Source organism: Emydura macquarii, unplaced genomic scaffold, assembly GCF_026122565.2.
Source record: "Emydura macquarii macquarii isolate MOO-44397 ecotype Brisbane River unplaced genomic scaffold, CSIRO-AGI_Emac_v2 contig_2768, whole genome shotgun sequence".
NCBI classification, from domain to species: Eukaryota; Metazoa; Chordata; order Testudines; family Chelidae; genus Emydura; species Emydura macquarii.
In genome coordinates, this window is record NW_027132905.1 from 49070065 (window position 1) to 49214243 (window position 144179).

Genomic DNA, 144179 nt, shown 5'->3' on the forward strand with positions numbered 1-144179 from the left:
TACACAGCTCTGCAGCAGAATTCTACCTTAAATTTGTATGTTTTGTGGCAATGTATAATCCAGTCTGAAAAGTAAATATTTTATTGTGTTCTTGTGCTTAGTATTTATTGATTAAAAAGGTGGACCCAGATTCTGCAAGCACTTAAACATGTTTGTGACTTTACTCATATGAGTAGTCCTGTGGAAGTTAATGAGAGAACTCATGTGCATAAAACTGCTTATGTTCATAAATGTTTTCATTATGGCCTTAGCCAGCTTTTAGAGAGGAAAGATGACCTAGGGTTATGGCATTTACTTGAGAGACCCAGTTCAATTCACTGTTCTGCCACAGGCTTCCTGTGTGACCTTGGGCAAATCACTTAGCCTCTCTGTACCTCAGTTTGCAAATGAGATCATAACACTTCCCTGCCTCACAGAAGTGTTCTGAGGATAATAAATATATTAAAAAGGTTGTGAAGAATTTTGAGATCTACTGATAAAAAGTAAGAGCTAGGTGGTGTTATAGCAAATTAAATCTTCCTTTGGATAAGCTGTTTTTAATGTTGCATTGTATTTTTCTGTCAGCCTCTGAAATAACTCTTGTGACTGCTATTCTAAAAGCTGTATAAATTAGAATTTCCAGAATACCCATTTGAAGTTCCTTTAATTCATTTGCTCAAATTGCATTTACAGGAATAATAAAGCATTTGTATGAATAGTAAGAATATCCACAGGTACATTAGATAAGATTTTAAAATATAAGGGATACAACCTACATGCTTCAAGGGATAAGACAACCACTAACTGCCTGAGGTTACAAAAAATTTCCCTTCATGGCAGTTTATTCTATAATTGCCCATTTCTGAGTTTTCTGAAGCATCTGGTACTGCTGAAAAGAGGATAGTGGACTAAGTGGTCTGTGGGCCTCATACAGTATGTCAGTTTTTGCATTCCTACACATCCAGGTAATAGCTGAGTGATGGAAATCGATGGCAGTGCTTTTGTTTTATCATTGAAAAAGGCATAAATATTCCCTTGTCAAAGAGATCCATTTACCTTGTGCCTTTCCTCCCAAAGATTAAACCTGAAAAACCTAAATAAAATCTCCCTCATTCTATTGCCATCAACAGAGCTCTTTTATGGCACATTTCAGGACAGCATCCCAGTTTAAAAAAGTGCTCAACCCCATTGAAGTTTATACCATCTTAAAGTTACAAATGTACTTAAATAGTTTCCTAGATAGGAAGGGACTTATGTACATGTTAACGTGCTTTCCTGAATTGAGGCCCATGTGATTAAAGATTACTTACATGAATAAGGTTTTGCAGAGTCAAGCCCAATGCTAGGCAATCTGGAGGTATTATGTAGTGGTCATAAAGGAGAATATATTATCTGGTTGTAATTTTGTTTGTTAAATAATCTGCTCCCCTGTTATGCATTGAATCAATTGTATGGTCACCTTGTTCTCTGTGTGTCTGTAATATTGTTTAGTGAATGTCTGTTACATCCCAGTCTTGCAATTGGATCCATGTGGGCAAATCTTTGCTGCCACATAGACTGCACTGATTTCAGTGGGTCTCCGCGTGGTCGGAAAATCTGCCCATACCAATCCAGTTGCAGGCCTCGAGCCTTATACTTGGGATATGCTTGGGATTTCCTCCATGATCTGTACAGCTCTGAGCGTGCTGTCAGCTCTTAACAAATACCACAATGAGAGATAATACAGAGCCCCTCAATGCGACTCAGGTAATGTTGTGTGATGCAAGATAGTCCATCCCTCCAGCACCTAAGGTTGCTGCTTCCTATCTTCTAATCATTCCTGCTCCTTTTTTCTTCGGGAATGAAACTCAGAAGCTAACTGCTAATTGTGTCTTTCTTTACGCCAATGCAACTCCACTATGTCAATGAGATGGCTCACGTGCATTTGGGGGTTCCAAGGATCTAACCAGTTCTGTTGATTGGTAGTTCTGAGCATCTATATTGTAGTTTAGGAGCGAATGTGAAGCTAGTATGCCTATGTTTGCTTTTCCACCTGTAGGGAACACTCCAGTATTTTACAACTGTGGACCTATAATGATTATTATTTTATTTTTAAAATAGGATTGCCAAGATCTTTGTATAAAATACATCACCTTTCAACACAACAAAAGGCATTTTATGTGTAAAGATGGTGATCAAAATTTGTCTTTCAAGTGACAGTTCAGATTATGGAAATGCTTTGGGCTGCTGGATTACACTGCTGGAGACAGGCCGAATATAATCCTCAGGATCTGAGCCTGCCTGTGGCACAGATCCTGAGGATTTACTCTCATTGGAGTCAGTGGCAAAATACCTAGGCCAAAATTTTCAAACTTGGCACCAAACTAAGTGGCCTGATTTTCAGACGTGCTGAGCTCCTGCAGTTCCCATTGACTTCAGTAGCAGCAGGATGTGATTGTTTATCAGGTAAGCCAATATGTTGAATCTGACGAGACCAGATGTTATTCCTTAAGTTGCACCTCAGAAAATCCAGCTGCTTCTTCTAGGTATCTATACGTACTTAGACACCTAACTGTAAGGACCCAAGGTGGAAAATAACTGGCCATAATATTACCTCAAATCTCTGATTTGCGGAAGGGAGAACAGAGAGAATTCCAGGTTATTAGTAGAAACCCCCCCAGTCCTTTATTTAATGATCTGTTTGTTGAGTTTTATGGAATAAGGTTACATACAAAGAAGCTTTTGTAGTGTCACTTCTACAGTTGGTTATATTGTTTACACTAGTAGGAAATAAAGATTAGGTCTTGCAGGTGACTGTACTACACACTAGAGTCAAGAATGAGGTAGGTAGATCATAAAAAGAATGAAAACAATGTGCAGAAACTTCCTGGACAATCAAAGTCTCCCCACGTAAAGGACGGGAAAGTGACATATAGTAATTGAGGCGGTACACTGAATTTGGTTCAGAATGGAAGCATTGCTGCCCCTGGAATGTATATTCAATCCAAAAATTAGCAGACACATTCTATTTGGAATTAGATGTAAAGCTGAAAACACTGACTGTGCACCCCCAGCTTCTACACATGGGGAAGGTGTTGGCATTTCTCCCAGGATACTGTCTCTAAACCCTGCTCAGCTGCTCCATTTTTGGTATCAGCCTACAGATAGTAGATATCCTATAAATATGACTCCCTTATGCCTTTCTAGTGGCTGGAAGGAAGGAGCTTTTTGTCTCTTCAAAGATGCTTGGATGCTGTCTCCTTCCCCTGGAATCTGTCATTCTTAGAGCTTCCCTGTAATTCCTAGCATCATAGTATCCTAAAAGCCTCTCAGGAAAGTTAGATGTGTATAAAATTCTCCAGAAGTTGCTTGTTTGGGCCCCTTCACTTGCCAAGGAAATCTTCGTTCTTGCTGTGAGTAGGTGGATTTTTCCAGTCATGTGTCTGTTATAATAATATGCTCACACCTGCAAGTCTGCAGGGCTGATAACAGAAGTGCCAAACTGTGGTTTGCAAAACTGCTGGCACTTGAAATCTGAGATATATCAGGGGAACAATTTATCCAGTAAGTTGGGGTCAGGATGACACTTTTTGGGGGGATCAGATTCTAGCTAATTCTGTCAGATTCCTTTGCCCAAAAGTGGAGCTTTGTGATTAGCCACGTGAGAGAAAGTGTGCAGGTTTTACTAAGCCTTGCACTAAAAGGTGTGAGTGCTGTGGAGATGGGATAAGCCACATGTCTGCATTTGAAAGCCATGACAGGACACATGGCCTATCATTAGAGACAACGAGCTGCCAGAACTGATAGATCAGCAGCGTGTGAGGAAAAGGACGTGAGGCAGTGAGACAAACAGGGAGTCTTTGAACATTTGGGATTTCACAGAAAACTGTTTGCGAGTGGGGAAGGTCTGGCTCCCTTCTTCAGAGTTACAGCTTAACCTAGTAAGTGCTAACTCTCTGTGCCCACCCAAACTTCACATGCCCAAGATGGAACCTCACCCAAGGCCAGCAATAGGGGTCAGGAGTCTGCTCAATCCATTGGGAAGCATGTTTCAGCTCCCGCCTTTTTCTGTCCATATAGAGAGTTAATGCAGCTCTCTTATTTTGTTCTTGCATGGACTTTGGGCTCCTGTGTTGCTGAAATGTGTTGTTTCCATGGAAACGCACTGAGCTATCTCAGACCTGCATGTTCGACTCCCAGAACCAGATGCATGTGGCGGGGCCTTGGCTCCCACAAAGACAGGGGTATGAGTCATGGCAATCATCAGCTCTCAAAGAGAGCGATGGATTTTCACTGAATTCAAACAGAAGGCTAGGACTTGAATTTGGATATTTTTAACGCAACTTCAAGACAAATCTGAATTGGGAGGAGCCCTTTTCCCCCTTTGTCGACAAACCCAGGCTGCCTCGGGATACTAAAGAAGAATGAATGATTCTTTTTAAACGGGGAGTTTGTCAGAAGGGACCACCGGATCATCCAGTCTCTAATACCACCCAGCCCTCCACATGTTAAACCCAACCTCTAGAATTAGACCAAAGTATTACAGCCCGCAAGAGCCTAAGCTGTTGTGTGGCACAGGCAGAGAATAGGGTGAACCGAAGTGCACCATTACCTGAGGCCCCGGCAGTGGCAGAGAATTGGGTAAGTGAGACGTACCCATGTAATCATAGCAAATGACCTGTACCCTACACAGCAGCGGAAGGTTCCTACCCAACCCCAGCCATGGTGGTCAGTCCCGTTCTGCACCCCTATCTGAGAAATCGTCACAGGGATGTTGTCTGTGCACATCGGCCCCTTCTGAAATTCCTAGTCTGCTTAATGCCAGCCACAGCAGCCTGCCTTAAAGCTTATCCTGACCCACTTAGATCCTCACCCACAGCTTGGTAAAGGCAATGGGAGTCTCTCCGTTGAGTCCAGGGAGCTTCGAATCAGGCCCTTAATGCCTTTCCCAGCACACACAACGTGATGCACACCTAAAGATAACATTTTCCACTCCTTGACTGGCACTCCTAGCTCCAGGTAGAACCCATTTTGGAATTTAAGCACACACCTAACTTTAACCGTTTGAGTTGTCCCAAGCAGGAGGGCAACTTTCTTGTCAAATCAGGGCCCTAATGCCTTGTTTGGTGGTTTGAAAGGTATTTGCATATATGAACCTGCACGTTTACTATTTTTAAGTGCCCTAAATGTTTGAAAATCTGCCCCACTCTATGATTTCCTTTCTTCTGGTTATTGCCAAAGTTATTAGCCTCCTTTCTCTAGCAGTATAGGTGTGCCTAAAGCATTGTGGTAGCAAAGGTGCATATACCAAAACAGAAGAAAAGTTCCTGCGACCAAAAATCTTACAAACTTTGATCCTGATATCACTGCTGATGAAATTGAAAGCAGAACCCCCATTGACTTAATAGGGTGCAGGATTGGACCTTAAATGAAAAATAGCTACATTCTGATTATAAAAAACCCGTTGAGTGCTACATGTGTTAATCAATGCACATCGGCATTGTGGAACAGGCAGGTGCGAGGACTGGGGGTTAATAGATGGGGGATTTGAAAGAGGAGCAAAGAAGATATAGGAGGAAATTCATCCCTGTTCAGGGGGCCAGCACAAGGCGATGCAGCACTTAGGCCCTATATTGAGGAAACATGGATTGAGAAGTTGTACCAAGCAGAGTTGACAGTGGACAGTGGATGTAAAGGGAGCAGTAAAGAGAGAGCCTTGAGCAGAGTACAGGAAGCAGGATGGGATGTAGAAAATCCAATCATCACAACAGGAATGTCAGGTAAAAAGCAAAAGTCTTCCCTTTAATCAGAGGCTGCATCTGAGCTGAACTTTCTTAAGTGAATAAAATGCTTGCAGCATAATGAACATGGGGTGGTTGGGTTTTGGGGAGGGACGGGTGTCTACATTTCCAGGATGCAATAAATTAGTCACTGTGGTAGGTAAGTGGCAGGGCTTTTGTACTACATGTTAATTTTGTGGCCTGCATGTGTGAGGCATATGCTTTATTAGTTTACAATGAACCCAGATCCTTTGCAGTTTGAAGTGGATTGCTAATCTGTTGCGTAAAGTGCAAATAATTATCTAACTGTATTGTGGAAACACTTGAGAATTGTTGAAGGTGAAAACAAGGTGAAGCCTGAAGCCACCTGGAGTGTGTTTTGTACAATATCGCACCAGTGGGTAAACACACAAGGATGCCCTTGACAGACTTAATCACATACAGAGCCAGGAAGTGCAATCACTGAACAGCAAAATATAGCTGTCACTTTCCTCACTAATTTCAAGTATCATCTCTCTTTCGTTATTTTGAAGTAGCACGAGGGAATGACGGAGGAACAGAAGTGGAGCAGGTGGGCTTGGAGGAGACGCAGGATGGCTGAACAGTCGGAGGCAAAGGAGCCGTGTGAGTTTATGGGCAAGCAGCTGAGCGAACCAGGGAGGTTTGCATATGCAGCTCTCTGTGGAATATCCCTGGCTTGCCTGTTTCCTGAAAAGGAGCAAAGGTAGGATGGTGCACAAGGCAGATTTTGTGCAGTAGCTCAAACAGATTCTGATAACAAGCCAATCATGTGCGTGGGAAAGATTAGATTAGATAGAAAAAGAGCGCTAAACAGGCACTAGTGGCTGCAAGAGGCTGTCTTTCCAAGGAGGAAGTCTCTTAACCATGCCATAGGGGCAGACTGGTTTAAGCAAAGGTTTTAGGCCAGATCCTTTGAGATACTGAAGTTAATGGGAATTGAGGGTCCACACAGGATCAGGTCTGTTTTTGAAGGTACATTCCTGATTCAGGATAAGCCTCAGCGTTTGATCTCTGTGAAATCTTACAAAGAAAAGCTTTCTTGTGAGCTTTCCCCAGTAAAATCTTGCAGGAGTTTGTCATGTCCAAGGTAACAGTGGCATGTATTTTTTCTGATCAAAGAGGTTGCATTTAACTGGATCCTGCAAAATGCCCATAGATAGTCTCAAAATGAAGAAAATGTGCATCATTTGGGCATCCATGGAGGAGATTTTGGGTAGAATTTTTGGAAGTGCCCAAGGGACTTGAGAGCTTAAATCTCAGGGCTTGTCTACACGGAGAAATTTACTGGCGTAACTATACTGCTATGGTCACTCTGCTATAATTAGAGGTGAACTCCTAGTGAGGACACTCTTTTATTATAAGCATGTCCACATGGGGCGTTATACCTGTATAACTAACGCAGTATAGTGATGCCCATAAATTTCCCCATGTAGACAAGCCTGAAGGCAGTGGTCGGTTGGGAGCTGCAGCTGGGGCCACGGCAGAGGGGCCGAGGCTGGGGCCAGAGCTGCAGCTGGGGCCAGGCCGGGAGCAGGGCTGGGAGAAGGGCCGCAGTCACAAGCTGGGCCGCGGGCTGGGAACCAGGAGCAGAGCTGTGGCCTGAGCCATGTACAGGAGCTGAGGGGCTGAGGCTGCAACTGTGGCTGGGGGCAGGGCCGGGGCCAGAGCGGAGCTGGGTGGCACTGTCTCCCTACCCCCCGGGGGGGCTGGCCAGGCCCCACCATGCCCCCCTGAATGTTCCTCACACCCCTGTAGGGGAGCGTACCCCACAGTTTGAGGACCATTTCCCTAAAGCATTGTATGAGACGTAAGCTTCTAAATCTCTCTTGAAAATGGGGCTTGAGCACAAGTCACGTAGGCACTATTGAAAATTGTACTTCTGACAGTGTGGAATACACAGTACAACCAAGAATAAAACCTGGGAAAAAATCTTGCCTTAATCCCCTGGACTATCAGGCTGCATCAGTTGTTTATCTTCAGCTTCTGGGTCAGAACAGTGGGGATTGAATTCTGCTTGTATTGAGACAGAGGATGACAATTCTTCCCTGTGAACATGCCACTTATTCCCATTACTATTACACACACACCGGGGGAGCACATATCCCAGAACATCAATATAGAGCCTACAAGTCATAAACATTTCTCTAAGTTTGTTGCCTAGACAATGTTCATTTCTGGCAGGGAAGAAAATGAGGGTCTTGACTTATATTTTCAGTTGTTTTAAATCAATTTTCTCTGTGATTCCTACCTTCAGAGCCGCCTATGAAATTTAAAAGTATTATGAGTTTGTGCATCCATAGCCCATTGGAACATTAAGAAAAGATATACAGCCTAAGACTGATATTAAGTGTTTTCTCAGTTATTTTTCTCAACCATATTTACTTTCCTTTGCATTTAAAATTTCGTTATGCTTCATGCAAAGTGAGTCTCTTAGCACTGCTGATGTCAAGCCCCAGGCCTAGGAAGAGTAATGGTCCTAGCCACTCCAGACTGCTTTCTTGCCTACGCAAAAGGCTGATAGTGTTCAGATATTCTGCTGACTTTTTATTGGGTTGTTTGATTTTTGTGTGAACAACTATAGATCTTTAGAAGTTGAAAATAAGGGCTTGTCAAAGGCCAGGAAAAAGCAATAAAGAGCTCTAAAGTGCTTTACATGCATTAAATTATATCTCACACCTTTGTGAAGGATCCAAGTGTTACAATCCTCTTCTGCAGGGAGGCTAAGTGATTTGTCCTAGGTGACATGAAAGAGCCAGGGTTATAATGCAGCACTGCTAACTTGTAGACCTGTGCTCTAACATACAGACCACACTGTCACCTTTAAATAGTGATGTAAAACTTTCACTTGACAGCCCAGGACTTTTTTTATACTCCTAAAAAAGATTTCTTTGCTTTCACCATCTTCCTTTAATAAACTGAAGCTGAGAAGCTGAAGGCTAAGGCTGTGACTTGAATGCCTTTTAATCAGCGTTTCAACTCCTAGAGTCTAAAGTGAAGGTGACTTAGGCAAGAGGAGATGATGAATGTTTGACTTGTATTGCTTGTGTTGTTATGCAGCTCCTTTAGGATGAAGTTTATTGAGGACTTGGTGAAATGGCTTGAGTTTTCAGATGCCGTCTTGCCTGCTATGACTGCGTTCACTAGCGGTTTGGGCGGCGAGGGCACAGAAACCTTTGCTCAGATTTTACTGAAGGATCCTGTCTTGGAAAATAATCCAGTCATCATTACACAAGTAAGTTCATCCCTTCCCCTCTTCCAGTTGGCTTGTGGATAAAGGGCCTTGTCAGAGCTGCCTGCCTGTCTGAAATTGTCTTTCTGTAGAATTGGGCATAGTAAATCCCATTTTATATGCATTTAAAACCTCAGGTTACTTTCTGTTTTTAAAAAAAAAAAGGGGGTGGTGGAGTGACTGACTTTCTGCCCCTCCATTCATCCTTGCATCCCTATTGTGTCTGAGTGATGGACATATGACCTGGCTAGATTCCACTGAATAAGAGAGGCCTAGAATCTTTGATACCTTCTCTGCTTCAAAATGTGCTGTACAGCCAATGTTTAGAGCCCTTCGTTCTAATGGGAGAACTATTAACCTTTTCACTGCTACCATACCACAGCTACTCTGTTCTCTTCCTCCCCATCCACATTGGATTGAAATCAATGGAACACTTAGGGCAGGTCTACACTTAAAGCTTCAGCTCTCTCATTGACATAGGGGTTAGGTCAGTATAACTATGTCGCTCAGGGGTGTGGATTTTTCACACCTCTGAGTGGCATAGTTATACCGATGTAAGTTTGTAGTGTAGACCTGATCTTAGACCTAATGGGCCTGATTCTCATTTACACAGAAGCCTGTTTACATGGATCAGGCAGTGCAAAGGGCTTTAAAGTAAGCATAAATTACAGTTACACCTACTTTAAGGTTGCCAGAATGGGGTAGAGGTGCATTAGTCTAAATGAGAAGTAGGCTGTGAGTAAAAGTGCCCCTGTGTTTAATTTAATTTGTTTTGTAAATTCTGAGTTGGTGAGCCCGGACTGTCTTAAAATGTTGTGTGTCCTGGGCCTGAAATAAAGGTAAAAGAAGCAAAGTGGTTTGGTGTCAGAGTTGTCTGTGTGAGAAGTAAAGGCAAAAGAAAAATCTCTGTAGGTTCCACATATGTTGAAGTGGTGAAGAATCACTGAGTGAGCCACGCACAGGAGAAACTCCCATATTTGAGCAATGGTTATGTAACAGTCAGCTCAAGTGCTGGCCCTTCGCAGAATGCAGGAAACGCAGGAGGCTCATAGTCCAGATAGTTTAGATAGACAGTTGGATCAAAGACAACTTCCAGGACATAAGTATGGTTTGTTCTGTTGCTCCAGCCAACTGAAATCAACGTGTCTGGATATTTTCTGGGTTTTCTGTACCGACCAAATTACCTCCTTGCTGCTTCTGCTTTCTCCCTCTTTGTCTTCCCAGCTCCCTCTCTTCCATGAAGGATTCCCTTTTAAAGGGGCCGGGCTGCTCTTCCTACTTTTCTCTTGGTTTGGTTGCTGAAACTTTAACATTTTGCTTGCTCTGAGGTTGTGCTGCTCAGAGCATCTTGCACATCCAGGAGTTTAAAAGTAAAAGCTTGGGGGCCAAAGGGGTATGAGCATGGGGATTTCAGGAGCATTCAGGGAGGAGGTCTCTGTAGGGAAGGAGGCTCAAGTGTAATATGGACACTAGTTAAGATGGATCAGTTCCTTCTAACCTATATAAATTAGCTGTCACTGTACAGCAGAGACTCTTCTTGAGTGTCCCGGGACTTTGTGTCTTTGGTTCAGAGAGAACAGTAGAATATAGGAGTCTTATCTATTGATTCTCTCAGTGTTTCTGGGACAAGCTTTAGAGTAGTTGTATTTTTCGCTAGAGGAACAGCTGATCTTATTGAAATAGATCACATGAGCAAATACTTGATTTGCCCAAAAGAATTATATAGGGAAATGGTCACTGTAAATTGATGTAACATTGATGCAATGAGGCTTTTTTTGATGTAAGTGGCAAAACACCTTGCTGGGTGGGAACCACCATATACTCAAACTGAGATCAGCGTTTCCTTGGGATTTGAAGGTAAACAATCTAGGAGACAGAACTTGAACTGCTCTTATCCCGCCATTCTTTGGTTTCCTGTTGTCTCTGTTTCCTGCACGTACTCACTTCACTTTTACAGTTTGTTTGATTGAATTCTGATAACCATAAAGTTCTGGAATCCGTGACAATTTCCTGTTAGTGCTATGGAGTGTGCTTTTATTAATATTGTTGCTTAATATGTATTCTGCACTGATACTGAAGGGATGATGCATGAAGGCAGGTGGCTGAGTAATCTGCGGGGATTTACAGAAGTGCTTCTTTTACCTTCTGTTGCATATTGCACACTTCTGTTGTTACCCTTGCACTGAGATTTTCTTTTCTTTGTTGTGAAGTGGCCGAGAGGACAGAACATAAGTGATATCTTGACACTTGTACAGACACTTGTTCTTGTGGATATTACAGATTAAAGGCTGTCTTCTGCTGTTAGTTCTGAATGCTGTATTTTTCTCCCAGATCTAATTTTCTTACGTTTCTGCGCTCATTCCTTGAATCTGAGAGGAGAGAGGCTGAATCTTATCAATCTTGTTAATACTCTCCCCATCTTCATGGTGTATCTTAAGAAGAATCTGTTGATTGAATGAAATCTTGAGGATTATGGATATTATTTATGTTCATTTCAGATGACAAATGCCGTTAAGTGTTGGTAAACTGAATCCTTTAAGGGCAGTTAGTTCTGGCAAGTAAGACAGCAGGGATGCTATGAATGGAGATTGCCTTGCACATATAAAGCAGTCCGGTATAAATAAACCTTCTATAAAAACTAGCAAACTCTCACTTGGAATGTATTTAAATGATCTTGTTGTCTTAAGGAACTTAAAGTTGTTAATAACTTTTTAGGGAGGAAGTTATTAAAGGTGACCTGAAGAAGGGGCAAATATTGGGCTTGTTCCCTTATTTGTTTCTTTTTGGCATGTAAAAAGCTGAAAAGTTGTTACTCCTGCTTAGAAATATGTAAAACGTCTGTTTTCCCATGTTTTTTCAAGAGATATCCTTTGGATGTCCCTGAAACGTGAATTAGAAGCTGTCTGTTGTTAGGAAAAAGGTGTTGAATCTTCAACAAAACAACTTCTCTTCCAATTGTTTATTGGGTATTTGGGTTAAATAAGTATGAATACAAAATATACAAAATCCAAGAGTCTGAATAAAAATCACTTCCCTCTCTCAATCAGGTTTCACATGTTTGGTGTCTGTGGTGTCCTAAAACTACTAGCTTTTTAGTTGTCCACAGAGTTTTACAGGAGAAGCAGGACGTGAATTTCAAATTAAAAAACAAGCAATTAAAAGACTTTAAAAGAGCCTCTCATGCCCACTTCATACATTATAAAGAAACAAACAAGGGCACAAGGCCAATTTCATTTTTCTTTTGTAGGTCATCTTAACAAAACTGCTGAGGCAAGGGGCAGAAAGAACAGACTATTATTTTTTTATCAAAACTAATCAATACTTGTTTTGTTTAGTTGATAACACACACAAGTGTAGTTCAAAGTCTGAGAGAACTAGAAACAGGTGGGCACAGCTATAGTCTCCGATATAAACTTTAACCCCAGTTTGTCACTGAGTCAGTCAATAGCTGCACCAACCTCTCAGCTTTTGAGACCTGCTTAAATCCTCTAACCCCATAGGCCAACATTTTCAAACACGAGTGCCTGAAGTTAACCTCCATATTTAGCCACCTAAATAAGTGGTCTGAGTTTAAAAAAGGCTGAGCCTCCCACAACTCTCCTTGAAGCCACTTTTGCCAATCAAATGTGCTTCTCATCTAGGTCAAACCTATCAAGGATTGTTATCCCGTAACAATCGCCCCAAGGGTTTGCTGCACTAGTCCTTCTCTTTTCTGGGTCAGCTGATAACCTCTACTTAGAAATGATGGCTGGGAACAAGGTTGATCATTCACTTAAATCATATGTAATGATTTTAAAGGAATTGAAGCCTGTTTGCCTATTCTTCCAAGAAAGACACTTTTTCTGGGTCTGGTTATTCCTGCAGGGGTGGCAGAACCTGGGGAGGGGCTCCACTCCTGCATAAACTCATGTACATCTGTGGATAGAGGGGAGGTGAAAGCATGATCCAGAGGGGTTAGAGCAGTCGCTTTGGGGCCTGGGATTGGACTGGGGAGCAGGGAGAAGGACCTGGAGGGTCTGGAACATTCCGGAAACAGGTATGAACACCTGGGAACCTCCTTCCCCTCCTGGACTCAGCTTCCCTTTTCCCACATCAAATCTCAGTACTTCCCATCACTTCCTTCTTATCCCTCGGCCCACCCATTTTTAAGAAGCTCCTTCCCCCATCTGTATTCAGGTAACTAATTCCCATATCTGAATTATACAGCCGAACCCTCCCCATCTGAGAACAGCAGTACAGAACCCAGGGAGTTACATTTGATTTGGGAGTATCTACATTTTCCCCTTCTTGCATTAGCGATTGGCTAAGAGCAGCTCACTCACCATTTCGGATTTCCCACACTCAGGGGTAGAAAGAGGGTTGGAAGAGTTTCTAGGACACACATTATGCTTAGGCACAGACGGACTAATAGTCATAAACTCCCTGGCAGCATCCTGGTTCTTCAGCTGTGCTCTTCATTTCCAGAGAGATAGGATTCTTCCCTATCAAAATGCACGTGCCTGGCTTTTCCTCACAATATCTTCCTTGAATGCGAGAGAGATGCATGTAGTGCTGTATGCCATGTCTGCACGCAACCTTAAACATCTTGAGCGATGATACAAGAGCAGAACATGATAATAATACCAGTACTTTGTCCTTTGTTAGCACCCTCCATCTAAGTGCAAAATTAATCCTCGCAGCCTATATGTGAGAGGTCTGTGCTACGCTCTCCATTTTCCAGAAGGGGAAATTGAAGGCCACAGAAATTAAATTCAAATGTCTTTAAAAGTGGCCATCAATTCAGGTGCTCAGTCTGAGGGTATATCTACACTGCAGTTAAACATCTGTGGCTGGCCTTTGTCAGCTGACTCAGGCTCATGGGCCTCAGGCAAAGGGGCTGTTTGATTGTGGTGGTAAAAGTCTACACCACAATTAAAGAGCCATGTGTTTTTAACTGCAGTGAAGACATACCCTGAGAGACCTGAGGCCTGGTTTTTCAGAGATGCTGCGCATGCTTAGCTACCATTGACTTCAGCTAGAGTTATGGAAGCTCAGGGCTTCCATCAGGCCTAAGGTGCTTCAACTTAGGCACCCAAAATTTGGAGACCACCGTTGAAAATTTGGACCTAAATGAGTTGACCAAAGACACACAGAATGTCTGTGGCAGATCGAACCTACATCTCCAGATTCACAAGCCCTGTATAATTGGTTGGTGCAGTCTGATGATGACATGATTATCTGTGATAAATTTACACGCTGCTCCTTTATACATAAGTGAATTGCTCTACCAAATTGCTCATGACTGTGTCTGTCCAATTACATATAGCAGGATATGGATACCTTTGTGTTTAAAGCATCTGGATTTGATATATACTGTTTTACTGAAATGATCCACTATGGCTTCTCATATTTACATACAGACATGCTGTGATCACTCAATTATAGTATATGTCTAATACATTATTTTTGAGTAAAATGCCATCAAATTTAACTTACTTGTTTCATTTTTTTGTTTGTTTGTTTTTGTTTTGTTTTAGGATCTTGTGTCCTTCTCTCTTAAGGATGGTGAGTGTTCTTATTATTTGTTTTTATGATCTTTTCGTATAGACTTATTTACATCACATACGGTAAAAAAAATTTTTTTAAATCTTATTCCGAAGGTGAATACACTATCCTAACTACTATAATGTTGTTTGCATTCTTTTAATGTCAACAGCACACAGTTTCCTTGATTTAACTTCAAGAGAACCAAGAGAACTTTTGTTCTTTAAGATAAATGTTTAATAGTAACCTATAGTTAAAATCTCAATGAATCTCTCCTGCTTGTTGATCTCCTGATCTCACTCTAACCTACAGACCTCTTTCCATCATGGCTTATCACGCAGATGTGTCCAGTAGCAGAAAAGTTCTGAAGCTAAATAATTGAAATGAGTTTCTTTCAAAGAGGCTTATGGAACCTAGGTGCCCAACTCCCAGTGAAAGTCAATCAGGCCATTTTGAAAATCTCAGCCTAAAATATTGGTTCTGCAAGTTTCTTCCAATTACTGGCTAAAATGAAGACCTATCCCTGGAACAAATTCCTGATCTCCTGTGAAGCCTATCCTGAACAAATAATAGTATTTTTTGGGTTTTTTTAGCAGACAAATGTTTTGTTTTAAAATCCAGGAGGTGGATTAAATTACTGGAATGAAATTATTAATGATATAAAAATGTCTAACTGTAGCAAACTCTTCAGATCAATGGCTGCATTTGGCCAACTATTTTCAATACACGTTTGCACAGGACTGAAGTTAATTCATTGTTGTTAAGCCTTATCCATATCAGGACAAAGTGGCTTTTTTCATTGGCTTTCTCAGTTTATTTTTAATAGAAAACTGAAAAGTTAGGCAGCTATTACAATAAAGGTTACTACATCCCTCTGAAATAATAAAAAGTAGTATTTTCATGTTATCACTTCACAAGTTCATCTATCCCTGTGCTGAGAAAGCGGAAACCAAGGTGGGAGTTAGCGGAGAAGCAGGATGGGTCCGTGTTTAGGGCACTAGGCTAGAACTTGAGATATGTGGTTTAATTACCTGCTCTGCTACGGACTTCGCTGTGTGACCTCAGCAAGTCACTTAGGCCTACATCCTCAAAGATATTTAGGTATCTAATGCCAGGTCAGACAACTGAGCCTGTGTAACTACAGACGCTGTTTTTGCTCATAACATTATCCAGTTCTTTAGTCTTTCTGTGCTTCAGATTCCCATCTGTGAATTGGGGCTAGTAACTCTTCCTTACCTCACAGGGATATTGTGAGGATAAATATATTAAAGACTCTGACATGCTCAGATCCTTTAGTGTTTGAGGTTAGATAAATACCTAATCTAAACAAATAGGTAGGTTAACAACTGTCTGTGAAGTGCTATCTCCATATCAGGTCTCTCAAGGAGACTTGCCAGATGTTTCAAGCTGGTATCTTGACACGCACATCCATGAAATGCAATGACGTCTTTCATGCCAAGAGTGCACACAGAATACTTTATGACAACGAGAGGCAGATGCGGTGGAGATGGACACTGGAAAAGAAATAGATCTGACACAAAGTGTTTAAAATCTGATATGCTTAAAATATCTTTTTCTTTGGCGCTCTTGCTTCCCAGCCCCAGAGTAATTCTTTTTACTACTGAATGCTGTCAGATTGCATTGCCTATTCCTTCAGCTGATGCAATGAAGAATAAGTATAAACAACTGTCAGCAATATACATATACAAAAGCTAGCTTGTAGCTGGATCTGTTTTTATTATTAAACTCCAGTCTCCCTGTTATAGTAAATAAGAAGTACTGAATTTAAAGCTTATATTTGGAGGTGCATTTAGACAAGGTAATAAATCTTGTATTGTCACTTAGATGTTGGGAGCTGCATCTTTTTCCCCACAAGTCTATTTCACATTGTTTTTGGCACTGGTCTTGCTGCAGCCTCTCCCTGCTGGGAATGAAGATATGACCCACCTCCCCACAATTGCCAGTGCCTCCTACCAACTGCAAGAAGGTAAAAAGAGGTCTTGCCACATCTCCTGAAAGAGAGGTGGAGTGAAAGAGGAGGACATCATTTGCCATATAGGCACTCGCCTGTTATAGTGCATCTTTGCTGACAGTGAGGAGATTTGTAGGCAAGAATTATTTCACTATAAGATGATTTAGGTGGGCACATAGGTCCTGATCATCAGCTATTGTAAATCAGCCCAGGTCCACTGACTTCTGTGAAGCTAATGAATTCATAGTCCTGTGCTTTACCATGTACAAATTGGTGAACCATCATTTCTCCCATGCCGGAGGTATGCTGGCATGAACTGGAAATTCTATCTCAGTATACAACATAGTCACTACCTAGAGCAGAGTGCAACATTTGCTGTTTGATCTGATCTGATTAAAACTGATTGATTACCTGTTTTTCCATCTATTTAAGGCTATTACGATGCCCGAGCAAGGGTGCTGATCTGCCACGTCACTTGGCTGCTGAGAATCCCTTTAGAGGAGCTAGAAGTCTTGGAGGAGTCTCTACTTGAGAGTCTGAAGGAACAGAAAGAGGAAAAATCAGAGTAAGAGCATTTGTAACAGAGCTTTGCATTGGCTGTGGGTTTAAAACAACCTCCAACCACTTCTCCCAGCATGAAACCTCAACGTGAATCACCTGCATTCTAGTCCGGTCTCTTACACTCCCTCCCATGACTTAGCTAATCAGTTATGGCTTGTTTTTTTCAGAAGTGCTCACAGCTCCAGCTGATGTCAATTGGAGCTGTGAATACTCGACACTCTAAAAATATGGTCACTGAGGAACAACCTTACAAGATTCTGAAGGCAACTCAGCACCTTACAGGATGGGGCCCTTACCTCTTTGCTTCAGTTTCCCTGTCTATAAAATGTGGATAATAACAACTAAGAGATCTAAGGAGGATTGATTATGGACCAAATGTTCTGTAGTCATTAGAGCTGAACCGAGTGGGCACCAGCAGATAATGTGGCTGTATGTTTGTAAAGCACACTGCTACTGAAAACTGCTAAGGGCTAGTTTTGATTATTTCAATTGGAATACTCACTAGTAAGGTCCTAATCAATATAAGTAATGTTGGAAGAATGAGGCTCCAAAGTAAGTGCTAAGTATTATTGTTCAACCCCAGTCTAATCCCCATCTCTACAATAATGCCTCTGCCGCTATGATGTTACTACAAACTTTTAGCTTCAGAAGCTCAGCTGGTGACTTCAGTGGAGCTGCCCTGGTTTACATCAGCTATGGATAGGGAACCAGGTCTAGAAAGGTGTTTAGGTGCCTAAAGGTGCAGACAGGTGCCTGGTGTGATTTGACTTCAAAGGGATTTAGGCGCCTAATCAGATAGGCCTTTTGTAAATCTTGCTAGGCACCTATCTGCAACTTTAGGCACCTGAATACCTTTGAAAACCTTTGTAAAAACCTTTGTTCTTAATATTTAAGATAATTAATTTCACCCTCATGATAAGAAATTTCATTATGAAACTGCCAAAGCACCACGGATTGTGCCGTTTTGGGAATAAGGTGAACTGTTCTTTAGTTGCTGTGCAAAGGGAGCAGGTGGAGTCAGCAATATGGTGAATGGTGAGTTTTAATTCACATGCCGGAGATATGCGTAAACACAACAATCTCATTAGCTTAATCTAATCAAGTGCTAATAAACTCATTAATCAATATCTGTGACCCTGTGTTGTTCAGATGCTGCCGTGGATTTTCTGAACAGCTTGTCGCAATAATTTCTCGTTAATGACTTTATTGTAAAAATGAGAAATCAAAATAATCTCACAGATTGTGAATGGCTGAGCAGGACAGGTTTTTACTGTAAACCAGGAGCAAGGGTCGGAACTGATGGATTTCTTGTGCTGTGGCTGCTGCTGGGAATGGACTCCCTGGCATGTAAGAATGCACGTAATGAGGGTGACGTTTTTTTGATTAGTTTGCAAAGTTCTTCACCCTTGGAGATGGTATTACAACAATGACTGATTATATTTTGTTCAGACTAGGGCTCAGTTTCTGGAGCCTGTTCCTGAGAGGAACCACAACCTAAACCAATGCACATTGCATGTGTTCATCACTTCTTAGGGCCAGACCAGTGGTGACTGCAGAATTGCATTACGTTAGAAGCTTTGCTTTGAAAACTTTCCTTCAGAAACTAATGAACAGATCAGAGGGAGGGGAAGCCTTAGGCATTATTAAATGGGGCAGTGGATGGCTCAAGACATTGGAAATTGGGCTATGGAGTCTCTCAAGTTCACCTCTTAGTCACTGGTTCAAATCCAGCCATGGTCAGTCAGAACTAGACATTGACTGCTACCTAAAAAGCTTCAAATGGTAACAATGTGAAACAATCCAGTGTCCATGTAACAAAAACTGTTATCACAGTTAATCCTCTTGTTGGCAGTCTACACGGAGAGGCCCCAGAGACTAAATAAATGGATGTGGAAACTGAGCACAACATTCATTCCTCCAGGTCTGGGCTGAGGAATATTGGCAAGGGACAGTGTGAGGAAAACAGCATTTCCTGTGGCCTACCTGGACTTTCAATAAATAGAAAATAAATTTTCTAAGACTCAGGAAGAGGAGTGCATGACTTTGCTATGCATGGAAATGAGAAGGTGTCCAGTGCATCTCGTCACTTTGATATATTCCAAGGGATCCTTTGTGGTCATTCTCTGATCAGATACCACCTATCTTTCAGGGACTTCTGCTGGCTTGAGTCAGCAGGAGGTCTTGCCTTTGCTGTGGTGAGCCTGCCAGTATGGAACTTGCTTCTGACTGGCATCTGTCATAGCCCGTTCCTCACGCTTTTCAACAACTTGCAGGACTCATGCTACAGCACTATAAATAGCAGTGTAGACGTTCGGGCTCAGGCTAGAGCTTGGTCTCTGAAACCTCCCCCCTTCTTGGGTTTCAGAGCCCGAGCCTGACCATCTGCACCACTGTTTAGCACCATAGCGCAAGCCTGAGTCTGCGGACCCGGGATGTGAGACTCACTGCCATGGGTTTTGTTTGGGGTTTTTTGCCATATAGACGTACCTTTAGGCGTGCAATGAGTGCTTGTGAATCGTGTCTGATGTACAGCCCTAGAGACCGTTTATCCACAGAATGTGCTCCACCCCAACTTGGAAATGGCCCTCAAGCCCTGAACTGAAGAGGTCATCTCTAGAGATGAGAACAGTTCAGTCCTTGGTGTCTCTACAGAGACAGACAACAAGGATGCCAAGTAGTACGATCTTTGGTATGGACACTTGTCTACTGAGAACTAGATCTACACCACTGAACTCATTTCATGGAGGTTGCCCAGCAGCTAGAAAATGATAATCTATCCAAACTGGGCTGGATTCTAACCCGTGACCTAGCAGTGAAAGGCTCTCTAGCCCATAATAGCAATCGCTAAGCCATCCACCCCCGTGCTTCATATGTAGGGCCCCGTCCTGCTCAGTGAGACACTTTTGAATGACCTGGTCTGCACAGTACTAAAAAAAAGGTGTTGCATATGCTGCAATCTTCAAGCAATCTTATCTTATTATCTGTTACGTATATGTATATGGACGTTAAAATGTTCGCTTTTTTCATTGTCCAAGCTACGGTCTTGTGTTTGGATGGATTTTCCAGGTAAGTAGCCTATGTTTGGTTTTGTAGCCAATTACCTTGTTTCAGTTTAAATCTGTGGCTTTATTTTTATGGTCATCAATCTAAGTGAGTTGTCATAATGCACATCTGTCTGTCAGTGTTTACTGTTGCCAGTGGTGAAATTCTGTGCCGTGGATCAGGAGAGCACAGACAGATCTGAGTGTTGTGATGTTATCTGTAAGGCTTTCGTGTCATCTGTCGTGATTTTTATTCCCATCCAGAACTGCAGAAGCATCAAGAAGAAAGAAAGAAAGGAAGAAGAAATTGAGGAGATATCTGATGATTGGCTTGGCAACAGTAGGGGGTGGAACAGTGATAGGTGAGGCTGTCCTGCAGTTTCTGGGACCTGACTGGGAGTTACACAGATGGTGGCAAGAGCAGAGTGGGAGTTCTGAAATGATTCATTGAGCAACAGCAGCTGTGCTTACATCTTAGCCCCAGCTCTAATTTTTAACATGTTCATTGCTTGTAATGTCACAGGCCAGGTAACAGTTAAAATCAGATATAAGGAAAACTCCAAAAGCTAGGAATAATCTTACAGATTTGCAAAAACAAAACCTAAGGGGTTAAGGGCAACAGAGCCTCATTTTTTCCTTTCAGGCCAGTGTTAAGGAAATGTGACTCCAGTGACTTCAGTGGAGTTACTGTTGATTTACAAGAGTAAATGCACATTCCAGCCTTCAGAAGGTGATTTTCCAGGACAAACGAGCTCAGTTGCTCAGCTGGTCTGTCAGTCAGAATTGTTTGGTCACTCAGATGTATAAAAACATAGGGCCAGTTCCTCAGCTAGTGTAAATCAATGTAGCTTCCTTGCATTTAATGGTGCTACACCAATTTATACCTGCTGAGGAGCTGATTCTTTAAAGTTCTTGATTTACCCTGGTGTTAGAAAGAATCAGACTCGTCATCTTCTCTAGACTCCCCAAAATCAGGACAACATGGGATTAGCCAGGAATTTTCTAATAAGAGATGTTTGGGATCTGCTTTCACTGACACCAGTGTTTCTCCTTTGACTTCAGTGAAGTTAATCTTCATTTATACTGGTGATAAAGAGAGGAGAATCCAGGCTGGAAACTCAGCGAGAGGGGAGGGCCTCTGAAAATCAGGGTTGGGTTTGTTGATGGAGCCATGTGGGGAAGAGCAGTCTGGATTTCTGTGGGGAGGGTGATCCCTTCCGGCTTTTGGTTCAGGTTGCTCAGTGCGATATGGTGCGTTAGCTCACTCCCTGATAAGTTGTTAGCTGTTCTCACAGTAGGAAGCTATCCCCCTACTGACACAGCACAAAGAAATGGAAATCTGTTTGTCTTCCACAATGATCATGCACTGCAGCTCTCACTTGTTGCACCTTTAGGTTTGACAGGGGGTCTCGCTGCCCCTCTGGTTGCTGCTGGAGCTGCAACCATCATTGGAAGTGCTGGGGCAGCAGCTCTAGGGTCAACCGCTGGAATCGCTGTCATGACCTCGCTCTTTGGAGCAGCGGGGGCTGGCCTTACCGGTGAGAGAACAGATTTCGATTCTAAACCAGCAAGCCACAGGATAATGTATGCAAAGTCAGGTGCTAATGGCTTAGCTCTAGAGTGTGAGGTTTGGAAAGGGCACTGTGGGCTAAACAGTCAATCTCTACCGCAGCAGAACTCAGCTGCTGGTTCTCCAGCCACCCCTGATTTTCATAGCCACGCGCTGACCCGCTCCTTAAGGCTAAGTGAGATGTGGTGCAGCACCCTGACGATGATGCAGCAGTTTTCCCTGGGCTAACGGCAATTCAAATTAGACATTCTAGACAGACACCCTCACACAGACAAGTTACATTTAGGATTGTGGCTAACTACGGTAAATAGAAGCCTTCTCTGTTTTAGCTTTAAAAACAATGGTTTCATGAAGGCCGGTTATTAATTATATCCGATAATTATGTCTGATGGCTTCCGCTGCCATCCCATCTGATCACTCAAGCAAAGAGCTAAGAATTTGTTATTAACGTCTGCTGGTGGCAGCCCCTATCATTACTCTATGATTTCTATACCTGTAGGCTACAAAATGAAGAAACGAATGGGAGCCATAGAGGAGTTTGAATTCCTCCCTTTAACTGAAGGGAAACAGCTTCATATCACCATAGCCATCACTGGCTGGTTGAGTACTGGCAAATATGGTAAGAGCAACACAAGATATCCTAGGCAGACTTTTGGGAAGCCATATTTGTATGGTCAAAGAGTGCTTATATATGAAATCATGAAATATAGCAGGACCAAGATGATGTGTTAGAAGAACGCCAACGGTTACTTTAAAGCCATGTCTGCTTAGGCCAGTGTGAATAGGTTCAAAATGTAAAAGGGAGCACTGGATGGCTGGGGAGGTTTGTAATAGAATTTATGGAGTCTTTCACCTCTGGTCATCATGTCAAGTCCATCCAGTGTTGGTAGTAACTGAAAGCTGTGACAGTGTGATGGCTGTTGGGTAGTCTGATAGTTTATGTGTTCTGCGCAATGTGCAGTGACTCTGAAGGCCTCCAGTCCACTTTCTCTGATGAGATGTTCTCATCGCAAAAGCTGCCAGAACAGCTGACATGCTTTGGAACCTGAAGCAGGACAGAAAATGACAGAAGAATTTGCTAGCGAGTTAGGGTTAAATACAAGTCTTCCTCTCTGGGTAGGGCCTTTACTGCAAGAGTTCTGGTTTAACCCAAACAGATGCCTTCCATGAATGATAGTGGACACCAGCTATGAACTGTCGAATAGGGCTTCCCCTGCTGTCCTCCACTCATCTGCCTCAGAACAGAGTTTAGTTACCACTTAAAAGGTTTTCTTCATCGTGTTGAATAGGGTTTGGGAGGAACATTCTGAAAGGGGAGCAGTGTTTAATGAGGGGGGTTACCCCAGCTCCATTCCTAGGAGCCTTTACACTTGTAAATCAGATTGCATGTAGTTTATCTGGGCTATGGTGTCTTTGCAGTTGTTCTCATGTGCTCTTACTAGAAGAGGTGAGATCTAAGCAGCCTGAGGGTACCCCCTCCTTCTCCCCCCTTTAAACCCAGATTGTAGCCTCATCCAGAAAAGAGAAAGGGTAGAGGATAGGAAACTGCTGGTGGAGATGGTTATACAAAAAAGGAAGTGTTTCTATTAATATACCTTGCTTGTGTTTTTGCTAGAGACGATCTGACTTGGATGATGTCTAGTTCCTGGCAAAAAGTGCTTTGGCCAATTATTGGAGCTTTTTTTGTGCCTCACATTTATCCACAGGCAATTAATAGAATGTAGTTTCTTTTTCTCTTCCGCTCTGTGCCAACTACTGTAGGTTTATTGGCAAGAAAACCCAGTCAAGTAAAGCATGTTAAATGCAGTGCTTGAAGGGGGGAGCTCATAGGTTGCAACCTCTGAAAATTTGGAATGTTATATTGTCATTTCAAATATAGTCACAGTTGTAACTTGTCATATAAAATATGTCAATGATCTGCTGCTAATATGTTCAGCAGCCCTACTGAACGGCTGCCAGTGTATTCCATTCAGGAATATCATAATTCATATATTATATAATTCATGCTATCAGGACATTTTCTGTCAGCCATTGCTTGTTAAATCCAGTCTCCCATCAGAATCGGGTCTTGAAACCTCTGCTTTCCCTTTATATTGTTCTCTTGCTGATACCACACAAGGTTTCAGAATTTTCTGGGGCTGGAGGGTTTCTAGGGGGCTGTTAGCAAGTCACTGTGTGCCTTTCGGTAAGTTATTTAATCATTCTCTGTCTCAGTTTGCCCTTAAAATGAGAGTTACGGAGGATCTGAATTCATTTCCATAAATAGAAACGTGATATACTGTTTAAAAAAGCAGAACTAAAACAATCCTTCAGCTGCCTCCTTTAATAGTTGTATCTGCCTGTCTTGGGTATTTATACGATCCCCATCACCATAGTATGTGAGGCCCTCTCTACACTATGGGCACTACAGCTGCATAGCTATGGTGCCATAGTGTAGACTCAAATTACAATGATGAAAGAGGATTTTCCATTTCTCCACCTCCCTAAGCAATCATAGCTAGGTCAATGGAAGCATTCTTCCCCGCCCTAGCCATGTCTACACTGGGGTTAGGTCAGCATAGCCGGGGTATGGATTTTTCAGATGCTGGAGCACTATAGCTATGTCAACCTAAGTTTTAAGTGTAGATCAGGCCTGAGGGCCACACAATCTTTAATATATTTATCCTCACAACCCCCCTGTGAGGTAGGGAAGTGCTATTATCTACACTGTGCACCTGGGAAACTGAGGCACAGAGAGACTAAGGGCCAGATTTTTAAAAGTGTTTAAGTACCTAAATACGCAGATAGGTGCCTAGTGGGATTTTCAAAAGCACCTAGGTGCCTAACTACATCTTTGGGCATCCACATACTTTTAAATACCGACTCTAAGTGACTCGCCCAAGATCACGCAGGAAGTCTGTGGCAGAACAGAGTATGGAACCGTGGTCTTCTGGATCTTCCTAACCATTGAACCATCCTTCCTCAGTCCAACTTTCTGTTCCTTTCCTCATGTACCAGAAGGCACACTGTTTCCGAGTGTGTGACAATAAAGCAGCGTCTCAATTCTGATCAGTAAAATACGTATGTTATAGGAGTGTAGCAGAGCCGGGGGCACGTATTGTACCAGCTCTCAGTCACAGTTGGTCACAGCAACAAGCAGTTGTTTGGTTTATGGTATAAAAAGTACCTCATCAATACACTTTATGTAGTGATTGGATTTAAACTAGTCAGTCTCCATCTAACAGCTTTTGGGTGGTCTATGTGAAGTGAACTGGTGGTCTCTTTGTCCACATGACAAAACAATTTCAGTTTACACTGTTTGCCCTTTGATGGCTATTTCAGCAGAGAAGCCAAGGAGTGAATGGGTCATTAAGACTGAATTTACCTCTGTCACGACTAGGTGTAGTCCCTTGTGGTCAAGATTGAGGTACATTGGCAGGATATTGTGGTGGAAGCTTGCATGGCTTCTGCTAATGCTGTATCTATTCTGTGACTGCCTCAGCCTATGCCTACACACTAGAGCCTGAATAAACTGCCCCCCGAGTGACATAACTTACACCAACATAAGCGCTTGTGTGCACAGCGCTATGTCAGCGGGATAGCTTCTTTCGATGACATAGCTTCTCCCATTAACAAAGGTGGTTTTATTATGCCGACAGGAGAGCTCTCTCCTGTCAGCATAGAGCGTCTTCACCAGGCACACTGCAGCAGCATAGTTGCATTGATACAGCAGTGCCACTGCAGTGCTGTATGTGTAGCCCTGTCCTCAGTAAGGGAACCAGGAATAGGTGGCCTTAGTATTTTAGGAGGTCTTTTACAATTTCACTGGCATATATTAGCCTGACCACCTAGCCCACACTTTCCTACTCAGCTGGCAGCAGAGAGGATGGCACAGTAATTGTTTTACAGCAAAAAATTATGTTGGCATAATGTGAATTATCCAGTTCTCATAAAGACAGGAATTGCTACTGCTCCTGATTAGCATTTGGGAAAAACTAAGTCAAAGAAAAAGGGGTAGTAAACACACAGTCTGAATCCTCTTCATTCTCACTTTCATACAGATCCATTAATTCAGTCTAAGCCTCCAAAACCCAAATACCAGGAGGACAATATACCATAGCATAGCACTTCGGATATTCACAGAGCAGTAGCAGATTTAAGTACTTTTTTTAAAAGGAAAAGAGCCCGAAAATTGCAACAAAAATGATTAGGAGCACAGGGAAGGATTTGACAAGATCCTTAGTACCTCCTGCACAATACTGAGCACCCTCTGTTCTCATCAGAGTCTCATGGAAGTTGTCTCCACTCATCACCACCTCATCAGAAATGACTAACAAATGCATTTGAAAATACTGTGGGCAAAATCCTGCCATACTCCTTCAACTGCTTTGGGCCGCACTCCCTGTGAGGTCAACCAGATTTGGCCCAAATGAGGACACAGTATGAACTATAGGATTTAGTCTTCTATTTGGTGATGGGAGGAAGGTCCTTAATTCCCACCATAGTTAGCACTAATGGATCCCCTTCTTGGCAGATTCTGCAGCAGTCAAGGCATGAATGGGCCATGGAGACTTAACTTGGAGGTGGTCCCTCCATACTGGGCTAAGACTTTTTGGGAGGGAAGCTGGATCTATTCTTTGGAGAAACAAAAGCTCTCAGACTCCAGTGCTGTCAATCCAACACATTTTACCAACAAGAAATCTGATTGAAATATTAAGAAATGTCCATCATTAATAGCATTTCAAAATATGATCCTGGAATAATTTAGCAGATTGAAGTATTCTGCAGGTTGACATTATAACTCACTCTTTTATTGGCTCCTTGTTTGATTCCTGTGGCCAGACAGCAGTTGTTTTTCCTCCTGTGAAAGTGAATTCTTTGTGTTCACATCCTTCCTTAGGGAGTTTCACAGCTCCATGGAACAGCTTGTTGCAGTCCAGTGAGCAGTACAGTCTGGCCTGGGAATCCAAGTACCTGATGGAGCTGGGAAACACTCTGGATTCTCTGCTGAATGGTTTCGTTAACATGATGGCTCAGGAAGCCCTGAAGTACACTGTTCTGTCAGGTAAGAACCTGAGTTACACCACGTCTGCTAGAATGCTGAATCTGCTGGTTTCAGCATTTGTGTTTGTTCAAAGAAGCCTTCCCAAAAACTGATTAATCTTTCCTATTTGTTCGTTGGTTATCTGAGAAGCAGCATCACTGGCAAACCTTATACATATATTGACCCCAGTCCTGCAAAGACTTATGCCGCTGCTTCGTTTTACGCTCTGTAGTTGTCCCATTGACTTCAAAGGAAGCACTCCCACTGGGCCAAGTTAAACACATCCATAAGCAGGATTGAAGCCATAGTGTTCAGGAGCAACCCGTCCTTCTTTCAACTAGTCTCTCCTTGGTCGGTGTGAGAGCCTTCTGCTTAGTAGCTCCTGTCATGTGAAACGGCCTTCCTGGATCATTCCACCTCATCAGTTTGCCATGGCATTTCAAATCTCAGCTGAAAACATCTTTCCTCCCTTACCTATGTGCTCCTATGTTTCTTTCCCTCTTCTATTTACTATTGTAACTCTTATCTATGCTATTTTACTATGTAAGGAGTTTTGGGATACGACTTGCACAAAAGACTGTACATATTGCATTGCATTGCATGCTTCATCCATAGCTCCCACATGAGCAAACTGCATCCATGCTGTATGCCTGCTTCCGTTACATCTGTTCATTCTCCAGAAGGCATTGAGTGCACTTGTTCTGCATGTGCACATTAGTATTCCCTGTGTTCTGCGTGTGCATGTTCCATCCATGCACCTGGACACATCATATCCAACATCCCTGTGCAGATGCATTAATGCAACATATATGCACTGTATTCCCCATGTTACACATGTCCAATTTACATCTGATTGTATTAGATTTCTCCTGTTTTGCTTGCGCATGTTACATCCATGCATTCCACCTGTCTGCAGTGTATCTTCCTGTGCACATGAGATTCAACAGATTCTGGCTTATTTTTAACCTTGCAAAACATACCTTAAATCAACCCAGGGAAAGAAAAGTTGACAGTGACAAAAGAGGCAGTGTTTTTACTGCAGCAAACCATCTGACTTTTGAAATCGTCCCAGAGCTGCCCAGATTTGTAACTTTGATTTCCTGTTTGCTTTGTACCTCTCAGGCATAGTGACAGCCCTGACATGGCCAGCCTCACTTCTTACTATTGCCAGTGTCATTGACAATCCTTGGGGAGTGTGCCTGCATCGATCAGCTGAAGTGGGCAAACATCTGGCACAGATATTGCTCAGTCGACAGCAGGTAATTGGCTGAGCGGGCAAAAAATGGCTCCAGTAATTACTGCTGGAAGGAACTGATACCTTGGGGAAGCTCCAGGGGTCTGATATTTTACAGCATGCTAGTCAAACAGCAGGTGGCATTTGTCCATGGGGAAGAAAATGAATAACAAGCTGAAGAATGCAGAATTGACGAATGACGGAGACCAGCATATGCCTCACTCTTCCATACAGGGACTGGAAGAGAACATGGGTTGATGAGAGGCTGCCTGAAAACATTGGTTTAGTTTAACCCAAATCTTTGCTTAATGCTGAAGAGGTCAGGCAGCAATCCATCTAACAGAGAGCTCTGATAGCAGAAGAGATTGTGGCAGTCAGTTGAAATGCTTATACATCGTTCCTTGCAAACAGGGCTTACAGGCAGAGTCTGGTACTGAAGGGCAACAAACAAAATCCTTACAGGGAAAGGTTAACAGGAGATATACTATGGTGTCTATTTTTTGTTGAGCACTCATTTAATCCAGGAAGATTGGTGTCACACTGGGGTAATAACAAATTGAGCTTTTCACAGCCAGAGACCTGGATTCAGGTCTAATCCAAGTCAGAAGTGCAAATTGGTTTGATTTGTCCACTTCACAGAATCACTATACTACTTGGCCTGATCTTGGCAGTGGGGGAGTGAAAGGAGAGGATGAGGAGTGGGAGAAAGGAAGAGAAAAGGCAGACAGCTGAAATACCCATCAAGAGAGAAGCGGCATTGGCAGAGTGGGGCGAGGAAAGATTACATAGCATCTATCTGCACCAAAAACCAAATTCTGCTCTGAGCTATGTTGGTATAAATCCGGAGTCATTCCAGTGAAGACACTGGGTCTTACTTTCTTACTAACCCCAAACTGTCACAAGCCTGGAAATTCACCAGCCTTCATTCTAAAATAATTATTTGAAAAACCAGCACTGGAGGAGAGGGGGGAAGAAAAGAACTGGCTTATTCTAGGGGCAGCCACCTTCTGCCAAGAGGTGTTAAACTGGGCACAGATCCCATTAGCCTGAGTTCTCCTCCGCTATCCCCCACTTTTATTGGGCACCCAAGCAACAAGTTCCCACACAATGATCCCTGCTTCCTCATGGCACTGAGACAGCGACATAAAACTGGCTGGGGTTGCTTGGTATTAGTCAGATTCAGATGGATGTTGCCTCCTCCAGGAAAGTGCTTTGTAGGAGCCAGTGCACAATTACGTTGAGTGACTGTCTGCTCCTGCGGGAGGCCTCTGGAATAAAAGTCAAGAGAAAAGACTGAAAGAAAATGGGAGGCGGAGAGGGAGAGAAACAGAAATGCATGCACAAAATGGAGGAAGCGGGTAGTGGAGGAAGCAACAGGTTGTGAAGAGAGAAGATACAGAACATAAATCCAAAGGAGATGGGGACGCGGACAGGCCTAAACCCAGAATAAACATGAAAGAAAGAGAAAGGAGCCAAATAAACACATTGGATGGGTTGGCATTTGAAAGAAACAACTCAGTAAAACCATCCTCCCTGCCGAGTCTTCTTCATCCCCAGCTGACAAACCTGAAATTAAACGTCTGCCCAGGTCCTCCCATTATTTGCAGTGAGTCCAGGCTGAGTTCTAATGGCCTGATGTTCATCTTACAGCTACACTAGTCCAGTATCTATTGTAGATGAGTTATTGGGGGCCGAGAGGTAATGGGAGACATAGCTAGATACCTGCATGTCATAAATAACCCTGTGAAACAGGAACATAAGCCAGCAAAGTTGATTTGTAATAAAAACATAGTGCCAGAAAGGCAATAAAGGTCTTGATTGAAGTAAAGATTTTTCCAAGGGTACATCACACTGTCTTTTAGCTTTAGTTATGGTTAAAACACAAAATCCTGCTGTGCTGGAGAACCTAAAACTATTTAGCCGGATGTTTCTGAACCCTATTAAAACTGATGTGTGTTTAGCACAAGGAGAAGACATTTCTGCCTATTAAAAATCCCTCCCTGCTTGATCTCATAGAAAATCCTATTAAATGTATTAAGATAAAATCTTACTCATTGGAGTGGGACGCCCACAGCACATTTTCATGATGACTCCACGAGACAGCAGCCATGCACCTTTACAGCTAATGCTGCTTGATATATTTTTGACCAAAAATTTTTCTGCCAAAAAAATAATTTCATCAAAAAACAATTATTTTGCAGTAATATGTTGCTTTTGACACGGTTTTATAATGAGAAATGTCAGAGCAAACCAAAATGAAAACTTTGTATTGAGTTTCCATTTGAAATTTTTATTTCATTTTGTGACTTTTTTAAATCTTTTGAACATTTTTTGTTTTCAGAACAAAAATCTTAATTTGAACCAAAACTAGACAAAAGTGTCCCATGAAAATTAAAAATATTTGGAATGAAAAAGTTTAAATGAAAACGTTTAGTTTGACATTTTTTGTGTGAGAGAAGAAAATGGATTTTTGGATCAGCTCCACTTACAATCACGCAGTTTGTTGCCATGCTAACAATGAGCCTGATTTTGCTCTCATTTACACCAATTTCAGTCGGAAGTGACTCCACTGAAGTCAGCAGATTTAGACAGAACAAGTAAGAGCAGCATCTAATGCAGGACACTCAGGGACTGATTCTCCTTTCACTTACACCAGTTTTCAATTCCATTAGCTTTAGTGCAGTTGCTCCTGATTTAAACTGGTGTGAGAAGAGAGTCAGGACCAGATTATGGTCTTCAAGTATAGTCCTTTGACACCCCCCCCCCCCCCAGGTCTCACATCTCCCCCCTCAAGAGGTTACATAGAGTCCCAGCCCACAATAATACATACATACACCATTCATTCATTTCATTTCATACATACGCCATTACAATGGACCCCAAAGACACTTAATTCAATAAGATCTCCCAAGGATATTGCAGGAAATTGCTATATCTGTCACACAGGCCATCACAGCTACCGAAAACCTAGGTTGGGAACTTCATTAACAAATGTCCAACACAGGTTCAGCAGAAGGAGCCAAATCCTCTAGATGGTTCTCCATCAAACCAGCATTAGCTCTGGCTTATCTGGATTAAGTTTAAACCAGTTTGCTCGCATCCATGTCTCCTCTTGGCTAGGGTTGGTAAAGCATCTGTTAATGGAGGTTATATATGCTGTTTGCCTTTTCATGGAAAATTGGCTGGCTGGCAGGGTTACAAGCCATGGGAGACTATTTCACCTGCCAAGTCTATTACCCCGGCAGGCATTGGAAAAGAATGGCACTGCCTTTTCATCCTCATCTCTGCTAACGATGCCATTACATTTCATTTCTTGGCAGTTGGGAGCCCCAAGGGAGAGCATGCTTTTGTAAGGTGGACGCAAGTTTCTCTCCTTGCTAGGAAAATGGCAGGAGTTGCTCTAATGATATTTTACAGCCCTGAAATTAATTGTTTGAGGCTGGACTTGATTTCCTGCCTTGGAAAAGTGTTCCAGCACTTCAGTCGTTTCCATGTTGTTATATGGGGCTTTGCATTCTTTGAAATTCAAATAGCAGTGGTCAGGTGCAATGAATAGCTAATGGACCATTCAATGAAAAGGAGCCTCCTTAGATGATATGTGAGAAACTTGATATTAGTAAAGTAAGAAGAGAGCATTTAGACCCTTCTCCAGAAAAGCGCTTAATTTTAAGTTAAATTTAACTGTGTTAACTTCAAGAACATCAGTAATACCATTGAAGTCAATGGGACTGCTCACCTACTTAAAGTTCAGCACATGCTTAAGTGATTTGCTGGATCAGTGCCCCCTTTGGCCAGCCCTTTCTTTCCAGGTCTAGCAGAATGTTTGATAGCCATGCCATTTTCATTTGTGCCTGTGCCTCTCTGTTCCCTAGGGCAAACGACCCGTCACTTTGATTGGCTTTAGTCTGGGTGCAAGGGTCATTTACTTCTGCCTGAAGGAGATGGCTCAAGAAAAAGGTAAGAGTCCAACATTTAACTCTTCTAATTTATTTTTACGTCACCTTTTTTTTTAATGAATTCAATGCTGCTAGAAATTATCATGCTGACAGCTCTGGAGATCGAATTCCTCTAGAATAGCCACAAAACAGGGACAGCACGGCCACATGGCATTGCCACTGTGCTTCACAGCCTGACCTGGATGGGAGACCGCTAGGGTTACCAGAGCAGCTTAGTATCCAGGGCTCATTCAGTCCTTGGGCTCTTTGCTGAGACAGTCAACAAAGATGTTAGTTAGGCGTGGTTGTGGAGCTGTGTACACAGCTCCTTAGGAAAGGCCAAGAGGCTCTTATTGTGTTCAGCTGGAGGAGATATAGGTTAATCTTTTCTGCAGATACAAGTTATCTATTGGGCCACCCTAATGCATAAATGGAGCACTCTAACTGAGGTAACCCAGTGCACACAGCTAACTGGGCCATCCCACTGCACAGGCCTCGTTTGGGCTCCAGGTGCAAAGCTCACATTACACGGCCTTCAGATGGGTACACGTTGCCATTGAAAGTCAGCATATTGTTCCCTCCCTTGGGCTTGCAGCACAGATGGTTCCTGTCAGTAGCAGAAATAACTTGTGAGGAGTGGGAGTCTGTGGAACAATGGAAGGATGTAGACATGCCAAAACGGACGGACTCCAGACCTTACACCCTGCTCTGGGATACCCCAACCCAGCTCTGGCTACATGGAGCAGCATCTCTGTGGGTTTGGAGGGAAGCAAGAGTCAGCATGGTTAGTTTCTACCCCATTGATCCCCTCCTGGCCACAGAACTAGGATTGATGTGCATTCCAAGCCAGTACACGGCTGATGGTATTTACTTCCTGAGGTGCAGCCTAAACAGAAACCTACAAAACAGTTTTGAAATACATTCAGAATAGAATTCTGCTATCTCTGGTGTTAATCTGGAGTAACTCCACTGACTTCAGTAGTTACTTCATGTTTACACTAGTGTAATTGAGAGCAAAATTTGGCCCTCCATCGGCAAACAACACTCTTGACATTCTGTGACATTTGACTGGTGAATAAGTTTGTGAGCTGCCTACGCTTCGCTATGAACTTGCCAGAAGATGCTTCGCCTTTATTGGAAGCTCTATTGTATCTAATCCCATGAGTCGTCCCTCCCATTTAAATAATTGAAATGCCGCTTGTCATCAGCTATTTTTGTGGTAATTTTTCCCTAAAGTCGAGCATAAAGCCATCTGTCAATTTATTACCGGTTGTGGTTTTGTTTATTAATAGATTCTAATCTGAATTTAGAAAAGGAATCAAGTCATTATGATCAGTTGATGTAAATTGCATGTTGGAGTTGAGTCAGTAGTGTGTGTACTGCTTATCTCTCCCCCTACATAGCCAATTTTATTAATTAACATTTGCCCTCACAGAATGTAGCTAATAAGCAAGGAGCTTTACACTGGCAAATATTCATTAGTAGGTGTTGGCGGGTGGGACCAGATTAAACCAGCATGAGAGGAGGAGGTCAGCTTCCCTTTTTTTTACAGCTGTATGCCAAGACTTCTCTTCTGGTTTAAGGTGTACAGCCCCATAGAGTGAGGTACCCCTGAAATACAAGAGGCCAGATTCTAGTCTATGTTGCATCAGACTACATCCTAGTAACTCAATTAGAATCACTCTGAATTTACCCTGATAGAACTGAGCTCCGAAACTGGTCCTGGATTTACTCTTTTCTCTTCAGTGCCCTGAAAATGCCGGGGCTGTAATGTTTTGAAGCTTTCATTAGCCATTAATAGCCCTGCTGTCTCTCTAAATGGGACTGCACAGCTCTATAGCTAAATAACATGTGAAAGGGAATTGTTAAAGGCTTTTTGGTTAGTTGCCATTCTAAAGAAATCTGAGCATCATAAATACATATTGTAGCAGCCCCGCACAGCACGTTGATTTTCAGTCTTTTAATTGAATTATGAAAGCTGAGCTTTTTGTGGGACTAAAAGCAACACGTTTAGTGCAGATTGCCAATGCACTCTTCCAGTGCACATTCCAGCAGCAAGCCACAAAAGGAATGAAGCAGCAATCTGGGACATCTGGGTCTGGTTTGGGTGTGGACTCTGTAGACTCATACGTAATAAATACAAGGCCCAATCTTGGGGGCCTCTTTGTATACAACCTTAGAGGCTGTTCCATGACAGTATAAGAATAGAATGTGTGTGAAGCGTTGTAAAAAGGTTCAAGGGACAGTGATGAAAATCCATAAGAGCATTGAAAGACGTTCAGATGCAGAGACATTAAAAAGACAGTGACAACCCTTGAGAGGGGATAAATAAGATGGGACATGGTGGAAGTATATTAAAATGGCATAGAGAGGAGCTCCTAATACAAAATCAAGTGGCTACCCAATGAAACGAAAAGATAAACAATTAAAAACAGATAAAGGAAATATCTTCAAAATGCTTCATTAACTTGTGGAACTCACTGCCACAAAGTGATATTTGAAGCCAAAAGCTGAGTGGGAGTTAAAAAAAGGATTATGCACATACATCTGGTACAGGCCACTATCAGTGGCAGGATACTGGACTAGAAAGACCACTGATCTGATCTTGTATGACCATTCCTATGTTCCTAGATGATTAATAAGTAAACTAGGTTAAACTAGGAAGGGTAAAATTGATAATGGATATTAGCCCTAGTACTTCAGAACATAAGCCAAACTGGCTTGGGTTTAGGAAGAAACCTAATCCATTTGGCAGATTATTGCATAATTGTCCTTTACAGGGCTCTGAAAGCTCTGATGCTAGCTGTTATCAGAGACAGGGTAATCTAACTGGTTGTCTGATCCAGTATGGCTAGCCTGTGTTCTTCTTGAGTGGAAAATGGTGCCGTGCATTCTCCGGGAACTCACTTAAGTAAAAATAAATGATATCTTCAAGTGTCTCTTTCAATCATTTTGTTTAGGCTTTATAGGTATATTACTTACATTGCTCAGCAGGATCGCCAGTTTGCATTAAATGAGTATTTTATATAAATAATAATAATGCTCCCAAATAATTCTTTGCACGTATATCATCCTGCGGAGTAACTAGACATTACAGTAACACTGCAGTACAGCCAACCAGCATTCCATACAGTGCACAGCAGTGGATGAGATGGGGAAATACTGCCCAAAGATACCTGGCCAAACCCCTATCAGTGCAAAACCTTTAAGGTCCTGGAATCTTTTAAGGCACCAGAGAGCAGGCAGGATCTTGGTTTCTAAGATGTCATGAGTGCAGAAAGCAAATGACCTGTCAGACATCCAGTGCTGAGACTGTTTGGCCCAGCTCATCTAGATCCCAGTTCAGGATAGCCCTTAATTATGTGCTTGACTTAAATCCCACTGAACTCAATGGGTATTTACACAGCCCACTGGAGTGAGCCTCCCAGCCCGGGTGAAGAGACTCAGGCTAGCGGGGCTCATGCTAGTGCTCTAAAAATAGCTATATAGCCAGGGCTTTGAAGTTGTGTCTCAGGCTCTGAAGCCTAGGGAGCGGGGTGAGCTTCAGAGCCTGAACTCATGCCCACAATTTTGAGGTTTTAAGTAGGGCTTAAGTGATGCATAAATTTTGTACTTGCTCTTGCGGAGGGGTGAATTTCACCTGAACGGCCCAAGAGAGCCCTGTGTATGTAGCATTTCCAGACCTCATTTGGGAACATGGCGATATCTCTCTCTGCTCCCACAGACTGGTCATACTCACAGGCTCAGCGTTCATCGCATGGGCTTTTTCCAAGATTATTTGCCTCTCAGTTGGTAATTATTGCCTCACAGCAAGCAAATGGAGCTGCTTTCATCACAGAAACCCTTTTTAGTAGCTAGCAGACATTGGGAATTGCCAACTCTCTGCCCCATTACTCTCCTATCGAATCCCAATATAGAATTGTGTCTTATCTACTAAAAAGTTGGCCAAGTGGAATAAAAGCCTTTTTTTCTTTTTACACATCCTGACAGAATTAATGATGTTCATGAGTCAGAGGCAGAAGGAGGTTGTGAAATGTATTCATCCCAAGAGGGATTGACTGAGGTAGAATCTTTCTTTCCTCATATTATCTAGAATCATTCATTTTACTTTTCCCTGTGCACATAGGCTTTATTATTCCTTATCAGCATTACTCCTGGGGGATTGCTGCTCCACTGAACATGCACAGAATTCATGTTCCCCGCAAAATTCTTTTTCTCCGCAGAACATTCTGCTGGAGAGGCACTACAATTACACCTTTTGCCCACCAGGGGCTGCTGTGGCACCAGAAGAGAGGGGCAGCCAGCTCAGCCAGCCACAGATAGGGAGGAGGAGAGGCTGCTTTCCTCACAACGCCCTGCCTACGGGGCCAGGTGCAGAGGCACCAGGTATGCAGGGGATGGATAGAGCGGGGCAGAGCCGACGTGGGGGGGGCATGCAGGGTCACGTGCCTCCCCAGATTTTCTGCATGGCTTGTACTGAGCATGATCACACGGATTGACACTTCAGTAACATTACTGAAGCCAGCTACCCTCACTGCCCCACCGCTATTGGCGGACACAGGTCATCTCAGGAGTCACATAGACTGGGATTCAGAAGGGCTAGTGGAGGAGGACGGACTGGGGTGGGTGCACAGGAGCTAATGGGATGACAGCATTGAGCCAGAGGTTGAATGGGAATAGGGGTGCAGGAACACATGGGGATGGGAAGGAGAGGTGCGGGGGAGGAGGGTTGGATGAATGTGGGTGCAGGGACACATGGGGCTAATGTTCCTGACTGAATGGGAGAGCCTACATGAGGGAGGCTCCCTAACAATCCCTTCCCCCCAAAAAACCCGTTCCATATGTCTCCCACCCACACCCAACAACCCTCCAGGTTCCCTCCCAGGCTCCTTCCCAGCAAGTACTTCGCTCTCTCTCAGCTCCTGTGTTACCCCTGACTCCCGCAAGCCTATGCACTGCTTCTGAGGGGTGAGGGAAATATGTTTCTATGTTGCAGTTTAAATGACTTATTCCTCAAAGTTCTGTATTACTATGCCTAGTAAGGAATCTAGTTTTCAAAAAACATTTCATGAATCTTTTTGTTGTCTGTATTGTTACAGACATACTTGCTGACCAATATTTTTTAATAAATTACCAAAATAATTGAAACTCCTGTGATTATATTGTTTTATTGACAAATAAAATATGCAGAATCTTGCAGAATTTTAAAATATTGTGTGCAAATTTTTTAAATTTTTTGGCACAGAATTTTTAATTTTTTGGTGCAGAATTCCCCCAGGAGTATAGTACAAACAATTTGTAGAACATAAGATATGTATAATTAACTGGCATGGTAGTAACCATGCATATCAGTGAGCTATGTTCTTAGGCTTCCCTCTTTCTTTCATAATCATTCAAATGAAGTGAATGCATTGCCAAAATTGAGCATCTTCATTTCAAACAGGAACTGTATCGTTCAAGGGTGGTGAAGAAGCCATGCCTTCCAGTGGTTAGCTCCAATCTTCAGGAGCCTGATGCATGACCTGCTTTTTCTTGCTCTTTCAATTGGTTTTATGCTAGAGACGTGGATTTAATTCTGGCCAGGATAATAATTTCTCTGTCCACATTGCTCTGTTTTTTTCATTACTGCTTCCACAGTCAACAGGTAATCTCATTACCCGTAGAATTAAGCTAACAAAATCGAATCACTGTTCTGGTTTTTTTTTTTTTTTTATTATTTGTGTGAAATTTGCTTCATAATTAAGAAGTAAAACCAACGGAGCTCATTTCAGATTGTTGTCAGGGTTGAAATTTACATCATAGTAAAGTGGTGTAGAATAATGCTTCTCTGCAGGGAGCTCCAAGTTATTACTGCTGTTAGAGAGAGGAAATTGCATTGATTAAAAACCGATCCAGGCAGCGTCTCCTTGGCCATGACTTGATGTGGTATGTAATTGCTTTCACATTTATTTCCTCATAATCCCAACCTCCTATTATACAAACTAGGTACATTTTCCTTGAAAATGACCAAAACCCAAGTATGGTGAGCTGCACTCCAAAGGTAAAGATTCTGGTTTTGGCAGAATAAGCTTTTCAGGGCAGGACAATGGGGTCCTGGGACATGACAGGGGCTCCTAAAGTGCTACCATAATACAAATAAATAATAATATATTGGACTCCAGTTGAGAGAGGGAATTCCCAGACATCTCAGCATACAACTACTATATTGAAAGGCACTTCACAAGTCTACATAAACAGAGAGTAAATTGTTAAAATTGCACCTTATTTTTTGGATACCTACTGTATAATTAAACATTTCTATTTATTGTTTCTGTAACGCTGACATGCACGCATGCACATGCACTCAGATTTTAGTTTGCTTATTAGGAATTTATTTCAAATTTCTCAAACCCATGGCCCACTGATAGGTGAATTAAAAACCAGAATCTTTGAATCCCACCCTCAGACTGAGATTGCCTTGTGGAGCTCCGTCCTGGCAATACTTATTGTCTTGTAACACCTATTTAAAAAAAATAAATTTGAAAATCACAGAAGTCCTGCCCAATACCTCATTCAATCGCTTGCGTCCACTGGGATTTCTTCGCTGCAGTTTGTCCACTAAGAATGAAAGAGGAGCATTGATTCTGATTAAACTCAACACATCTTTTCAGCAGATTGTATCCAGAGCGTATTAAGAGCTAAACTACTTTTCAGGAGAATTAGACTGGATTAATAAATTATTCCTGAGTGTTGGCGAACGGCTTCATAGTTGTTGGTTGTGAATTACCACTAGGAATTCTGTTGTCCTGGTGTTAGCTTTGTTGTCGTATATTCAGTGGATGGCTGCATCAGCAACTTCCGGGTCTGGTCAGGTGGAAGGGTTTATTGAACTGAATTATACATTTGCTTCAGTGGCCTCACTTGGCTACTCATTCCATGTACTGAATTAAGAAACAATACCAATCTCGTATCGACCGTACTGATTGGCAGTGTAGGAGGAACATTCCACACTGCTGCGTGTGCTGTACCCGCTCTGCAGAGAGAGAATTTCACTCCCCACTGCTGTCAGACTGACACCTCCACAATTGCCAGGGCCCTGAGATGCCGTGTTCCCATTGACTTCACGTGGAGCTGTGGGTTCTCCATGCTTCTGCAGATCAGACCCGAGTTCTTTGTAGTTTATCCTTACAAATGAATCAACAGGAATAGAGTATTTCTGCAATGTAAATGAAAGACACTAAATATAATCATCCCTCAGACAGCCAGTCTCACTTGTCCATATTGTATGTACTGTACCTAGATGCATTTTCTGAGCTGCCTTCCAAATCCAAGTAACACTATTTGTCTTGTGGGGGGTATTCCCATCTTTATAGACTGTGAGGGAATCATCGAGGACGTGGTCCTGCTGGGAGCGCCAGTGGAAGGAGAAGCCAAGTATTGGAAAGTTCTCACAAAGGTGGTGTCAGGCAGGATCATAAACGGCTATTGCAGGTCAGTACATGCACAGCCTCCACGTCTCATTATGGCTGGGGCATTGTTAATGGATCTTTCATTTATTGCTTTTGAACATTTTGGCAGCCCCCAAGATTGAAGTATTAAGGAGCTCACGGTAGAGAACCATCTTCTCTAGAAGTCATTGTGCCCATTACTTGGATTTGAAAGTCTTCAGGAGGCAACATGCGGCTGTTCTGTCTCGGGCTTTTGATTAGCTATTTACGGTGAATCTTAGCCTGGAAGCCTGTGCGGGTGAAGGGTTTGGTGTTTAGGGACTGCGTTTCATTTACATTTAAGGCTGCTTTACGGCACTGTGGCAGTGTACAAGGGCCTCAGACAAGTTGTAAATGTAACTTACACCTATTCTAAGGCCCCTTAACACTGTCAGAGTGGTGCCAAGGGACCTTAGTGTAAATGAGAATCCAGATCTAAAATTCACAGAGGGTGTGTCTACACTACAGCAGCACCGCTAGAGGACTGCAATTGTGCTGCTGTAGCACTGCAGTATAGATGCTTTCTAGGTTGACCGAAGGGTTTTTTACATCGATTGTGCGTAATCCATGCTCTCAAGAGGCGGTAGCTAGGTCAACAGAAGAATTCTTCCATCAACCTAGCTGTGTCTACAGTGGCGGTTAGATCAATGGGCGATCAACCTAATGATTAGGTGTAGACCAGGCCTGAGCTTTAATTTGTGGAATTATTTGGTTTTAACATATGTTAAAGCACCTACTGTCAAAACCTGAACAATGATGCAAATCTGTCTACAAATAAGTATACACAGAGAGAGGCGTGTGTTAATAAACGTATATAATATATTCTATTATTTTACATACCTTAGAAGAGAGAAATTAAAATCACAGGCTCTTGAGATTAAAACAAGAAATTTTCATTACTCCCATCTGTATGGCTGAGCTGAGAGATGCTCCTTTTGTTAATTTTGGATGGCATGAGGTTTTAGAGATGCAGTCTATGTATGCAAATTACTGTATTTCTTCATGAAACATAATGGAAAAAGCGACGGCTGTCTCCTGCAGAGCAGTTTCTGTGGGATGTGAGAGCGTTTCTGTTTTCCTCCAGGAAGCCATCAATGATTAGCAATTTGTGTGTATAACTGAACTTGCTGTAGTGCCTATTGATCATCCCAGTACAACCTCTGTTTCAGTGCAGAAAGCAGAGTTTATTCATTTCCTGTAATGTAAGAAAGATAATCTTGTTATCATTTCAAAGCTTGACTGTGCTACTGAAATAAAACAGGCTACGTGTGTGTAATTCAAGTTAGTCTCTTTACGTTGGCAGGCCGTGTTTCGACTGTTCAATGAAGAGCAGTTAATAAATTACAGCTCAGTGGCACGCAATCAGGGGTGAGCAGGGGATAAGACTCCAGGGAAGCATTCTAGTACATTTAATTGCTAAAATACCTGGGGATGCTGCTGAGAAGCTTCAGCTCTATGTGAAGGGTGATGTGAGATGCTAATTGCAGAGCTAGAGGGAGGATATCTGTGAAAGTATCTGAGACATGAATCAGGGGAATATGTGAATTCCTGATGAGATACTCCCATGGGTCTGGAGATGTGGTGGTTCCTTGCCTTGGTATTTGCACAAATATTGAGCCAGTTTGTGGTGGATCAGGAGTAACTTCACTGAAGTCTGTGAACTTACAATGGTGTAAAACTTGTATGAGATCAGAATCAGGCCTATTTACTTGTGTTTCAGTTCACGGCATTTCACACCTCTCAACATTAAATTTGAATGAACCCAACATCTCAAAGTGAAAGCCAGTCGGAACTGCTACATTAGATTTCGTATCATCAGAACTACCACTGTCCTGTGATCTGAGTGTAATACCATAAGTCAAGCCATGTTTGCATGGGTAGGCCTTTCAAACAACCTGGTCTGAGTAATGAGTTAGCAAGAAATGCAAAACCAAGTGAATTTCATGTGGCCTCGGGTGTGTTACACATATTTTGCATAGCTCCATGTGGGTTTTATTCACAACTGATAGGGGGAAAGTGAACTGGAACATCTAGAAGTGGCAGCTCTTAGGATAAAATTCACCTGTGCGAAAGGCCAGCACAGGGTTCTATACACCACTGCAGTCCTACTTAAGCCTTCATCATAGACCTTAGTTGGATTTAAGTGGTGTATAGGCTTTGTGCCAGCTTTCTGCACTGGGGAGAATTTCACTTTTCCCAAGTGCCAATGGGGACAGTGCATAGTCATTTTATGTACACATGCCATCACTGCCCCACAAGTCGAGACAGTGCTTTGGAATGATCTTCCCAAAGTAGCAGGATCTTGCTACTTCTGTTACTAAAACCTTATAGTTTTACAGCACCTTTGATCCAGAAAGCTCCTAAATTACTTTACAATTTGCACATATGTCAGCAGCCACAGTGCCTGTGCTCAACATGTTTACAGATGCTACAGGCCGGCGGCCTTCTACATGTTAACATCTTACTAGGAGATTGTCCAGTAGCTGGATGCAGCACTGTCTTCCTGCGAATCTGAAATAAGTTAAAAGGACTTGTTCCTGAAGCCTCTAGTCATGAGAGTGAACTCAGTGAGGCTACTCATCTGAGTCAGCATTACTCAGGAATAAGATTTTTACAGTTGTAGTCTAATATTTCTGTCTTGATTCCAGGAGAGCTGAAGCTGCAGTAGACACTGATACAGACTTAGCTGGGCTGCCCGGTCCTGTCATCTCTACCATTCCCTGTGTTCCCTGAGTGCCATCATGCATTTTATCAGTCTTCCAGCCAGGCTTATTAATATCTCTGTTTCATTTTCCTCCTAGGGGAGACTGGCTGCTGGGTTTTGTCTACCGGACCTCCTCTGCTCAGCTCAACGTTGCAGGCCTTCAGCCAGTCAGCCTTGAAGACAGGAGGATGGTTAATGTGGATCTTTCATCCGTAGTAAGTAGCCCTCTTCATTTTCTTAGTATTTCATTGTGTCCTTAACTCACGCTGTCATAGCCTTGTGCTCCTCTTCTGTCCACCTAGCCGTGTCTACATCAGGGGTGAGGTCAATCTAACTATGGTATTTAGGGCATGAAGTTTTTCACAGCCCTGGGTGATGTAGTGAGGTCAATCTAATTTGTAAGTGTAGATCAGGCCTAAGAAGAGTGAGTGACTCCCGTGGTGACTCCCAGCCTGCCAGCTTTCACTGAAGAAGCAGTGTGCACATTTAGACTAAGTGGGTGGCCCAAGTGCAGGGTCCCCAGTCTTCCATCATTACGCATCTGTGTACACACTGCGTGTATCAAATAGAGAATCTCAACACTGCTATCATCTCTGAGAGGGCTGCCACTTCCTTACCGCAAAGCACAGAAAACAAGAGCAGTCCGGAAAAAGACAGAGCTCCATTAAATAGGTGTCACTCTCTTGAACCATTATCCCCAGAACAAACATTAGGAGACAGGGATACAATATGTTATATAGGGCATATAAAGAAAAGCTTCAGAAACCAGTGCTTCAACAAATGGCATAAAAACTACGGTTGTTTGCACTGCAAATAAAATGTAATAAGGTAGCATAAAGGTATATAGAAATGTTCTCAGTAGAATGCTAAATGTAATGCTAGCAAGGTACTTTACTACTTAATCAAGTGCAATAAATCCAGCTCTTTCTTATAAGTTACAAAATCAAAATACCTTTTCTGCAGGCGTGGAGGTTTGAACAGTATTAAAAAGTCTCATTAGTAATAGTGTCTCGCACTAGCTGGACTCCTCAAAGATTCCCTGACTCGGATCCGTGTTAAAATCCATGAGAAAAGTTCAGTAACACTGTGGGTTAGACAGTTGCTTTGGTTGAAGTGTGGCTGACTGGTATCTGCACATCTCATTCTCATAAAGGTCCAGAGGCATGGGAATAGTAGTAGGTCACATAATGCTAGTCCAGTACAATGGAAGTGATCTAATGCTGGACATTCAGTCTAATCTAGCAGAAAAGACTAAGCTGCAATTTCATTTCCTTTTATGCAGACAACGCTGCTTAAAATAAAGGCGTTAGATGTTTCTTAAAATAATGTGGGGGCCTGTTTCAGTGGAGTAGGTTGCTTATTGTCAACCTGCTGCGGCACTTTCTCTCCACAGTTGCCTTTTGTAGTCAATTTTAGCTCTAGGTATTTTAAAATAGACTGGTTTGAGAGAAACCAAGGGGTAATAAAACACGTACATGAATGCAGCACAGCAATTCAAAATGTTTGCCTATACTTGTAGGGACTTGGCCCATTGAAGTGATTGCAGAGTTTACTGTGATGGATCCTCAGAACATAAAAAAGTACAGTTGATCCTTATCATCGTGTATATTAAGCATCGAAGAAGCTGGTTGTGTTTTTATATTAAGCTCTCGCTGCTTTAGAGAAGAATAATGATGGACTCCCTCATTCCCTGCTTTCTAGCATGTTAAGCAGATTGCACCGAGCCTTTCTGGCACTTGGTCATTCCACATATATATTGTGTGGATGCACCCACATAACAGAGAGAGATGCATATGCGGCCCATAGTGGTAAATAGGTTGCGAACCACCGCTATAGAGAAACGATGTGAAAATATAAATGACAGAATTCTGGAGGAGGCTGGGAGTGCTATGCAGAAGCGAGCTCTCCATCTAGTGAAGACAGGAGACTTCTACGTCATGCCGGCAGCAACTTCGGCAAGCTCCAGCATAGGTGCAACATTGGATGGGCTCAGAACAGATTTCTAGTTAGAGTGATATAAGGCCATAGGACAGGGAAGGAGGGAAGGTTATCAAGGAGTAAAGCAAGGACTTTAGGAAGGTGCTTAGTGTGAAATTCATTCTAGCACCCTTCATGTTCAAACCATGTCACAGTTTATCCATGGTGAGGGCCATTTCTCCCCTGCGTGTCCTTTCAGACTTCTGAACTGAGCGCAATGGTTAGAGTTTTCCTTTAAGTCTGGGTTGGGGAGTGGATGCTGGAGTTCAGTAGGCCTAATTCTCACAGCTGCGGCAATGTGAAGGAGTCTCAAAGTGGGTGGGATATAAGGGGCCTTAGCATAAATGAGAATCAGGGCCCAAAGTATTTAGCCTGTATCTGTTTTGATTAATATGATCTGCTTTACAGTTTCCATTTGTCATGCCAGGGACATCTCCTTTCATTCTCTTCCAAACTTTCAAGGCCTTATTTCTCTAAATCTCTCAGTAGGGAAACTAACAAAATGACCTCCCACTCAGCAAATGCAGTTATAAAAGCTTCCCTAGCGCTTACAATGAGACTGATTGGTTCAGCAGATTTATTTGACAGAGACTGTAACTGAAACTGAGGAAGTAAATGAGTTGTAACGTATTAGGCTGATTACTGTTTGTTCAAGTGGGATGCTGTAGATTACATTTTACATTAGCATCTGAATATCAGAGAAATGTCATTAAGAGTTGGAATGTAGGCAAAATGCTTTTCATATGGGCTTGGAAGTAACAGGCATTTGCTAAGGTTTCTTTAGGCAATTTTAATGTAAGCAAAATCTGAGATAAATTTACAGGCATGAAGGTACATCTGAAGGGCTGCGTCTGTAGGTCTAGTATTGAACTTCATGAAAGATACAGGGAGTTAGTACTGCCATATTGTTAAAGTTGGGAGAAGGGGTATGTATATATCTCTCCATATCTCTCCATGGACACCCCATTAAAGGAATCACAGGTTATCCAGGACCACAGTGTGTAATTTCTGCTTTAAATACCCATGTAAGCAAACCCCAATTTCCACTTTGGGCAAGTTGTAAAATAACTGTTGTATAAAGTTTAAAGACCTTTAGCCATGATTTGGACTTGCAGTGACCTTGAAATTCCCTGCTTTCCCATGCATTCAAATGGCAGCTGAATTCTCCACGTCCTACTCTTTATCATCCACATGTCACTTTCCTAGATAATGCTGATGATTATTATTAATTTCTCTTAGGGTAGCTCGTGGAATGCCCAGTTGAGTTCAGGACCTCATTGTGCTAAACACTGTACATACACAGGAAAAGAGACAGCCCCTGCCCTGAAGAGTTTAGAGTGTTAATAGACAAGACAGACTTAAGGGTGTGAGAGGAAACTGAGGCACAGAGCGGTGATGTGACTTGCCTACAGTGATATAGCAGGTCAGTGGCAAATAATAAAACCCAAGTCTCCTTTGTCCCAATCCAGTGTGCTATCCCCTGGACTATGTGGCCCGCTGAGGTGAGTCAGGGGATGGAGGTGGCCCTCCCTCCCTGAGCCTTGCTGCCCGGGGCTGAAGCCAAAGCCCGAGTCCCACTGCCTGAACTCATGGACATCTCTTAAAATCACAGAATTCGTGACCTTCCTGACCTTAATTATCATTGTAATAACAAAATAGAAAGAGGTGTTGTCTGAGCACCAGACTGGGAACCGGTACTCTTGAGTTCTAATCCCAGTACTGGGACTAATTCCCACTGCAGCCTTGAGCAAGTCACTTCCCCTTTGTGTGCCTCGATTTCCCCATCTGTAAAATGGGTATAATAATACTCACTGACATCAAGGGAGAGTCAAAGCTTCATCAATGTTTAAATGCTTTGAAGACTGAAAGCACTAAGTACCGGTTCATTTTTATCACTGACATTTAAGACCTTTTTAAAAGCACTGATTTACCCTTCTTTGCAATGAGGTGTAGTGATGAGATGCAGTGACCTCTTTTACACTCTAGTGTTCCTGTACAATTGGAGAAGTAAGAAAAGGCTGAATATAAGAGCTCTGTTTGGAATATGCTGCATCAGCCATCACCATAGCTGTGACTTTTCCCCTTGAAATAGTTACAGACCTTTCGTACTTGCTCTTTTCTCTGCTGCTGAAACTGAAAATTGGAAAGCCAGATCAGTGACAATGACGATTAAAATGAAATTCCTCATCTTGCCCTTCAAAGCATTTCTCAGAAGTGATGCCTTGTTCTGGCGTGTTGAGTGATTCCAGGGCAGCCTGGCTTGCCACCTACGTGGGCTCTTTGGATGCAGCAAACAGACAAAAAGGCTGATTATTCTAATGATCGATTGATTTGGCACTTGTATGATTCAGGCTTTTCCTCAAAGGCGCATTAAACTGTGTTCCCATCGTGTGCCCAAAACGTACAGCAAAGAATGAATTCTGATGCTGAAATTCAGGTTCATTAAGGACCAGGGGACTGAGCACGGAAATAATCTCATTGCTCCCAGGTGGAATGACTTGTTTCAGATGAGCAGTGCCACTTTAGGCAGGTGTGACAGGAATTAATACAAACCAAAGAAGAAAGGCAAGGAAGAGGACCTGGTTCAGTCAGAAGCTAAACATTTTCTTGGATAGGAACTTCCGATCACACTGCAGTAAGTAAAAGCAGCTAAAACCAGCACTTTTTTGGTGATGCTGGCAGGGACGGAACCTGAGAAAAACACCACCAGCAAAATTTCATTTAGTTCCTGCAATACCAACTTCCAGACCAGCTTCAGATGGCTCACTTGATGACGACCTGTTCCGTTCATTCCCTCTGAGGCGCCTGACATTGGCCACTCTCCGCAGACAAGATACCGGGCTAGATGGACCATTGGTCTGACCCAGTATGGCCGTTCTTATGTTCTACGAGACAAATAGGAGTGTGTTCATGTTTCACAGGAATAGGTCAAAACAGCCCCTTCCCCCGAGATTTTTTTGGAGCCTAGAGCAAAATCTGAAACTGATCAGCCTCACCCTTTTCCAAAATGGAAGGGAGGCCCCAGGGGAGAGGGGGTGGAGAGTGAGCCCCCTTACACTCACCCAGCAGTAGCAACTCCTGTCCTGCGGGCCTCGGCCTGATTCCTGCTCTGGCATTGCAACCTGGTACATGGGGTTGTAGCGCCACTCAGGTCTGGCCCACGGAGGGTCATCTGAGCCTAACCTGAACGGTGCTGCAGCTCTGCATGCCAGGTCACAATGCAACATGGTTTTGAGGCCCTCTCAAATGGGCTCGAGGCAAACTGCCCCTTTTGCCCCATCCTCTCCCAAGTGGCCCTTTCCTCCCTCACAGCTACCAATTTGCCACTCTGAAATTCCTCATTGTGAGCTGTGCTTGCTAGATGGTCAGGATCTGGAGCTTCTACAGACAGACAGGCAGAGACGCGTGTCTCACATACTGCCTGCAGATGTGCCCTCTTCCAACTATTTTGTATAGAAAACCACCCTCTCCTCTCACTCTGTCCTGTTCCTTCCCACCACCTGGAACTGACTGCTTCAGGGCAGGACCCAGAGTTACCAGTGCAGATGCCAGCAGGTGAAGCCATCAGATAACCAAGACTGAAGGAGTAAAATAAGCCAGACTCTGAACTCGCTTGTGAATGAAGGTTGTTATCTTTGCAGCTTCGATTCAAGCCTGCAGGGAGTTGGCCTGTCTGAGCTTTTTTTTCCTGTTGAACAGCTCACTGTAGCTCTAATTTTCCACTTGATTAAGCTCTTGGAAATGAAAAAGCTTCTTTACCAACAGGCAGCACACCACTTATTCTCTCATCCCTTTGTCACACTGGAGAATAGAGAAATACTGTACAGCCAGATTTCCTTCGAGGCTCTTTAACGCAACAGCAGCAAAGGTAATAAGTAGGAGCTCTGAATCTACAGGATCCTCAAGCACTTCACCTGCCACTAGAATGCAGCCACCTCTTGGACGAGAGATTGAATCTATTTAACGACCATTTCACAGCAGTGTAGGACAGAAAGTGAAAGATAATACTGCATCCAGTTGAAAATGCTAAGAGAATTTAGGGCGGCGGATGTAATTATTGGACTTGGCATTTGGTAGGACGCTGGCATTAACACCCTTCCTCTTGTAAAAAATGCTTTGGCATGTTTAATTATCAGGATCTTGCAGCCAACTTTGTAGTGCACTAAGCCTGAGTTATTCTACTTAGAGGGGCTTTACTAGATAAGTGTTGGTCCATTTGCAGGCATTGGCATTTTCCCATTTTTAATAAAGCAAGACATACTTGCAAGCATCTTCTGAATCTGTCCAACACCTTCTGGAAAGGGGAGTGGTTTTTCATCAGAACCCAATTAATTTTTGTTAGCTAGAGAGAGATCCACAGCCACATGTCAAAGGAGAATCCAACAGCTTAAGCATCATGGTTCACTTCCATAGATTTGTTAAGAAATTAGAATAATTAATAGACATTCGTAGCCCAGATTGTGCCCTACAACCAACTGGCCTTACCTACAGCTGTTCAGTGAACTATGTGAGTGAATTGATGGTTTGTCCCACTCCTCAAGAAGAAGGTTTCATATAGCAAAAAACTCCATCAAAATTGCTGATATCCTCAGTGGATATCCCAAATGTTTAATCGGAATGGGGACTTAATTACCCTTTTGCCCCTTAGAGGTGATCCACCTCTAAAGTGATCAATAAGGCACATTGGTGAGGGGTAGGGATGGTTTGCAATTTAAGGGAAGCTTACACTGCTGTTTCCCATGGTCTGTGGATAAAGAGGTTATCAGACTCCAGGACTGTCAGTTTGGCACCAGCCACAAAAAGCTACTGAAATGATTTTGAAGGAGAGAAGTGTAGGGGTGGGGGATGTCATAGTTTAAATATCCAACATAATCCAAAGTCTGCAATTTATCACCTAAGATTCTCAGCTAAGTAACCAGGAAAGGTATTGATGTGATATAGGAGCATTTGTTCTCTTCCCTGAAGCATGACAGTTTGAATCATCTCAGTCACCCATTGGAGATGTTTTAAATGTTAGAGAACATTGTATTTGAAACAAACCATCCTAGTAGATCCTGAAGGCTCAGACTTGGTCCCTGATTGAACTCAGTGCATAGGTATAGCTGAGATGGTCACACAGTTATTAATCCTGAAGTCCATGATCATGATGGTCCCTTCTGACCTTAAAACCTATGAGTCTGTTCAGGCAAAATTCCCAGTGAACTAAACAGAAATCTTCCCTGAATAAGGATTTCAGGATCAGGCTCCATAAGTGTCACTGCAAGTTGAATTAGGGACATAGAGCACTAAATTGTACATTGCCTGGATGTTTTTGTTTTGTGTTTTAACATTAACAGTATTTCAACAAAGTATCTTCTTAAGCCGACATATGCAAATCAAATTCTGATGTTAAAGTTAATTAAAAATGTTAATGAAGTAGAAAATTCACTCCACTGACATACTGTGTTGGCAAGGTATTTCACACAGTTTCCAACTGTTTGAGATTTTGCAGTTATACCATAATGTGTTATTGACACTCATAATGTAGATAAAGTACCATGAAAAGTTAGCACTTCCTGTTAGCATCGGTATGCATGCTTCCGCAAATGGTAATCTCATCAGAGTTTACAAGCCATGCAGGATCAAACCTGGTCAAGATAAAAGCTGAGGAAAATCCATGTGTAGTAGGTAATGGCATTAGTGACTAACAATAGGTGGTACTGTTCCTTCTGAGTCACTGTTGATGACCCCAGAGTAATCCTTGGGGTTGCTGTGTTGCTGGGAAGGGCCATCTTTCAAGTGAGATGTAAAACTGAGCACTTGATCCTTATGGTTTCCTGGTCAAATTCCAGCAATTTCAGTCGTGTATGGAATTATTCATTTCTTTTCCTAAGCCGTTGTGTAGCGTTGTTGGTATTTATAGTTTGTATTGTGGTAGGGCTTAGAGGACTCCACCAAATTGGGTCTCATCATGCTAACCATTGCCCAGATCTCTAGTAAGTGACCATCCCTGCCCTGGAGTGCGTACCATGTAAAAGGCAAGATAAAACAGGTGGATGAAACAAACAAGTAGGTAGAAGGACTGTGTAGCAAAAATAATAGGATGTTTGAGTATCGACTATCTAGCAAAAAAATGAACACACAATCTGTAGATGCAAGAACAAGTGGATATAAACGGGCCATGGACAAATTCAGGCTTGAACTTGGAAGAAAGTTTCTAACCTCCGGAGGCTTGAGATTCTGGAACAGCCTCCCCAGGGGAGTTGTGGAGGCAAACAACTTGATTCATTTTAAGAGAGAGCTGGACAAATGTATGGGTGGGATTGTATGACAAGGTTGCTTATGATGGTAGAGGGCAGGGCTCAGCAGCCCTGGGGCTTGGTTGCGGTTTATGTCATATGATCCTAACGCTCATGCTTCAGGATTTCAGCCTGCCACCAGCAGGGATCAGGAAGGGGATTCACTCCCCCCAACACCATCATGTATTCTGGTTTGTTTCTTTTATGTCCTTCCTCTGAAGAGTCAGGGGTGGCCATGGCTAGTGATGGGACATTGATGGAGTGGGCAAAGGCTCTGAAGTGGCAGCTAGCATTCTCTCATTCAGGTGCGCTTGGCTGGCTGATTCTTGCTCTCATGGTCAGGGTCTAACTGATCACCATATGTGGGGTAGGAAAGGAATTTTCCCCCAAGTCAGATTGGCAGTGACAGTGGAGGGGAGGAGTAATCTTCCTCCACAGCATGTGGATGCCAGGATTATCGGGGTGCATCTCACTTTATCCTATCCCTGCCATTGTGGGGCCTTCTGACACTAATACATGTCAGTCCTTCCTGTTCTCTCTCCTGTGGGCTCTAATACTTTGGTCTAATTTTGGTTTTTGGGTTTAGTGTGTGGATGCGGGGTGGTATTGGTGGCCTGTGATATACAGGAGTCAGAGTAAATGATCTAGTGGGTTCTTCCGGCCTTAAAGTCTGTGACTCTATGTAGCTGTAATCAGAAGTGGTGCATGCAGATTTAGATACACTGCCATTCACCCCAGAGGCAGCTGCGTATCAGTGGCGGGCAAAGTGTACGCACAGTGTAAAATTTGTAACACATTAAGGGATTCATTTGGATGACAGGCACTAGAGAAATGCAAGCTCATTATCTGATCATTACAGCACTGCACAGTTACCAGCTGTAGAAAAAAGCAGCAACTCACACAAAGGACTAAATAGCAAAATTTCAGAAGTGAAATGAAGCTGTTTTTAGTGCATGGTGATTTTTTTTAAAACCCCTCAAGCTATTCGTTCTTTGACTGTTACAGATCTTGACTGATTTGAGCTAGTTTATAGAAAAACTGTGTGGAATCCAGGCTGACCATCTGCTTGCCAAGTTTTAGCCTGGTGCAAGTTTACACCAGCTGAGTTACAAATCCCTGTAAATGGAAAGGGTCATGGAAATAGCAAATCCACTATAAATCTGGTGTCATGAACATTCTGCTGAAATAACACAGCTCCCTCCTTGAAGTGCACACTAATATAAAGTGGGGAGTGAAAACAAGGTAGTTTGTATTCTGAATGTCTGATGGTTCTGCAGAGGGTGTTTGTGGAGGACCCTGCAAGGAGGAGATGTATCTTATAGAACTCCAGTAACTTTCTCTAAGAGTCACTGGCAGATTGGCAACCACCATCTGCTTTCTTCTTATCACTCTCTGCAATCATTTCGATCTTATAATTATCCTCGACACATTGAGGGTCAAGGGAAATGCAATCCAGGGCCCTTGAAAAGGTGTTTAGTACAAGCAGATGCGACAGTAGAATTGACGAATCTCCTCTTGAACAGAATCTAGGATGCTGGTGGAGTGGCAGGAGCTGTGAAGCTGGTTATCATGGTGCAGCTGCAGGTGAAGAGATTGGGAGGCTGCTTCAAATAGATCGTTCAGAGAAATTTCCTCTTCTTTCCTAATGTCTTTGAATTTGAGTCATGGTTTGATTTATGGAAAGTTAGGATGATCTCAGAGTCAACAGATCATTAGCTGATGCTTGTGCTAGAGACAGAGATTTCTAGGAGATTATGGAGGAAGGATGGTTTGGCATCACAATCTGAGAAAGCTCACATACGCTGTCCGCCATGGACCAGATCCTCAGCCGGTGTAAATTGGCATAGCTCAGCGGAAGTCAGTGGGATAATTCTGATTTATACCAGCTGAAGATCTGACTCAGAGAGCCCTAAGCCAATGATATTCAGGTGCCAAAAGCCTGTACACTCCTGAATCAGGAATGGGGTGAGGGTAGGAGTATATGTGTTCCTAGATCAAGAATGGGGTGAGAGGGTTAACAGTCTCCTCCATGATGACCAAGATGAAGACTTTCTCTGAGGTAGTTCCTTTCAGGTGACAGAGTTGCTGAGTAGTATTATTGCCACTGGTATATTGTTGAATGTGTTGTAGTGATGCTCGAGGTTTACCGAAGGTTCCCAGAAAGTGTGTTGTAGATAGTCATTGTGCAGACCAGAGCACTGGAGATCCTGCATTACAATCACACACGTTTTCAAAAGAACTCTGGGACAAATTTTCAAGTGCTAAGCACACACAGTCAGGGCTAGGTTTTCAGAAGAGCTCAGCTCCCATCTATACACCTAAATAAGAGCCAAATTTGCAAAAGACTGTGCTGAGCTCTTCTACAAAGTTGGTCTATATTCTTCACCTCTGTCTCAGTGGGAACGGGTGGGTGCTGAATACTTTGAAAAACTGGCTCTACGGAGGTCTTTTTAAATCTGTCTCTTACTGTCTCTTTTGAAAAGAGTGGCTCCTTCTAGAAGCTTTGCCACAGACCCATGCCAACTCAATAGATTTAATTTCCTATCCTTCCATCTCACACTCAGGGTTCCTCTTCCATCCACACCCCAGTGGGGCATGCTCCAATAGCATGTATGGTCCTTTGCTGAGTCTTTTAAACACTCTTTGCACCATCTAATTGAAATTACACAGATTTGGATGGGCATTCAGAGCCAAGTGTTTGATTATAGCAATCTTAGAAATCAATGGCACCTAATATGGCCTGGGAATAGCTGGAAAGACTTTGAGAGTTGTGATGCTAGTTTAAGGACTAAAGAAAAGAACCTGATTCAGCTCCTGGTACCAGCTAAAAGTCTTAGCAAAAAAGAGTCAACAGCAGCTTTGCATACACTTGAAAAATCTGTACAAGCCGCTGATCACTTCAGCCTGATTGCCTGTTACGTGGAGTGTACAAACTGACAGCCTCAAGGGCATCTGGGAAAATGTCTTCCCCCTCAAAAGATCTCTGGAGCCCTGTGATTAATTTTTATTCATGGAGTTCCTTCCTTTTGGCTTTGTCCCTCCCCATAGCTTTCATAATGTATGAGTAGGCTTAAAAGATTTAGAAGTTTATCAGTTAGGTTGATTTCGCTGTACACACACAAACCAAAATAATATTTCAAATCATAATCAAAATTTACAGGCAGGCAAAGTAAGAAAAATGCTGCTTGAGAACTTATTAGAGATTGATTTAAGGATATATTTTAAGGGTGATAGCGCTTTAACTTTTTGAATCTCAACATCTGCTGTCATTCGGTAATTATTGTCTGACCTCTCCTCACCACCACCACACCCTCCATTGACTGAGAAAATATCTTTTATTGGACCAACTTTAAGAGAGACAAACTTTTAAGCTAAACAAAGCTCTTCTTAGACCTGAAGAAGAGTTCTGTGTAGCTTGAAAGCTTGTCTCTCTCACCAACAGAAGTTGGTCCAATAAAATTATCACCTCACTCACCTTGTCTCTCTAATATCCTGGGACCAACACGGTTACAACACCCCCATTAACTGGCAGCCCTCCATAATTTTCCACAACTGTGAAAATTTAAATCAGTAAAAATATACAAAAAAATGCTTAAAAATAAAAATTGATGTTATCTGTAAAAATTATTTTAAAAAATGGAATTCTACCATTCCGATCTATGAGCTCTACCCCAGTCTGTGTATTTTATATTTTCTGTGATCTTTCTTCCCACCCTTAATCCTTCTAATTTTTTCTGTCCTATTCTGTCTCCTTTCTTTCTCTTCTCTTCTCCATTATACTGCCATCTTAGATTCAATATATGTAAGATTAGAGCTAGAGCTGAAAAATTTTCAACATAACTATTTGCCATCAACAAGTGAAGTTTTGTTGAAATCAGAATGTTTTGTGGGGAACAGGTTGATTTTGACGGGAAAAAGTTGAAAGTTCATTTCAGCGTCATTTTGATTCACTTAGCTTCAATTTCTACATTCCATTAAAATACAAGTGTTAATACCATGTATATTATGTAATAGTTGATATTTTCATATAATGTAAAAGTTTAAATGAAGTGTATCTAGATAACGCTATCAGTTACATTTTTTGGAATATTCATTTTTGAGAAATTTCTAACTTTCAGCTTCTCATTTCAATTCAGAACAATCCCCCCCTTATCCTTCCCTCACCCCGAAATGTCAGAATTTCCCAAGGAATAGAAGTTCCAGATTCCAACAAGGTCCCTTTTGGAATGTCTCAGATGCCTATCAAACACTTGACTGATAATTAGCATGTGTCAGATCCGTATCTGACTTTTGACAGCCCTACGCTGACGAAGTGATGTGGCATTCCCCACCAGGGTGGCAAGTCATCTCAGCGAATCATTGTAACGTTTAATTAGTACTCGACTTGCCTTTAAGTTTTGACTCCTCCTGGAATGAGAGTGAATTTGATCTGGTGTTGAAAACAATTAATCAGAGCAAACTAAGGAGGGTCACACTGTTAGCTTTAGGTATGAAAATTGTCACAACTGAATCTTTGCGTGTTTTTTCCACAAATATTCAGCAAACCTATTGCTGGGCCAAGTTCAGATATGACATAAGCAGGTATGATGCCATTGATTTCATGAGAATTACACCCATTTACACTAGGGTTAAATTAGCTCACTAAATATGTAGGTAAATGTATGCACAGGTTTAGATAGGCCTCTTTTTGTACTAGCCCTTTGCCATGACGCCTGCTGAGTCAACTCTATATGACAGAAAAATGTTTCACTATCTCTCATTTCATACCAAAGATTGTTCTCTCAAATTAGGATCTGGGAAGATCCCAGAATGAAGGGCAGTGTATGTATCAGTCTTGTGCTGTTTCTTGAGCAGAAACATTCAGCCACAAATTTTACCCAGCTCCTTCCTTGGGAATTTCCATTGCAGCCATCAAACACCATTTAAAGCGAGATTTCCCTGTGGTTTCCACTGTTCCTTATCAGGTGAGGCCCCATGCAGATAGGCTAGGATTAGCTAGCAATCTCAGGGCTAGATCAGCCTCTCACTTACACTAATTTAAATCCACTAAATTAATTGAGTTACAACCATATACAACTGGTGTAAGTGAAAGAACCTAAGGCCCACAACTTGCATGAAAGGATTAGCAGGAAGCAGGAATAGATAATTTCGCTGTGTATGAATATTGTTGAGACCCCAACAGCCACAGTTTTAAAGATCCAGTCTCACTTCTGTGGGGCAGCGTGTGCCACAGAATGAACTACAGATACAAATCTGAAGATTCACACCCACCATTAATTTTGCAAGCATAAAATTGCAGGTGCAAATAACACTTGCCAAAAAGCGTGGGTGGGCCTCAGCCCTTCTGAAAATCAATCCCTAATTAGCAGCCAGTCAGGACACTGAGACCCTGTCTACACTTACCTCCGAGATTCGGCAGCAGTCAACGGGAGTTATGCAAGCTACGCAAAAAACTTGCATAATTCCCGTCGACTTCTCTTCTCCTCTTCTGCACGTCATCTTCACTGCACTGCATCGATGGGAACCGCGTTCCCGTCGACGCAGCACTACGCCACTTGTGAAGGTGGTCTTAGTACGTCAATTTCTGGATGGACTGAGTGGGTCTTCACTGACCACTCAGTTGATCCAGAGAAATCGATCTGACGGTGGTGACTTTGCCGCCATCAATGTAGCCATAGCCTCAGATGAGGATTACAAACCTCTGAGACACACTGTAGGGGTTGCTCTTTGCTCTTTCTATCTGTTGCTATGGAGAAGTGCTTCAGATTGCACCCATGTGAAATTGACCTGAACTGCATCTGGGATAATATCCCTCAATTAACATCTCTTGGATAAGAATGAATTTCTCAATAAGCCTTGGTCATAAAGATGATTGTAAATAACGATTACACTCCCCTCCATCTCTGCGTACTCCAGAAATGTCACAGTAATTAAAGGGCCACTTTTACCTACAATTCAACTTGCTTTAAGAGGGGAAAATATATGGATTGAGTGGTTTATTTAATTCATAAGAGATATATCCTTGGGAGAGCACAATTTGGAAAAGAAAATAGACCCACTGGGCAGAAGTCATCTTAGTCCGTTAACTTCAGGGGAGTCACACTACAGATTAATTTGATCCTCTACTGTTCACTTTCTTAACTTTCATGGCAGGGAGAGAAACAATAACAAAGAATAACGTTAATAACTTTGATGTTGTAAAATAACTTTAACCCTATAACTTCCCTGTACATGAGCTTTTGAATAAATGTTCCTCTCCTGAAAGCTTGAACTGTTAAAATTAGTCACTTTTAAGTGAAAGGGACCTGGAAAATTTTAGATGCCAGACTACATATTTTAAAATGCTCATCTAAAATTCACTCCAGCTGCTGAGCTACTGAAGAGATTCACTTTCAAGATTACTGAAGAGATTCACTTTTCCAGAAAGTCACTTCTTGTTAGGTTGTGATCAACATTCGCTTTCATGCCTACCAAAAGGTTTTTAACTCTGCTTTAACTGAACTCAACATTAACTGTAGAGTCCCTGCCAGAAACTCCATGACAACTCTGCCAGTGCACCTCAATCCTGACTCGCTGGGACTCTGCTTTTCCACGGGTGGGACCCCCTGTATTTCAATACATCTCACTTCTGGGCTATGTTGCCCTTGCTCTTTCACTTCTAGGACTGTTGATGTGAGGTTTCAAAGTACAGGATACTGAGCGGTTTCTGGGACAGGCTGAGTGACCTCTACTCCCGTCTTGCGGAAAGTACTCAACACCCTGCAGAATCAGGGCTACAGACAAATGTAGTGTTGTGACCAGAGTAATCTGCCCACTGGGCGGAAATTAATGCTCTGCATTTTGGTGCTGGACAAACTGCCATTGTTCAGGAGCCCTAGAACCAACCCCTCGCTGCCTTCTGCTGGAAGAGCAGAGATGCACTGGTACTGAGCTGGTACTGACAACAGTTTGAGGATTTTAGGAGGGGAATATGAGGGTGGCTTTGTAGTTCCTTCCCTCCATTAGCAGCAGCAGCAAGCCACTTGCAGTTCAATTCATGCCGACTTCAGACTCCAGAGTTGTTAACTTGACTCTTGTCATGAGTAATAGATTCAGTGACACAGTTTGAAAAGGAAAATAAATGAAAAGAAACTAAATCTATGAATTCACAATAAATGAAGGTGCTTATTGATCCCCCAGTGGAGGCGCCATGCCCCAGAAGTGGTGGCATTTTATTAGCATGGTCTGTGCAAATAGAACATTTGCTGGCTCTTGGGGAAGAACTTTGCTTTATAAAAGTGAGATATGATTATTACCTGAGCTCCAGAAGCAGCGATTCCTTTTTTTACTCCTACCCACCTCACACAGAAATAAATTTTAAAAAATATTTTAGATGGTTTACTTAATAAAAAAAGGCAAACCCAGTAACTGTGGTTTGTCTGAGATAGTAACGTACGGTTCCTGCAACGCAAGGCAGCCCTGGACTGTCATTTTAGTTTGTGGGTTTTTTACTGCATGATAAAGCTGCTCCTTGAATATTACAAGCTGCTCCCGGGATATTACAAGTGTAAAGAAAATCAAATAAATGAAATTCTCAGCCATCCACATGTCCTAGGCTCTTGTAAATAGCAGAATGTGCCTGTGAATTCATTGCCAGAGCCATGTGCTTCCACTGCTTCTTTGTAATCCTCACTGAATACTCACAATGCCTCATCTGCTGGAGTAGGAGGAATGGAGCCTGGCTCAGCTGCTCTGCCCTTTATCTCTCCATGCGATTAGCAAAGAGGCCAAGAAACCTTTAATCTCCGTGTTTTCAAATTACAGTGATCAGCAGGGCGAATGGCTGCGTGGGTCCCCTGAGCAGGGTCTCTGAGCACCTCATGCACTCCCTTCAATAGCCTGTTGGGGCTTGAGCTGCACCCATGGACGTCCGTGGTGCAGCTCATTGAAGTCAGCTGATCTGGATCAGGTGGTCTAAGCCGTAGCCAAGGTATGGAAAGCTTTGTGCTCAATTTTAAGGAGCTCTGAGTGAGCAGGGACCCACTTTACCACATTCTCTTTAACCAGGTGTTACCTAGTGCAGGAAAAACCCAACTACTCCTCCCATGGATGTTATCACTGCCTCGAACCTAACCATCAGCTGGGAGAAGCCTCAGATGGTCCCTACCCTCTCCTTCCATTCTTCCTCTCCCCATGTCTCATCAGGTAGTTGGCCTTCTTGGGGGGCCTCTTCCTCCCCTTTAGCCTGGATCCTGCCAGCAGAGGATGACCAGACAGTTTGTACCTGCTTCTCTGGCCTGGTGTCTTCAAGATGTGGTAGATCCACTCCCTCTTTCCATTAAGTGGCCTGTTCCTTTGGTCTAAAGCCACAGGATCTGGTAACTTCTCCATTCGGTCCCTCTGTTGCCTCTTTACAGTTGAAAAGTCACTTCATATTCCTCCTTTCTACCATTTCTGTGTGAAGCACTGATCAATCCATCTTTCTCTCTGTCACCGTGGTATCTAAGGGTTAGACTTCCATTGAATTCAGTGGGTGTTGCGTCAGGGCCTACGAGTGCTGAATTAGTTTATCTCCCCAATAGGTTGGGTACTGGCTCTTCTGCAGGGATGACTCCCAGGATCCAGACCAGATCCAGCCCAACCTTAGAATTCAGGTTGCTAGAGTAACTGAGAATTCCGTTTCTTTCTGCTTGTAACACTCCCTGGAAGCCACCCAAACTCCCATGAGTTTGAGATTTGCCCATCAGTATTTCTACCAAGCCATGAAGGGACCTGGCCACTGTGTCCAGACAGCGTGATAGATATGTGTGTCTGCTGGGATAGGATTAAAGAAGCTACAATGGCATAATTTCAAACTTAGAACTGGCCAGAATGGAGTTTTCTTGTCATAAATGTACACAGCAAAAATCTCTGGATGAAATTTTTCCATTGGGAAATGTTATAAATATGTGAAAGCATTTTGCCCACCACCACTTTACCCCATTCTTAATGTTTCCCAACTTCTTCCAGTTGGGAGACAGTAAGAAAATGTGAGAAAGTGGGGAAAAAGCACTTTACACTTAAAATGAAAGGTGTTACTTTGAGAAGTATAAACACTTAAAAAACAACAGTGTTACTTTCTCTCCCAACATGCTACTCTCTCTGGAAGATACACACACTCAGAGAAGTTAACACTTTAAAAGTGAAAGTAATCCTTTCAACTTTTAATACTGCTAAATTGAAATTTTGAGAAAAAAAATCTTTCTTGACAAAACCCTACTTTCTGACAAAAAAAAAAAGTTGTCAAAATTTTTTATCAGCTCTAGCCATGACGTTAAAAACGAGAAAACAAATACAAATCTTGGGTCTCATTCTGATCTTGCTTATACCAGTGTGACTCAGAAGTAACTCTGGTGAAGTCACTGGAATGGCACCAGTGTAAAGTAGGTGTAAACCTCTAAAAAGCAGAGCTGTACTTTCCAGATTACATAACTTTTCAGACTCTATCCCCCAGCCCTCACCACCTGGAATTGCTGTCATTAATCTAGTCAACAGCATCCAGAGCAGAGGGCTCATCATTTGTCTCCATGCAGAAACCCCCAGTGTTTTGGTTTCAGGCTTGGGACAATGGTTTGTTTTATTTTATAAGCTCCTACAAATTGAACTGAGTTTTTATGACACCATAACCCTGAGCATTTATTGCACTGAGCAGAAAGAATTCAGCCTGTATTTATTAGGCACAGCTGAGAATGTATAAGGACATTTCCGGCACTCTTGGATGGGTCTGAATATTAAAATGTTTCCAAAATTTCCGTGATGTTGGCTGCTTTAAATTGTACTGTAGTTCAGAGGGGAATTTGGTACTTACACCCACATCTTTCTACGCCCTTGTTCTGTGAGACTGGGGCAGAGGTATAGTATAGTCCAGCAGCTTTGAGCCACTCTGATGATGCAAAGTGACTGTAAAACCCACTTGAGTGGGCTATGGCTACCAGTGCGTACCGATGAATCTGGCCCGTGATTTTTATTTTCCTGCCACAAGCTATAAAGTAATAATTTTGGCTAGAAAAGCACTTTTTTAATTGTATTTCTTTTTACGTTCTTACCGCAGCTTGCCATTAAGAATAATTAAAGAAGTGTTTTTATTTTAGACTCTCTATTCTTCCATTAAAGCATTAAGATTTTTTTAAATGCTCCCATCAGTACCTTTAGATCCCCACTCCTCTGCTGTTTTTAAGGCTTTCCTTGTGCTACAGTTGACATTCAGCCGCCAAGAATTCAGATTGATGGATTGCATTTCAAAAGCAGGCTATCAAGGACCTTGAACTGCTACACTTTCCAGTCATGATGGCAGAGGAGTTTACCTGAAACCATGGCTTCTTTCAAAGGTCAGGGAAGCAGTCCCTGCTGCCATTTTTCCTACTAGTTTTTGCTGGCAGTTCTTTGCTCAGCTCTACTCTTTTGGGAAAGAGTCCTGCCAACCATTAAGCTCTGTACAGCACTTGCATTTCTCTGGCTTGGCAGACTCCTTGGCAGTTCTATATAAGGCTTCCTGGGTGCATGTATCCCTTGGGACTACCTCTTCTTAAGGCCCAGATCCAAAGCCCACTGAAGTCAATGTAAGTCCATCCATTGACTTCAGTGAGTTGTTGAACATGGACTCTCGTACTATACTAGGTTTATTTCCTTGCACACTTTTTCTTTCAATCCATGTTATTCACGTAGGGCCTAATCCACAAGTCTTTACCAAGGGCCACATTGTATCTCTCCCTGGCACTTTGTTCCCCCATCAGGCAGGGCTAAGCACAGGTACAGTCTCTCCACCTGCCCCTCCTAAAGCAGGGAGCAGGCAGAGCTCGCTGGCCACAGTGTGTTGTGTGTGCTGTTGTCTCCTAACAGGTGGCATAGAAGGGGTGCTCCCACTGCATGCTGGGAAGCTGTCGGAGGTTCCTTAGTTGCACAGTATGGCTGTCAGTGATCGTTCACTGCTTTTCCTCAAACTTTACTGAAGTCAGTGGGAGTCTGAATGAGCCTCATGAGTTGATTGTTAGTCCAAGCACTCACATGTGCTCCCATCTCTCTCACTCTAGATGAGAATTGCACTCAGCCCTGGAAGTAGAATGGGGTAGTTTCAACAGGCCTCCAAAAGTGCACCTCCTCAGTTTAGCAGGGGCATTTATTCTTCTGGTGACAGTGGCAGGAATTGGACACTACTGAAATAAAATCAGTCATTAACTGTTAGCAGTGAAATTCTGATTTGCCCAGCAATGCGCATGCACAAGACACAATTCATTTTTTCCTGTCTGTTTGTCTTGTATTATTGATGTTGGCTGCATTAAAAAGATACTGGGGCAAATTAATCCCTGAAGTAAACACTATTTAGCTTCAGTGAAGTTAAACCAGGAATGAATTTAGTCCATTATTTTAAAAGCAAAATAATTTACCATAACTTGTTGATTTGGAGAGAGAGAAGGGAAAAACGCTTTTGTATCCAGTACATTTTTGAGATGCATCAGTTGGTGGTCGATTTACTTTTTATGGACTTCACTTGACAGGATCATTTCTCATGCATTCTCCTGCATTGCAGGTTGAACTCTGATAACATCAGTGTTATCAAGCCAGGAAAATGGAGCTTCTTCCAATTTCCTCCTGATTATCACTTTGGCCTCTGAATCAAACCCCGTCAAACTTGTCCTGTCCTGGGACTAGAGACACCTGCATTAGTCACTCAGTGCTAGGATTTCAACATTTTCAGCAAGCAAGGCCGGTAGAACCATTTTTATAATGTCTCCTCACAGGGAAACAGACAGTTCCCCAAGAGAGCTGTTTGGAGTGCCTCCATGATTTTTGGGGTGCTTTTCAATACGGTGTGGAGGTTTAGCCTTAGAATTATCAAAAGACCTTCTCCATTTGTGTACTTATATGATTTGATGTTTTCTCAGCATGGTCTTTAGAATATTTTGGGGGCATTTCCATGCAGTAGTTTAAGGTTTTTGATAAATTTGGGATCTTTAGTATTTCATCGGTCATGGTTTCTGAATGGCATGGGAAAGGTGACAGAGCAAACTAGTTCTCTGCATAGAAACTTGCAGTGTCATCCAAGATACATGTTCAGGGTGCGCTTTCAGCATGTTTTTCCATTGGGCTTTCTAGGATATCCCTTGGAATAGATTCAGGTGTATCTTAAAAGGATTTTGAAATCTCTCTTGCGATTCATTTTGAGGGTGTCTAGAATGTCTTTTAAGTTTAGTATAGGTTTTCTTCTGGGAATGGGGGGAAGGGAGTTGTCTTTGAAGAGATTTGGGAGTATTGTTTGTGATAGTATTTGTGCAATTGGCATTACATTTTTTCATTTAGGCACCTGAATGAAGGGGCTACATTTTCAAAAGTGGTCAGTGCCTAGTTTCTCCCATTGTTCTCAATAGTGGGGGAAGAGGAATTCTCCCTTATTCTCAATGGAGCTGCTGGGTGCTGAGGACTTTTGAAAATCTGGAGCTCAAGCTTCCTTCAGAGAGAAAATTCTCTCTAACTAGTGATTGAGTAACACCGTGAGAGGCACCTAAGAAATACTGTAGATAGACAGATCAACACAGGTAGAGTGAGTTGAATGGGTTTCAGTCTCTCCATAGAATGGTTTTGGAGTTGTTACTGTGAATGGGCATGCAACATATCTTTGGTGTGCTTTTCGGATCTTTTCATGGTGGTTTGGATCTCTTTGTGCCTCAGTTCTCCATCTCTAGAATGGGGACACTAATCCTTCCTTACATCACACAGCGTTGTGAAGCTAGATATATTCACAGACATTTGTGAGGCACTCAGATGCTATGGTGATGGAAACTGTATTACTGTCTAGACAGGTGTCCTGTCAGTGTGGTTTTTGGAGATCTCTCTGGATTGCTTTAAGAGGTGAGTTCTTGGAATAATATTCATGCAACTCCCTCACTGGGTTGGTGGTTTTCATGGAGTGCTTTTGAGGCTGTGTTTCTGTAGTGGTTTGAGTGAGTCCCCATGGTCCTCATCACCATGATATCTGAGCCAATAGCGTTTACGTCTGTCTCACCAATGAATGTCTCTGTGGGGCAATTCTCAGATCCTCTAAAAGTGGATTTGGGAAGTTCTGTAGGTGGGAAACAGTAAGAATCCATGTGCCCCAGGGCTCTGCGCCATGTGGAATCAGCTCCGTAGTAAGAATGGTTTCAAGAGTTGTCTCACTGAGCAGACATGCCCAACTAGAGGAAATGTAACAGCTGTCTTTAAAGAAAGAATGTCTCAGGAAGGAAATGGAACAAAACATTAGACTTCAAACATTTTATTTTTTAGTAAATCCAGTACCTGTTCCTCTCCACTTAATCCATCGCTCAGCTAACATCCTATATTTCACTGCCTCCTAAACCCCTATAGTAATGAATAAAGGATTCATTCTTTTTCTGAGAACAATGTGCACATCTGAACAGTCAATCTAGTAGGCCTTTGATGGTTATTTTAATTAAAGTACTAATCTGTTCAAAATCTAAAGAGCCTGTTGAGCCATATGGGCTGATTAAAGTTGCATATTGCATTATTAATGTGCTGATTAAATCCTTCAATTTGCTCCAAGTTCTAAGTGCGTCCAAATGTTACCACTCAAAAGCTGCTTTACACAAATGGCTAGGTTTGAGTTTTGACTTCACATGAAATAATTCTGGACTGGTTACTATCTGGAGACTATTCACTTTGCCAGTGATTGGGACAGGTCTTTGATTCAGATTCAATCCCCTTTGCCAGCCCTTAAAAGTGTCCTAAGGATGCAGTGCGGATCTCCCCATCCTAAAACAATTCCCCAGTGGCTGTGTGCCACACCCTGCACCTCTGCATAGACGCAGCTGCTCAAACTCACTGCCACATTATTCCAGTGGGGTAAATATCTTAGAAAAATGAAAAACAAGTATTAGGCATATTTATTCAAATAATAAGGCTGATAATGTTCATGGTTCAGGGTGTTGTGATGACCAGCTGGGGACAGGAAGGAACTTCTGTCATGGTGCATTATGAGCCAGCTGTTGGAGAGAGGATTGGCTGCAGACACTCAGGATCCCTAGGATTAAAATCATACACCTTTAGTCTCTGCTGACATCTCTAGGGCCAGCTGAACTGTGGGCTATGGAAGGAGTCATGATTCACGCTAATGGTGTTTTCGTCTCAATGGAGAAACCCACTGGTAATTCCATTCTGTGTCTCTTCAGCTTGCAGGTGCAGCCGCACATTTGGCTGTGAGCAGAATAGAAAAGGATATTTAAAGACCAGTCTTTTCTATTGAGCATCTTAGCTGCAGCTGCCACTTCAAAAGCCTCACTCAGCAGACGCTGCACCTTGGACTGGAAAGGCAGCTGGCTGCCATCAGACTGGCGGGTTAGGATCTTTAGTCTTGCCTTATTCCTTTTAAACTGTTTATACTTAAACATAACAATTAGACAGAGGGAAAACTGGCTCTTTTTTCCTCTCTCTTGCTTGCACTGATTTAGGGAGGACTCTAATATGCCTATCAGAAGGTAGTTATCTTGTAGTTACATGGGATCACAACTTGAGAGAGAGCCCTGCCTGATTTATACTATAGACACAGCTTAGCTTAGTACGCTCTTCAGGCTAGAAAAGAGTCTTATCGCATGTTCCATCCAACAACCTTAAAACGCTTCATAAATTTTAATTGATGTCGCCACAATTATCTGCATTCTACAGATGGAGAAACTGAGGCACAGAGAGGTGAGGATTTGCTCTCTGTCACACAGCAAATAGGTGGCAGAGCCAGAAATGAATCCAGACCTTCTGACTCCTAGCCCTGAACTCTGACCACTGCAGGACACAGCCTCTCTTATCCTGACAACATATAAGACCTTTTCTTAAAACCTAGAGGAGTGCAAGCCTTTAACCATACAGTGTAAGTCATGCTGTAGGAGCAGCAGTGCTGCAGAGCGTGGAGTGATGCAGGAAGAGAGCAACCAGTGGGAATCAGCTTAGGCTGGGGCAGTGATTAATCGTGGATATTCTTGGGGAACTGAATTTTCCAGGCACAGCTCTCCCAGTCTTTCAAGGCCGAGGCTGAATCTCCCCGCAGCTGCATGTTCATGCTCTGCAGATCTGGCATAGTTGGGTCTTAATGGGACTTCTCATACTCACGGGACTTTGTTGTTCTTTTCAGGTGAATGGCCACCTGGACTACATGAAGCAAATGGACACTATCCTGAAGGCTGTGGGCATTAAAACCAAGGAGTGTCGTCTGGAAGAGAAGGGGGATCCCAGCCTTTTCTCCACCCAGGGTGAGAAAAGACAGCAGCCGGCAGACAGTGAGAATCAGGAAGAGGAAAGTGCCTTGGGAGATGATGATTCCACCAGCGATGATCACTGGTCCTGGCAGCCTGTACCCAGTGAAGGACAGCATTCTATTGCCAGGAACTCTGATCTTGCACACCCTGAGGTTTCTGAATTTCCAGGCTCTTTGAGTGCCAGCAGAGACCAGAACCCAGCCAGGCTGGAAAAGCCTTTGCCAGCCAACCCTCCACCCTGCCCTGACTCTGCTGGTTACATCCTGGGAGGAACCTCCCTTCCCTGCCCAGGCAGTTCAGCCAATAATGACCTCAAACAGCAGGAAGCAGACCAAGGTCTGGACTGAGTCGGCGGAATCAGAACTGAAAAATCCCTGCCTCGCAGTGAATCACTGGCGTGCTTCCCTTGGTCAATGCATCATGGCCACAGCACATGATCTGTAGCACTCCAGTGCAAAAAGGCATCTAGCAAACAAACCCCTCCCCTTAAAACAGCACTGGCGCCATTGGCAGTTACTACAGAACATTTATCCCAGGACTTGTGGAGCTATAGGACACTCCTGCAAATGGATGTGAAAAGCTTGTTGTTAGCAAAGATAAAAACTTCCCTAGCTGCTGTGCTATTCGATTGGAGAGGCACTAGACCCATCGAATAACCCAGTTATCTGTCTTCCATGGAAACAAATCAGGGATCCTTTTGAGTGAGTTACGTTGGGAGGATGTTCTGCTAAGATCAAAGCCTCTCTCACAAGACTACAACACAATGAGCTTCCCAGCAGATGGGGTGGGATGCCGGCGCAGCGACTGTTACAGATCTGTGCTTGGTCACGGCTTCCTCCCATTTTCCATACAGGCACATCACCTCACGCTACATAACGGGAAACACCAGCAGTAAGTGCTTAGCAGTTAGGATGGAAAGGCCGACCTGCCGTCGTTGCGGGCCTGTGGTAAGCCAGGCTGCTTTGCTCTAACGGGGGAGCGGCAATCTGTGCTTCTCTGCTCTCCAGAGGGGAATACTGATCGCTGTGAGAGGAGGTGCTGAAATCTCACAGCCGTTCCTGCGGGTTTGTTCAGTTTCCTCCCCTGGTACCCATGAAAAATTCCTGACTCAATGGGAGTTTGACATGAGACGTAGGACTCTCTCCTCTCTTTAGCTTCTGCTACCCTAGGAGAGACTCACAACTGGCTGGTGGGACTGTGGTGTCAGTGGTGAGCCGCCTGCTCCTCTTCTTCCCTCGATATTTTTGCACACAAGCGAGCACAGAGACTGACATACCAATGTACTGATCAGGGGATGAACGCTGCATAGAGATGCTTGATCAAGGTGCTGTCTCCCTACAGAGGAGCGCTGCAGGTAGAACAGAGCACTAAAGAGAACACTCCAACTGCAGCTTTCAAGACCACATGGAAACTGGAATACGGCCTAGGGGTGTTACTGGATCAAAACCTTCAGCGCTACTGCCAATAGGTTCTCCCATATGCAGAGGAAAGGACCCTGGGGCAGGTTCTCATTGCTGCTGTCCTCAGTTCAGTGACTGATGTACACCAGTCTGAGGCACTGGCCTTTATTCTTTGCGGGAACAAGGAAAATGTTGTTGGGCTTTGTGAGTCTGAGGGAAGCAGGTGACTTTATGGGCACTGGAAGAGTATCTGGGAGACCAGGATCTGCCCTGTTTGGGATTCTCACTAGGAAATTAAAAGGTTTCGTTTTTTGGTATGGTTGGGGTTTTTGGTTTGTTTTTTTAATGTGACCAGGTATGTCTGTAGCTTTAATTGCACTGTTGGGCTTGATTCACCTGGGTCTGTGCATCTCAGATCTGTTAACCAGCCTTCCATACAGAGGCAAGAGAGGGGGGATACTCAGGTTCATTCCTGACTCTGCTAATGGCTGGTTGTGTGAGACATCGCACAAGACATTTTGCAAACTCCCTGCCTCAGCTTCCCCATATGTAAAAGGGGAGGGATGATCCTGAGCATATCCCTGGTGGGGACTGAGACAGCGTTTGCAAAATGTTTTGAGACCCCTGGGTGAAAGGTGCTAGAGAAGAACAAAGTCTGATTACCAGGATTTTACAAAAACCATCCTGCACTTTCTTTTCGCGTCCCTCCTGCTTCTCCTTCCCAGATAAGCAAGTGAATCTGTATTTGCAGTTTCCAAAATGCCACACCCACACCCCTCCTGGACCTGCTCAAAGAGATCATTTGTGGGCGTTCACTTGTTTCTCCCCAAAGTGAGGGGGAACCATGCATTGAAAGCTGCCTGGGATGGAGCAGTCTGTATTCCCTAGAGAAAGCAGGTCACTTCCTAGCTTATGGAGACAGCTTCCTCCCCAGAGAGCCCAGGCACTGGCTTTGGAAAGACTCTTGAGGTCGTGTTGGACAGTCATTGTGATCTCAGCTTAGAGATCACCCAGGAGCTGCTCGTGTCCTGTCTCAAGTTCTTTGCCTTCATGCCCTCTTTGGCCATAGGGGCAGAGCTTCATCTCCTTGGCTGCAGTTCAGAGGGCGGAGCAGTGAGGTCGCTGACCCTGGGCAGGGGCTCCAGAGGAGCCATACTCCAGCCTGATCCCATGGATGATTATTCTGGCACGCTCAGCTAGAATGCCTCCTTGCGGCTTCCAGAAGGTGCATGCAGCTGCAGCTCGGCCATGCCTTTGAAGGCTGTGGTATGCTCTCCCCTCCACAGCTGGCTGTTGCAGCAGGATTCAGTGCAGGGGGCCTTTCAAAGGTTTACGTCCCATTCTAATTACATCTCCAAGTTTTATGTTTAAAACATCAGCTGGTGAAATCTTGCTCCAAATGCAGGCTCGATAGGAAACAGGCCTGTTTGGGGGGTGAGAAAGAAGGTGCATAAACTGGTGCTTCTGTGATTTATACACACAATCTTCTAGTAGGGCGTGGAGATGAAGACGTAAGACGTGCTAATTGCCACCCTCGGCCTACGGGTTTCCTCCTGGCTTTCTCTGTGAGCAGGTCCATGTGCCAGAGACACTGGAGCAGCGGTAGAAAAGCGAGGCGGCGGCTATAGAAATGCCACAGCTGAAAAGGTTCAATTCCCCTCCCCTGAACTAATACGAGCCTCATTTTAATCTCTGAACTGTGTGAGTGTGTGGCACGTGGATTCACAAGAAGCGGCTAGATAGTGAAATCCTCAGCTGCCATTACTTGACTGACATCAAAGACGCTATGCTGAGGTATCCAGCTGAGGCTAGGGCCCAATATTTTTTTTTCTTTTGCTAGCTTGATCATTCATTCCAATGGCTTTTCAGCCAACAGCCCCAGTTTATAGGACTAAGATTGGGATTGTAATAGCCCGTTGTCCACGACCTCCCATTCAACTGCACATGTTGTGACCTGCCCGAGTGTCTGGCCTCTTGTGAGCACGAAACCGGGGTTTGGAGCAAGTCACACACCAAGAGAATGCAGCACAGAGCCTTTGCTACCAGTACTGTAATACAACCCAGTGACTGAGACTCATGGCCTTAGCTGATCCTCCAGATGCTCTTCATAGTGGTGCATCAACTTCTCTAGTCAGATCTGTCTATGCCCTCATCACTGTCGTATGTGTGTGTTAATGTTCTGCTAACGAAGTGTCCGGTGGTGATGGCCATCAGTGGCTGACTGGCTGTTCTGGATCCATTTGCCTCCAGCGCCTGTAAGGGTTTGTTTCAGTCGCTCCATCTGCAGTTTTACTGTGTGCTGCTTTTTCAGCCAATTTTAAAATTCTGTGTTACAGGCAAGAGGAGCAAATGTCACCCCTGTTTTCTGAACTCAGGGACAAGAAAAGCTCAAAAAAAGCTGGGCAGATCATGCATGGTTCAGAATGGAAAAGTGCCTGTGCTGCTTTACAAATTACAACTCAGTGAGAAAACATGTAGAGAACAAGGGAGGACACACCAGGCAGGAAAACGTGGCAATAAACTGTGGCTTCACCGTATTTAAACAAACCCAACCTTAACAAATGACAAATGGTCCATGATTTCCATACAAAGAGGAGACATGTTTTCCATTCTCTCCACAATTAAAGCGGTAGGAGACTCTGGGATCAGTTTATACGTGTAGCGGGCATGTATTCTGGTATATATCGGTGCTTCACTTTGGCTCAAGGGGCTTGTACATGTACACACACCATCATTGGCTTCCCCATCCATGGGGGGCCACCATATTCCAGCAGGTACCGCGAAGGTGTCTGTGCGTAGCCTAAGATTTTGGGGGGAGACCAAGAGTGGGCCTCCTCCTCGTCTCATGCCACCCCTGTTTGGGCAGCTTGGTCAATCCATGGGAGTGTTTAGCTGGTTGATCTGCAACTCCTGGTCCGTGTGTTCTAAGTCAAAGAGGTTGACTGAGTCGGCACCCGTGGCTGGGATGGACTCCAGGTGGGGGTCTTTGCAGGCAGGCAGCAGGATGTGCTCGTTCACCTGGATGACAGAGTCAACGGAGTCAGTCTCGCCTTGCAACGTGAGGACGTTCTTGAGGGACGTGCCCAGCCGGGGCCCGCTGTTGGAGTTCCGCATGGACAAGGAGATGGGGCTGGGTCTGCGTTCCCAAGAGTGCCGGCAGCAGGGCAGGTACTTGGCCATGGCTCTCTTGAAGTCCCTCATGAAGAGGGGGTAGATGATGGGGTTCATGGTGCTGTTGCAGTAACCGAGCCAGGTGAGTACGTCAAAGAAGCCAGCAGGGATGCAGTCACAAACGGCCTGGGTGGGGAGGCAGAGCACTGATTAGAACAGGTCATCCCTGACCTCGCCCGGTATCCCCAGGACCCAGCGCAATCTGCAACGGCACGGCAACACCCACCTTGCTTCTACGGCTCTGCCTGCAGAAAGGGGCGGGCTGTGGTTTTCCCTGGGGAACTGCTATAGTAGCAGCCTACTATTTCCCAGCTCTGCACAACATACAGCCGGCCTTTCCCTGTTCTCCAAGGCGGGAGGTCCCCTTGGGGGGTCAGAGAGAAGGAACTTAATGCAACAAATATTGCACGGTTCTGGGGCCAGATCCTGTCTGGTTCAAGGGTTGGGGCAGGCAACTAAAGAAACTTCTCCGAGAATTAATACAGGACCACTATGGAAAGGGAAGGGAGGTCAGAGGCCCAGACTGCCTTCCCAGAGGGGGCGGCACAGCTGGGTTCAGCCACACGTACAAGGGTGTTGCTGTCCGCACCCCAGAGTGGTTATATTACGGCAGCTGACTGCCTTGCGTGTACATGCTCCTGCTTGATGTCTGCAGCAGCTCAGATTAGAAAGGAGCTCTGATCATGCACCCGCCCAGCTGCCAAGATTTGGCATAGCGGCAGGATTGCAGCTGGGAGGTGATGATCAGGAAAGTTATTTCCTCTGAGGGTTAGCCCTGCAAAAATCAGGTGATGGGAATCGTAAACTGGCCTTTAGGAAGGTCCGTGGGTAAAAATCTCTGAATTCCTTGCTTCCTACGTCTTGCTGCTAACTTCTGGCCAAGCCACCAGCGTTATCATTGATGCTGTGCTGGGTGTTCTACAAAGATGACAAATGACAGCCCCTGCCCCAACGAGTTTACAGCCTAAAAGTCCAGCTGGGCAGGATGGGGAAGGGCCAGAGGATGGAGCGCGGGAAACCCCAGGAGGGAGAAAATGGCTACAACCAGGAGAGGGGCAGGGAGGGAAGCTCCCTGACGCCCTGGCAAAGTCAACACCATAGGGTTGCTTTTGAGTTAATCTCCATCAGACGAGCCATCGACCAACGCTCCACCTCAAGGGCCTTCCCGGGGCTGTGTGTGGGTTTGACGATCAAGGACAGGGATTCTCCATCCTCTTCCGCCCAGGACTTACTTGTGCCACGTTGGTGACAAAGAACGGGAGCCAGGCCACAAAGAACATTCCCAGCAGGATGCCCAGGGTCAGGCTGGCTTTCAGTGCCTTTTTGCTGTGCTTATTGGCGAATTTCCTGGTCTCTCCCATGGCCACAGATTGGCTCTGAGCTCTGGGAACCTGCAAAGGACACGAAACGACATGAGTAAAGGGGCTGGTGAAAGCGCACGGGCCCGAGGAGAGAGAGAGCCCTCTGCTTCCTCTACTGAGGACCTTCCGACCCAGCAGCATGTTTCCAGTGAGACTGGCAGGTGCTACAGTGATGAAAACCTGTCTATACCAGCCCCTAGGGGAGCCATTCCAAGCTGGCCGTTACACTAGGGATGGATCGGGGATTGGGTGTGCACAAAGGTGAGTTAATGCTCTCTTTGTCCGCCCTCTCCTCAGCGGTGTCAGCAGCGCTCTGGACTGGTTCTCCAGCCCTGGCCCGAATTAACAACGTGGGCTTCAGCATCATCTGAAAACAGGAAGGTGACTACACTGGCTGGGCTGGCGTTGGAGGGATCTCAATCTCCCAGCCACGGCAGCTTTTTTCCATGCCTCTTCGCTTCTTCCTGTAAACCAGCACCAATTACCAGCGTCGATTCCTTCCCTCGCTCCCTTTTCCACGGCGGGCAGCACACATGCAGCCTCCTTCGACAAGCAGAAAACGTGCTCAGCCTGGGCCTTCGCTCCATCCCCTGCACCTAGCGGAGCTGATTCTTCCCTGCGCAGTGTAATAGCATTTTACACCTACTACACACAGCTGTAAATGGCTCCGTAAAGAGGGATGAGATGGGGGCAATCAGACTCTAAATGGTTTCTGGGCTGTTATTTTTTCCCCCGGTGCAGCATGTGGCTAGAAGGGCAAACAAACGTCTCACGGCCTCCCCTCTCCTGTGTGCTCCTGCAACATCCAGCAATAGGGCCTGACTCGCCACGGCCCCGCACCTTGTGCGGTGATTTACAGCAGTGCAACGTGCGTGTAAAACTAGCAGCTCAGCCTGCCTGCATCCTGCCCTTGCCTTGCCCTCGGTCAATGGCTGCATGAGACCAGAGCCCTCCACTGCCCCAGATCCAAGCATTCCTTGATCCTGCCACTAGGAGTTCAGCGCCCCCTTGCGCCCATGTCTTTGCCTGCCTAGTCCACCAAGGGCCGGACGAGAGCTGCGCTAGCTACTCTCTAATGCAGTCGCTCCCCTTGGTGAGTGTTTGACAGGCCAGAGGCTCAAAGTGACCCCCAACCAAATTGGATTTGGCCCCCATGACTGAAAGTCCCTTCCCACGGGAAGAGGAGTAACGGTTGGCCCCTCACCTCCTTCCACACGCCGCCTGCTTTCCCGTAGCCTTATTTATTCCCCTCTCTTTGCCCTTCTTGAAATGAGTCACTCTGCCCGATTCCAACCTCAAACTGCTGCAGAAGGACTGCACTGAAATCAACTGCATTGCCCCAAAGACACGGGGCCCAGTCCTGGACTGCGCCGCGGCCCCTTAGAGCCACTTTGCCAGCGCTGCGGCTTGTAATGTACACGATGGCCGCAGGAGTAGCATAGAGCCAACGTGAAGGCCTAGCCTAGGGTCCCTGCCAGTGAAAAAGCAGCGGTGCCTGGTGGGCAGCTGTACTCCTGTGCTCCTTGGCTGCTGGAGGGGGCCGTTGCAGCTGGTATCATTTAGCACAGCCATGAGCCTCCTCTACACTGCACTGTGCACAAATGTGGAGTCGCCCCCAGCTTTGGCAGAAGCGGGGGCACAGAGATGCTTTATACTCACCCTCCCGCCCCCCAATCCCCAGCTGCAGACTGGGCTTACTGGGCTCAGCTGGGGCCCCGGAGCGGTAGAGAAACTGACGTATGTTGTAGCTCTGGCACAAAACGATGCTCAGAAGCAAAGCAGCTTCCTGGAGCGGATTGTAAAAGTCAGCTTTAAAAGCCTGTTGAGAATAATACGCCTGGGAGAAGAAAACAACCAGCAACGGGTCAGTTTTATACAGCCGTTCTTGCTGGGCTTTCAAGTCCTTTCAATGTTATGCAAGTGCAAACGCTGGGCAGGAAATCCACGGACAGGGAAGATTTTCAAGTCTTAACCCTGTAAACACCAGCATGGCTGGACACAGCAACAGGTGACAATAGAAAGAAAGAAACCAAATCTTGCCAAAGACGTAAGTCACTTGAGCTTGCCATCCGGGGGTTGGCTCTGCCCAGATACGCATGGTCCTGGGCCCATAAATCAGTGAGTTGGGCTGAGCCAAGGAAACCCTCAATCACTTTCCCAGCCAGAAGATGGCTGTCCCAGCACTACACTGCCTGGCCCAGTGCCTCCAATGACTGTAAATCGGCACAGCTCTGACTTCAAAGAAGCGACACTGATTTATACCAGTCCAGGACCTGGCCCACAGCTTGCAATGGAGCTGCACTGATTTACACCAGCTAGGGAGATGTTTTGCATGATCGTTTGCGGAAATTCTGCCAGCCGGCCAGCTACCGGTGTTTGCAGCGTGGAGCCATTGCTGAGCCTCGCTAGCCCACAGATGCAGCACGGCTTGCACTTGCACGTCCGCTGCCTTTCCCAACTGCTCACTCGCACCACAGCCGCCCCCTGCAGCGCCAGAGAGAAGGACCCAGTGGCTCGTTGGGGAGCAGGAGCAGAGCTCCGTTTATGGGCCAGCAGCACATGCCCCCCCGAACGGAGGCACCCTAAGGAAATCGTTGTCCTGGTCCTTGACTGGAGAACATGTGACGAGGGCAGAAGGGGCTGTGGGACAAATCCACCCTTATGTGTCCTGAGCTTGCAAGATGCTGAGTTCCCCCCGAGAGGTGCTAATTGAGCTGACCAGCCATTGACTTCATGGGGCGCTGAGGGTGCTTGGCCCTTTGCAGGATGGAGCCCTGTATGGAGCAGGTGCCAGACACAGCAAAGTCAGTGCAATGCTGAAACGGTTGCAGTATTAAAATACGTGACTAGCACGTCCCAGACTAAGCTTAGCAGCCTTGGGCGGTAGATGGGTGGTATGACCCCCCCCTTTTTACACCGGGGGAAACTGAGGCACTAATACCTAGCTTCTCAGAGATATTTAGCCATGTGTCTCTGTGACGGGGTGGGCGTGGATGCTTGGTGGAGGCTCCAAAGAGGGAGCTGCTTCAGCCCCCAGCTGAGGGAACCAGAGGCCCTGGAGACCTGAATGGAGACTGGCTGCGCAAAGCTGACTGCCTGGAGCCAGACGTCCAGGGAGCTACCGATACTAGGTAACCCGAAGGCCCCAACGAGACCTGGACGACAGCATCTGGAGGCATGGTAGGAAGTAGCCCAGGGAGATGGAGTGAGTGGTATCTCCCACCTGAGGTAGGTCAGCTTCTTGTGGTGGGATCCCCACTGACCGGCCCCCATCATGAACAGGGCACTGGGCTGGGACATGATGGAGGTCCCCTAGGCCTCCCTTCTACTCTGCTCATGGTGACAGCAACCCCCCCTACCTGAGCTTCAGACTGGAGAGGTGTGTGAACCCCTGCCAGAGCTACGGACTGTCTGCCCTGCCCTGCACTGCTGGAGGGGCGGGGACTACAGCTGGCATCTCTTGCCCAGTCCGGCCAGAGGGTCTGGGTTCCAGACTGCTCTGCAGCCCCGCCCGGCTTGGGCTCTATAGACTATTGACTCTGGCCACTAGGCCTCACAGCCCTGGCCTGAGGATGACTATTGACTCTGGCCATTAGGCTGCGCTGCCCCGGTCCTTGGAGCGACCACCCCGACTCAGACGTTCGAGTCATATGGCCGGGAGATTGGGAACAGTCTGGTAGACTGCGCCTGTGGGGACACCCCGCTACCCCCTTGTCCCTCCAAACCTCTCTACCAGCAATGACGGGGTGGGCTTACCCTGAGACAATCTGCCATTGAAATTAATCTGCGTTAGATCCCTAAATACCTTTGAGGCTCTGCATTAAAGAGTTTGCATCAATCACCCATGCCCACACAGGGGGAAAGGGGTAGGGTCAAGCTTACTGCGCAGAGGTGCCAGGCTCTCACCTGCATGCTCTGATCAAACAATATCTGAAGGTACTGATGAGCTGCAGCGTGCATACAAGCTACATGAACTGAGCCGTACTGTGCTGAATCCCTGTGGGAATTATGGTGCAACCAACTTTTATGTGCCAAATAGAAAGGAACCACCACAACACTTCACTTGGTGCCCAGACCAGCCCTGCAGGGAGTGCTGCGGTAAAAAATAAAGTCACTGGGGAAAGGAAAATTGCTACTCCCTGAATCGTAATGGCTGTATTATTAGGTGACTATTTATTATTGCAGAAATCCAAACACATTGAGCTACTGAAGATCCAGCCTAGCACATCTCGCTATTGATTGAAAAATGTTATTAAGCTGCTGTTTTAAAGACAGGTCTCCAGTGTTTCAGTCTACAACCATCAGCCCAAGCTCTCTCTTCTATCCACCCCTGCAACCTCCAATTCAATTATTTTGGCATCCTGGCATCATTACATTGCCGCTTGCTGATCTGCCCTCCCTTCAAAGAAAACAGATTTGAAACTTACTCTGCTGGCTCTCTGCTTTGCATTTTATCTTCAGCTATATTCCATTTCAGTCCATTCAGTGATGGAGACACATGACCACTGTACTCTTACACATGGAGCAAGACGTTTTGCTATAAACCAGCTACCACTGCTTATCTAGAATGATCAGGGAGGCTTAATTTGCATCCCATTGATTTAACTGGGAGCAGGAGGTTTACGTTTTAAGCCTCTGATTCAGCAACACACGTGAGCACGTGCTGAACTAAAGCACTTACTTCAGCCCCATGGGCTTCAAAAGATTTAAGACTGTGCTTTGACAGTGCTTGGCTGAAATGTGGCCTTAATACAGTTTGTCGCCGTCCCCGCTGTCCATGGTTCTGAAAGCCCTACATCCTTTTCCAATGAGGGACCACTGCTTCACAGACCTAGACTCAATCTGGGTGAATTATGTTGCTCGTTACACAAACATTGTGGATCAGATCCTTGGCAGTGGATCTGACCCATAATGTTTAAATGTAATTGGTTTCAAAATCTGACATCTCAGAAAAGGCCTTTTAAAATTGCTCCAGTATTTTGTCTATTTATTCTCTGCTTCTGCTTCCACCTGTTAAAATACTTCGGATTTTAACAACTGATCATCCACCGGTGAGTTGACTGGGTCAGAGAGTCCCATCTCCTTATGTGAAAGAAAGAGACCAGCAAGCTAAATCAAGGTATTTAAAAGCAATTAAGTTTGTCTTTTTGCTGTTGGAGCCGACATGAATAGAGACTATTACTAGGGATTAAATTTAAATTTAGTGACAAATAATTTTCTCCTGCAGAAACATATACAAAATGAGATATCTTTCACTTGTAAAAACACATCCATCATCTCAACCAGTGATTTTTAAGAAAGACGGTATGTTGTAGCTTGCTTAATATAGTAGACTATGTAGTAAAATGAGAAGAAAAGTATTCAAAATGTACTATTATAGAATTTCAAATTCTTTACCAGTTAGAACTAATGTCTTCTCATATGTATGCAGCATCTGAGGGACGTATACATTTATAAACCCACATGCCTAATTAGAAAGATTTGTGATTAGAAAAAGAGATAAATGAGCTTGGATGGTACATGAGTGATGGCCATAGCCATATGACAAATTGTGGAGCCATGTAATAAATTGCATTTATCTTCTACTACTGACAATTTCTGTCCGCCCATTAATCCATCTATATTTCTGTTTGGACAACTTCTAACTTTCCACATTCAAAATAGCTTTAAAAAGCTGCTCTTTGGGGGAGAGGACAGCCTGATTATATAGAGATATTCCTTCTTTCCCCACAAATATTGCTGGGGGCTGAGTTGATAGCTGGACAATATTCAGCCTTGGATAAGAGATGGGGTTAAAACCCAATATTTTATGACACATCAACACTAGGGATGGGTGATTTATCCCATTGGAGAAGAATTGGAAATCCTCTATTACTGGGCCATGGTTTCCTCTCGCACTGGTGTAAATCAGAAGTAATTCCATTGTCTTTGGTGGACTTTCATTAGTATAAAACAAGAATGACTCGGGGGGAGAATCTTGGCCCTTCTCACAGGAAGCACGGCCCATATTTTTCAAGCTGTTGACACGTTGCTCTGCTCAGCATTGCGACAACTAACTGAGCTAAGAGCTTAAGTCTCATTTTCAGAAGTGATGTAGGCACAGCGGAGCCTACGTCCCATTGATATTTATTGACACTTGACGTCCCAAACGCCTAAGTCCTTTTGAAAAGGAGACTTCGGCTCCTAAATTGGTTCAGCTTTGCAACACTGAGCAGCCCCACGCTTAAATACCTCTAAAAATTTGCACCCATGTTTTTGTGCACTCATACCGTCAATAATTGATTCTCATTGTGATTTCTGCTTTCACCTCACTGCACCTCCTGAATCAATTCCGTCGTACTTATTAGTTCATTGATTAAATACTCTTCTTCTTTTTTTTAAACAAGTTGGAAAATTAAATTACGCTTGCCTGGAACATTAGTAACCATCATGACAGCTGAAAGTGACAGAGCGGGGAGATTTCTTTGGCATCGTTTTTTAAGTGCAGCGGGTGAGAATGTATTAGTCATCTCAGCTTTCCGTTCCTGTCACAAATCTGGTGCCTGTGTGGCTGGCCAATTCCTAGATACAACTATTGTTGAACTCAGCTCTGAGGTTGATTTCCTGATGGAGACAAACAGGAGCTGAGTGGGCTGTACCAAAGGCTTGCTGCAGAAATCTGGGGTGTCTGGGTGTAATTGTCTCCCCTATCCTCTAATCCCACCACTGAACCAGCTATCTATCACAGGGCAGCACTGACCCCTGTCTACATGGCCAGTGCCTGGGCTCAGTTAGGACTTATGTGATGCATAGCCCTTACACTGCCTCTCTGCACAGGAGAGAGACAAGGTAGGTGAGGGAACATCTTTTATTGGACCAACTTCTGCTCGTGGAAGGGACAAGCTTTCGGGCTGCGCTAGAGTCAGTCCCACTCTACAGCGAAGGTCTTTCAAAGGAAGTTTATCTCTTGCTCATCCCAATGCCAACGCCTTCCTGCAAAGCTCAGCACATGGCGATGGGGAACAAAAACATCGGTTTCAAATGCTTTGCAGCTGCTGTCATTCCAGATCCTTTGCCCCCACCCACCCCCTTCCCCCACCATAATCACCGCCACACCTAGCAATTTGAGGGGAACGGGAAATTATTCCTTTCCTCGGCGTGACATCAAGCTCTGCAATTCTTAATAATGGGCATGACAGCTTCTCCTCCTTCATACAGCTATTTTTGTGACTGCTGTTACCTTCTCCGTACAGGAAGGAGAGAGTGAGCTGCTCTCGTCCAGCAAAACTCCTGGGGGCCTAGTGTTCATAAAGGCCAAACTGTGAAATCCCTTCATGATCCAGACCCCTAGGAGTGCCAAAGTATCCGCATTCTGAGCAGGGTGCTAGAAGAGGGAGGAGGCCACACCACTGCAGGAGAGAAATGATGTCTGATTTTTAAGGAGATGACCCCTGGATTCTATTCCCAGCATGTGACGCTGAACAAGTCACTGAACCGCTCTGTGTCTCCATTAAATGGGGGTAATATTTCTCACGCACCTCGGGGGTGTTGGGAGAGACAATTAATCAAGTGCTTTGAGATTCTAGAAGGAAAGAGGGGGTAGAGATGTGCAAAATGTCATCCCAAGGTGCCCAGAGAGAGGATGGAGACCCATTTGTAGGAAAACCTGGAAGGCGCTAGCCACTTTACATTAAACAACCCTTTAAGCTTTCTCCTCTCTGTAAGAAATGTTATCCTTTCTGGGAGTCACTGGACAGGCATCTCTCACTCATGTACTTTGATCCCCCTGACGGTGACAGATTAAAGAACTCACTCTTATCTGAGAGAATCACAATATACTGCCAAGAGCATTAAACCAAGAAAGGCCTAAAATCATCAGTGCTTGAACTCTGAACATGTCCAATACACAGGTTTGTTTATGTTGAGAAGCACCGTCTATTTTAAACCCTCCAGGTCATTTTTTCCCTCCTTTTCTTTTCTAGCATCTCAATAGTTTAGAAATTCATCTTGGTGTTCTTCAGATGTCTAAGTATCCCACGGCTGAACCTAAGAGCTTGAAACGGCGGGAATGAGCTTCCCCCGCCCCCCCACTTACTCTTCGCTTAGAAAAGGATTTTTTTCCATAGTTGCGAAAGCAATCTGGACACAAAGGAGTTCTCCACTTATTTACATGGATGCAAATCCAGAGTAACTCAAGCAGAGTTCCTCAGTACAAAATTGGTATGAGTGGGAACTCAGGCCCCTTGCTCCCTTCGCTGGGGGGAGAAACTTTTAAACTTACCCAATAAAATGCACTTTTGCCAATGTCCTGGGATTAGCACAATCGCCACCAGGGCTTCTCGGTTATACCATGGACTAACAAAGAGAATTTAAACAAGCTGTCAATAGGTCTGACAGGTGAGACTGTGCACGTATCTAGATGGCAGGCTCTCCTCAGAGTTCACAGGGCCTAATCAACATCCAGCTGTTCTTCAGGCATGAATATCAGTGACAAAATAACTGAGACATACAAAGCCTCACTGGCCCTGGGGCCCCTCACACCCGGCTGGGAGTAAATCAGGAGTAACTGCGCTGAAATCAATGGCGTTACTGTGCTGTAAAACCAGGACAATCAGGCCCATAGCCTCTGGCTCTCAGTTCGGTCAGCTGATTTCAGTGGCGTCGCTCCTGATTTGCGCTGTTGCAATGAGCTCAGAAGCAGGCCCCTAAGGCCCAACCTGGCCAGTTCCTGTTGGAATGCAAGTTATCATCATTAATACAGGTAGCAACACAGCCTCCCGGACGCAGCCTTTGCCACCATCAGCAGTGCCATTCTCAGTAGCAATGCCCCCAGGAGCAAACGCTACAACTGGGACTAAGGATGAGGAGAAGCAGCCTCTGTGATGAGCCATGGGGTAGCCAGGCTGCCCGCTGTCTGGGACCGGAGTAGCCAAAGTTTGCAGCGGGGATGGAGCAGGAGATGGGAGGCAGTGGTTGCTGAACTGGGACAGCTGTCCCAAAAGGCTGGGCATCACTGATCTTCTCCTCTCACCTCTCATGCAGTATTGCCAACCCCACCAGTTCAAAAACTAGGAGCCACACCCGAAAAAATCATGAGATTGGCCTAAAACTCCTGAAACTCTCATAAAAGATTAAATCGTGATTTTTTTGAGTCCACTGTCTTTTTTTTTTTTTGCTCTCTCCCTGCCAACTCCCCGTGCAGGGGTGACGAGTGCTGCACTGCCTCCTCTTGCATGGTTACTGAGAGGACGAGGGTTTTCGTTCCTGCCGCAGGAGCTCTCACAATAATGCAAAGAGCTCTTCCCTTGAATGCAACTCTGGTGCAGGGCCTGCAGGTACCACGCCCTGGCTCGTGCCCTGCCAGGCCGGGGCAGTCACATAGTGGCCAAAGTTTGGGCAGCGCCCTGAAGGACACTTTGCACCCGTGTGAAAAAGTCACTAGTCTCCCCTAAATGGTCCCTGCCACGGTTTGTGGGGGCGGGGGTGGGACAACCCCATGAGAAACGTTAAACACTCGCTCACTGATGAAGAACAACACGCACGGACCCACACAAAACTTTATCTTTCCCCAAAAGTCAATGAATGCCCCCTGCCTTTTATGGCTCCCCCTCTCTCTCTGGCAGGAAGCCCTCCCTCGGGACTGGGGGATCCAGAGGAAGATGAGGGACTCTCAACTTTGCCTAGTTCCTGGTCAGAAGCAGCAGCGCCTAGAGCAGGAAGGAAAGCCTGGGGGAAAGGAGAAGGAGATGCCGGTGGGAGCTGAGCGATCAGGCCAGCACTGCTCCAAGCAGCTGCCAGGGTCGGCAATGTACAGCCATGGTAGAGGAGGTGGAGTGAAGGGGCTTCGCAAAACCATGTGCGCCCCAGGGCAGTGGGAAGAGGCGGGGAGGGTGGGTGGAGGGCGGAGACAGGGTGGCGGGGTGAGGTAGGATGGGGCAAAGGAGCTTACCTCACAGCGGGAGCCCTGTCACCTGGCGCTGAAAACAAAAATCCCGAGATTTCAGAGGTCTATCATGAGATCATAAGTAAGGCTCAGGTTCACTTAGCAATCACGTCTCACGTGATAAATTCACGAGAGGTGGCATGGCTGCATCTGGCACAGCTGCCCTCGCTCAGCAACTCCTGCCCTCCCCCCCCCCCCCCCAACCACACACACAGGGGAGCCGGGACTTGGGTTTCTTTCCTTCAGGCGTGTGCAGGCAGAGTGACTCACAAGCCACGACCCCGGTGACAGGTGGCAGCTTCACCGCACCCTCTCGTAAGCCGCCCCAGCCACTTGTTGGTACCCAGGTCCCGTCCCCACCCCGCCATTGTTTGTGATGGCTTTGGACGGTGCTCTCTTGCCACCCATTCCTCTGCCCCTTTACAGTGCTGCTCCATCCCCTCCACTGGGACTTCAGCCTGCTGCTCCAGCACCCGTTTGACAGCAGGGCCCGCTTCCCACAGCTCCTCCCACCCTGTTCCACTGATGCCCGACTCGCCCCTCGCGCCCCCGGTCCGATTCGCCGAGGCCGCACTCTTTTTGACGGCCTCCCTTTCTGTGTCTCCTGCGCCCCTGGGGGGCCACAGACACAGGACAAGCCCATGAGCCAGTTGTCCCGCTGAGCGGGGGCCGTCCCTGCTCCTTGGCGCACTATGGACCCTTTGCCCCTAGTTGTGCTTGGCAGCTGGGCTGGAGACAGTGCTACCTGCCGGAGGTCAGAGTGTTGTAGCGATATCCACATGGCGGCACGTGACAAGCCCGACCTTACAGCCTCAGTGCTACAGGGCGGGACCAATCCTGCCAGGTGCTGTGCTGCTTTGGCCCGGTCCTATGCTCCATCAACGCCCAGTGCAGTCGGTGGGAATGGAAGGCACCCAGCACCTTGCCGGCTCGGGCGCTGTTCAGCACATGCTAATTACTTAGGCTCCAGCAGGGAGAATTGCTGAGTTTGCCAGGCTGGGGCGAGAGCCAGTGGGGAAGGTGAGGCCGGCATCTCACATTGCCGTTCAGCTTTTGTTCTGCTGGCCCGTTGCTGCAGGGGCTATTGCGTGCAGCGCAGGAGAAGGCAGTGCACAAGGTGTTTGAATACTAATAATTAGGGCTCATTAAGCGTGAGCGTGCCCATACAACGCACCCTCCAGCGAAGGAGGAGCAGCATCGTGTTATCACAGCACCCGAGGAGGCGCCCACGCTGCAATTAGCAACCCACGGCTGGCCCGTGCCAGCTGGCGTGGGCTAAGGGGCTGTTTAACTGCCGTGGCAATGTTCAGGCTTGGGCTGCAGCCCGGGCTCGAGGACACTGCACGTCACCCTTAGCCTGAACCCCGCCAGCCCACGTCAGCTGGCGCAGGCCAGCGCCAGGTGTCTAATTGCAGTGTAGACCTACCTTGGTAAGTATCACCAGCCTCGTTTTATAGCTAGGGAAACTGGAGGTGCAGAAAGGTCTGCCTGTTCATGAGCCTCCAGACCCTGCCCCATATCAACCCATAACAAGTGGCAATCCGGCTCTCCCAACGCTCTAGGGCAGGACAGGCCTGCACAGGCCACGAGGACCACCCCCAGGGCCTGGGGTAACACTGGACACCTCAACTGCACCACAGATGCCCCTTGCCCTCCTTGCACTTGCGTGTCCTCCTCGGCATCCTGCTGAACGGCTTCTTGAGCCCGGTCCATATAGCCCCGTCACGGTCTAGCCGCATTTCCTGCCCAGACGTCGTTGACCTGTGACATTCCCAGCTGTGGGGAAGGTACCCGCAGGCCTGGAGGCTGCCACGCAAGGTCACTAGCACTTTGCTGTAACCTAGGGTCCAATCCAGCTGCCCCTGAAGTCAGCAGAGGATTCCCCCCCCCCCTCCCTCCCCAGGATCAAGCATCTTTTGAATAAGTAAGCACAGAACCCACAGGCTGGGGGCAGAGCGCGCCTGGGAGGCGGCTGAACATTAAGGTCTTGCTCTGCTCTGGGGAAGGGGTGGACAGTTCCCCTCCGCTTCTCCCCTCCCCAGTTAAACCTCTTCCCAAAATGGCTTTAATGCGGCTCCATTTTCAAAGCGTCCTCTTTTAACCCCTTTGGTAAACTAGCATCACGGCATCTTTACCTTTCCACCCTATACATGCAGGAACTTTTCCAAGGTGGGGGAAGGGAAAAGGGGGGGGGGAGAATCCAGCTGGTCTTGCTTATTGCTTAGTAAACGGGTTTGCATGATCCATTCTAAGCCTTTCTAAGCCCCCTTCCTAAACCTCCTGCTACCTGGCGCGGGGAGGGGGCTGTTGGGAAGGGGCAGTCCGGAGCTCCCTCTGCAGCAGATCTCACCCCACCCGTTCCCCGGTCCTGCTGCAGCTCAGCCCAGTGCTACAGCATCCCCCACTTGCTATTCCTCGGCAACTCTCCCTGCCTGAAAGATTCCACCCCTTCAATGGGTTTAAAAGCCACAGAGGTCCACCTCCGGCGGTCCCCACCGCAGCTGATTTCGTAGGTGGTACAATTTCCTTGCTAGTCTTCCAAGGGGGGGGGGGGGTGAAGCCCACTGGCTGGCTGTGGGCTCAGCAGACATGAAGCAACCACACACACCGGGGGCACATCACCACCAGCCCAGTCAAAGCACGTTACCTGTTGCATGGGTTCGTCAGAGGTGCTGGCCGTGGCGGTGGTGAGCGAGGCCACCTGCACTGCTTGCTTCCTGGCGGCCAGGAGGATCCGACAGTAGGTGAAAGAGATAGCCATGGATGGGAGGAAAAAAGTCAGGCAAGAGGCTACCAGGGCATAAGGCAGACTGACCTGCAACCGGCACTGGTCCGCTTCCAGGCGGGAGGTGATATTGAGGGGCCTAACCTCAAACTCCAGCTCATGCCACCCCATTTTGATGGGCAGGAAGGAGGCCAGGGCGGCCAAGGTCCAGGTGGCAAAGATGAGCCAGACGGCCCTGCAGGAGGTCATCCGGAGCTTGTATTTGAGGGGGGAGATGATGAGCAGGTACCTGTCCAGGCTGATGACGCAGAGGTTGAGGATGGAGGCACTGCAGCACATGACGTCGAAGGAGTACCAGACGGAGCAGAATTCGCCCTCCAGCACCCACCGGCCGTACAGCTGGTTCAGCATGGCCGGGGGCATGACCACCAAGCCCACCATCAGGTCGGACATGAAAAGGGACACCAGGAAGTAGTTGGAGGTGTTGCGCAGGGAGCGCTGCGTGAAGATCAGCAAGATGAGCAGGAAGTTCCCCAGGGCGGTCAGCAGGATGATGAAGCAGAGGAATGCGGCCACCCAGCTGCTCCCCCGGCCAGGGACCTCTCCCCAACCACACTGCCATTGGGGCTCCCAAAATCTTCTGCCATGGAGGAGCTGGGGGCGGGGTTGGCTGTGTACAGGCTGAGCTGGGGGGGCAGCCTGCAACTTCCCTGGGGGTGCTCTGCATGGAGCAGGGACCAGGACTAGGTGATCATTGCCATGGGCTAGCTTTTAAAGGGAAGAAGTGCGAGCCAGCTGTCTCTTCCTCCTAGCCTCTCTCTCTCTCCCCTCCTCGCCTCCTCCTCTCTCTTCACTGGCAAGCAGGGCAGAATGACATTCTCAGGAGCCGATCAGCAGAAGAAAGGTTCCCCCCCACCCCACGGCTCAGACTCAGGCATTTCCTAGGAATTGCAAATCCCACTTAGCCTCCTGCTTGGACCACCCTCCCCACCCGGGGTTCCTACCTCTGCTTCCCTCCCTCCCTCCTGCTCGCCTACCTGTAGGGCTTTCTGCCTTTTCTTTGCAGTGCCTGTGTGTCCGATCACTGCTGCGGCTGCTGCATGCAGAGGAAGCAGGAGGCAGCATAACCCTGCTGCAAGGGGAAAGAGGTGCCCCTACAGAGCTTTGCTGGTGGGAGAAAGCTGCACCGTGCAGGTGTGTGTGTGTGCAGGCGGCGGAGAGGGGTCTCCCCTTGGCCAGAGCTGTGCTCAGTGTGTGTGCAAAAATGCCAACCTCTCCCCTTAGCATCCTCCTCCTCCTCCTCCCGTACTAAAGAAAACAGGGACCTCATCTAAACTCGATAAAGTGGCAAGTAGAGAGCTTTCTTTTCCACCCTTAAAGAGACAGCAGGCACTAGCTCCCCCCATGCCACCAGCCCTCCCCTTCCACATGGCTGCCTGTGTTAAAGAGGACGATCTAGCACGAGCCGGCAAAGTTGATATCGGGTCAACAGGTCTGAGGCTAAAACCAGCCGGGTAGGGCTGTGCTGAGCAGCAAGGATTGAATCGTGAAGGATTGTTTAACCAAACAACATGCAAAACAGAACACGGCTCCGCTATGATCTCAACAAAACAGCTGAAAAGGGCTTCGCCGCCTGCACGGGGTCAGGTTGTTCCCACGGGGGGACTTCCTGGGATCCTCCCTGCCTAGGCATTAAAGGCATGAGCCAAAACTGACTGCAATCAAGGGGCATCTTCAGTGGATCATACGGTGACCCTCGCTGTGGCATCGGAGCACCGGAAATGTAGGCTACTGGGGAAAACTGGCATAGGCATGAGCTCCATTAGGAACAGCAACCCAAGGGAAGGGCAGAAACCTGGCTGATTTCTTACTGGAAAGCTAGGCAGTGCACCGGATGACCTCTCGGCATGGGAGGAGATGTGGGCAAGGTGAGCGACCGGCCTTGCTTACACACCCAGGCGATAAGGGAGAGAAAAGCTCTTTGGGATCATTTGGAGACGTTTGTTTTGTTTTGTTTCTTTTTCTTGGCTATTTCCCGCCCCCACCGAGCCCTCTGCTGTTGGACTCATGCATGGGCCAAATCCTCAGTGGTGTAAATCAGGCATCACTCCACTGAAGCCAGTTCACACCGGCCAAGGATCTGGCCCTGCGAGATCCTGCATTTACCGGTGAGTGCGACACAAAAAAAACCGAGTCTCCAAAATACGTCTCTCTGGCCTGGCAGCGTCACCATAATCTCGTCTTCCTTTGCCGCTTCACAACCTCCCCTACCGGCCAGGTGCGTGATCAATCATTGCAGCCTCATCTTCGGCTCCTGGGCCCCACTCCCTGGGCCCCACCTCCTGCACAGCACCGCATTCACCTGGTGCAGCGGAGTAACGGTGGGCTTACTTTGGATTGGTGCCAGTAGAATAGAGAGCAGAATTTGGCCTATTTTCGACGCTTCTCTGCTGGATCTGTGAAGCTTTAAACATCATTTCCCTTGGAAGATGTTTGTCTCCCTTTTCCAGGTGGGTGGGTGAATGCCAGCCAGTTTATTGTGCTCCCGAGACTCCAGCCATGCTTCCGCCACAGAGTGGAGAGGAAGGGCTGAGCAGCCCTCGCTTCGTTACGGCCGGCAGAGGTTGGAGAAAGAGGCAATAAAACCCTCCAGGTTGGAGAAAGAGGCAAGAAAACCCTCCTGATTTCCTCGGGCAGGAATGGCTTCAAATGACCGCTGGCTGAATTCCTGCTGCAGGATGAGACTGGTCAGTGATAATGCAGTGAGGCTGGCGGAACTAATGGGAAATCAGTACGTGAACGAAAAAGAGCGATAAAAATTAATGACTTTTCTCAGAAATGCTTTTTGCCACCAACCAGGCTTTCTTTGAGCAGCTGAACACAGTGGCTCTCAATCACTCACTCCCCAGCCTCAGTGCTACAGCTCAGCTTAATCCCTGAATATCAGCCCCGCATGCTGTTTTGCAGAGCATTAAAAAAAAAAACAAGCCATGCATGGAGCAACTAGGATCTGCTGTTAGGCCCAGAGAAAATGTTCTGCTTAGATGTGACGCTGCTCGAGGAAACCCACACCACGCTCTCCATGCTGCGCACATGCAGCAGAAGATCTGTCCACCCTCAGCAAGCCTTCTCCAAAGCAATTCATTAGAATAATAATAATCATGAACCCAACGTCTCCTCCTCCGAGCAGCTCCACTTTCCAGAGAGTGGCGAGGGCTGCGATCCAAGCAACAGGGAATACGAGACCCTCCCCCCATGACTTTTAGGCAATACTATGAGCAACAGAAGCAGAACATCAGACCCCTCCTGAACCTGCAGGGATTTATCCCTGGAAATAGAGACATAAGGACACTTTGCACATATATGATGCCTTTCACCCAGGAATCCCAAAACACCTTAGAGTCGAGGGCCAATATTATTAGCCTCAGTTCACCAATGGGGAGCCTGGCGCACGGTCCAGTTAAGGCCCAAGATTGCCACAAGTCGGAGCCTGAAGTTAGGCTTCTAAATCCGTATTTCAGCTCCCAAATAAGGGACCGGATTTTTCCGAAGTGCTGAGCTCCCAGTGACATGGCTGGAGTTACACCTGTGTGCTACGTGGGCCGGGGGGATCAGGCCCAGCGCCTGGATGCCTTAAAAAATTCCAGTACAGATGTATAGACTTGTCATACCGGCCAGATTTTCAAAGGCACTTGTGATCCAGTAAGAACCAGGGAGAATTCTGTATTGTCACCCCCCCCACCCCCAAATGAGACCCATGGAAGCTGCCGGGCACTGAGTTCTTTCGAAAATCTGGCCACAAATGTTCAACCCCATGTGGTAAATGAGATCTAGGGATTGTTTCTAGGGAAGCTGGTACAAAACACGCCCCCCTGCTTTAAATACAGAGCTCTCTCACGCTAATGCATGCGGATTTCAATTAACGCCTGGCCCATTCCAGAGCTGATATTGGCTGCATTTATCCTGAAAGCACTTGCATTCTGACACAAAGCCCATTAGCTGAAAGAGCAATAGGATGGGTTCATCCATCACGGCTCAATAATGCAGGAATGTCTCCATGGACTGCTGGGAAGGGGAGTGACAAGAAAACAGCAGCCCTGGAGGTAAATATGCCCAGGTGGTTGGCAGTGACTGAGGGACGTCAGCCTAGACAGAGATGATGCGGCTGGCGGCTGGTCCTGTGCTGTGCACCGTGAACTGGGATGAATCATTGAGAGGGGTTCAGCTCCAGTGTTTACATTTCCCACATTCACCTGCTTTTGGGGTGACCTATGAGAACAACTGTGCTTTATGGTTCGTTGCTGTAGCTGGGCTGGTCCCAGGATAGGGGACGGACAAGTTGGGTGAGCGAATGCCTTTTACTGGACTCTGGTTACTTTCCCCAGACCTGAGGAAGAGCTCTGGGTAGCTCAAAAGTTTATCCCTTCCCCCAGCAAAAGTTGGCCCAAGAAAAGACATTCCCTCACCCACCTTGTCTCTCTTCAGGGTTCAGTTCAGGCAGCTCCTGGCTGAGATTGGCAACGCCACCAGAGAGACCGGGATGTCCAGCTCTCCCTCGAAATTCACAGGGCTTGGGCATTTCAAATGCCCCCACCCCCGCCTGGGGCCTGGATCCTGCTCCGGACAAGTGCAGAGAGTTGCATGGACCAGCATGGGCAGGACGTGCAGGGAGGGACCCCATCTGTCAGTCACGGGAGCAGGTTCGGGCAGCTGCCAAGCTGCCCCTGGCTAGCAGCAGGAAGGGAGCACAAAGCGAGCTGCTTCGTTAGCGTGAGGACCACGCCCGAGACCACGTGTCCGACCCCACCTTCTCCAGCCACCCTCTGCCCCCTTTTGTACCCTGCTCTCTTCAGGGCAGCCATCCCGGGGTCCAGAGACGTTCCACCACTCGGCAGAGAAGGCTGCACCCAGCACTGAGCCTCGCTTGCCCCCGCAGGCAGCCTCTGCTCACCTCGCTGCTGGAGCACGATAACCGGGAGCTGAGCACCGCGCAGGAACACGGCCACAAAGAAACCAGGGCTGGTGCAGAGAGGGGCTTGGTCTGGCCAGTGTTGTTACTCAGCCCTGCTCCAACCAGGTGGAGAGATCAGAGCAGCGGGTCTATGTGCCCAGGGAAACAGCCCACATCCAAAAGAGGGGGCAGGGAAGGGGAGTGCCCAGACAGGTGCTGCCATCACACTGACCTAACTTCATGTCTGTCTTGGCTCCCTGGCATCAGCCTTTGTGCATCCCCCCAGCCCTCCGGCTGCTGTGGGAAAGGTGCGGGGTTGTGGCTCGGTAGGGAGGGGGCCAGGCCGGGTTCTCAGCCTGATCGGCGCAGGGAGAGGCCCAAGAACCGCCCTTCTATTTCCTTCCGTTCCTTCCTTGTACCAGAGACAACGTCAACCCCACCTGCAAAGGCGAGGAGGGAATGAGCTGGTCTGACTGCTCCTGAGTCACTGTCCCAGACAGCCCCATCCCAGAGTGCCTGGGCCGGTCTCATCGCAGACTGCCTCAGGTCTGCCACAGGATGATGCATACAGTTGGTGTGGAATAACAGGCACTGGCCCTTTAACTCTCGGGGGGGGCTTGGGGGTGTATCACAGAATGTCCCCCCCTCTTCTTACCCTTCCTTAGGCTCCATCTAGCTTGAAACTGCCTTGCTGGGGCCTAGCAGACCCTCTGACGTCCCTCTGCAACCCAGGCACCCTCAGCCAGCCCTCGCCTCCCAGGGCTGCCCCAAAGCCCAGCAGCTTTTGGAGCTGGCCAGGAACGAGTGTTGGGACAGCCAGCCAGAGGTCTGGGGTCACCGTGAACCAGCCCCCCCAGGGGGACCGTGTTGCAATCAAGTAAAGCCCCCCAAAGGCTGCTGCCCCGGGACAGCTGCAGAGCCGCGCCTCCAGGAAGCGAATTCACACCCAGGACAAATCTCTCGGTGGCGCTGGCTTGTTTGCTGAGCTCTTCCTTGCCGCGCCATTTCTCTTGGGACCTCACTTCTCTGTGGGAGTCTCACCGCCCCGTGCTCCTGCACACCTCTGCGCCGGTGGCCCCCTGGCCGATGTTCCTGGGCAGGACAGACTGGGTGCTGAATTCTGCGGGAGTTTTATGCAGCGCTGCCATTGCACCAGGAAACCCTCACTTCCCCGTCCCACTCCGGGCCGGCTGAGTGCGACAGTCTGTGCTGAGAGCAAGGGACGAGGCAGGCAGCACCAGACTCTCAACTGACGTCAATCAGTGTGGCTATGCAGAGTTACACCGGCTGGGGCTCTGGCCCTAATTGTTCAGGAGACACTGCAGCTCTCACCAGCAAAACAATTGCACAAAGCAAAGCTGTGGGTCTTTGGTTGATGGCCACATTTTTTTGCCGAGATTCGTACCCATCCCACCTTCCCAGACTAGCTCCAGTCAATTGACAGAGGTGCAAGCAGGATCTGAATCTGAGCCTCAGTTGCTCAGGACAGCTGGACTTTGTGAGTGCAGCATTTTGTTCTGTTTTCTGCAGAGATGAATTCAGACTGATGAAAGCCACATTTTTAAAATAATGTGAAAATCCTGCTGCTGCCCCATGAAAACCATTCCGGTCAGAGACACGCCCACCTGGGCCGCATTTCCCTGCAGCAGTTCTGGTCCCATGTTCTCCCTGCTTGGAAACACTTCCAGGACAAGAGGATCTTTGTGCTGACAGATTTCAGTGCTGCTGACTTCTTCTTCCTTGCTGTAGTCTGGGATCTCCTAGCAGGGGCATCACAGCTTCCGCAGCAGCCAGCTACCTGTCAATGGCACAGAGATGGGGGCTGTGATTTGGAATGAGGTAGCAAAACCAGGCAGCTGGGGTTTGTGAGTGCGAGATGGTCCAGTGGTTAGCACTGTGGTGACCCAGGTTCAATTCCCTACTCTACCTCCAAGGTCTTCTGTGACCTTGGACAAGTCACTTAATCCCAGGTATTTTGAGGCCCTGGCCCTTACCTCTCTGTTCCTCATCTGTAAAATAGGGATCACAGCACTGCCTTAACTCACAGGGGGGTCATGAGGAGAAATCCACTCCAGAGTGTGAAGTGCTGAGATGCTGTGCTAATGCAGGCACCGGGATACCCGAGATGGAGATGGTTAGCGTCACCTCTTGGTTGTCAGACTGAACCCAGATCAATAAGGAGCGAAAGGGTAACAGCTACTGGCTGTTTGGCGGCCCCGGTCCTGTTCTGAGTGGAAAAGCGTCCTGTACAAAAACCAGAGGCACTGATGGCCCCTTTCTGGTATTCCCAGCTGTGGGACTGGATGATGGAGCCTAAACGCCTCTCTGATCCCGAGATAGTCCCTCCACTGGACTCTGCCATCCCTGCTCTGTAGATGGCTCTCCAGGTCAGGAAGTGGCCGGAGCGTATCTCACTCACTCGCTGAGATGGGAAGATTATCGTCAGTCCCCAAACTGCTTTTCCCCTTCAGCTGCTCTGAGCTTTCCATTCTGCTCAAGCCACCGCGCGCGTTGCTAGCCCACGCCGGGCTCCACACCAGGGCATCTTCGCCGCTGTTCTGAGCTGAGCTAGCTCAGCGACAGCCGACCCGCATTGCAATCACGCTTCCAACTGCAGTGTAGCCTCCATACCCTCCGAGGAGGAGCTCTCCAAATAGGAGCCATGCCCTGGAGCGGTTAAACCCTCAGGAAGAGGAGTCATTTGACAATATCCCACCGATTTTAACCCGAACCAACCGGATTCCGCCTGCCTTAAACCTGGAAGAGGAATTTCAAACATCCCCTTGTCCAGCTAAGAGGCCTGGAAACTTTCCTCGCCTTTCTTGACATTCTCTTTGGATCAAGGGTACCACCTAGTGGGGAAATCGTTGTAACCACTCAGGGCCGTGTACTCCATCAGACATGCAGGACCAGCTGTGTCAGTGACTTTTCCTGCTCTCCCCAGCTGCAGGGAAGCAGGTTGCTGGCTATTTCCATTCCTGGTGGGCAGCACGGGCTCACTGTGTAATGGCGGCTTTAGGGGGCAGATGTTAATAAACAGAGGAATTATTTGTAAACAGGTCCCCTGAATAGGTTAAGTGCAGCAGAAATTCAGCAGCGTCCCAGGGTTTCCTTTGCCAGCTTCCATTCAGCCCTACTGTGCTTGGAATAAACCCAGTTCCAGGCCGGCATCAGCAGACTTTCCACTCCACGGCCATGAGGAGGGTTCGCATTCGCCCCCATTGCCAAAGAAGCACGACCCACGGAGAGCTGGACGTTAAAACTAATTTATTTAAGACAAAAAAATCCCGTAAAAAGGAAAAAAACAATCGCTTGATTACAAGCTCCGGAAGCTTTTATCAGAACAGCAACAAAGAGATGGGCTTTATACAACAGAGTGAAGGTGGCTAGCGAGACAGGCAGGGCTGGATCCCAGTTCCCCAACCAAACACATTCCCCTCAAGTGTCTGCCCAATCCCCTGCAGTGGGAAGGGGAGATAAGGAGCAATTCCCAGCTCCCTTCCGTTCCCATCAAGGAGATCAACTCACACCCCCCCCCCCCGCCCCTCCACTATCTGTTAAAGTGCTGCAGGGAAGCCAAGGCAGGAGGGAAAGGTTGGAGACGATGCCACCCAAGCTGTCGCTGTCTCAGTCAAGTTCTGTACTGAGTGAGGATCCCCCGTGCTCACTGCGTGCCCTGGCTCCCATTCTTTGGGGTTTGAACAAGAGCAAAGCACGCAGGAGCTCTGCGGGCAGGCGAGCCAGAAGGGCCCCTCCCTCAGGTGCCAGGCGGAGCAGAGAGAGACCCCCTCTGTGCCCAACTGCGCCCTCCAAACCCATCGGGAACAGATGCAAATACGGCAGGGGGCTTGGCTGGGCTGCACGGAGAGAGGACGGAAGGTTTCTGGGTCCACTTGTAAAGCATCAGGCCTCGAACCCCAGTTCTGGCTAGCCCCTGGGAATGGCACAACCAGCAACTCAGACGAGGGAGAATCCAGCCGCCCCTCCGAGTGGCTGAATATTTCCCAGTCTCTGACCCTTCCCACGTGGTGGAGATGCCAGCGCTGCCTGGATTCTCCTCACCGCTGAGCAACACTGGCCTCCCCGTAGTCCCCTGACACTTTGGTTGCTCTCCATGCTGCACCCAGCAGGCCCTGCCTTCCCCCAGAGGAGCTCTTCCCTCTTGGCTGGTCGCACACCGTGTTTGCCGCGGACTCAGCCGAGGCAGCAAGCAAAGGGAGTCCCTCCTGCCCCTCGCTCTGCTTCTCCGTGACCCACTCCAGAGGACGAGGGATGGGAGGGAGCATCACGGTCCCGGGAAGAGGAGCGAGTGAATCGGGGGGCGTGTGTCTTGGAAACACACTGTTCTCTGGGACAAGACAAGTAGGAGCCAAAGAATACAGAGCATGGGAGTGCTGGGGAAATGCAGAGTCCCCAGGCCCCCCAGCGCACTGGGCATGTCCCTTCCTCCAGCCCTCCTGGCCCTGGTTCTGCCCACCACGTCCTGTCGCAGGCCCCAGCGTGCGTGTGCACCTCCTCCCATGCTCAGCACACACCATCTCCGTCCCGCGGATAACCAGCCCTGGCTGCCCTATTTCCCTCCCGGCGTCACATTCGGGACAAAGCAAGAACCAAGCCCTCGCCTGAACCCGGAGGCGGGCGCAGTTTCCATCAGGATCTCAGCGAGTTCCTCCGGGTACGGAGAACGAAAGGTCTTCTCCTCCAGCCAGAGCCTCCGGGTTGGACCCTCCCTACACCACCCTCCCCTGAGAGGCAACGGAGGGGCAGGCACTCCAGTCCTGCGCCCCCCAGGAGATCGGGGCCGTGCCCCTGCCTGACACACCCAGGAGACTGGGGGGGACGACCCGCTCCCAGGACCCCCGTATGGCCGGGGGGAATAGCTCACCACCCCAGGAGAGCAGCTGGGGCTGGCAGGGCCCCACCCTCTCCTGCAGCAAGGAGAGGCTGCTCCCCCCGTTAAAATGACAGAGGGAAAGGAAGAGAAGGCACAAGAGGCCCCAAAGCCCATTTCCTGCAGCCCCGAGGGGTCCCGTCCAGCCCCGCCTGCCCCTCCCGCCGGCCGCCCCTGACCTCCCAATATATTATCACTATGACGTGCAGGTAGGTTTGCTCAGATCCCCGCCCCCCACGCGTTCCCAGGCCCCGTCTACACCTCGGACGTTCTCCGCCACCCCACGACGCCGCTAAGAGCAAAGCATGACGGGTAGTTATGAGACAGGAAAGCCCACCGCCCCCCCACAGCCGCACCCCATCCCCCCGTTGCACCACCACCACCACCACCCCCGTCCACGCTGCAGGCTGTCAGGACAGTCCTGGGGGGCGTCGGTCACTCCTCGCCCCCCTCCTCCTCACGGTGGCGGCTGGAGACGGGCGCCTCTTCCGCCTCCTGCTGGTGGTGGGCGTAGTGATGGGAGCCGGGGCCCTCGGCGGGCAGGTTCTCCTCCGCGTTCAGGTAGACGTTGAACAAGGCTCCCTCGTGGCTCGGCTCCTTCCCGCAGGCCTGGCAGCTGCAGCGGAGGATTTTCTCCACCAGCTTGTCGACTCGGGGGATCTCGGCGTTGCCCGGGCAATCCAGCGTCACCTGGCTCAGAAGAAGAGGTGGGGAGTGAACAGGAGATAAGTCTCCTCCTCTCCAATCCATCCCTCCCCCCCCCAGCCCTGCTGCAGTGCCCACTCTGTGCCAGTCCGTCTGGGGGATCTTAAGGGCAGGGACTGTCATTTTGCTATAAGTTTTTATAACCCACGGGTCAGCCGCCCCTGCTCGGGGGATGTACAGCTGTTACAGCTTGTTACAGCTCAGCAGGCCTCAAACTGTAGAGACTCTTGAGTTCCTGGTACAATCCCTGACGTTAGCCAAGAGGGAGGGTGTTGCATTTGTACAGCCCCTAGCACAGCGAGTCCCCAGCCAGGCGCTACTGCAAGAGAAATAGCAAAGAATAAGAATCTTGGAAGGCCCTTGCGAATGCCACCAATGATGTATTTAGCCGGGCATCCAAAACCAGAGGCTGCTTCGGGAAGTTTTGCCCTGAGTCACCTGCTCCAAAGCCACCCAGTGAGTCCATAGCGGAGCTCAGAACAGACCCCAGTTCTCCCGACTCCCGGCCCCTGCTGGCTTTATAGCCCCACGAATGCGTTTAGTGATTCACACGGCGGGGGGGGAGCTTCCAGCCAGCACAGAAGGCAGGGTCTCAGACCCGCGTCATTCCCAGGCTCACTCGGCTAAATGGGGCAAGGCCTGTGGCGTGAGAGGGTGCAGAGACGTTGCTGGCGAGGAGATCAGCGGGTGACTGGCAGATGAGACGTGGGAGGCTGTTTCAGGCACGAAAGAAGGCACAAAGCCACGAGTGGGAGATGGAGACAAAGGGAGCGAGCAGGAAAGAGGGCATGTGGGCGTGAGAGCAGACATGAATAATACATGGAGTCACAGGGGGATGGCTCAGCAAACAACACGGATGCACTTATCATTATTCATAGCAATCACCTTGCCTTGGCTGGCACTCTCCATCTAAGGATCACAGAGCGCTTCAGAGATATCCCTAAATTACCCAGTTATTGTGCCCAGGACACAGGCGGGGAAACTGAGGCACAGAGCGGGCACCTGACTTGTCCTGAGAGGTGGGACTAGAACCCAGGTCTCTCAATTCCCAGCCCTGTGCCTGAACCACAAAAACCAGCCCTCCCCAGGTGCGAAGAGCGCCTTAGGACAGGAGGTGTTACTCACGATTTCCCACATGGACTGGGCAGGCATGCAGGAGTCGCAGTGCACCAGGGATTCCGTAGACTGGGGGAAGGTGTTGGGGACGCTGTAGCTGAAGCACTGTCCCAAGCAGGCCCTGCAAAGAAAAGGCAGGAGTAAAGCCCCTGTATCAGAGCATTAGACGGGCCTGCACGGGACACTCACTGCCGAGGACGTGCTTGCAAGGGGTGGTGGAGGCAGGCTGCAGAGAGGTGGCTAGCGAGGCGTCACAATGGGGAAAGAGCCAGGGCTTCTTTCCGCAGCAGCACAGCCCAGCCACCAGAACTGCTCCAGCTGCCTCTTGCAATGAGGAAGCAAGTAGCTTCTCAGTGCAGCATCCTTCTCCTCCTTCCCATGAGAAGTTCCTTATGTGCCCTACAGTGCGCCAGCAGCCGATGGGCCAGAGAAACGAAGGTGGGACTGAAGGACTTGGATGGAAGCAGCGGGGAGAGGAAGGAGTCCCCCTGCCTTGGCTTTCATATACTGGGACACGTACTGCCTGCATGTTGACCCCAGGAGTCAAGGAGGCCACGGGGTGACCCAGTTTAAGAAGATAAAACTGCACTGCAGTAAACACTGTGTGCATCTCACAGCCACTTGGGATGACAGGGAGGAGAACTCAGATTCTCATGCACCAAAAGCCCAGCTTGCCACTTGGGAAAAAACAATTGCAATATAGGGCCTTATGACACAGCTGAGCAGTGCCAAATCCATCCAGTAGAGGGCAGTGGTGCACACTCAAAAGACAGTTCATTACCGAGTCCTGATGTCAGTAAACAGGAGGAGCCAGGAGCTGTGGCACCGCTCCTGGACTCTCCAAGGAGAGGACATCCCCAGGGTGACTGTAGCGTGAAGTGTGGATCAGTTGCATGAGAGTCACACTGTGCTTTACGTCTCTCAAGGGAGAAAGGAGGGCGTGAGCGCACATTTCCGTCAGGGCCTCCCTCTGACTCCAGCTTGGCTAATGGTAACAACCTGCTTTAGGGCCCTCCTGTTAGTTCTGGCTGTCACCGGACCACCCGTGATACATGATTCCAGGCCACAATGTCTCAGCCCCATGTTGCTAATTCCAGATGGTGCCAACTAGGGCCCCAATTCTGCATTTGGCTCCACGTGGGCAAAATCTTCCCCGTTAGCAGGGAGTCGGCATCAGGCAACGTATCAAACCTTAATAGCAAAGGAGACAAATCCCATCTAGAGAAGCCCTGAGCTGCGTTTCACCCTGATCTCCCCGTACCTGTTCTGGATGGACTTAGACTCGCAGCCGCTGTGCCCCACAATCTGGGTGATATTCTTCGCCTCGCACCAGGCGCTCTTGTCCGGGAAAAGGGCCAGTTTATTAATGGGAGGCGGCGCGGCCAGGATCACAGCTGGGAAAAGGGCAGCCACCAGGAACCGTAACATCATGGCCAGCTCCACCGAAACCCTAGAACTGGAATCCAAAGAGCAAAGTTTGAGCAGATGAGAAAGTCAGCCCCATTCCCTCCCTCTCACCCTCCCCACCCCAGATCTCACAGCACCCTATGAACCTTCGTGCACTGAACCTCACAAGCCCCCTGGGAGGAAGGAGAAAGTTAGTTCCTGTTTGCTTAGATTCCTGTGTGGCCTGCCTCAGACTATGGACCAGCCAGTGACCACTCGCCGATCCCACCGGGGATGTGCCCTGGAAATCAGGCCCTGTTTGCTTCGGGCAGAGCATGAGGTGAAGCCAGGGTCCCCATGTGGTGGAGGATAGGCTGCACCCCAGCAATGGGTTAGGGCCAGTGTCCCCAGGCTGCTGATGCAGTATAGGGTCACGTAGATTCTTCAGTACGACAATGGATCATTTCTCTAGTATGGCAGACGAGGCCTAGGGTTGTCCTGCCTTGAGGAACAGAGAAAATACTGACAAGGGACCAAGATTTGCCCCTCTATTTCCTCTGCTGCTTCCCCTCACCCTGAGCTGTGAACCCTTTTCCACCGTAATCCTCCTGCTGTGAGCACAGCGACTCATTAAGCATGAGCAGGTCACCCACTGCACAGCGAGGGCCTGTGTGGCATGGAAGAGGCTGGGATGACAGGATGCCCCTTCTCTCAGCAGCTGGCAGTCTGGGAAGAGGCCAGAAACACCTTCATAGACCCTGGCACTGAGTGGGGAAAGCAGCGATTCAACCATCTGTGGTACGCTCTGGAGAGATCGGTGCGCTTGCTGATCTGGAGCTGTTGGCACCCCACAGCTCCCTGCCACCCCAACCAGCCTCCAGGAACAGAACCACCCACCAAGTTTCTCCTGAATAGCCCCCACGTGGGAAAAGGAATTGAGGCCAGTTGCCACCTGGGCCCTTCACTGAAGGCGTTGGGCCAAACCACACCTTGAATTCGCAGTCACTGGCCCCTGATGACATGCGTTACCTTGCGCCAAGCGCTTTTGTCCAGGAAAAGAAGTAGCTTACTACCCAGCGGGAGCACAGCTTACTGGGAAGAGCAGATGTCTTGGACTTAGGAGACCACAGCTCTGTTCCCAGCTCTGCCACCAACATGCGGTGGGGCAACCAATACATTTGGCGCTGTGCCTCAGTTTCCCCTCTCCACACACACACACACACACACACACACACACACACACAGAGTAAAAGGGAGATAAGAACACTGAGCCAGTTCACCACAGTCTTTGGAGGGTTCATTCATTCCGGTTACGAAATCGCCTGGAGATCCAGGTGGAAGGAACCAGAGGAAAGCCCCGAATTATAGGCACAGATGGGCCTGAACCATCAAGTCCCGCTCCAAATGGACCCAAAGATTTCAGAGCTGAGTTCATCTCCAGTCCCAACAGGAGGCAGCACTGACAGCAGCAGAGCTGGTGGGCGGGGGGACGAGGGGCTCTCCTGTTAACCACTGAGCAGGGCTCTGAGAACCCCTCGCCTGTGGCTTGAGAAAGGGAGCTGCAGCAAAACCCACTCCAGTTCATTGCCTCGTCACGTTTTTCAGCGTGGGGGCAATGATGTTCCACCATAACCCTCGGCCCGTTCAATCACAGACAGGGCGATGGAACCATCCCCCCTGTGCCAGCAGCGACCCTAATCCTTCCAGCGTTGCTCACAATGCATCCAAATAATAATAAGAAAAAGCATCGCAAGAAGAGATTGAGCCACTGTCCAGGCTTTGGCCTAGAATCTAAGCACTTGCACGCACACACACACACCCCCAGCCTTCTTCCTCGTGAATATTCATGACCACGTCCCTTTCCTGCTATCTGCGGTCACCAGCTGCCAGGCAATATGAATGATCCCATGACTATTTCACTCCCCTCCCTCTGGGGCTAACCAGGCCACTTCTCTGACCCCTCGTGCAGCTCTCGCTTGGGTTAACTGTGCAGGGCATCGGTCCACGTGTTTTATTACGTTCAGGGCTGTGGAGGAAATCGTGGCCTTTCGTTGCCAGCGAAGCCCCACAAATTTGGAGCAGAGCGCTCGGAAGTTAGAGGTGAAGAAACCACCCTGACTCCTGGTGCGAAGGGCAGCCCTGCAGCAGGTGGGCAGCACCTAAGAGGCAGGCCAGAGCCTAGAGGAACTGTCCTACAGAGCTGTGAACGCTTCTTAGCACAGCCCGGGGCCACCACACACAGACAGCACGGAACTCTGAGGGCTGCAGCATCAGGACCAGGAATTTATCCTCTTCAGAGCAGAAAACGCCCCAGGAATTATTGCTTAGATGTGGCTGTGCGCTATTAACGACAGCTGCCTTCCGCTGAGGAGCGAAGGGATCTCTCGCTGTCTAGAGCCCCCGTCTATGCACAGGCTAACAAACTCCAGGCATGTCCATTCCCAGAGGTTCTCCCCCGTTGCCCCACCAGGGGAGCAGAATTTGTCTCATCCCCACTCCAGAGGGGTTAAAAGTTGTAAAATGTGTCTTTAGATCGGAGGAGGGGGAGAACTTTCCCCAGTTCCTGCCATCTCCATTAAAGACAAACCACCCACACAATTTTCCTGCATTTGCAACAAACTTTCTTCCCCTGGCTTCTTCCATTAGCTCAGAAACAAGATGCAACCAGTTTACTCCATGCAAAGCATTCAAAGCACAAGCGAGGGACCCAGAAATCACACACTTGAACCCCTTCCGTGTAAATTGCCGGTGTCCTTAGCAGCAAGAGAAATAGGCGGCGTCATTTCCAGAATGCTCCAGCAGGTGTTGCTGCAGGGCAACATCAGCTCGTGGGTTTAGGCAACCTCTGTGTGCAAGAAAGCCAGGGAAATTACCAATCTATATAATTTGGTTTTATGGAGCCATTCAAATTTAGCAATGAGCGGGGTGAGGTTTTCAATGTGCATTAACCACGAGGACTGGAACTCAGCCCGTGAATTGGAGGATTTCTTTAAAGTGGAGGTACAAAAATTACTCCGCTAAACTGATCGGCATAGTATTTGACTTGCCACTAGAGAAATTACATATAATTTTTCTTTCTAGGCCAGAGACACAGAATATATGGAGAGATAGGCCTGGCCCAAAATGCCAGCTATTAATACCCCAATCACTGGCGAAAAGCAGACTTCATGGAAATAAGAGAATTTTTCCCTTCATAAGGTTTGGATGGAGTTGTGGCAGGCGTCAGACATTTGGACTACTTAAAATACTAGTTAGAAACATTTGATTTGTTATTTCCGTTTATTTATTTCTCCAGTGCCTGATCCAAAACCCACATTGAAGCCAATGGAAAGAATCTCACTGATTTACATGGATCCAGCCCCAAAACGTTTGCTGGAAACATATTTTCTGGGAATGCAAAAGAAATTGTGTAGGAGTTGCTTTATCTATTACATCCCAAAGTCAGAGGAGGCTCCGGATAAGGGAGTCCCAACCCTCTCTCCCTCCTCTTGTCATTCAGCTTATTTGTATGCAGCTCCACAGGGTGAAATGTACAAGACTGGAGAGTCCCCAGATGTTTTCTATAAAATATGATAGTCTTATTTAGCAGCTCCTGTGAGTCACAGATTCATACATTTTAAGGCCCGAAGGGACCCTTAGATCATCTGCTCTGCCCTGCTGTATAACATAAGTCACAGACTTTCACCCAGTTACCCCTGTATTAAGCCCAATAACTTGACTAAAGTTTATCTCCCCGAAAGGCATCCAGTCTTGATCTGAAGCACTGAAGAGATGGGCAGCCTGAAGGCTGCCAGATCTCAGCCTCTTGGGTGATCAGTCCCTTGGGTTGCAATTTCTGAAGAGTTTCATTTATTAATTGTGCTAGCCGGGATGTAACAAAACGTCATTATTTTCTTATTGCCCTGACACGTGATGCTTAAAACCTGGCTCCAGAATTGCGGGCATGACTCTGCAACCCTCACTCACAACAGCAGTGTTCATCCACACAGGAATAATCCCAGCGTTGTCAATGGAACTCCTCACGTGAGTAAGAGTTTGCAGGCTCAGGGCCAATCGGGAATCTAGCCTTCTCCCAGCGTCCACTGAAATTAAGAAGAGTTGGGTGGCTAAATCCCTTCACTGGCTCAACCTCAGGCTCTTAATTTCTCCCAGACAAAATCCTAGGGGCCTGATCCGTCTCCCATTGACATCAGTGGGAACTTTGCCAGCTCCTTTAAAGAGTGCATCATTAGGGCAAAAATAATTGCTCTAAAAAAAACAAAGGGAATTGCACAGGAACATCATTACTCTTTAAAATATTTATCCGGGGGAGAGGAGAGGGGAATTCTATGCAGGCTTAAAGATCTGCCCATCCAGATCCAACTGCAGAATCAGGGCTACGGGGTGGGGGACAGAGGGGACGAGCAGCTCTTCAGCAAGCGGCATTAGTATTCCTGTGGGGTTGCCATTGTGTTTGCTTAACTATTCAAAATAGGGAAGTGATTCCTTCTTTCCACAGAAGGCTTCTCAGGCTCCTCTGCACCCAGAGGCCAGTCCCAGCCTGCGGTGGGGAAGCGAGCGCTGTCAGCACTTGAGGCCTTCCTTTCACAGGACTCGTGGGGAGGGTGGGGGTGAGGGGATCAGTGAAATGATATTTCTGCGGCAGATCGGAACCTGTCAGTCAGCACAGCTCCATCGCCAGGGGTGTTAAGGATAACTCCACAGCATCTGGGCTCCTGCCTCACCCAGGGACTGAGTGAAAGACGAGCCGCACTCCTGCTGGGCCAACGCACCGGCCCCAGCCTGCATTCGGGAAAGCACTTCAGCATGTGTTGAAGTCCAGTGCTTTCCTGTACAGGGATGGATGCATTCCAGAATCGGGGCCTCTCACAGCTCAGCAACGAATCTCATTTGGAGATGCCTAATCAGCTATAGGGGACTTCTCTACAGCAGATTTCCTTGCCCAGATCAAGGGCCCAATTCTGCATGGTGCAGAGTGCCCTCAGGTGCCACTGATTCACTGGCAAGAGCATCAAACCCGTAGCGTTTTAACAGGCCACGTTCGCATGGTGTTTTAATTTGTCAGGCAGGCGGTGGGTGCCCCAGGCCCAAGCTTCTAGTAAGCACCGGGGCTGACTCGAATGTGTAGGAAAATATCCTACCCGCTGGAGTTAGGGACTAGAGTTGGGGCTGAAAACCAGCCCAACGTGTAATTGTGGCATGTCTGCATCTGGTACAGCTCAAACCAGTCATGCAAACAGAGCTGCCCCTAAACCCACTCATCCGACTGCAGCCACCAGCTGGGAGACAAAAGCTCCGTGTTCCTTCTTACCCTGGGCCAGGAGGGGTGGAGAGAAAGGAAGATGAGGCACCACGGCAGGTTAACAATCTTCTGATTAAATAAAGACATTGTCCACATTCCTCTGTGACAAGCTAAATTACATGTTCCAGCCCCTGAAGGAACAAGTGTGTTCCTAGCCGCGCTGACCCCCGGCCTGCCCGAGAGCGAGAGCGCGGCCCCGCACACAGGGATTCTTTCTCCTCTCCACACAGGGCCACATTTTTTCCTCCGAGTCAAACTTTTTTTCAAGCAGAAAGTTCAGCTCGGCTCCAGCAAAGCGCTCAGACGGTGAAGGTTCCCCCTCCTCCTCCTTCCTCTCTGCAGGGCATCACAACCTCAGCTTCCCCTATGGGCCGTCTCCTTCCTTTGCAGTCACTTCGGCAACGCAGGCCCCCAAATCCAGCACATTCCTTCTCCTGTGGGGCCAGATTCTGATCTCACTCCCTCGAGAGCAAATGAGCAACTCCGCTGAAGTCGGTCGGGCGAGGCCACTCCCAGCGGGATCACAGGCGAGCCCGTAACGGAGACGAATTCCAAGGAGCGTCTTTCAAGCGGGAAGACGCTGAATTAAGCAATACATTTGGCCTCCACTGTATTTCACCCCCAATCTATCCATTTAACCTTGCACCGTGTGCTGAAACCAGATAAACCCACATGTGCTCAATTACAACCCAGCTCCCTAATCCTTTCCCAGAGAGTTACAAGAGAAAGAGAAATCCAGCCACCCCGGAGCCTGATCCCAGCACATCCTGGGCTAAAGAGTCAAGCCACCACTCAGCACAGCTGCAGCTGCGTTCGCATGATGAAAGGACCAAAAGCAGCTCTCGCTCCTGATTGTTCGGTAACAGCATGGCCATTTTTTGTTAAGCAGCACAACCCCAGCTGTCAGAGCTGAGCGCTCCTGAGCAGTCAAGAGACCCTTTGTGTGAGGCAGATCAATAAACCTCCCAGGGACGTTTCGATCAGCACAGAGCGAGACCGGCACTGATACAGGAACCAAAGAGGAGCATGTCCATGAAAGAGCCAGGTGGCCAAAGGGACGAATGGCCCGGCAGGCACGGCATTGCTGTTATCATCCCATAGGCTCATTCCTTCCCAGCTCTGCTTTCTCACTGGGAACAATAAAATGTTTAGCAATAGTCCATTCTCTCATGAATGCTCATGATTCTCTCCTCCCCTGCCCACCGTCCCCAAACCTGGGCGATTGCCAGCCTCCCCAAAGAGGGGGAGCGAGCAATGGGGTCCTTCTGGAACACTGGCCCCATCCAACGCACCAGCCAGTGGAGCCTATGGTATGGAGAAGCTGCTATTGCCCTTGAGTGCATTTGGAGGTTCCCATTGCAGCACGACCTCACTGAATCCCCGAACCTAGGGCCGTGCTTACAGGCGTCTCCTTGCAGGCATGCGCTAGCTACACACCTGTAATGTGATTGAACTTGTGGGATGCTTTTACCTCCAGCTGTGACTCACGCTTTCCAACTTACAAAGGTAGAATCAAACCCCCTCTGAGATAAAGCCCATAAATATCAGCTCAAAGGAAAGGAAAGTGTCTGAGTCAGAAGCACAGGGATCTGAATGGAGGCAGGAGCTGGAACAGGAGAATCAGAGTGAACTTTTCTTGGATTTTTTCCCATTAACTCTCTGCCCTCGTATTTGCTTCCCTTTCGTGTTCGATAAGGGTGAGCGTTCACCTGTGTTTCACTTGCCCATGAGTGGATGCAGAAGGTGAATTGTGAAGCTTGCACATTTGAACACTCTGTGGAAAACAGAGACCATTTCAATGAAGGCTCCTAAACATGCATGTAAGATATCTGACAGCCAATGACTGTGAGGCACTAAAACACCAGCTGATTACAGAGGGGTTGATGGACCTTGAGGGTGAAATTTTCAGACGTGATTTTGGATCCCAATGATCAGAGTTGCTGAGCACCCGCCACTCCAGCTGAAGTCAAAGGGAAATGGGGAGATGCAACACCTCTGAAAATCAGGCTCCAGGTGTCTCAAATTGGGCACCCAAAATTGATGCATCTATAATCTTCAGCCTCTTTGGAAAATGTTTGCTGGAGCAGCTTTATAAGACGAAGACACATTTCACTACATCTCACTGGACAATAGTGTGATAGCAGCTTTTGCTGGAGGAGCTCACGGCACTTTACAAAAGTTAGCTCAGCCTCACAATCTCTACGAAATTCAATTCGTTATACAGATGGGGAAACTGAGGCATAAAGCCGTTAAGGTCAACATTTCTGGAAGTGTGCATGAACTTCTGGGCACATGCAAATTCAAAGATCTGTATGTGTTGCACTTTTGCTCTGACACTTTTAAGGCCTAACCGGCATGTCCAAAGGCTGGGCCAATGGCAGGACTGGAAAAAGGACCCAGAATTCCTGACTCCCTGTTTCCTGTTCTAGCCACTAACTCATCCCTACTGTCCTAAATTCAGCATTTGACATTCACGTGGGGTGCTCAGTTTCAATTGCTGGCAACAAGCCAAGGGCACCCAGTTCTGTGTTTCAGGGATCATGCCAGGACTTAATTGCCCAGGTGTTTCCTTTGGCATCTAAGAGGCGCTGTGAGCGCTCAGGTTAGAAAACTGGCCCCTCAGTAAGTGGGTTAATACAGCTTGGGTCCCATCTACAAACACATCCACTTCAAGGGAGCATGTTACAGCACATTCGCCCCCTGAGCCAGAAGAAGCCCGATCCCATATTGCAGCATGCTGTAGATGAGACCCGGCATGTCTGCAGATGGGCGCTGAAGCCTTGGGCATGCCCTGGATAGTGGGTTGGGTGCATGACAGTCCGTCGGGGCCAGACACTCACATCGCCCCAGCACACCCAGAAAGGAGGAGGTGCTTTACGCTGGCAAGGTTGCAGTCTGCCTGGGTAAGCCAGTCTGGGAGGATCCTAGTCTGGTCTGGGCCCAGGGCTCTGCGTGGAGCTGAGAGGAGGACAGCTCTTCTGCTTCCCGGGCCAGGGTGAGCTGCACACACAACAGAGACAAAGCCCTGGGCGCAGGGAGTGTTTCACATCAAACCTCTCTGGCTGCGGGCGCCAGGTTATCCGGCTCCTGAAGGAGTCGCACCCAGGTGGTGGCCATAACAATGTGAGACCACCCAACCCACAGCTCCTTGGCTGCGGGAGGGAGGATACAGGCCACAGATTCTCCATGCTGCTCCTCTGACCTCCCTGGCAGCACCTCCAACTTCCAAGCACCAGGATTCCCTTTGTTGAAGAATTATGGACATGGAGCCCAAACTACCTGTGCTTCAAGCACCAGTAACTTCAGTGCAGGGATTCCCATGCTGCATGGAGAGGGAGGACCATGCAGGGACCTACATGCTGCTGGAAGTGGGGGAGACACCAGAACCGCCAGGAGGGCAGGGGGCCACGTGGGGACCTGGCACTGACCAGGTAGGTGAGAGATCTCAGTGGAAGCAGCCTTATTTTCTCATTGATCATTGCTGTCTGGATCATTCCCAGTGTCCCCCTGACAGGCCCCACTTCCCCCACTACACACTGACCCTGCTGTGTACCCAGGGGCCTTTTTCCCAGCCCTCTGTTCATGCAGTGAGACGGAGAGGCAGCTCCATTTGGAATGACTGCAGAGACTCAGCGCGATGCTTTTATGGCCCATGGCCCGCCCGAGACCAAAGCAACACTGCAAAACAGGCTGGGGAACATGATGGAGACACGCGCCACTCCAGCTCCAAAGCTCTGCCCATGGGGGGCAGGCGAGTCCAATCCTGCAAGGGGCTGAGTGTCCTCAGGTGCCCCTGGCTTCTGTGAGAGTCAAGCCCGCTCTGCAGCTCACAGCACCACAAAGGGCTGGGTCCCAGGACTAGCAACAGCTGAAATGCATTCTTTAGCAAGCACGCGTCAAAATCTAAGGCGCCCGATCCTGCAAACCCTCACCCACCAGCCCACTTGGATTTGAATGGGATTACTCCCACTAACAACCGCACTATTTAAAAAAAAAATCTGTTCTGTTTGCTCAATCGATGAGCCCCTCCAGGTCACTGATACACTATATTCTTCAGTCACTTTAATACATAGGAAAAGATACCCACGCTCTCCTCCTAGGGAGGGATCTTTCCAAAGAGCCCGGTACCAGATTTACAAGTGCCCCCACCAGATTTTCAGTTCCCATTTAGGCACCTGAATTTAGGGGCTCAATCTTCAAAAGCACTGAGTCCCTGAAAGGTCCTTTTGTGATGCTTATGGCCATCCAAGACACTGAGCTGTTTGAAAATCTGATCACTTACTTAGCTGCCTAAACAGAAGCAAAGCCTCTTTGAAAATCTGGCCCATTAACAATTGGAAGAAACACATATATGTTTCAGAAAGCTCAGGAATATGGCTCCTTTTAAATAAGGGACTTTATTCATGCAGTGCTTCCTGGTTATTACAGGGAGCTGCCCTTTAGAAATCCCAAATCAAATAATATTCATTTACTTACCCAGACAGAAGAAGGCCAAGTGTCACACGTCTGAGCGTACAACATTTAAAAATGAAACCTGACAAAATTAAAAGGTTTTCTACTACTTTTTTAAAAAAATTAAAAACAGTGGAATTTACTTGAAAATTTGCATTTTTTAAAAATCTGCTTTTCACTAAAACTTTGTTAATTTTTTTTTACTTTTTGAACTTTGTCACAGAAAAAACCAAACTGTAAAACTTTGCAGGATAACAAATTCTTTCCGATCCCACACTTGTTTTTGCAAGCTCCCAATTAACTTGATAAATGTCACAATGAAATAGACAGGGGAGAGGACTATACAGGAAATGTCTTGAAATAATTCTTAGGGGGAGCAAGACAGACAAGTGCTTAACCCAGTGCAGAAATCCAGTTTGAGCTGGGAGCTTTGGTTTTGCTCCACTGATCTGCAGAAGGCTGGAAGGAAATTTTTTTTTTTTTAAATCTAACTTGAGTAAAGTCCATTTCTTTAAAAAAAAAAAATGAATCCCCCAAAATAATCTTTGAAACAGGATGGGTGTTGTGTCATTTCTCACTTTGCGACTGGTTGGTTGCGATCCTTTAGAACCCGGAAGAAGCTAAGTGCCCATCCCTCTCCAAGTTTCCCTAATACATTCATTCCCACCCGGATGAGCTTGGGAAGTTCATAGCAATAAAGCAGATACGGGGGGGAAATGGCAGAATTTTCAGAAGAGCTCAATACATTGGGGGCTGGGGCTCTTTTGAAAACCTGGCCCCTGTTGTGTCCGCTGAGCACTTGATAAACTAGCTTCTGCAGAAAACAGCTCCTGAGCCCCTTGGAGTCCTTGGAAAGTCCTCTGTTGACTTGGGTAGGCCTTGCATCTGACCCTAAAAGGCAGATGGCGGGAAAAGCACAAGGGAACTGTGTGGGGGGCGCCATACACAATCTGTGGTTCATACAAACCGTTCATCATTCATTTTCATTTCTAATTTTCTTTCAAGTTCAATATGATCAACGTCAATACATTGTATCAACTGTGGCACAAAAATACTTCCTTTTCTCCACGCCCACCTCTGAGGATTTTTTTCTTTCTCTGACACTTGTTCCATGAAGAGAGCTGGGTAGTCTTACACAACCGCCGTGGTAATCCTGCTACCACTGAACTCGATGGAAGCAAGGAGAGACCTTGTGTTTGCTACATAGACAATGTACTCATTACCACCTCGAACACCATGCTTGCAACCGTGGATGTTGGGAGCTGGGTTTCGTAGCATTAAGGTGCACTAGTGATGTGGACAGGGGTGCGTAAGACGCATGCTACAGAGCCTTTATAGAGGGGTGTCATCTGTAGCATGGGGAGAAACCCTAAACGCCTTTATGCAGGCTTTATTGTTTTCCGCACTGGAAGGCAACAAGCATTTTTAAACCTAGCTGTTAGCATCATTTCAGCTGTAGCATGGCAAAGGCCTAGCTCACAGTATAGATGCAAATCAGGGCTAATTCCCTCTTGTATTTTTATCTTGATCAGAGATACTCATTTCTCCCAAGCACCAATTCAAACCCTCACTGCTGCCAAGTGCAGAAGGAAGGATGAAGCCACCCAGCACTACATTTTGGGGTTGGCTGGGATTGTCAAAGGAGCACAAGGGAATCTGATGCCCAAACCCCATTGAAATGCAGTGGAAACTGGGATCCCAGCCAATCATAATATTTTGCACTTACACAATATCTTCCAGTTGCAGCTCTCAACGCACTTTGCAAAGGTGGGTAAGTGTTATTATCCCCCCTATTCCAGAGCCAAGACACCACTGACCGTTCCAAGCACTGAATTCCTTTCCCCCTGAATCCTTAATCCAGGCCTTGCTCACTAACAATACATCAATTACCCTATTGTGTCTCCACAAAGCACCTGGCTCAGCAGGAAGCTCACAGAGTTGCACCCTGTGGTAGCATTTCTCATGCCGTCTTTACCGAAGTTACAGCCCCCCTCATCTGTGCCAAACTGATAACAGCTTTCAAGAGAGCTGGGGACACAATCCTAACCACCTTCAGGAATGCGCCTGAAATTAATTTGCTTTCATTCTAGCGCTTGATTTGTTACGGGACATCAGAGACATCCATTTAGCTAATAGCTGGGATTTTTACTCCTCACAGGGCCCTGTTCTGCTCTCGCTTACCAACTCATAAATCTGGAGCGAGTTACTCCAGATTTGCATTGGTGTAACTGAGACTGGAACCTGGCACGACGTCTTCGTGATCAAAACAAGCACAAGTGGAATTAGCTCATACCCGTTCTTTTAATAAATAACTGCACCAGGATTTTTTAAATTGAAAATAGACACAGTTTAACGCCATTTTCAAGCAGATACGGAAGTTGGATACGGAACACAGATGCCTTTAGCTGTGTCAGTCATTTATTACAGAACTTATATAAAGAACAAAGGATTGATCCAGCAAGACACTGAACACCTGCAGCTCACTCATGGTTGATTCTCTCAGGATTAGCTCCTAGCTGCAGGGAGGAAGAGGAGAGGAGGGTTGACAGAGGAAGGAATTTATGGCTGAAGGTCTGGACCTTTCAAAGAAGTCTTGGGATCATTCTTCCCTTCCAACGATCAGGACAATATCCTGACTCCACCAAAAACTCCCATTGACTGCAACGGGGCCAAGATTTCACCCTCTGTCTTTGTTACCTGCCTTATCCGCTGTGGGAGTGTTAGTGTTAAGTACAATGATATGGAATTAATTATAATGTGACCGGTACTCATTATAAAAAGGCTTGGCATTGATATGAAGGCGTGAGGATTTCTGTGGGATTTGCAGTGTAAATTAGCAGTCATCTAAGCCCGGCTGGCATTTTCAAGCATTACCTTGGGGCCCGATCCCGCAGTTGTGACTCAAGCAAAACTCTCCGCTCCCTAACAGCCAGATTGGGTCTATCGGCCACAGCGAGATCAGGAGCAAACCAAAACACAAACCTCTTCCACGCTGAGCAAGTCCTCTCAGGACCACAGCCATGGGAGGGACAGGTTTCACCTCCCGCATGATGAGAAGGCTAACGCCACACACGTTAGAACACGGCCCTATCGAGGGCCCGATCCTGCAGTCTTTACCAAGGCTGAATTCCAAATGATTTCAAGGGGAATTTTGCTCCGACAAGGTCACGCCCATGATCTGCAGCTGGTGTAAATCAGGGTAATTCTGAAGCCAATGAAGCTGATTTACACGACCAGACGATTTGTCCCAGACTAATTCTAACACTAAAATCCAATCCCCGCTTAGCTGGTAAGTCAGAGGAACAAAAGTAGGGGGAAGACAGCAAGCAGCAATTAGCACCAGTGCTCCTGGAGAAGGCCTAGAAGGACCAGCTCCTATTCACAGTGGCTGGATGAGTCCCACTGGACTCAATCCCCAGAAGAATCACAAGCCTATTCACTTGTCAGGAGAAGGGCCCGATCCTGCAAGAGGTCGAGCGCTCACCCCTCCCAGTGACTTCATTGGCAGCTGTGAGCAGCGAGTACCGCACGGGAGGTGCTCAGAGCCTTGCAGAATTGGACCCACGGACCGTGGGATTGAGGGACGTCAGAGGCCTGATGCAGCCCTCATTAAAATCAATGGAAGTTCTGTAAACAAACTTCAAAAGAACAGGAACAGATCCTAGGAATGAGCAAGTTGCAGGTTCTGCTTAAAAAAGGACTAAGGTAGGGGCTTTAGTTGTACAAGAGATACAAATTGAGCCCTCCAGAAGCATAATTTATCCACCCGACCCCCCTGCAACACCGCAAATGACCAAACTGGACTCCATGACACGGGGTCCAGCCCCGATCCCTGGCCTTCCTTGGGGGTATTTGCCAGCATGTAAAATTCTCTCAATTTAAGCTGAATTCCATTTCCCGGCCTGAAGTTTTAACTATTTGGGGCAAACCTCTCTCTTCCAGAAGGGGAAACTGCATTGCAAAAAGGTTAGATTGTAGGCAGTTTATTTCGAGTTAGTTGGAAAACTCCAAATAATCCAAAAAGCATTTTGTCTAAATATATACGGTGAAATATACAGAGAAGTCTATGAGTCAAGGGGGCCAGGATTTCACTCATGGAATCCGTGCTGTAAAGATATACGACCTCGATCCTGTGAACACTTAACGTGTGTGATTTTTTTCACAAGTAATTCCACTGAAGTTGCTGAGACTATTCATGTAAGCAAAAGTTACACGTGTGGGCCATGTGTTTGCAGGATTGGGATCTGCACGTATTTAAGTAGATGATATTCTTATAAGATAAATGTTAGCAGACATGTTAAACTTTAATATGACATGAAAATAAAGTACAGCCAATTCTGTCCTTGAAATATATCACAACTGAACTATCATTATGTATGGAAGATGTGAAAATTAGGTCTGTAACAAATTAATATCACTATAAATATTTACAAGAAACCTATCAAATATGAAATGTATTTTTATTATTATTAATAAGCTATGGTTACCACCAAAAATAGGTCTGTATATATAACATATGCATTCATTTGTAAATGTTTGTGTAATATCTGATGGTTTTAAAAATATATTCATAGTATTTGTCAGGTGTGTGTATATATAAGGAACAGCAGTACAATATATGTAATTAACGGAAATACGTCTGTGTGTAAGTTTACAATATGATCATTTTCTTTCCAGTAAGAAAGTTCCTTTCATTATTTTGCCCAAACTACTACATTTTTCTGATACTCCAATTAATCAACGCACTTTAAGGATCTTGATTAAATATCCCCACCCCCACCCTTTCTTATCTGCATCCAAAAAACATGGAAATTGATCAGAAAATCTGCATGCCAAAAATTTGCAAGTGATACAAAATTAAATTGCTATTACTTTTTTTCTTTTTAAATGATTTTGGGGGGTGGGGAGGAAAGAAGTAGGGTGGCGGTGGAAATATTTTAATGATTCCAAAGCATATCTCCTGAAATCTTCCTCATCTGTAACTGATTTCTGTTTGTGGCAATTTCTCATCCTTCAAGCCATGAATCACTTTTGGGAAAGAAGGGGTGGAGAGAAGAACTAAAATCTGGTCTTGATAAATTGGGAAGAAAATGCAGCAGGTTTGTTTTTTATTTAACTCAGAGACGAAGAAAAAAGTTTTGCAACGGAGTATAGCAGTTTGCAACTTTATGTGCATGAAAAGTGGTTTGAGAGGGAGAGGTTACTTACCATGAAGTAGACTGAAGGAAAATCCCATAAGGTCCTTGACTAGAAGTTCGGAGGGAAGCCAGCAGATCGATACAGATCACTCTCAGAGGGTAGAAATTTCAGATTATCCCAGCAAAACAGCTACCAAAAAGAACTGGGCTCTTCCCTGAATCTGCCCAGAGGAGAAAAGAGAAAACAAGAAGCGAGCCAAGCTCAACACCTCAAATCTGTATCCTCTCCAAATAGGGAAATCGAGGGGGAGAAAAATATCTGCACCCTCTAGAAATTTATAACATCCTCATCCCCAGCAGAGCAGCATCCTTGAATGCAGGGAATCCAAAGGGACTGAGAAGGGCAAAATCCTTGCAAACCCAGAGGTGCGGAAACGTCCTCCACCGCCAGCCAACAGGTAGGAAAGGAGCAAAAATAATAATGAATTATAATAAGCAAGTGGCTGAGAGTCTGGGTGAGATCCTCAGTCAGGTGACAGAATCCAAAAGGTGCAGAAGGTTCAAGTCCATCCAAACAGAATTTCACAATCAACTGGGGGAGGGGGAAAGATGGGGAGGGAACAACTTTCCAGAAAAAAAAAATCAGCCAAGTCCCAGTTCACTCCAGTGCGATCGCATGAAGGGCAAGAGCGGGGCTGGAAAGGCTGGAAGAATCCCCTAGTCGAAACCAAAACACAGTAGAGAAAAGTAATGGGACTTGGAAAACTCAACCTAGGACTGGAAGGATCTAGCCCTTCCAAGGCATCTTCTCCCTACGATTCCCTGGGCGCTGAGAAATGCCACCAAAGGCAAGGAAGGCCACTGCAAATAGCAAACTCCAGTCCAGTGCAGAGAGCACTCGATCCCCTCCTGGCTAGGCTCAGAGTGGAGACAGCCAGCAGCACTGCACAGGAAAATCACAATCAGTCCGTCTCTCTCCCTCTCTCTCACAAGCAGAGCAGTTCCAGGCTGCCTTCAGTAAGGAAAGGGGCTTGACTCTGAGAGGATCTGATTATATTGTACCAGACAGGAATGAGCAAGCAGGGACAGGAAAGATTTAAAGTGCCCTCAGCCCAATTTCTGAGAGGTTTATGCTTCTCTCTCTCTCTCTCTTCTCTGCAGCTCACTCTGGAGAGAGGCCAACTGCAGCTAAACGACAGGACCAGAGTTCATCTGAATACTCCAAAAAACACAGAGAGGGTGTGTTGTTGTTGTTGCTGGTTTTCATTTGACCTGAGACTATTTGTTTTTCATTTGTAGAGTTCCCCAGCCACCCCCTCTGTCCCTCCCTGAGAAACATGCCCGTCACTGATCTTCAGCCCCAGATCGCTATCTCCGATCCAGTCCTTTATTCATCCTCATCTCCCTAGCCACCACTCAGACTTGCTAGCCACAGCAACGAGAAGAGACCCCTCTAAGAAGGAGGGTGGAATAGATTGCGGTTGGGCCCCACTTTTCAATGTGTCAGGGATGTTATGGATCCAGTTGACTTGATCCAGTTGTTAATTAGTAAGGATTTAAAATATAAAAATAAAAGTTTGGAAGGACTATAAACCATCCCGTTTCGTGGCATAAACCATCCTCTCTACCTGATGGGGGCTAGGAAGAAACATCCCTCATACAGATAGGTCATTCCAAAGCTGCCTATTCCACCTCCCTCAGAGGTATCTGGTGCCTGTCAGAGACAGGATATTGGACTAGATGGACTGCTGATCTGATCCACTAAGGCAACTCCTATGTTCCTAATTCACTGGGAGAAACATAATAAGGGATCCTTTCCAATGAGATCATGACAGCCTACTCATGATGGAAGAACACCTACCATCACTGTAGCATGTGTCTACACTACAGTACTACAGCAGCGAAGCTGCAGCTGTGCCACTGTTGCACTTGTAGTGTAGACATATCCTCAATGATCTGAAGAGGTATTGTCTCTGTCTAATGTCTATGATTCCCTCGCTTTAAGGAACACCCAAATGATTTAACAGCAATATTTTCATTTGTATGGCACCTTTCCCTGGGGGAGCAGCATATGCTTTGCACATATTAATTAATGAAGTCTCACAGACTGATGGCTCTTGTTATCATTATCCTTATCTTTTATATGGAGAAAAGGAGGTATACAGAGACTAAGTGACTTGTCTAAAGTAACCCAGCAAGTAGGTAGCAGAGATGATAATAGAAGCCAGTCACTGCAGCTGCACCTGCTGGGAAATAACCTTGGGAAAAGTTCCCGAGGGGTAGCCGTGTTAGTCTGTATACAGCAAAAACAACGAGAATCCTGTGGCACTTTAAAGACTAACACATTTCATTTCTGCAGGCATAAGCTTTCGTGGGCTGCAACCCACTTCGTCAGATGTGAGGAAAAGAAATCAGACAGGAGGTATATATCTACATCTAAGGGTAAGGAACAACAATGGGAAGTAGTTTTCCATTTTTGCCTACACGCAGCTTTTTGAACTTGGTCTGACAATCCGTTTCCAATGTTAGTTTTTAGGGGTCAATACATTTTGCTGAGACTTTGCAACCTAAAAAGAGCCGACTTTCTATGGTCTTATTGTTATCTTACCTCGGCGCAGTGCTTAATTTGTAATGAAAGAAGTGCCGGGGTCCAAGCAATTGTTTAGCTTCATAACCGATGCAGCAAGCCCCGAGGTGCCGGGGCTATGAACTTGCAAGACTAGAGGTGCCAGGGCTCAGCCCTGGCAAGCCCTGGAACAAATTAAGCATTGTCTTTGTGCTCATGCCAGGTCCATCACCACGGTACCCAATGCATGCGAGGCATTTAGGATCATGGTTAGCTGTACAGATGTATTAGGAATTCTCCATAGGAAACCTATGGTTCTAACAAGGCCTGTTGCTGGGTTGCTACCCATACCCATTCATGGTCTTAGCTTTGTTTTACCACTAACACTGTAACCTGAGTTCAGACTTGAGGCTAACACAGGGGAAGAGGAGGCAGGAATTCTGGATTCTGTTGTGAGCTCTGCTACTGCTATCTACTTACCGGATTATTTTAGGCAAATCCCTTAAACTCCATATACACCCCCTCCAAATGCACCCAGACAACATGAAGTTGTTTTTGCTTTACTCCATTAGATTATGAAGAACTAAAATAGTTCACAATGTTGTTCACAGTATTTGAAAGCAGGGGGATATCAACCAGCTGGAACAAGAGTGCTAGCCATTCAAATAAAGGTAACATGAAGAATCTCAAGAACTACAGATCAAGACACTATGCTAAAAGAGATCATTACAAAAATGCTGATGATTAAAAAAAATGGATTTAGTAGCTAAAGACAGTGCAGTAAATTTGGAGTCAGCCATTCAGTATAGAGCCACATCAACATGCAATACTGACTAGATCCCAAATCGATAAGAATTCCATAGCACAGATGTAAAATTATCCAATGGAGAGGCATTATTTGTTAGAACCTCATATGGAAGGACAGTAGCAGCTGAGGCCCCAGTAGGGCACCATATTGTGACCCATGCAATTCAGTATTTTCAGGATGAAGCCTGATAGGGAAGCTTTTCAAAAGCTTCAAGTGCACTAAATCCTTTAGAGGCTTTTGCAAATCTCCTTCTAAATCGACATTGACCAAACATGCCAGCATAGCTAAATTCAGTGGGGTAGCAAATACACAAAACAACAGCACTACATTACAATATGCTCCAAAAAGACAGAAACTGTAGGCAACACGATGAGATTTAATACCAGTTCAAAGATACCAAAAAACTTTGATTAAAACGGTTAAAGTTCCTAAAAGTAAATAATATCCAATTCAGTACCATGAAAATCAGAGTAAAGTCATCCAGCTACAGACTTCTTCTCCTCACACATACACTGTTGGCCTCTTCCATGCTGCAAGCAAATCGACAGTTAACAACCACAGTGACACCCTGACAACCTTAACTCTGCCCTTCTGTGGACAGAGTCTGTATTTCCTAATCTGTGTGATTTTGGCCTGGGCATTATTTGTGCTTTGGAACGTCACCTGTTTTTAATTTTTGTACTTTGAGATGTGTGAACTATCATGTGTTGTTATTGACAAGGTGTGTGGATGTGTTGTGTGGTTTGCAGAGCTATTGTAGCTGTCAGAGAAGGGAGGAATACAGCAAATTTGTAGGCTGGTGCATGGCATGCCGCAGAGGATGGAGTTAAGGCTATCTGGGTTGAAAAAAAGCTATTAGAGGGTTTGAATGGGAGCACAACATGGCTGCCTGCCTTAGTTCAGGGAACATGCCTGGATCAACATTTTCCCTTCCTCTTGGCAGTTCATCCTGAAGCCAGAACTGGGATCTACTCGCATGGGACCTGATCCAGCGCCTATGAAAGTCTGCCCTGATTTAAGTCAAACATTGGATCAGACCCATTGGCTTGAATAGTACTAATGTGCCTCCTTCAGCTCGGCAGCCTTTCACTCATCACTTCCCAGTCCCTAAATGCTCCATTGACAGACCATGCTGACTGGTTCCCAAAACACAGCACTTTGATTTTCACACCCCACATGAAGTCACATTTGTTCAGACTATTTTTTTCCCCCGGGACACATCCTGGAGCATGTAGGCTTGCCCAAGTGTGTACACGTCCACTATCTAGTTAGCCCCTTGCATCACTGGAGGGTCACTGCCTTGTAAAACGCATGCTCAGGCATTGCAATTGGGCAATGGAAACCTACCAGGAACACGTGCTTCTCCCTTTGGGAGCTTCCCTTTTTTACCCACTGCGGCTGTTTCAGGCCTGCTGACATGCACCCGCAGTGCCAGGGGCTCCCAGCTTGTCATGACAGGTCTATGAGCTGTGGGAATGAGAGTTAAAAAAGAGTTTATTATAAGTTAAAAATAAAGCTGTTTCTTTTATTTGTGTTTTAATGCAGATTCTAATGGGGGGGAAAGAGGCTGGAACAATTTTCATAGTGGGGGGGTGCTGAGAGCCATTGAACCAAACTATAAAGCCTGTAAATAATGGAAAACACTTCAAGCCCACACTCCAGGCTCCAGTGCCTATGGATTCTAAGGCTCCCTGCCCATGGTTGGGATTCTGGGAAACACTGGCTGGGAAAGGCAGGTAGGAAGAAGGAGAATCCAAGACAGCAGGTCATGGCAAGAATTGTTCTCTTAGATATCTCAGGAGCTCAGGTCAAGCGCCCTTTCTCCCTCCGGTAACCTGCACTTTGCTCACCACCTCACAGGCATGTTCTAAAGGGCCTCTCATCTTCCTAAGGCAGGGATGCAAGATATCTAGCCAGTCCAAGAAAGGGCACAGAAGGAAGGATGGGTTTATGGCTAACCCACTGGTCTGGGATTCAGGCTATCTGGGCTCAAATCCTAGCTCTGCTACAGACATCCTGCAATGACCTTGGGCAAGTGACTTCATCTCACTGGGCCTCTATTCCTCATCTGTAAAATGGGGATAATAGCATATTTCCTTTTTCACACCCTCTATCTATTGAGAATGCAGATTCTCTGGGTCTGGGGCTATTAGCCACTGAAGCAAGAGGCAACTTCTTTTTGTAGCAAAAAAACTGACATCCGCTGCAAGAGTCTCATATACTGAAATACAGAGCACATATGCAGCCAGCCTTATCTTCCACCAGCTGCTGGCTTCCTTCAGGAGTCAGCGTCATGATCCAAATAGTCAGTAATACTCTCCCAGGGGAGTGGGGAGCTCACTGAAATCAGTGGATGGAATTGCACCAACTTAGCTTCAGAATAAACCCTTGAGAGTTCCAACTTATTAGCCCAGGATGCTGAATCTGAGACCTGCAAGGGGAAAGGATTCATGGTGGAAGATACAGGCACCGATCTAACTGAGCAACAAATGAGACAGATGACATGGCACCAGGTTTCCTATCGCAGGCTTTAGGACCTGAAGAAGAGCTCTGTGTAAGCTTGAAAGCTTGTCTCTTTTACCAACAGAAGTTAGTCTAACAAAAATATTACCTCACCCACCTTGTCCGCTTGAGGACAGAGAGACACAACCCGGTCTCAATGTGCAATGAAAGAGGTATTGGGGCTCAAGCAATTTTTTTTTACATTCATAAGTGATGCAGCAAGCCCAGAGATGCCAGGGGTCATGAATTGCCAAGTCTAGAGCCCTGGCAAGTCCTGGCACAAATTAAGCACTGGACACAATCTTGTAGCTGAATCTTGGTTTACAGACAGACCTGATTTGGCAGGGTAGAAAGACCTGAGCTGTCCACGCTAACTTGGCCAATTGAGCGACACAGTATAAGTATATGCTGAGCTGATAGGGAGAGAACTGACTGTCAGGACTCAAGCTGTAGGGATAGACCTGGCTAGTGCGGCGGGTAGAGGCTGATTTAGGGGCACGGAGCCAGCTGGCAGGGCCTGAGTTCCATGAACAGACTGCCTGGCCAGGGGCATGGGGCCCAACGTATAGGGACAGGCCTAGCTGGTGGGGTTTGAGCTGTAGGGACAGATCCACTTCTCAGGAGCAGGAATGCAGGACAGATTCAGTTGTAGGGACTGACCTATAGGGCCAGACCTGGCTGGTGGGGTTTAGTGTCTGACCTATATGGACGGACCCCTCTGGAAGGGACTGAGCTCGGTTCTGATTAAAAGGATTTATCATAGAACTCATTAGAAAACATCTGGGCTTGGCAAATGATCTGGAATGTGTCTCAGCAGTGGGGAGCTCCTCTCTTCCTGAGTCCTGAGAATGCGAGCTCCCGCAGGGTAAGTCTCGAGCCAGCTGTTTCCTCTAATCCCATCAGCCTTTCCTTCAACAGGGGTCCAAAAACTCAGAAAGAGAGAGAGAGAGAGAGAAAGCCCCATTCCTGCCCCTTGGTGGCTGGGATTAGTGGTTTCTCTGTGCTACAGTGCCAACACATTTTGGGGCCCTGGGGCAGTATTAAAAAAAAAAAAAAAAAAGCTCCCCTCCCATCTCTGAGCAAGTCCAAGTGTGTTTAATCACTTCATTTTCCACCTTGGCCAATTGCTCTTGCCTCCAGGCATTCAGGGCCCCTTTCTCCCTCCCTCCTCCCTGCTGCTGGTAACTCAGGTCACACAGAATCTGTCTTCTATTAAATCCATGGCTGCAAGGACACTTTTGATCAGGGGGTCTGGGAACAGGGTGTTGCGATTAATTCACAGGTGCCCCTTGCCTTACAGCTCGAGTCTTTTTCTTCTACTTTAAAAATATGTTCTCTTGTACTTGTTTAGAAAAGGCTAAATCCCTTTTGATAATGATCTTACTTTTCCTGAAGAGCTTCCTCCCCAGAGTTCTCTCAAAACGTTTTATTATTATAGTAACTTTTTGTATTACACAAATGCCGAGAGGCCCCAGCCAGGATCAGGCCCCCCCCCCATGCTGGACAGTTTGTTCACAGAGTAAGAGGATGTTCTTGCACCAAAGAGCTTACAAAATACAAACTAACACTATATACCTAGACACAGGGAACACTTCATCCACCACTAGAATGCAGCCAGCACTGGACTCAACGGGTGGCTTGGCCCAAAGGAACACTGCCCTATAGATTAGGACAGGAAGTTAAGAAGACGACTGTAAACTCACATGATTTTCTATGGTGAGTCATACAATGTTGGGTGCTCTTCTTAAAGACTCAGCTTCTGGAGTCCTGCTACTACATGAGAATCTCAGCTTTTTTTTTTTTTTTTTTTCTAAAAATAAGTTTCTAGCCATCATGGTTACTGAGAAAAACCTGACAAAGCTGACCGCTAAAGTCTCAGAAAAACTAGAAAGCAAATTTTATGTTATTTTTTAAAAATCATTCTTTTTAAACCAACCTCATGAATGTGACTTTTGAATGTTTGGGGTTGGCAGTACTAGTGTAACCAGCTGAAAAATTAATATGTTACCCAAAGGGTTTGGCCAGGAGACTTAGCTTTAACACCTCTGCATCTGCAAGAAGCATCATTGGATGGGTAATAATCATGGGTTTATCTTCACTGAGAAGATACATTGAGGTTAGCTACCTCTATGTACACCTTTTCTCTTGCATAGACACTGCAAGGAGTTGCCAATGCAGAGCCAACTAAGTGAATACTGAACACAAACTGCTTGCCTTGGAGTCTCCGGTCAAGATGCATGTTCCATTTAAGCTGTGTGGAAGACATGGGAGGTAACTAGCCCTCTCTGCTCAGCACGGGTGAGGCCTCAGCTGGAATACTGAGTCCAGGCTGGGCCCTGCACTGTAAGAAACAGGTAGACAAATTGGAGAGAGTCCAGAGGAGAGCAACAAAAATGATCAGAGGTTTAGAAAGCCTGATCAATTGGACATGTCTAGCCTAGAGAAAAGAAGGCTGAGGGAGGATCTGATAACAGTCTTCAATATGTAAATGGTTATTACAGTGAAGCCGGAGATCAATGGTTCTGCATGTCCACTGAAAATAGGGCAAGAAGGAAACAGCTTAACTTGCCATAAGGGAGATTTATATTAAATATTAGGAAAGACATTCTACCCCTAATGATAGTTAAATATTGGAACAGGTTACTTAGGGAGATGGTGGAATCCCCGTCATTGGAGGGTTTTAAGGACATGTTGGATGAACACCTGTCAGGGATGGTTTAGGTTTACTTAGTCTTGCCTCAGTGCAGGGGACTGGATTAAATGACCTCTTGAGGTCCCTTCCAGCATGACATTTCTGATAATGATTCTGATTCTGATTCTACTTCCTACCTCAAGACAGCTAGTCTACCTAGGGTAGACCTTGGCCAACTACACAGATGTAGAAGACATTAACTTGCATCTTCACTAGGAAATAGGTTGAGGTGTACATTAAGGTAGCTAACCTGCATGTATTTTCCTATTGTACACACTCCCTGTGTTGAGACACATCTCAAGCAGGTCTGGTAAAACAGCTAACATCATTAACACCACTTCCTGCCCCACGTTGCCTTGTCCTACCTCACTCTGAGCTCTTTCCACTTGTGACTCTGTCTAAAACCTGTCAAAATGGAGTTAAGGCAGTTCCCAGTGCAGGTGTAACAATAAAGAAAAACAGATATAACAGCTTCACATACATCAGAGCCACGGCTGAAGCGACTGCTGCAGTAGAAGAGTGAGCATTCCAAATTATTTCACGGACTACTTTAAGGAAGCGTGCGTTGCACATTATTATAGTTTCTTCTTGTGCTTAGAGTAGTCACAGTGACTTTCTCTCTATCTGCCAGTCTACCTCTGTTTATGCCAAGTGCGGATATAAAATACACGTTAGCAGATAGTGTCAGGAGAACTAGAGGGAGGATCCAGTTCACTAACACGTTCCCAAGGATTTAGGAGTATTATTCCTTCTGCCTGAAACAACAGCAAATCCCACATGCTGCACGCTGTCTTATGTGGTACAGGGAAATGCACTGTGCAAACTTTCCCACACAGGCCTTGCGATGCACCTCCAGTCCTGACCTGCAAACCCACCTAACTCTTCCAGGCCTCACTCTCCAACTGCCCCTCATTCCTTGATGCATTTATCGACCTAGGAAATACCCCATCTCGAGGCAGATTATCTAGGATACCGCACGCTCTTCAGAGAGAATTAAAAACTGGGCCTCCTGCCCAGAAAACAAAACAAAACAAAACACCATCAACATTCCCTCAAATTGAAACAGGCAGGAGAACGTAGCCCAAAAGGGAAGAACTGGTAACATTTGTGAGGACAAAGCAGTACGGATCTGAAGAGAAATAGCATCTACAGTGCCTCAAAGGGGGCCACAGACATCTTCAGTGAGTGAGTCCCAACAACTTGGATTCCTGAACCAAGAGGGCCCTGCCTCCCACTCAGTTCAACTGAAACCATGGGATGGAGACCAAGGAAAACCCAGTCACTTCTAATGGCCTTGGGGGAAGATCCATAGTGTTTAAGTCCCAAAGAAACCATTAGAATATTAGGTCATCTACAGGGCCCACACATGGGAGGGGAAGGGTACACTTTACCAAGGCCCCCGGCATCCCCAGGAGCCCTGGCCCAGGCTGCAACCCCATGGGTATCTGTGTGGTTACAAGGGTTACAAGTTTGTACTGGGCCCGAAAAAATTATGCTTGGGCCCTGGTCATTTAGTCTGACCTCCTGAATATCACAGGACATTAAATTTCACCCAGTTACCCCTGCATGGAGCCCAATAACTTGGCTCTAGCCCAGTATTTGGCGAGTGCATCTTTCCCAGAAAGGCATGCAGACTTGATCTGAAGACATCAAGAGACGGAGAATCCACTGCAGCCCTTGGTAGTTTGCTCCAAGAGTGATTTAACCATCAGTGTTAAAAATGTGTGCCTAATTTCCAACTTCAACTTGTCTGGCGTCAGCTTCCAGCCGTTGGTTCTTGTTATACCTTTCTCCACTAGATTCAAAAGCCCTTTAATACCCAGTAATTTCTCCCAAGGAAGGTTCTTATACACTGTAATCAAGTCACTTTCAATCTTCTTTTTGATAAGCTAAACAGATTGAGCTATTTACATTTTTCACTGTAAGACATTTTCTCCAGCCCTCAAGTATTTTTGTGGCTCTTTTCTACACCCTCTCCAATTTTTCCACACCTGTTTTAAAATGTGGACACCAGAACTGGATGCCATATTCCAGGACCAGTCTAATCAATGCCATCTACAGAGGTAAAAATCACATCCCTCCTCCTAGTCGTACTCCCCTGGCTATACAGCCAAGTGACTGCCCTGGCCCTTTTTGCCACAGAATCATATGGGGAGCTCATGTTAAAATTATTTTCCTGTGGCCACAGCCCGTATTTCACCTTGGGGAGGAGGGCTCCAAAGGCAAGAAGCTATTTTGCTAACCCATTGTGTCACCTAACTCACCTGCTTAGGGCACTCAGTTTCCCCCTCTCCGAGTTTCACTCCACTCCAACATACCATTCTCACTTATTGCTCTGCAGCAACTTTACCTTGCAGAAAAGGTCCGTGAATGGGCTCCACACTGAGGGGTGGAAAGGTGCGGTACTCATCACCTACTCTCAGGGGCTAAGTAGGTTTCCTCCTCAGCGCTCCTACCTCTGCTTGGCTGAGTAAGCATGGGACCAGATAATGGATCCCCTGTGTGTAAGCCCATTGCGTCACCTCTGTACAAGTGGGTCACAAAGTAGTATGTTTCTGCTGTTTAAGCAATACCCTCCAAACTTCTGCTCTCTCCCTCCCCAGCGACACGTGTTTTCCTGTGTAATTTGTAACAGACACCATTCTAATAAGCAGCATTAGTATCTGCACTCTATAAAAGTGATATTGGAGAGGAGATCCAATATCCCTATTCCTGCTGGCAGGATAATGAATTATTATCCAGGAGCTCTGGGAGTCAGGCATCATGTTGGAAAATGGTCATAAAGTATGGCTCAGAATCACACACGGCACTCGCATAATAGATTGTTCTTCTATAGCACCTTCCATCGGGAGAGCTCAAAGCACTTTACAAATATTAGGGTGAAATTCAACCCTGTGCAGATGGCTAACACTCAAAATAGGATTTAAGTGGTGCATAGATTTTATACTGGCTCACTGCACAAAGCTGAATTTTACCCATGAGTGAATTAGACCTCAGTGCCATTGGTAGGTACCATCATGCTCCTTTGATGGGGAGGCACAGAGAGATGAAGTGAGTTGCTCAAGGTCACAGGGAGTCTGTGTTGGAGCCAGGAATAGAGCACAGACCTCAAGCACTCAGATAACATAGAGACAGATGCTCTATAAATGCCTAAATCACAAAGTAACCGTGTTCCCATAATAATCACCCAGCACTTTATGTTCCTGGGAGGTAGAACAGTATTATCTCTATCTTACAGACAGGGAAATGAATGCACAGAGCAATGAAGTGATGTGCCCAAGCCCAGACAATGAGTTCGTGGGAAAGCCTGGAATAGGACTTACTTTTTCCAGCTCCCAGTTATGAGTTTGTATTTAACGGTTTACACTGAAGTATTTTCTGTCCCCATAGCAGTGCCACTCCCACATCCCAAGAGGAGCCATGCAAAACTCTCTGAGTCGTTAGGAAAGCAAGGGTCAACTTTTGCAGTAATTACTATACTCCAAACAACACTGCAGCCTGTTCCAGTCTCGTACAGTGTGTTCTTATCTGGAGGAGGTCTTCACCCAAGTCAAACCAACTAGGAATCAGCTAATAAAGTGAACATTATTCCCAGAGACATGCCAGCTCCTGTACGGCTAATTGGAGATATCCATTTTTAGTTAAGAAACTAGTGAAAAGTGTGCGGCTCAAGTGATACATGCTGGCTTTGGGTCATTAAACTTTTTATCTCTAGGGCACTAGTTCAAGTCCAAACCTGAGTTGGCAGTAGAGAAGACAGAAAGTGGTGATTTTTACTCCAATTTTCTGACTTCCTTCAGCTAGCTTTGACATACTATTAGTATCCGATGGCTGTCTGGTGGCTTCTCAATAATGTGGTGGACTTGGTCTAGTTCCCCAGTGGGCAGTCGACCATATCACAAAATCCACTTCCATTCTTGACACCTCTTTTGGCAGATACAACAGAAAGGCCAAGGATTGAAAGGGGCTTGCAGATACTTAGCCCACTTTCTAAAGAATCTAAAGTCCCATTTACGTGCCAGAAAAATTGCATAGAGGGAGACCTGGTTACACACTGGACAGTGAGAGCAGTAACTGGGCCACTCTTTACACTTTAACATGGTTTTACCTACAGATTAGGGGTGGTCTGTGATCAGAAATACTGCAATATTCATTCTTGTTACAGGACCCTGCTTGTGCGCTTCATCATAGATGTCCCCTATCCTAGTTAAAACACTGTTCCATCTTGTAGATTAGATGGCACCTAATCCTCCAGCTTGGACAGCAGCTTTGCTCTGGAATACATTTACAGGTTGAATAAAGCTTTAGAATAACCTTTTGCTGGCAGCTCTACACAGAGGCGGATTGGAGCTCCCTTGGATTGGCTCTGAAATCTGTGTTTCTCCCTTAGCTCCATAATGAGCCAAAACAAGACCCAGGATGCAAACCTCACCATTCAGGCTTTTCTCTAACTTTAAACTGATGGCTGATATCCAAATGGGAGCTATTGAATAAGCAATCTTCCTCCATTGTGGGAAAGGGAAAATGGTTTACTAAATGGAATCTGAACTGGTTTGGGCACGACCATCTCTAGGAAGTGGTAAGTACTCCTAGTCCTGCTCTGGGAGAGCTCTGCTCTCTGGAGAGATTTTAGATGGCGTGCTAGCATTTATCAAGCACTGACAACTTCCTCAGCATCTTTACAAGCTAGGAACATACAGATCTAAATAGCTGGCTGTGACATGCTATGTGCCAATAGCCAGCAATCCCAGCAGAGACAAGAAGAATCCACAGCTGAATTTCCATAAACTATTTTCCCATTTAGTTTTGCTCTGACTCAGTTGCACATTTCACTGTGGGTGGCCTGAAGGCAGGGCTGTCAGAGCTCTTGGACACAGCATGCATTGCATTGCATTGCGTTCTCATGCCTCCTGGAGCTTTAGTCCATTTGCCAAATTCAATTCTACCCCCTCGGGCAGTTTACAGGAATAGGAGCAAGTTAATTTGTTGTTTTTTTTCCCTACCTCCATGTGGGTCAAGCTGTTAATCCAGAACAACAGAGTGGGTCAGGTCGGGGCTGGATCAAATTTGAATTTTTGCTCTCTGGAGTGGGCCAGGGGGTCATGGACAGACATGTGGTACCCACATAGGGGCAGGAGGAGGCCACTGTGGTGAGTGAGGCTAATGGGATACTGGTTATATCAATCAGGGCCACTGATAAATAATAATCCTCTCCTAGGCCAGGTACATGCATGTCCATTTTCAGTTGGGAATACAGAGAGCAAATGGGGCACAGGGTAGGATTGGACTGGGGAAGGATCCCTCTTCACTGCTGTGAAGAACATTTTTATCAGTATGATGTATTTGTGGTTTGCTGGTTGTTGCACTACTAGCTAAAGGGTAAACAGTTAAAAATCAATCTTTGCATGCTTTGATCTGCAGGAACCAGAAGACATCTGGAGCCAGCCCTAGTGCCAGAACTCAAGGACAGGGGCGGTGATCATTTCTTTGAGGCTTACCTCCACTAAGCCAGTATTAGGGTGTGAATGGGGGGGAGAGAAAAGAGCGATCCCAGTTTGCCATTTTGAAACCCCACGAGCATTCAGCTGGGAATTCTCAAACAGAGTTTGAAAACTGCTTCTGAGGACACAGGAGGGCTGCAGAGAAGCAGGCTGTACCTTGATCGTCAGGAAGAGAGGGGAAGGAAGGGGGGTAGCAGCAGCGAACACCAAAGTTAACTAGGTCCTGTGAACCAACTTGAGGGAAGTGCTAAGCGTATGCATTGAGGCTTTTATTGTTTTAACCTTTATCTCCCTGCTTATGCATATTTTGTTTTGAACAAAGTGTCCCTTCAAGTCCAAGCTCACTTAGACCTGCTGGAGGTAATACTGGTAGAAAAGAGGGGGTGCTGTAGCTTAGTGATGCAATCTAAACATGGGGTGAACTGTGGGATTCTACTTCACCGTAGGTGTGCCACTATACGTGGGCAGGCCAAAGGTACAGCTTAACCCCTGACCCCTAACAGCTGTACTGAGCCACTCTGCTAGATCAGCAAGGAAAATGCAGAACTGAAGTCACTAAATGACCTCATGCTAGCCCAAACTTAGAAGCAAGTACTCCATCCTCATCCACCCTGAATGGTCAGCCACCTTTGACACAGCTACTCACCGCTTCTGGAAAAATCTTGTCCTCTTGGCTTCTATGACTCCGTCCTCTTTTGATAATGCTTCTCCTCCCCCCTCTCTGATCATGCCTTCAGTGCATCTTTCAGAGAATCTTCCTCATCTCCCTTTCCTCCACCTTGCTCTGGGGGTTCCATAAAGCTCTGCCCACCATCCCCTTTTCTTCCCTGCCTATACCTTAACTCTGGGTAATCATCTAAAAACCACAAAGGCAACTGCCATTTCTAATCGAGGTGCTCACCATGTCTCACAAAACAGTTTTCCTGGGAGGGAGTATAATTATTCCTATGTGACAGAAGAAAGAGAAACACAACATGGGTAGAAGTCCTATCCCAACATCACACAGAGCCCGTGAGTGGCGAGCTGAGACTAGCATGTAGAAATCCTTATACCCAACCCCTAAAACAAAACTACTCAGTGACTGTTAGCTACCTCCTATCAATATGACCAACCCAGGAGAATGTCAGCTGAGTGAATGGGCTTTAGAACAACCCCACTTTGATGACTCCCAACTTACAAAGAGTGGGCAACCTTTCTGGATAGTCCCTGACCTGACAAATCAAAATTGAAGGATGGTTAAGGCAACTGTCTACGTCCTAGGTTTAATTTCTAGCTCTATCAGATTCTGTGTTTGACATTGGGCAAGATAATTTATAGCCTCTGCCTCAAACTTCCATCTGTCAAGTGGAAATAAGCCTACCACTCTGTCTTATCTATTTATACTGTAAACTTTCCAGCTCAGAGACTGTTCTTTACAACACCAACCACACTAGGTCCCTAAGCACCACTTAGGGAAAGAAAGAAAGAAAGAAAAGACAATATCGTGATCAAAACACCAAGAACCTAGATAAACAATATCAAGCTGTATTTGTACTCCCTCCCCCCCCGCAGCAGTCTCTGCTTTTCTGGGACTTGTTTATTCATTTCAAAGCCTCAGCAGACATCTAATCAAGCTGTTAAGAAGAGTCAGATTTGTGGCTAGTCTGGCAGTTAGGGAACTCTTAAGCAGTCAAAAACAGTTGTAGTCAGCAATTTAAAAAAAAGAAGATGGAAACGTGGTCTCTTTATTCAGTTCCCACCCTCTATTTTCCTATTAAACTGAAATTGCACCAGGGATGACATAGTAATATCTCCACTAAGAGACCTTATTAAGTTCTTGGTGGGAGCACCTGACAGTTTTAGGCCTATATTGTGTGCACTCTGATACTGATCCAAATCATGCTACAGCATCTGAGAGGAAGCAATGAGTTCAGCATGCTTCAGGAAAAAGGAAAAATGTGATAGCTTCCAGATGAGTGTATTATACTAAATTTAACATTCCTTTTGGTACTTCGAATTTCCACTTTTCCCCCTTCCATTTATGTAATTAGAAATCAAGCAGCAGGAAGCCATTCCTATTCCAACCTCAGTTGGGAACATTACAGTCTTACTCCCATAGAGTGAGACAGGAGACCTGCCCTCACATGGGGCCATTTTGCATAATTTATTTGGACAGGTTCAAGACCTGTGTTTGAACCAATACAATTTAAATTAAACCACAACAAAGCCCAATTATGGGTTAGTTCAAAAAATCCTGAACAGGGAGGTCTTGGAAAAAGAGAACATTAAATTAAATTGCTAGCTACCCCTTTCCACTCCTTACCTCTTTTTAAAAAGTCACAAACAATGAATTTAGGAGTTTCTTTTTGCAGACTGAAAGTGGTCAGCGTTTCAGTACATGCAATGATGAATTTTACAGTAATGCTTAAAGGAGCAATATTCTCAAAGCACTCTCTAACAATACATGCCATGTTGTTAAAGGAAGTTAATTGTGAGACCCTTACAAAAGCGGTTCATTTAAACTAGTTCAATTTCTCACTGAAGGCCCAAGCTACACAATCAGCTAATGCTTTTCATACAGGAGTGTGTTGGCAGAGAAATTTTTTAGGGCACCACAACTTTTAAAATTCTTTTGACCTTTACCCAGCCTGATGCTCTCGTCTCTGGCTAAACCCATTAACTTCCCAGCCTACTAGCACTGCAGCACACAGAGAACTTAAACAAAACAACCTCTCCAAGCCCCAGAAGAGCTATGGCTCCAAAGTACACAGCTCAAATTAAAAAGTGGGGCCAAATAAAATGATTCAAAATTGGAATGAAAAAAAAGTTACTGTTTCCAATAAACTGTTTTGACCTGATTAATGCTGCCCAGCAAGGGAAAGAAGGAAGTGGAAAAACAAAGACATGCTCCAGCAATCGTGCTGGATGGTATCATGGTTTGGTTGGGGCCAATACTACTCTGGCACTGAAACGCTTTTATCCAATGAATCTGTTGCTCTAGGCTAAATATTCACCTCTGCTCACTCTGGGTACAGCCCAGCATATTTCTTTAGCAAGTGAGATTTGTACTCAATTCCCCAAAGGGATGTGGGCGTGGGTGATTAACGTCGTGCCTATACCAACTCCAGTTACTGTCACCCAACAATATATTAGGAAGACATTTCTCAAGCCTTTTCTGATCTCTAAGCACCTCCTCACAATCCATCCTTTTCTGGCAAGGTTTTTAAAAGCATTGTGCAATTTTTATTTTCCATTGTGTGTCCTTTTTGGAGAGAAAGTTATTCTTTCCTCTGCCTGGCTCACCAGGGAGCAGAATAAATTTTTAATAAAGGAAATATCAACCCAGGTCTTTAACATTAGTATAAATGTTACTAGTATAGGCAAGTCAGGATTATGAAATAAGCCCTATATAAATTCCTTTATCACACAGGGTGCCCTGGTGGAGTGGACATACAATATATGAGAGATCACACATACATTGAGAGGGGCAGGAAGCTGTACAATAGCAAGCATTCTGATCTTGGGCTACAAAAGGATAAAGTTTGCACAAATGCCTCAAACAAGAAAAGAATAGTTCTGGAGTTCAGTGAAAGCAAAGAAAGTCCACAGGAGTAGAGGTCTTCAGCAGGTACCTCTGCTGGGTGGAGATGATATAAAAGAAAAAGACCATCCCCATAAGGTCGGCTAGAGGAGAGCAGACAGAACAACAGCTTACTTTTTAAATTTTTTTTTTTTTTAAAGTGTTCTAAGAAAAAAAATGTGACGTATTTAAACTGTTATTTACCTTAAACTAAATGTTAAGCTCCAGACAGAAGCTGGAACAACGAATTGCCCAAGCATAAAGAGCTGTAAAAGTGCCATCTTTGTCCCATTCCAGATACAAAACCGAAGGCTTCTCATACAGAACAGGGGTGGGAAAAAAACTCAAAGTAAAGCTCTCTGACAGATAGTACATGCACCTGCTTAATCAGCCCACTATGCATGGGACAGTTTCAAAGCCTAGTTCACTCCAAGACCCTTTAAAGCTTCAAGCAGCAGCATAAGTTAGGTGAGCCAGCAACACAGTTAGATTTGCACTTTCCTACGTGTGCTTGGAGATGACAGAATTTAGGCCTTAATGGCAACTGTTGTAAGGACAGGACACCAGAGTATTTGTGCTCCTCCTAAAACCAGCACAACCAGCAGGGGGTCCAGGAAGTGATCTGACGTGGGGATATTTCTGTGAACTCTATGTTTGGTGAGGGTTGCCTGTCAGAGTGGGAAGGAACACATGACAGCTGTCATTTCAGGACTTGACCAGTGGCTTTAACTGGGTGGTCCCAGCTGTTAGTATTACAACAGGAGTCCTCTCCTTCCACTCACACGCAAAGAAAGATGACAACACACCAGGGAGGTCCACTTTTGTTTTATTTATTTCTCAGAAGAGCTCCTCTTCCACTTTCCAGAGAGAATATACAAAACAAGATCCAGAACTTCGTTTCGAGTACACAAACAGCTTGTTGGAGTATAAAGAGCTACTGATAAGTGTTTCAGAAGAACATTGGCTTACTCCAGGGGCACTTCAATATTCCTGAGGAATAACCATGATTTCTCCTTTCATCCCACTGCGATGTTCTTAGTCATTAGTTACTGTTCCTGTAAAGCAAGAAGATTCCCATAACACTTTGTATCCTATTGCACCTTCCACTCAAGAAGCTCAAAGCAAGCACTTTAGCTTATAGCACCCACACGAGGCAGCTTAGAATTGTTATCATTTGATAAATGGAAAAGCTGCTTAACCTCTCCTTGCTTCAACTACATTCATATAGGAAGTGTGCTGTAAAGCTAGAAATAGAACTTGGATCACCCAATTCCTGGTATCGTGCTTTATGCCACAATTAGCAGAGCTTTACTCAATACATTTGGAGATAGTCTGGGTCAGTGTCTAGATTTATAAGCATTGTCTCCTATGTAGATGTTACTGCACTCCCCATTCATTTTGATAACCCAAAGAATGGATTTAAATGCTGCATAAGAAAGTTAAAATCAAGTTCCAACATCATTTTCTAGGAAAACAGATGAGTGTGATATGCAACAATATTTTCCACGCTGCTAACCACCAGAACTGAAATAATTTCATTTTAATAACCTTGGAGCTTTTATCCATGACCATACATTTTGGAGAGAATTAGGGATATTAACCATTAGATGGCTTCATATCCTCCTTCCCTCCAACATGCTCAGACTCTTTGTGCCAGGGAAAGCCAAGAGAGACAGTGCTGGAAACTTTGTCCTCAGCTCTAGCACCACGCAGGCAGCTGTGCTTCTTCTGTGCAGTGTCCCTCTGATTACCTCATTCTCAGAGACCACGCTCGTTACAGAGCTGAGATTAGTCCTTAAAACAGATATAAACTCGTGCCAGGCTAGACTCAAAGTCAGCCTTCTATTGCCCAATGTTCTCAAGCAGTTATTTTGCCATAATAAGCATCTTCCAAGGGACAGTGTGCTTCCTAGAGTTTATGGATTGGGTGTTCACACACGCAGAGTCCTCAAACTGGAGACATTTCATTCCAATTTATTTCTGACTGAAGTTCACAAAAATAAGACACCTCACAATGTTTTTATGTTAAACTCTCATGCACTTCTTGGACAAGTGCTACCAAGATGGATCTAGAATGTTACTGGGTTGCATTTGTTTGTATGTGATGGAGTGGGGGATTTTTACCACCAATGCAAGATCTTTCTAAGGTGGTCATATTTTGTGACCATAATTGCGTCTAACATTATAAAAACTAGGTTCAATTGTAGCAGCCACTTTTCTAGTATCAGTTTTCACCCAAGCCACTTACAACACAACCCACCCTCTTTAGAGAAGATGTACCTGCAGTCATATACTGACCCTTTTAAAATTGTGCAGTGTCTAAATTCTAATGATTCCAAATTCATATGATCAAACAGTCTAGAGTTCACTAACATCCTTGGAGACAAAGGAGACTTTATTAGTGTTTTCATCACTCACAAACTAAGGCCCTGATCCTTCAATCAGATCCACCACATCCCTGTGCAGAGCCTCACTGAAGTCTAAGGAGCTACCTACACACAAAGAGGTCCTCTCCTCATAGATATGATTGCAAGAATGAGGCCGTAGTGTTTATGGGAAGATTAATTTTCCAGCTTTTCCCATATTTTGTACACCTGCAGCATCTAAGCTGACCCTTGTGGAGAGTCCAGTGCCCATAAAAGGATGGTGTGTAGTAGGTTTAATCATAAGTAAAGCCAACGAGTACATTAAACATTTGAAAGCATCTGAAAAGTTTGACAAAAAAATACCATATACAGGAGCTCTCCTCCAGCTGGTGGCAACATATTTCTTCTACACTCTTTTTAGAAAGGAGCAGGAATATTTACACAGTGAATGGTTTCTATTTTACTCTAATACTTACTTTTACAAATTTGCCATGCAGAAGATATGGAGACTGGAAATCATGCTGACAATTGGAATAAGCCATTCCTAATCCCATCCCTGACCCAAATGCAATAGGCCATGTCTTTCCTGTGTGGAAGAGAGAGAAACAAGAGATACTGAACATAAAATGAGAAAAGCTGCATTAATTTTAATGCTACAATGACAACTTCTTATCAAACATAATGCTAATAAGTGCATGTTTTCCAGTAATCTACCACTGTGCATTTTCAGGTTCTGTGTATGCTGAATTCTCCTAAAAAGAATCTAGTTTATAAAGTTGCATTAGAAGGCAATAAATGGCATTTAGAGTTTAATGGAAATAAATCCCCTGTATTTAAGGGAGTCACATTAAACTACTCTAGTAATTTCTATCTGTGGATCTCAAAGTACCCTATAAATACTGATAAACCCCCAGTGCCAGATCCCCAGCTGGTGTAAATTGGCATATCTCCACTGATCTCAATAGAATTATGCCAATTTACACCAATTGTGGATCTGGTCCATTGTATCTTAGTGTCTTCCAGATCAAATCTGCTCATCTTACAAACAATAGGCTTTTCCTTCCATTAGGAGTTTGACCCAGAATCAAAGTCTGTATGTGATTGGGGATTTTTTTGTTTTTGTCAGACACATGCAATCACCACCAATAATAAAAGGATTCTGCAACTAGAAAGTAGTTAGCATAATAGAATCCAGCTCTGTGTTGGCTCTACCAGCATTAACAGAAGTTGTAAAAGTTACTGTTACTTTAAAATCTTTGGGGCAGAGAGGGTCTTAAGTGTTTATAGAGAGCCTAGCAGGGACCAAAATTCTGACTGGGTCCTTTCAACTCTACCAGAATAACAAACAGTTGTGTTGTAACTTAATACACACAAACAGCAGATTTACTGAGTAAAAAGTAGTCATTTTTCTGACAATATCTTCATTTTGAAGATTCTTTCATAAATTAGACCATACCATAAGAAAAAAATTTAACAGTAGCAAAGCGAACCTGCCAGACTACCACAGTTTGCATTCTGAAGCCATTTGCCTCTGTGCCTAGGAAGAGTCTGAAATCAGGAACATCATGTGCTCTGCTTCCTGTGCTAGAGCTGAGGGTAATTCTATTATCAAGCAAACCATAATAAAAAAAAAGTGGAGAGAGCAGTGATCATCTAGAAAAAGCGTTAAACCCTTGCAGGAGTGGTCAGGGCTGATGTCTAGACACATGGCTCATTATTTAGATGCAAGGTCTCCCATAATTCCAGAGCTTTGTAATCAGAAACCTGACTCCATGCCCAGCCTGAGTTCTGAGATGTTCCATATATAGTGACCTTGTTTGATCCCAGTTAGAAGTCTAGGTAATTTCACTTCAAGTAATTTGATTGGACCAATAATGGATGAGTTGGCATAACATACGTCTAAAGATTTACATGCGTCAAAGAATTCTGTTTAAGAGGTCTACCCAAACAAACTAAGATTATGACACCAAGCAGCGGGGAACATAGGTACACTTACTTTTAAAGAAGATAACTGAGAAAACAATTCCTAATCCAAAACCAGCACCTGCAAAGAGAATTTCAGTAAGGAGGAAGTTAGACAACAACATGCACAAATAGAAATCTACTCCATTCTTTTCATTAATTACTTGTTCTGGCTCAGGAATACCATCCCAATCTTTTAGGTTTCTCCACTCCTAAAGAGCAGGTAGATCATAGGCTTGTCAATTTTTTTTGATGCTTTAAAAGTTAGAGTTAAGCAAATACAGATACATACCTGACAAACCACCCATACAGATGCAAGAGATCTCCCCATGACATATTCCCCCACTTCTTATTGTTATAAAGTGAATCCTGGTCCCAGTGAAATCTGTGGAAATTTTGTCACCGACTTCAATGGAATCAGAATTTGCTTCATTGTCACTAAGAGAAAGCTCAGGACATGCAGTTCCACCTTCACTGCAACACCAAATTAGTTTCCTTTGAGGTTTGCAAATTAATATCTTACTGTATTGTAAGTACTTCTTACTACTCTAACTACTTCCATATGCATCCTCAGGGCAGTAAATATAAGATGCTTTCTATATCTTGCAAAAGAAAGCTCAGGGCTACTTATCTTTTACATTCACAGCATTCATTAGTCAGTGTAGTTAACAGATTGGGAAGGAATGACTTTCCACATCCTAGGCATACTACACACTGATTGAGTTGTAGCAGCTCAGAATTTCTCCATCACCACTTGGGAAATTACTTGGTGTGTTTCAGAAAAATGTTTCTGAAACTCAAAGAAAAAAATTTTTTCCCTGGAAGATGAATATTATGAATTTCATGAAGAGCTAGGGCAGTTTTGTCAGTGGATTTTTGTAATTTCAAGAACCATTAAACAAACTAGCTAAAAACTCAAGCCCAATGGGAAGTTCTGCTTTCAATTACTTGAGCAAGGCCACTGACTTTAGTGGGGACCGCAAAGGTGTAATAGCAAAATTTGGCCACATATGCACTCATCTAGAAAATGAGCAAAGTTTCAAACACACTTAGAAGTCAAAAAGAAAGGGATTGGACTTGAATTAGTTTGTTTTTTAAGCAAAAAAACCACCATTCTGAAAATTAGTAGATCTCATCATTTACTGTCTGGACGTAGCAAGATTATATTGTACTAAAGAATGATCTTGTTACATGCATCACTGAATAAAGGACCACCTTGTGCTTTCACTGTGGGCTGGGACTTTAAAGCAGCTAAGCAAAACAGCTCCAGAGTCTAGAGTGGACAACCTGAAAAATCGCATACATCTATATCCTCTTTTGTGTAAGCTGAGTTCTGCTTTTAGTTCTGTTCCACTCCCCAGGCCAACTTACACTGCTTGCAAAGAAAAAATAAGTAGTGATACCTCCCACTCTTTCATCACTCTCTGCTCCAATAAGCAGCTCTGCACTTCGCTGCCTTAGCTAATAATCTGTGAAGCATCACAAGTGCTTTTATTATACAAAAACACTATATTTTAAGAGGTGAGATAATGACTTGGCCTGAACAGAGAAAACTGACCTTTGCTCTCAGAGAGCCTAAGTTATCCTGTTATGCAGAGAGCTAGAAACAAGAATTATTTTTGAAAGCTCTTTTCACTTTAATACAGAGTTTCAACAGATCCAATTATGGCAGAGGTAACTACTCTACCAGGGCATTATGGTTATTACAGGGCAGGACTTCAAAACATGTAACTGCAAGGGAAAAAGTCTGACGACAGCTTGCCAAGTGGTCCTGACATCGAACCCCCAGACATCTTAGCAATTGAACATTTCACAGAAGGCCAGATTTTCACTCTCCTCAACTATTTGCAGTTTGCATAGCTTAAAAAAAAAAATCTGAGCTCCTTGTGAGATGCCTGGTCAGACTTTCAAACATTTACTGAATTAGGGACACTAACACACAACAATACCTGCTAGAATCTTGTGTAAACAGCGCTAACCATTCAGACTGAATATAAACTCTGGTGATGCACAATCTGGGAGATAAATAGTGGATCACCATTAGCAATGGCTCATTCATGCATTTTCCTTAACTGGAGCTTCTCTTCTGTACCTTTGCAATAGCACAGCTGGTGTTGGCTCCAAAAGAAAGTAATTATCCTTAATAGCATAAACAATCTATAAGAATTCATCAAATGGACAAACTGTTTGGCTTCCTGACCCAGGGTTCCTTCTGACAGTCCTTTCCTACCATATGTGGCTATGCTGGCTTTCTGTTTTGGTTTGATTGCTGGACTATAAAATCTGAATTTGAACAGAAAGCGATTACTTCAAGAAATCAAACAGACAGCACTAGGCGTTGTTTGAACTGTCCAGCTGAGAAGGGTAGTCATGCAGTGATACTGCTTTATACTTCCTGTCCAAGAGGAATTCTCTCTGCCAATCCAAACAGTTAGGTAATCAATGAGAAATGATTTGCAGAAATGACAAAGTCAGCATCAGCCACATGTAATGCCCAAGTAGTTGCTAATGCCACCACATTTTCCATGCTATCAGTCAAACCCATATTCCACTTTGCCACAGCAGGGGCAAACTGGTCCGTGATAAGGAGCTATATACTTGGGAGACAAGGGAGAAACATACCCAAAGTAACATCAGACACTTCCCCTCACCTTTAGGAGCTTTCCATCTTTATTGTAACCACTAGGATTCCCCCTCCCCCTCACTCAATCACTGGCCTAAACAGAAACTCATCAATTCTGTTTTTTAGCTGGCTGGTAAGGAAACTATAGAATGAACATACAAGGACATTGCCTCTGCCAGTAGAGCTCAATACAGGGCCAGGAATGGAACCCACACCTCCCCACACAGTACTGCGTAGCGTCACAAGTAGGCAGCCAGGCTAGGCCAGGCCACATCAGATATTTTAATACAGAACAGCAAAATATGTTTTGCTAGGGACAGGAACATATTCCTACTGCACTCCTTGCTTTGGTGGGAGGGCAGCAGGCTAAATAGGTGACCTGGGTTAGGTCTACTGCACTCCTTGCTTTGGTGGGAGGGCAGCAGGCTAAATAGGTGACCTGGGTTAGGAAGAAACCTGGGAGCTCTAGTTATCTGGGCTGCTGAAATTCAAGCACCTCACAGTTGTGACAAGCCTGAGTTTCAGGGAAGGGACAGGAGATCTGCTTTATGACTGACTCCTGTGGAATGACGTGGTATCAATCTTTGAGGCTACTTACTTCACCTTATTTCATCTGGAAGAGGACTAAAATTGCAGATAAGTACTAGAAAATGAGGTAAGAGGTTTGGATTAGTTTGTAGATCTAGGGAGTGAGAGAGGTAGGTGAGGGCAGAAGTCTGTTACAGTTAATGTTTATCATCTACATGAGAAGAAAATTTGACAAAATATGAAGCCAAAGAGGCAGAATCTGAGTTTTGCTGGTCCCTGTCCCCCTTCCCAAAGGCTGTCAGCTTCACCCCACTCCCTACTGGGGAATGGGCTAGAAACTACACTGAACTCACAACTGGAGGGAAGTGTGATCAGGAACCATAAAAAGTGTTCAGATAGTCTCCCCCACCCACACAAACCACCATTTACGATGAGTCTGCTTTTTCCTGGCTGGTTTTTGCCAGTAAATATTGGTTTTAAACTTAAAACCAAAAGCCTTAGCTACTTTTAAGCTTTTACCCTGCCTGGTTAAGAAACTGTTACTGTGGATAATTTTTCACTCATCATCATCCCACTAGGAAGTAGTTGTGGTTATGTGGTCATTTCCTATGTCTCCAGAAAAAAAAAAGGGGGGGGGAGCAGAGCCATTCTTTCTTGGAAACAAAAGGAAAAATATGTTTCACTTTAATTCTATATAAAGTTACACTAGAGATAAACAATGGCAGATCCTGCTGATGAGTTTTACAGGTTCAAGTTCTCACATGCTCAATTTCCTTTTAAAAAGGCAACATGTTGCTTCAAAGAGCCTCCCACCTGATCAGAGACACTAACTCTACAGCTGTTTCCAGTAAAGATTGGCACCTCTAGGCCAAGCTTTAACTTCATAACAATAAAACATGAAAGGTTTATCTTACAATAAAAACAAAACGAACATGGAAAAAGCTAAGGGCTTGATCTGTGCCGGGCAGCTTCCCATCCCCTCCTCCGCCACCTTCTTGCACAACAGGCTTTTTGGAAGAAAGGGAACAGGAAAGCGTACAAAGCATTTTTCACCTTCTCTGACAGCTTTAAATGTTTACAGCCCTCTGTCTATCATTTCAGTTTGAACCCATTTATAGTCAATGCCGACAGGAAACATTAAGGGTCTACGTATTTTTTTTTTTAAATATACGTACATGTTCCTTCCTAACAGTAAAGGATGTTTGCATATACGCAGATACAGAACTGGAATTAGGTCTCTAAGCCTGGGCTTTGTGCCATTTTTTTTTTTTAAATACTTTTTGGCTCTCCTGCTTTGAGAGATATCATTATACCCAAAAATCAATCTAACATACACAAGAGCATGTGCCTTATACCCAACAGGACATCATAAGAGTCTCTCTGATAAACAAATCTTTGAGATGTACTATTGAGAAATAAGACTATCTGGGAAAAGGTCAGTCTATAAATTTACTAATACCCCTTCAAAACACAGTTACCACGAGTTTTTCTAATCTGCCCAAGCAACAGTTGGCTTAAGCAATTATAAAAACGTATAGCCACACCTAGATAGGCTTTTCTTCTTAAAAGACAGTTTGAGACTAAAGGATTATATGTGATCAGTGTCAGCTGGCAATTACTGTTACTATGTCACACAAAGGTTTTCCAGTTTCTTAATGCAATTTTCTTTTGTACTTCATTAGACATGCGCACGCACACTGAACTGCATCTCCCTCTCTTCAGGTTTTATTCTTTTACATCAAGAGATAAGATAGTAAGCAAAATGAAGATTAAGCTGCTGGTAGATAGCTACTTAGTTCTAAGAAAGTAGTGACCAATCTGTACAGAATACACAAAGGCTCTTCCAGCTGCTATACAATACTTACCCAATGGAACAAAAAGATGCTACCCACAGTGCTTTTCAGGCATCCCAGATAAAAGCCTATACAATGGTATAAGCAGGTAGCCGCAACATGAATTAGTTCATTTCACAGTCTATTGTGAACAGGCTACTGGGGCAAAGGGAGAACATCTCCCTCTCCCCCCTTCTAAAAAAAAAAAATGGAATAAGAAAGGCAGGTTATGGAAATCTGAGGTACACAGATAGGCCAGCACAGCAATAAACAGCATCTTGTCAATACTACCATCAAGACTTTTATCCAGATTAACATGCATGGACAATTTAGAGAAAAAAAAAAAGTTACAGTGGTGTCTCACTCACTAAAGGAAATGCCATGGAAAGAAGCCTAAATCCCCATCAAATCTCCAGCGAGGAATTTATCATTTACAAGGACAAGTGCCAGTAGTCCTTTAGTTCCTCAGAATTTCTTACAAAAATAAGTTTTATATATCAAGGAATTAAGAGCCAGGAAACATTCCCACCTACTGGCGTCGTGTCATAGGGATAAAATAAATGAGTGCATGGTTTAGGACACCAGCTGGCTGAAGTCCTTTTCCACTAGCTGATTGGACTTTTTTGGCAACATCACAGCTATGTACCAACTCCCCAAGAATGCACAGCTGGGGCCTCATCACTGCACAAATATAGAGGACCAGGAAGTCAGTAGATTTGGCTTAATTTCCATCAGAGCAGACCTTCTCCTGTCCAGGCTTTTGAACAGGCTGCACAATCATAGGAATCCAGTCTCAGAACTATCCCCCTCCCCACCCCCCGCGTTTTCCTTCTCTCCTTACAGAACAGTCCCACCCTGCAGCTGTGGGGGTAGAAGTAAGGGCCAAAAAGGACTTCAGTTCTCTCCTCACAACTTCAGCTAGTTAGCTGACCAGATGGAGCTATGAAGGAGGGAAGCATATTCAGAGCTGCTTCCAGACACCTATAGTTCTCCAAACAACTGAACACAAAGCTGATCCCCAACTCGGAAGGCTGTTCCTCCTCCCCAGAATTGCAGAAGTTGATGTGAGGAGACAAGCTCTGAATTTACAACTTCAACTCCAAACTCCAATGGCTGAATGGAGACGGAATAGAGTCCTGGCTCAGGACAGAGTTCTCTCCCTCACATAAAGCAGCATGAGAAGTGAGCCCTTGCCCCCTGCAATTTGAAGCTAAGTCCTCCATTAGCTGCAGCTCCTGTAAGGGGAGGCAGCACAAAGACATCAGGAGAGAGCAACACATAGGAGCAACAGAGAATGCAGAAGAACAAAGAATTCCCTCAAGACAGAGCCCCAAAAAAAGAACCTTACAAAGAGGGGGAAAATAAAATCACTTAGTTTAGGGTGGGAGTTGTATTTGGAGTTTAGCTATCACCATTTAGATTGGGGGGTTAAAAAAAAAAAAAAAAAAAACTGTCCCGCAACTAAAATCTGAATTTCCAATTTAAAAGTATATTTTGAGAACAATTTTGGGAACAAAACATAAAAACCCCTTGATGTAAAATACCGAAACCAGAAGCCATCTGTCTAAGAGACAGACAACTTTTCATTTTGAATGGCATGACAACCCAGCTGTATTTACTCAAGTGCTTTTTCTCCAGAGCTGGCTTTGTGAGCACACATTCTATTATACTGAGAAGTGATCTCCCCTCTTAAAAAGTTCTAACTCAATCTCTCTCCTCTTTTGTTTTGGAAGCCTGTTTCACAAAGAGACAAAAAAGGTGTCCCACTTCTCAAATAAGTTATTTTTGCTTCAACAGCTGCAAATTCTGTAATCTAGGCTATGTCTGCATACAGACTTTACAGCAGCACAGTTGTACTGCTGTAAGGTCTCCCGTGTAGCCACTCTCCTGCCAACATAGGCCTGTCCACACTGGCACTTTTGTTGTAAAACTTATGTCCATCAGGGGTGTGAAAAACACACCCCGACCGTCAAAATTTTACCAACAAAAGTGCTAATTTAGACAAAGCCCTAGTCAAACCACAATGTGTATTGCTTGATTGTTTGTTAGTGTACATGTCGATAGATGAAATCGGAACATCTGAGAAATGCCCCTGTTGTGACTTAATGATTAAACAATAGATGGGGAGGATGAAAAACTTGCCAAGTGAACTGTGAAGCTACACTGAAAATTGAATTCAATCCAGATGGTTGTGTGGGGCAGTCAGTACAGAAATATGGGATGACTCAGTTTTCACTTTAGCTGTGTAGGTCACTTTTTACTAGATAATTTGACCCTCTACATCCTAAGGTCAATACCACATAGCAGTTTAGAGTTAAATGTCAAATATTTCTAGCCTCTAACAAGAATGTACCTAACAAGGCTGTTAGACACATGCAACTGTATTTAAGTCAATAGGGTTGCCCATGTGTAACTAAGGACAGAGTTTTATATACTAAGTGTAATGAAAGCAGTATTTGACATTAGTCTTTTTATCTGTGCCTTTGCACCTTCATTTTATTCACATGCTTGTGCATTTCTCCACTCCACAATGCCATAACATAAGGGGACTATTACTCACCAAGTTAAAAGTCAGTGAGATAGCTTTCAATTCCTCAGATAGGCTTTTGTCCACTCTTTCAAAATGAACCATCTTTTTGTTGGTTAAACTGCTGTCTGTTCATTAGAACAGAAGCATGTGGGATCACTAACTATTGGCCTGAGCCTGCTGCTAAAACATACGGCCCATGGGTCGAATCCAGCACCTGATGTATTTGAGGGCCTACATTAACATTCATATTGTCCATTATTAAAGAAAGAAGCTTGGATAAAGTAAGTTTCTGGCCCTCATGGCGGCAGAGACGGATGTGGTTATACAAAGCAACATACTTAGTATGCTATAATGCTTTAAAATATGAATTCAATTAATTACCAGATGCACTACATGAAAAGTTGTGTAACAAGTCCAGTTTTCAGAAAGGCCAATAAAGTTTTACCAGTAACTACCAAATATGATAATCTTATTCATAACCATAGAACAGGATGACACTAGAACAGTATGAGATTTTACCTTGAATATTTAGGAAAACATCTAACAAAGGAGACAAGATGATGCGAGCCAAGAGAAACCACATTTCAGCTGCAGCAAAGGCTAAAATAAAAAAGTGCCTTTTTCTCATAAAAAATTATTAAATGAAGATTAGAAGCAGTTCATGCTCAGATGTCAAAACAAACAGAGAATTAGAGAGAAATAATATTACCACTTCAGTCAGGGTGTGTTATTTATGAGTTTTTAGGCTGCGGCTTGATCATGTACAGACATATGTTGAAAAAGTAAAATATCGTCCAAATAATGAATCTCAGTAGAGTCATCTGAAATAGAATCCAAGAAACCAGCAGCTTACCCAGCGTTACTTTTTAGTGACAAATAGATTATAGTATTTAAATCATTGACCTCACTTAATCATTTGAAAATCCTTTATACTACAGTTTCAAAGAGGGACCTTTGCTGTTTTATATGTTCCTGAGAACAACAAGAAACAGTTTTTCAAACTTTTGTCAGAGTGAAGCAAATCTGCCAATCTTTCATCAATTATTGTCATTCAGAATAAATATACATTAGCTAGAAATCTTTGATATAGTGTTTAATCAACAGTACAGAAGTGGAAGACACTGTATTTACCTTCCCATCCTTAGTCACAATAATTGTTCATGACATAGGCCATGTGAACTTCTTCATCTAAGTTTTTAAAAATCCCCTGTAATATGGTTTCAAGCAAGGGCTTTTGCCCTTATGTGTTGACATTCTAACTGCATTAAGTGTTACTATTTATACCCCACAATTTTCTAATTTCACATTGGAAGTAGCTATGCCATTTTCATCCTATTGATTAAGTGATGTTTCTCAGATAATCTTAAAGAAATAAATTCAGGTCAACAATCATTTAGAAGTTTTAAATGTCACTTAAAACTCTTTATAATTAAATGAAAGAATAAAGATCTAATTCTCTTCTCACATTTCATTCAATTTGGATAATAAATATTGACTATACAAAGAAATAAAACAAAGTAGTGCATTTCTTCTGAGTTTCACTTTGTAACTGTCATACTGCAGTGATTTGGTTGCAAACTTTTTAGTTTAAATTACCCAAGTTCTTCTCCCTTTAAGTAGGCCAGACAATCTTGGTAAATCCAGAAGTTAACCTATTGGAGACAGCAGCTAAAATCTTGGTCCATTGAAGTCAGTGGCAAAACTCCCATTTACTTCCATTGACGAGGATTTCACCAAGCATGTTCCATTGATGACTTTTGTTTTTAAGAAGTATTTATGTTTCAAACACACAGCACCCACGTGTGGCTGCCTGAAGAGCTCAACTGACTGGAGGCAGTTCAGATCATGTGGTGCACCTTAATTTCACCCAGCAATAGACTGTTTCCCTATCCTGATGGGGAAAGAGGGAGCATTCATATCGCTTCCCTGAAGACACATCTCCGTTGCTGAAGGCCAGGAGTAAAAAAGAATTGATTGGGATGACTAGTGGGGTTAAGAGGGGGAATATAAAAACTTGCAAATTTGGAGGAAAAGCATTAGAAGAAAGACTGGAGCGTGTGTGTGTGTGAATGAGGGAGTGAAACTGATGGCAGGAAAATATAGCATGCCTAAACCAGAAACATAAGGGGGATCATGTAAACTTACTAATAATCATGACAGGTATTAACATTCTGTTCTTTGAAGACAGTAGCAGTTCAGGTCAGCCAGATCAAATGCAGAAAGGCTTCCAAAACAGCAAAGAGGGATCTCAATATGATGGCGCAGAGGAGTCAGGAAGTCAACAAAATGGCCTCAATTTTCAAGTTTTGTGGATTTATAAAGGCAGTTTGCTTTGAAAAAAAGCAGACATTTTCTATTTCTATGATTACATCAGTAAGTTGAGTTAAAAAAATAAATATGATGTTAGAGTTGTCAATGCACCTTATACTGCAAGGAACTATTTGGTTAAATACTCTTACCAACCATTGCCAATTTAATTTGCAAAGAAGTGAAAGCCATGACATATTTTCTGATACAGTCAGCTATACCTAGAAGAAACCTGCTTCAGGGTTTTGCACTGATTATTTCACTGGGTATAATGAACAATCATGATATAGCTTTGAAAGCACTTAGCATGGACCGGCAGGCTACATTTAAATTAGATCCATTAAAGTAAGTTAG

General features: G+C 45.6%; 4 protein-coding genes across 5 annotated transcripts in view; 1 reads left to right on the forward strand and 3 right to left on the reverse strand.

Annotated features, from left to right (window-relative positions):
* The first annotated feature begins 6283 nt into the window (after positions 1 to 6283).
* TMCO4 (transmembrane and coiled-coil domains 4) lies at positions 6284 to 67246 on the forward strand. Of its 2 annotated transcripts, none has more exons than XM_067566884.1 (13): positions 6284 to 6462; positions 8817 to 8991; positions 14505 to 14532; positions 16916 to 17048; positions 20350 to 20447; positions 21480 to 21623; positions 22155 to 22274; positions 26535 to 26699; positions 27801 to 27937; positions 31785 to 31869; positions 39200 to 39317; positions 42115 to 42232; positions 65406 to 67246. In XM_067566884.1, the coding sequence occupies exons 1-13, from the start codon at positions 6284 to 6286 to the stop codon at positions 65874 to 65876; spliced, it is 1971 nt and encodes a 656-aa protein (XP_067422985.1). In that variant the 3' UTR covers positions 65877 to 67246. The 2 variants fall into 2 exon arrangements, with proteins under 2 accessions (XP_067422985.1, XP_067422986.1); XM_067566885.1 differs by lacking the exon at positions 65406 to 67246 and adding an exon at positions 64453 to 64586.
* A 2363-nt stretch (positions 67247 to 69609) lies between these two features.
* On the reverse strand, positions 69610 to 84755 carry HTR6 (5-hydroxytryptamine receptor 6). The gene is given in 4 exon segments (XM_067566923.1): positions 69610 to 70226; positions 71333 to 71491; positions 84031 to 84692; positions 84695 to 84755. Coding segments are annotated over 4 exon segments (1308 nt in total). The 3' UTR covers positions 69610 to 69800.
* Positions 84756 to 94344: 9589 nt separating this feature from the next.
* NBL1 (NBL1, DAN family BMP antagonist) lies at positions 94345 to 113052 on the reverse strand. Its single transcript, XM_067566887.1, has 4 exons — positions 112120 to 113052; positions 97033 to 97227; positions 95781 to 95892; positions 94345 to 94640 (listed from the first exon to the last, which is right to left on the reverse strand). Exons 2-4 carry the CDS (start codon positions 97200 to 97202, stop codon positions 94386 to 94388), a joined length of 537 nt encoding a protein of 178 aa, XP_067422988.1. The 5' UTR covers positions 97203 to 97227; positions 112120 to 113052; the 3' UTR covers positions 94345 to 94385.
* Positions 113053 to 130486: 17434 nt separating this feature from the next.
* Positions 130487 to 144179, reverse strand: part of MICOS10 (mitochondrial contact site and cristae organizing system subunit 10) — a 20047-nt gene continuing 6354 nt past the window's right edge. The window contains exons 2-4 of the mRNA XM_067567520.1: positions 134040 to 134087; positions 132520 to 132629; positions 130487 to 130732 (exon numbers count right to left, since the gene is read on the reverse strand). Of these exons, the coding sequence (XP_067423621.1) occupies positions 130724 to 130732; positions 132520 to 132629; positions 134040 to 134087 (167 nt within the window). The 3' untranslated portion in view covers positions 130487 to 130723. The remainder of the gene's footprint in view (positions 130733 to 132519; positions 132630 to 134039; positions 134088 to 144179) is intronic.

What these genes read in the sequence shown, in the direction of transcription:
- TMCO4 (XM_067566884.1), top strand. Translation starts at nt 6,284, where the DNA reads ATGACGGAGGAACAGAAGTGGAGCAGGTGGGCTTGGAGGAGACGCAGG. An exon ending in GTCCTTCTCTCTTAAGGATG is followed by an intron (nt 14,533 to 16,915) that starts GTGAGTGTTCTT and finishes CATCTATTTAAG; the next exon opens with GCTATTACGATGCCCGAGCA. An exon ending in GTTGAGTACTGGCAAATATG is followed by an intron (nt 22,275 to 26,534) that starts GTAAGAGCAACA and finishes ATCCTTCCTTAG; the next exon opens with GGAGTTTCACAGCTCCATGG.
- NBL1 (XM_067566887.1), bottom strand. Translation starts at nt 97,202, where the DNA reads ATGATGTTACGGTTCCTGGTGGCTGCCCTTTTCCCAGCTGTGATCCTG. An exon ending in TCTAAGTCCATCCAGAACAG is followed by an intron (nt 95,893 to 97,032) that starts GTACGGGGAGAT and finishes TTTTCTTTGCAG; the next exon opens with GGCCTGCTTGGGACAGTGCT. An exon ending in CCCAGTCCATGTGGGAAATC is followed by an intron (nt 94,641 to 95,780) that starts GTGAGTAACACC and finishes CTTCTGAGCCAG; the next exon opens with GTGACGCTGGATTGCCCGGG.